The sequence below is a fragment of the Phalacrocorax aristotelis genome, chromosome Z, assembly GCF_949628215.1.
Source record: "Phalacrocorax aristotelis chromosome Z, bGulAri2.1, whole genome shotgun sequence".
In the NCBI taxonomy this organism is placed as follows: Eukaryota; Metazoa; Chordata; class Aves; order Suliformes; family Phalacrocoracidae; genus Phalacrocorax; species Phalacrocorax aristotelis.
In genome coordinates, this window is record NC_134311.1 from 63,752,440 (window position 1) to 63,896,618 (window position 144,179).

Sequence of the window (144,179 nt, forward strand, 5' to 3'; positions counted from 1 at the left end):
CTCATGCTGAGGCATCATTGCACTTTGCCAGCACACCTCTGCTTTCTTCTGTTAATTTTGTGTGGCTGCAAATAATACTGGAATCTCTCAAGGACATGGCACAGCCCAAAAGCCCTGGGGAGGGATCCTTGTGGAAGGATGACAGGTGCGTGAAAGAAAGGAGGAAACTGAACAGTCTAATTAGAAAGAAAAAAAATTCCTTAAGTCTTTTGCTATCTACATTTCAGTGTATTCTCATATAAACTTTTAATCTCTGATACAAAATAAACATCTTTTTTAAGTGCTTATTTAGTAGGTAAATTCGTCGTCACTTCTTAAACTCATAAGAAACAAAGATGAGGTGTGACTTATAATGCTAGAAGAAGCTTGCCAGTGCTGAATTTCCTATCTGTGCTCTTTTGTTAATTATAATTCTGTATACTTCAAACCCATTGGATTAAATAGCTACACAATAAATTTACAGTGACAGTTTATGAAGTGCCCTCCTGGCTACTCCAAGATATACAGCGCGAGTCAAACTTTCAGGGTACCTCTAAATATTTTCTGCGTCAATATGGACATTTCAGTTTGCAGATATGATTGTGCCCCTGCTATTTGAGGACAGTGTGCAATCAGATAGGCTTGAATGTTTTGTACATACATTTTTAGGCCTGCCAAAAATCTGTTTCAAGTTCAAACAGTTATGCAATTTAGTGGATCAATCCTTTATGGTCTGCTTGACTATAATAATCCCTTGGTGTATCCTGGGTTCAGCTGGACATGCTAAAATGAGCAGAAAGAGAAGTCCACGGTATTTCAGTAATTTTCACCCAAAATTCTGTAGGTGTTTCTATTTTCTGAATTGTCATTACATCAGTTACCATAGAGTATTTGGTGCATCCTCAAAGTTTGCATATTCTGCTTCGTGAATGAACAGACCGCTTTCACAGAACTGAGATAAGGAGGTAATTTCAAAAATTATCCTTTTTCCTTTTGAAAGTCATAAGGTGATAAAAAAAGCTTGGGATTGCTACATACAAGTGGACTTGTTGCATAATTTGGAATGAAAAATGATTCCACATACATAGGTATATAAAAATACGATTACGCATTTTTGGTATTAAAAAACGTTAGAATCTTTGAGCTCAGTTACTCTCCAAAAATGAGTAACACTTGAAAGTATGTCCTTGAGTATCACAAAATGCCAGGCTGTTTATTCTTCCTTTGCATGATTCCTTTGCATGTATACTTGATTTACTTCTTGTTGTTCTGTTTCTTATTTGGTTGTTTGTTGTTTTTGTTTTTGTTTTTTTATTTTTTTTGAACCAGAGTTTAGAAAACATTGTGACCACTTCATCTAAGTTTATAATTTTACAGTAACATTTTTGAGGCAGACCTGAGCAAAAATTTCTGCTTTTTTTTTTTTCTTCATTTCTCCATTTTCTTCTTTAGTGGTCTCTTGAAAAATCCAGCCTGCAGAAAAGAAAAAAGTGACTAAAAACTACTCAAAGCATACAACCCATATCAGTAGCAATCATGTGCTGGTTCTGACTACTATTTTAATACATTCAGTACAGTACAAAGTCATTTAATATTTTACCACTGAAGTACAACGTTGTTTCTCCTGGAGCAGAAAAACTAAAGAGACATGCCATGAAAGTAGACAAAAGGAGTACAGTTAATATATAGTCAGTGATTGCTGAATCATTGTTATACTCACGTAATGTCAAAGACTAAATTACTTAATAATATTTGGTACTCAGTTGAATATATAATACTGTATTTTATACTGGTCACATTTCTCCAAAGATTATGCATGTTGAAATTTATGAACTGTACCCTTCTAAACACAAGTATGAACTAAATATTTAGCTCGGAGAAGAGTGCCCACTTGTGGCAATACTTAGACCACAGACCTGATGTGTCACACAAAGAGAAAACATGGTAATCAACGGCCGCAGCCAAAGCTAATTAAAAAAGCCCTCAATAAACCCTTAATCGTACTAAAATCTCCTTTTATTTTTCTTCTCATAACATACTGTCAATACAGATTTCAATTGGTTTGCATTGCATGTTACACGTCAGTAGTGTTATTAGTTATTTGTCATTTCTACAAGATTTCACTCTATTTATTAGATACTAATTAGATGTCTGTGAGGTTCTAGTTATGAGAAGAATGCGGCAGAGAATTTAAGCATATTTGTTCATTTTCATGAAGACAAGAACGTGCAGCTTACCTTCCACAAAGCAAATATAAGCAGTGCAAGAATCAAGAGTCCGGCAAAGATACTCAGGAGGATAACCCATAAAGGGACTGTACCCGGTGCGAGTTCTTTGGAAATCTTAATCATGGTCTGCAAAGTGTTCAGAATGTAAACAATAAATAACTTGTCCTTCTCAAGTATCAACAGAGCAGTGTGACTTTTACCAGTTTACAGTGATTTTCCAGGTACCACTTCTTTTTAAGTATAGGAATTTGTAGGAGGGAATTGAGAAAATAATCTCCGATGTGAAACCCTATATTTAGACAATATCTTGCACTTCCTAAGTGCATTCATTTCATGAGGGTCAGGGTCAGTCCTGCTATAAGTCAAAGGTCATTGTTATAAAAGATACAGGATGAAAACCATGAGTATGGTAGAGTTTCTTTAGTATACTTTTCATCTTTCAATGCCTGCCTCTGTGAAAGTTGGCAGTGATTAACAAGCTTCTAAACCAATTAATTGAAATAAGTGTATAAGGCTGTGTACTAATTTGGTCTTAAACCAGGCATATCTGTTGTAAACTAAGCTGAAATAAGGAATATTCACACATTTAAATAAACATGACTATACAGGAGTTTGAATTATTTTAGCTTAAGAATTTATTGAAGACACAACCCTGGATATAATACCAGCTAATAGTTGAACTCTGATGTTTGTAGTTCCAAAAATAGTTGCACAAGATATAATTCACACAAAATATCACTTTACTCTAAATTTTAACTGTAATAACAAACAATAATACTTTTGCTTAAAAATGTTCATCATAGTAAATAAGCCCCTGCATGTACAAGTTATCACAGAAAAGCAATGCATTAACCACTATAAATGTCTTGGAATAGAGTATTAAGGGATAAATATAAGTCTAACAAATGAAAGACATTTCTCTTTATACCTGACACCACTACTATAATGTTGTATACTTTATTTTCTAAGAAAATAATAGGGAACTTCTGAAAAATAAAAGATCCTGTTTCAAATATATATGCTGGGTAATGAAGTGGAAGGAAATAATAAATAAAATACAATGTACAAAGTAAGATCACTTCTATGTGACCCAGGACAATTTAAAAAATACTATTAATTCCTTAAAAGAATTTTCATTTACACAGATGCAGGAAGCATTTATACTGCAGCAGGCAGAAATACTTCAGGCAGTGCTTCTCACCCGGGTACATTAGCGAATAATAGGATTTTGGTGTCATCATCTGACTAATTCTGGTCTTCATACTGTAATATAAAATCACTTTTATTTAGAGTAGGATAATACATTACAACTGGTAAGAATCCGTAATGAATGAAAATTAATGGTTCAGTATCCTGTGAATCCTATGAAGAGTAAATCTATGAATTATCATGTTCTTACCTCCAGTTTTTGATAGTCATTTCTCAAAATCAGTGATGAATTCTCACTCCTAAGTAATGCTTTCACAACAAGGGTTAAGCTGTGAATACTTGCCTGGAAGAAGACAGATATGGTTATGGTTTATAATCAGGTGTTTTGAAGTAGAAAGCTTTGTAGAAATGAGAAGGGTGAAAGAAAAACTTAATGCTAAATTTCTGGGAGATGCTGAAAAATGTGAGTCAGTGAAGCTGCTCATGTGTGCCACCTTCAGCATACACACATCACTGTTTACAAGACAGCAATACAGCTTTGAATGAGTAGAAAGCAGAGATTTCAAAGAAATACTAATTAATCCTGGAGTACTACTTTGGCGGCAGAGGCAGATTTGTGTCTTTCTCAATATCTTTTGTATTTCCCTTCCTGTCCTGTTATTTTCCAGACAAAAACAAAGACACAAAACAGGAACTCAGTATCAGAAATTTATCAGCTGAGCAGAAGAGACCACAGCCTTGTCATTGTTGTAACTGTCAGACAATACTGAGATGTGCTCTGAGGTGGACTCTCTCTCCTCTGCTCTTTTGATCAAAAAATCCTTTCTAGTCCTGGGAAGTATTTTCAGATTAAAACCCATTTAAAAATTATATGCTTCTATGTACCTCTCCTTACATATGCTGAATTAGAATTTGTGGACGCATAAGCGCTATTAAAAAAAAGGACCATCAATACAGGCTAAGTAAGGGTTGTCTTCTTACCATGTTTTGAAATTCCTGTTAAGTTCTAAGTACTTACTTCAAGGATCATAAAATGCATGTAACTTAGTTTTGAGGAAATTTTAAAATAGCAAGAGAAATTATTCCAACTACTACAGGACTGTGGAGGTCTAAGAAAATTAAAGTATAATTTTAATAGACATTTGGAACGTTGGCTTAGGTTTCTCATACCGAAGGGTATTATAAATACAAATGGCATTTACTTACTTTTATGATGGTAGGTTTCCATACTCTTAATGAAATGTTCACTATATATATGTCAGATGGGACCAGGGCACAGTCAATGGATGCACAGCTGTATGTATCACAATCCTGTTTAAAAGGCACCAGCATGAATTAATAGGAAGAGATTTTCCACATACCAACATAACTACAGCAGCAAAATTACTTTGCAACTTCTCCATCTAAATGTGAGAGGCTAATCCTTTCCAAACGGGATCATTGACTACATTTCTACCGCTTGCATGGAAAACCTGTCAGATCAGAGTGGTCTGAGTTTAGAAGTATTTTCAACTGGATGTCTAAAAACGTTGCAACGGAGATGAGAAACTTTAAAAATATTACTATTTAATAATTACAGTGGGAAGATAGAGGGTGAAGATTTACTCATCTCTCAAATGTGCTACTGTTATTTACGCATTTACTAAATTAAAAAAAAAACCCAAATTCAGTTCCACATACAGTTTTGTAGCCAAATATAAACTATAGCTATATATAAACTATACAGATACATATAAACATACACATATGTACATATAAACTATACATAAAGATGGATTTTCAGGCTATTAAGACAAAGTGAGTTTCCATAGGATGGAGTTTGAGAGAAGCTTTTATATATTTTTTGCAGAAGTACTTAGTTCAAAGATCTGGGTTAACAGCTGGAATGAATATAAGCACTATATGTAGGCTTACCATAATTGTATCCTTTGTAGGTTCTTTTATTTCTGGCAACACAAATGGTTTCCCAGTGCTGATCTTTAAAGGATCTACAGGGTAGCTAGTTTGGCAGATGGCATTCTGTTAGTGGAAATACAAATATTATCCGTATTGTCTGAATATGCAGTCTATTACCAAAAAACACTCTGGAAACAAGACAATATCAATAATATTTAATAGCATTAATAGTATTTACTAACTGCTAAATTCAATAAAACTGCACATTGCAAAAGTGCAGAATAGGAAACTCATATGGGGTAGGTATTGAAGTATCATTATTCAAACAACAAATGAGCTTTTTATGAGATAATTTAACCTAAACTCTATCAGCTACTTAGACATCTGTAGAATCAAACAAGAGCGTACTGCGAGTTGACCACTACATGAACCAGCAAGAGTTGGATATTAAAAGAGATAAACAGCTTTTGCATGGGAATCTACAGAGACTTCACCTTAGCTAGCAGACAGACAGATTAAGTGCAGGATTCAGAAGCCTCTGTTGCAGCGTCCAAGGAGGGGAAGCAGGTGCTGGAGGACTGTTAGACCTCCCATAGCTCCTTCAAAGGCAGCTGGGAAATTCTTCGGTGTCTTTGGTGTGGGGGAATTTGTTTTTTCAGTCAGGTTATTCACTTTCAGATTGCTAGCATAAAGAGGATTGCAAATTCCCTGCAGTGCACTTTGGCACACCACTATCGCTAGGTTGTAGCTAGTCGTAGATGAACTACACCCACAGAAAAAGCTCAGATTTGTTGAGTTTATGTGCAAATTTGGGTTAAATGTGGTGATTGCCTAGGAATGGAAATAATGGGGGAAGGAATTTAAGAATAGACACAATTCCTTTGCATTCTAAGCATGAAATATTTTGAGTTTTTTTTATTTTTTGTTTGTTTTAAAGTGAACATTGAATTTTGATTTAGACCATTTGGTTTATTTTTCAGTGGTGCAACACCTCAAAACCAAGTGAAATATTTGGAGAGAGGTGCACATATGGTATGACTGTGAAGGAAAAGTAAAAAAAAAAAAGAAGAGGTTTAGGTCACCACTTAGTGATATTTGGGTTCTTCGTCCATCCAGTTATAGATATAGCTCTAGCTTTAATATCTACACATCTGGAATCATGGCATTTGCTTGAATTGTTATCTCCTCCGGCTGCTCTGGAGGATTGAAATGCAAAAACTCAAATGATGGCTGCAGTGAAGAGCATTTGAAAGACATGACCTATCATCCATTTCAAGAAGTCTCACTACTCCAGAGAAGGAAGAAGCCAGAGGACTGCTAGTGCTGCAGAGCAGACATGCGGGAAAGTTAATTTCAGTAACAGAAAAAGACTGAACAGGAGATTGAGCTCTAGATGTACACAGCAGGACTAGAGCATTTGCAGTAAGCACTGCTGACAATGGAGATAATCTGAAGCTCAGTAGGCAAAACTAAGAAAGAAACTCCAGTCACTCATATCTCAGTCTGGACGTCTCATCACTTGGCAAGATATCGTATTAACCTTGTTATAGCCCAGTTATTGTTCAACACCGTTTTAAATTTGTTTGTTTCCTTTTAAGAAAATTTCTCTGTCTTCTTATGCACATCTTGTCTTTTAGACTAAAAAGCAATGTCTACCTTGAAGCACAGCATAATCCCAAATGTTTGCATTTTGCAGTTCCTTACAACAAAACTTTCAAATTTAAATTAATCATAAAAATACAAATTCCTAGCTTACTTGGGAATGTGACAATGCAGTAAGGTAGAGAAGAGTGTTCTTGGCTGCTGTAATATTGGGAAATAAGATCTGCAGTGTGAGGTCTGGCATTGGAAAGTGTTCACCTTTTTCAATCTATAAAAAAAAAGAAAGATGTTTTGATTATACTTTCCTTATTTTGGTTGGTATTTGATTATGAGGTTTTTTCCTTTCTGTGCTTTCCTTTTCTTCTGTGATTTTTTATGTTTCCTCAGTCAGTTATGCAAAAAGTGGTGTGATGAACTCTCACTTTTGCCCCAAGGACAGCCTGTTGTGAATTAGCAGACACATTCTTCTGGGGTCTTTGGTAACACAATGCTGTATTGAAGGAAATCAAATGAACAGGATGAAAGGGGCCATTTTAACATAAATTCCTTCTTGTTATCTTGTTTACTGCATCCTCTTATTATCTGGGACTTCTATCTAAGGTAATTTCATTCTGATTTTTAATAAAGCCCCAAAATGCTTTACCGTGGGAGAGGTGCCACTGTACCACTGGTGGCTCCAGCTGGTTCCTCCTCAGGTGTGCTTAGGCAACAGCTGTCCTGCTCACCTGCTCCTCTCATCTGTCTTCCCTGTGAAGATCACAGGGCATATCTGTAAGATGCTGCTCCTTCTGAACATGCTTGCTGTGGCCGAGGATGGAGAAAATGCCTAGGTGGAATTGCTGGCAGGGGAAACTGGTGATCCTGTCTCTGAACTGAGTGAGCTTAATAAGTACTCAGGAACCTGTTTAACTTTTTTCTTCTAACTACTCATTTGTGATGTGCTGCTTGCAGAGATGAGTTGTGCTTACGAGATCATAAATGGTATGGTCTGCAGTCCACCAGCTTTTTATATTCAGAAAGCAAAGATTTTGAAATGAGATTAATAATGTCTTAAACATCCACAAAAAGCTTCAAGATTATTGGATTTGAACTTTTAGACTTAAAAAAGTAGCTGAGTAATCCCTGTAGGTAGGCTAAAAAATATAAAAAACCTTTGCCATTGCTACTTAAGAGTGAGTGAGAACTTTCCCATGGCCCAGTTTTTACAGAGAGAAAGTTGATTCAGAGAATTCTATCCTTTGTATATGGGACCCTTGTTCAGGTTTGGATTTGACACTGGGAAACAAGGATTCTCTCAAGATAACTAAATTCAGTCCTACTACAACCTAAAGCTGGGCTTCTAGTCCACTAAATATCTTTTCCAAGTGATTTTAGTCTGCAGTGTTCATTCCATTATTAATATAACATTGTTAGAGCATGGAATTTGCCTTTTTCAAAGCTGACTGGATTTTGGAAATATCTGTTCTGAACTGCAATGAATGTAGGTCAAGTTCCTACTTACTAGGGCACGCTCTCTTTGCCCTGCTGAGGGCAGCAGCTCTAAAACCTAGCGGAACTACTCTGTAGGAGATGGACCACTGAGAACCTCCGACTCATCTTATTCCAAAGTAAGAAATAAAAAAAAAATAGTGTTAAACACAAAATACCAATGCAGAAGGTTTAATGTATTGCATAGCTGCTATTTATATAATAGGCTATCACATGGAACAATTCAAACCAAATAAAAAAAAAAAGATTAAGTCAATACATACATAATGCAGTTTTAATTGTTTCTTACCCTATAATGCAGAGTAACTTCATCCCCAATCTGCTCTGTTGTGTTAATGGCAGAAGGAATGGTATCATTTGCTGCTATTATAACATGGTGCTCTTTGAAAACACTGTGGGTTAAAAAAAAAAACAACAACAACAACAAAAAACCCAATAAGCACAAAAACTTCATAAAAACTCCAGCAGTTAATAATATGGGTCTTTTCATTGTTTCATGAATCCTCCAGGACTAGTCTTGCAATTAATAGTGCACTGCTACTTCCACTGAAGTTCAACTCATTCATTTGCTGGGTAGTGGTTGCTTTTTATTATGTACAATTTAAACGTTTTGTTTAGATGAAACTATAAAATGAGTAATATTGTTCCCAAAAATAATACATCAGGGCCTGATTTTGCTGTTCTTATTCTAGCTGTGCAGTCCATTATCCTGAGTATTGCCTTGTGAAACAGGCATGGTCCTATAAAAGACAGAATCAAGTGAAAAGAGAATAAACACAGCATGTTTTAAATTCAACTTTATCCTTATGGGACCAGCAAAGGCTGGATTGGAGCCATGCATCCAAAATGAATTTGATTTAATTATTGACAACTGGGTACCATGCAATGTACTCTGCTGATAATATTTACTATGTTTTTCGGGGATGGAATTTAGCTGAATTTTAGCCATTTCTGTAAAATGTACTGCAAGACCTGCATTAAAGTTTATGTCTGAATTTATAAAAGCAAACCTCTGAGAATCTAAAATGAAGGCTAATTTTTGAAGCTGGAAATCAAACACCACACCATGCAATATTATAGTGATACAAACTCATGGCCATCAGAAAGCTGGAAGTATTCGCTTTCTTGTGTACCTGAAATGCCTTTGAATGAGTAGAACAAAGTACAAAAATGAAAAAATGAAAGCTGCTGTTGTACTTGCAAACTGCAGATCAAATTTAAATAACGAAAGCAGATAAAATGGAGGTACAGCAAGATAGGGACAGTGACTGCTCCATTATTTCAATTAAGCCTGGGCTTTCTGTTCATAAGCCTAGAAGCTGTAATTTGTAGATACTAACTAAGCACAGCTCAACAACAAAAGAACACTATATTCTCTTTGAACACCCACTCTTTACTGTGCTAGTGAATAGAAGTACAGAGAAGCATCAGTACCTTATAAATATTAATCCTACTTCATATTTTACTGGAATTGAAATGTGTCCTCTGTTGTCATTTAAGGTCTCAGGTGGTTCTTCGCTGTCACTAAAATAAAACAACACATGCCACTGAGATCAGAGTGTGATATATCATCACCTACATATGCAACACAACTACTGGGTGGGAAGGTATCTGAAACTCAAATACCTACAGCTCTGGGTGTGAAAACACACTACCCATTTCAGTTAATCACTATCTCTTAAAAATAAATTCAAAAGACTATTTCAGTAACTAAAAAGTTAAGTCCTGCACCAGTCCCAGCTCAAAGATGCACCTTTGTTAAAATTAAAGACTGGAGTTGAATGAACAAAAAAGGATAAAGTAAAGGCCACTACTTTCACACCACCCCTGTATTTTGCAGGGACAGCAAACAGTGAGGACTAGCCCATTCCTTTACTTTATCACAGACAACTTCTGTAATGCTCTTGCTCTTTGAAGGTCTGACATTTTTGTTTAGCATAAACTGTGATTCATGCTCAAGTATGAACAAATTTTGTAACAGAATAAACCTTTTCTGAAAGTAAAACTACTGGAAATTATGACTTATTTGTAACTCTTAGGCTCTAAAGACAAACAGCTATTTATTTAGTCAACTCAGTTCACTGCCTGACCAAGTACCTCTGTAAAGCTGCCAGCTCTACAGATTGTTTAACCACTTCTGAGTTCAGAAAAGTCATCCTTGTTTTTACCATGAAACACACACCTGTACAGCTTTCTAACAAAAAAAAAACCCCAACAAACCAAAAACCAGAAGATAAACAAGCAATGATTGCAACTAACCTTGTTGCATATACATGAACAGTAGCATTTTCCAGGAGATATGATGCGTTGAATTGGAATGATATTTTGAAAAATATCTGTTTTGAGAAATACATTACACATTTTAAAAGGAAAAAAAAAAAGACATAAAAGCACACTAATAAGGTTTGATCTGATGAAAAATGAGCAAAATTTTGCTACTTTTATCTGTGGAATCCTTATTGCATTTTAACACTTTTCTCTGAATAGATCCACTTTTTAAAATTTGTCCCATCAAGGAAGATTATCTAATAGTTATTAAATAAAAGCCTCAAATTTTCAGAACTGAGAAGCCTCAGTAAAACTTATTATATGGTATATCAAAAATCCATAGCTAAGTAATTCTTAATAGAAACCAATTGGTCTTGCAAACAATTTACCAAAACCATTTTTTCCAGTGAAGAAGAAACAAATCTTCAAGGACTGTCAATTACAGTGGAGATGAGCTGCCTACAGAAGGCTGCTGGAATATAGTAAGACAACTAGAACACTGAACAGAAATGTTTACAATGTAAATAAATGACTACTAGGTCTCACAAAAATTCCCTATTCATTTTAACTAGGGCAAATTATCACAATATGGCACTATACAAGATTTGGAACACGAAATCCCAAACATGTCCCTTTACACATCCTGACACTTAAGTGAAATTTTATATGAAGCAAAAGTTTTACTATTTGTTACTATACAAGATTTTTCAGCTCAGACTTTTATTTTTCCTTTAAAGTGTACAAATCTTTATTATAAAGTGACCCAGAGAAAGTTGTCCTAGATATTTTTTATATTACAAAAAACCCAAAAGAGCCAGGAAGAGGATTTAAAAAAGAATTTATTAGGGATGCTTATCAGTGAATCAGAGATTAATGATTTCTGAATGCAAATGAGAGTATGACATTTCTAAATCAAAAAATCTATAGCTGCAGCCAAACTAAGAAGCAAAGCATGAAAGGAAGATGTGAAAAATCCATTAAAGCTGGGAATGTCGCATTGTAGGCACTGGCATTGGGTAGTATGCTTATTTGGCTGCAAGAAAGTAACACTGATTTAATTCCTACAAGTCCAAGATACAAGCTGGAATGTGTATGTGGGAGACAATGTAAGAGGACATCTCTCCCAATCTTCCTTCTTTTATGCATCTGCAGTACAGACCTGATATCACAGAGCAACAGACAAGAAACTGCCAGGAAATACAGTTAGTCTTATTTGAAAGCAGTTTGATATTTCCCAATTTAATATTGGAACTATTTAAGTGAGGCTCAGATGCATATTTTCAAAGACTAAGTTTAGCTAAAGCTTCCTCTGTATTTCAACAGGAGGTACAGACTTACCACTGGAGCTGTTCAAGCTTGAGCATGATTTTAAGATCTGGCTTTGGCAGATCCAGGTTAGCATTTGCACATACCAGCTTATTCTCTTTGCAACCATATGATTAAGTTTTATATACAAAATAACTAAAGTTATAGACTTCAAACTGTGGAACGCCACTGCATCTAATGTCTTATCAGTACATCCTAACCAATGTCCTATACTTCTGGAGACAGACCCTTCTGGCCAGGTGTGCCACTTGCTTTCTGACAGTGTCAAGGTTGGCAATATGCACCTTTTACCTCCTCACATGCCGCAGCTGACTGCCCAGGTACTGAAGACCTGATGTTTTCCTATCTGGCTCAGTGCAGTTCATATCAAGGGTAGCTTGGGAAACATGCATTGACAGGTTTAGGGGTGAACAAAAGAGAAAAGAAACTCAGAGGTGATAGGGACTTCCCTGGTCTTAGAACAATGTGGAGCAACAAGAACTTGCATGCAGGGGGATTTTTACCTCTTCTGCAGGTTTTAGAAATGGATATCCTACTTTACAGGTGATGTTGTGATTAGATTCACAGCTATCTTTCTGTATATCCTGAAGGAAAAAGAAAATGAAATCATGACCTTGTGCAAATTCTTTTTAAATTCTGGCAAAGAATCAAGGGCTTGTTGAACATATATACCATTGGTCCTTTCAGTTGTCAAAACAGCGTAAGAGCCAAAGCCTTAATTGAACTGGAACAAAAACTGAAAGCCCCAACTTCTGCAAAATGATTTCCACCTATGGACATCTACATCAATTAGTAGCCATTATTGCCTTCCAGTGAAAGTGTTTGGAACATTAGCTATTATGTACAAACTGGACATCATGCAAATTAGCCATGGGTATAGCAGATCAACATATGTATAAGCACAGAGTTTTTACGTGTAATTTTGTAAATGTGTCCCTACTTGGCAATAAAAGTGACATTCATACTTGACAAGTTATTGACACAGTATCAGCAACAGTGCTATGGGTCCCTGACTTCCAATGTACAACAGTAGGACTGTTGATTGGAAACAAACTTCTCCTAATGCTTCCCACCTGAACTGAGATGAATACGCAGCATATCTGTTGAGGCAGGCAGAAATCCAGCTCCTTTGGAAATGCTGTCTGAGGTAGATATAAGGCAGGCACTGATCTATGCTGCCCTATCAAGGCAGTGCTTTCTCTATATACGTGCAGAAGGAGAATTCTAGAGGCTCAGGAGCTGTACTGATGAACGACAAGGCATTTCTTGCTCTACAGATGTACAGAAGATTCATGGGGCTGACATTCTTCTAAGATGCAGGCAGTTACTGTCTAAGTGTCATTGGGAAACTCGTGTCTGTAGTTAACAAAGGCTAGGCAAGAGTCCACTTAGGTCAAAATAAGTATTTTCTTTTAGAGGGATAAGTGAGGACAGCACTCCCAGGGAATCTCTTCCAATCAACAGAGATAATTCCAGAGCAGTGAAATTCAGGCTCAATAAAAAGGCTTCCTCAGATGTCTCTAGCAATATAGGTTATGATAAAGGTGATAATGTCAAAAATTCCTACCTCAATGCCAGCAAAAATAATATTTGGAGAATACTGAACCAAAACCCTGGTATTATAGGCACTGTCTTTTTTGTTCTTCACAGAGAGCTGAATGGTGAATTTATCATTGCGTGACTTTACAATGAATGGAGAAGAGCTGTAAAATAAAGTAAGAATGTTGGACATCCTAACTTTTGAATTTGTTTTTAACATAAAGAGGAACTTCTCTCAGTGTCCAGACTATACTCTTTCTGATTTGGAAATTATGCCACAGCATTATCTTATTAGAGAATAGAATTTATAATTTACATAGAAATTTTGTACAGATATAAAATGATACAATAAACCCAGTGTAGTTACCTGTCTCCAGCTATGCTTGCTTTTACATTCAGAACAAGATCTGAAATGCATTTATTTTTCGCTCCACAATCTTTTGTGAAAGGAATCTGCAACAATAGTATTTTATTTCTCAATTTTATTACATTTATTATTAAAAATAAATACTTGCATTTTAATTTATTATCTAATAAATGTAAGGTCTTCTCCTTGACAGTCAAATAAGTCTTCCCTAATATTAATCAGTTAAACATGCCAATATCCTGTAAAATGCACAGGTGAAATATAACCTTGCTACTCATTCCCTTCTAAATTGTTCATCTAGATTAGAAAAAGAGGCAATTGTTGAAGTATGAATGACGTCAAGCATTATCAAAATTATATGACTAACCTTCCCCTGCTCTATCTATGTAAAAAATTACAATAAAATTGCTTATACTTTCTTCTATTTTCAATTAACTATGGACAGCTTTAAAATCCCCAGCTGGTTCCCAAGCACATTGAATCAAGCTTTTCACACCTGAAGACTCATTTAGAGGAAACATCTTCTGGACAAGGTCAATGAACTCTTTAGCCAATTTGTGGACAATACTTTCAGCTTTTGTGTGGGCTATGAATTTTACCTTAAATACTTTGTTATTAATACAGAATCTTGCTGACTTACATATTCAGACACTGAATTAGGCAAGCTGCTATCAAGAACGGGTCCACTCTCTGGGTCAGAAAAATTGAACTCCAGCAAAACCTTCACAGAGTCCTGAAAGTCAGGCTTATCCTAGAACATAACGAAAACAAAATTGCTGTTATGGAAATTCACTTTAATATCAAAGGAGGATAAAAAAACCAAAACAATGCTGAGGTAAAATATTTTTCAGTCACACTGTTGCCATCCTTGCTAGATAAGCATTTGCATGCTTGCAACTCATGATAAAGCATTCAATGTGCAAGCTGATCCTTTTAAATATCTACTAATGTCTTTGTGCATCTCATCTGATCATAAAAATGTCACATAGTCTGAGTATATCCAACACAGTTTCATTTAATAATGCCTCAGAACAGTCAACTCATAGACTTCCCTCTTTTAGTTGTGCTTAAAGGATCAGCAAGACAAACAGCAGCAGTATCACCTTGTGTGAAGTCAAACTGAGGCCAGCTCTTAGGAGATTCATTGCATAATCAAGCAAACTCTGGGCATCATTTATCATCAGTTTTGAATTACGATACAACCGTGAAGTCACTAAACATTTTAAATGTGTGCATCTTATAATATAGATCTCCATTCACTCTGCACATTAGTTACAATCTGGGCAATTTCATACTCACAATTACTAATTACATTTCTGTTTTGCAGTTAGTAAGTATTCACTGTTCCATATCTACTTTGTGAGGTTTTTACTACATTTTAGAAAGCGTCATTGCACCAATATGCAAACCAGAATTCCAGCTCACATGCTCCTGCTGAGTTTTGAATGCACCTAAAGCACTAAACACAAGAGCTGCTAGGTTCCACTATGTAAGCTATGCTCTTTCTTAAGACAGAGACAAACAAAGAGACAAAGGTAAATAGGCTGTATATATAAGTAAATAGTTTATATCTATATACTTATACAAATACATAAACCCTGAGTAGTAAACAAATTTTATGTACACTTCTTAAGATTAATTCTGAATGCAGATTTTGTTATCCAATTTACAATTAACGGAATGCATTTGGGTTATTATGTCAACATGAGAAAAACACTTTAAATGATTTACTTGCCAACATGTAGAAGTTATGTTTAATACATTCTGACCCTTTGACAGTTATATTTTTTTGCATTTTCCTCTCATGGCTTTCTGTGAACAAGCTTCGAGATATTTGTCTTTGTGAGTCAAGAGTAATCCAATACTGCAGGCCTGTGAAGGAAGTTGAGATCAATATTGTGAACCAATTTGCCTCTGCACATTCGTTTTTCCCCAAGTATTTTAAATGCACTTGGAATATTGAATTTAGAAGAGTTATGTTCCATTTTTGGAGAAACAAACGAATGCAAGCATAGCAGTTTTACAGCATAAATGTTCCATAGCTTAGTGCTTATCTACTTACTGGATTCAAATGCATCTTCCTTTGACTTTAGTCTGGTCTTAAAACAAATTGTGGCATTTATGCATATTGTTTTTCTTTTATTTATCTGACAATTTTGTTGTTGGATATTGATGCTTTTGGGTGTAAATTGCATGGAAACATTTACTTCAGCCACATCACGAGACCTTAACAAAAACACAAAGAGAAAAAGTGCCTTGAAAATAATAGCAGCAATTCTTTTTAACTTAAGAATGAATTTACAAAATGTGCAACATTCAACATTAAAATACACATATGTGATTGTCTAGACATATAATTAATTAACTATACATTCTATATATAGTACCAGTAAACAATAAATTACAGAGAAAATGGTCACATGGTTTCTCCACAGTGCTATACTTGTCTCGGAACAGATACCAGATGAAAGGAAATATTTTCAAAAGCATTTAAGCGACTCTATACACCTAGTCCCATTTTAAAAGAGCCTGAAGGCCCAGACCAATCCGCGAGGGTATCCACAGATGGACATATTATACGCAAGCTTTAGGGTAGTGTGCCATATCTTAGGCTGTGGGTAGATAAACGGGCTTTGATTCACTACCCATTTGCTTCACTTCAACTCCCCTTCACCCCTGTCCTTGCAATGCATTCCTGCCTCTCCCTTTGCTCTGGCTTGGTTCCCTTTTGGCCTCAAGACAGAGTGTGCTGGCAGAAAATTTAGTTGGCAAAATAGCTGTCATCAGATTTGTGAGCTAAACAATGCTGTGAAAGGGCATCTCGTGCTCACACATGGGGGTTTTAGAAAGACAAACTACCAGAGGAAGGTGAGGAAAAGCTGGCAGCTTGAGGATGGTAGCAAGATCTGACAAACTCGATCACCTAGCAGGCAAGTTAGGTGGAAGAGCAGGACAAGGGAAGCAAGGAGTTGGCTTAGCAATTGCCCTACCACAGAGAGAAACAGTTTTAGTTGTGCTTTAGAAATGAGGGATTATATGTTACCTTGTTTATTTATCTTACTGGTATTTTTCTCTTCTCCCTTAAGAAATATATTGCTTATTATGCCATCTGAATCATGCTCTTTCGTAAAAAAAATGAATTAACTGTTAACAACAAAGTGTAGTTAAATTTTTCAAAGATTTTCTGTACGATGTTAAACTAGAATTTTCTCATTAGGAACTAATGAGTTTTCTTAGTGACCCCTTTACATTTGAACCTGTCCTTGGTATTGCTAGTAAGATAATATGCAATATACTGTGACAAAGAGAACCCTCAGGTTTGTTGTTTTTTTTTTTTAATTTGACGTAGTGCCACAAATGGATTCAATTTCTGTTTTGGATATAGCAGGAGAACAAGGTCTTCATACTATGCTAACAAGGTTTCTAAAACATTCCTACATTTATTACTGTTATCCATTAAGCTTTGTACTCGTTATTCCAGAGACACATGAAAATATGAAGATTCACAACCAGTGCATGAGATGAAACCAGTACCCTCACAACAGTCCAAACAATAGTGCATGCAAGTTACATCGGTGTCCCAAGACAAAGGGTTATTTTCTGGCCTGACAGCTGCTATGAGTATCCGTACCAGAAGAGGGCAGCCCCACCAAGGCCTCCAATGGTGACATCAATCAGCCCGTCATCGTTTAAATCCATTTCTCCGTGCACAGACTGGCCGAAAAATTTTACTTTTTCCCCATCTCCACCTGATGCAATACGCTATAAAAAGCATTAAGTGGTTTATGCAGTGTATATTGAAGGATTTTATAAGAACATTCAAGACTTATTTGTTGGCAGTTAGATGGCTTTTAGACTCTTTAAACATATTAAATTTTCATTACAATACTCCTAAAAGGGTTACCATGGTGATGAACACTGTATAAATTTTCAGATTTATAAAATATCTACTTTTCTGGCTGTACAGAACATTTCAGAAGGTTTCTAATAAAAACATGCAAATATATTTTCTAACATTATTAGAGTCAAATTCAGTTAAATTGGACTGAGTTGAAAAGTACAGAGCATTTTAAAAACTAAGCTGTCATGACAGGTGAAGTCACGGTTTGTTTCTATGATGGGAAAACATGTGAAAATAGGATTTTTGCTACATACTCTTACAACAGCTGCCAACATGTAAAGTTTCACTTCATACCTGTGAATATTTTTTACTGATTGTGTTGCCATGGCCGTGATAAATATAAACAGCTCCCCGATGATCATCCTCTAAGGGAGAACCTATTACAATGTCATTATATCCATCAAGGTTGAGATCCTTCACTGCAGCAATTGCGGTCCCGAATCGTGCACCACAAGGCTCATTCTTAAGAACTTTACAGGTGTCCTGTTTTAATGGCGAACAGCATGTTTGCTTTATAGGTTCGAGACTCATCTGATATTCAAACTTTGTCTGTGAAAGAACAGATTTGGAGTTTGTGGATTTCCATCAACATCTTAGCAATGCAGGCTTTTAAAAGCTCCTGTCCAGAAGACAAACTGATGAATTAAATGAAACAATTACATCCTCTTCCTAGTGATTGAGTGCACTGTAGAAACTGATTCTGTAACTATAATTCAGATGTTCTTTCTGAGCAGTTGGTGGGGAAGATACTCTTGCTCCCTCTCTGAAGGTTCACCTGCGAACCTCTAACTTCATATTATATGAATATACAACTCTAGATGCTTCTGCATATTTCTTGATGTTAGAGGTTCACAGGAAAGTGTAGTATCATAACAATATTTAGATGTTATTGTAAATAAACCAATTCATTCTTAAGATAGTGTGAAGAGTTCTTCTAAAGGTATTCTCTTAATCTGAGAAGTAAGTCAAGTTTCTGATGAAACACAGATGGCAATACTGTTATTCCAGAACAAAATACAGCATTTCTCTCACTTAGACTGAATTCTGTCCTCAGTAGACACATATGCCATAGCCTAACATCTATATTCTTCTGGTCCAGTGTGTATCCTAGATCAAAAACACACATACAGTATGGTATATAGCCAAACCTTCCAAGAGATTGGCCCCATGAGTTCCACGTTAGAGATTAGCAGCAGCAAGCAGTTGCTGCATCTCCTTTATCTGGAAATGGATAAAAGAAAGCACGGGAAAAACAAATTTCAAATTCTCACATTACTGGAGGACATGGAATTCTTGTTCTCTTGCTGACCCTGTTCACCGGCAATTTTTTGTTAGCAACATGCATGTAGAAACTGGAAGAACTCCTTGTCAAATAGATCCAGTCTCTTTAAGTCCTTTTCTTGCAATAGTAATTTAGGAGACCATCATTGTCAGGACATACTTTGATAACTGCTTAATGCTACAAAATGGTTCAGGATTAAAACAAGAAAAAAAGAAGAAAAAGTATGCATGGACATTGGAAGGAGAGACTTAGCAGATTAAGAAGTTGAGGTGTAGCTGGTATATTCCTCAATCTACTTGTGACATGGTTAAAAGCTGTTGAGTTGTATGGGGTTTAGCTCTAGGTTGGTATGCAAGTCACATGGATACAGGCACACACTTTTTTAGGATAGATGAGCCCTATTGTCCCCTAATCTACGAAGGCAAAATGAAAATGCGATAGAAAACTAATCCTATAAATTTGCATCTATATCATATTGCAGCTTACAGGATATAGTGCTTAACTATTCAATATAATCAGTTAGAAAAAAAAGGTGAGAAAACAAGAGTTTGGGAAGAAAGTTCTCAAAAATGAGCTGTATTATACTCTCAGTTATCGAAATCATGTTTGTCTGTTTTCAGCAGGTAATCTTCCCCAGCTCAATTTATCATATTTCTTTAAAATAAGGATATGAAGACAGTAATGAACATGTTCTGTTCCTGGCAATAAACATAATCCTTACCTTGTTCAGACCATAAACATATACTTTCCCTTGTTCCTCTTTCTCAGTCCCCATATACGTAGGTGCTCCAACAAGAAGAAGGTCTGTAAATGAGTCCCTGTCAATGTCAACTGTGGTAATAACACCTCCAAAGTATGACCCAATCTGCAGGAAAATGTAAGGTATGAATCAGAGACAGTCAGGATCATCATGCAACATTTCCTATTCAGAGACCTGTTTTACAGTTGCTTACAACAATGCCAAATGTTAACCATTAGGCAGAAATTTTCTTTGCTACCTAGAAGATCATTTAGTTCTGTTTGCATTTGAAGCTTGTTTTCTGTTTTAGGGTTTGTTGTCAGATTTTTTTTATTTAAGAATGGTCCATTCAACTTTCATCTCTCCTGAGTTTGAAAGATGCAAATGGTGACTTTTATCTTCTACGGGGAGTAGGACCTCTTAAGACAGCATTTGACTAGAAGTGTCTTGGGGAAGCTAGTTTTCTCCTCAGTCCCAACAATAATACATAGAAGGTGCAAAATCAGTGGTCTTAGGCTTGCCAGGTGAAAAAGGTAGGATGGCGGACAAAAGCTCCAAGACAACACAGTGCAGGCAGTCTCCAAAATTCTCAAGTTGCCACTAAATGCAGAGGAACAAGATCTACACAAAGAGCTAGATGCATTCATAGATTGGGTACAAGGTGTAGGTTACATTCACTTCACAACTAAGCTAGACAACCTGCGCTTCCTTTACACTCAACACGAGAAGCAGTCCCTTCTAGTGCAAGATGCATCTCATCTCACAGAAGACGCTTCAAATAGGTCAGATCCCTCAAACTTTAAAAATTATTACTTTCCTTCATTTGCTCTAAAACAGTTGATTGATTAGCTGAGTTGCAGACATCAGCTATAAGTGAAAATTAGGTAACCTGAATTCTCCTGAAAGAAGCTTGTACTGCAACCTGGGAAGACCCAAGTAGGCAGGTCTTTCAACCCTCATGGGCATAATATTATATACCATCTTTAATTATGTGATTACATGTTGTTTTTTTCCTGCAGGAACAGTTCTCAGTGAGCTGCTACTCAATAGAACAGGCAGCTATTCAATATTTCATGCTATCCCAGCTGATGCTGTCACAGAACCTTGCTTGTCACAGCTGTTTCCTGCCAGTGACATACCCCTTCCACTCAGCAGACAGAGAAAATTGCAGGTACAGAGATGGCTACAACCACGTTGACACTGCTGAAGATTTTAACCCTCAAAGGGAAAATTTCCAAGAGTCTCTGACTACTGTAGAGTCCACTTTCCATTACTTACTACACTGGAGCATCTGCCTAACCTTTCTTTCTGATCTTGCTTACAACTCCCACTTTCATTTGCTCTTCTGATACAGAGTTCTCATTTGAAATAATTATTTCTATTTCTCATGCCATATTCCTCTCATATGTTAATCACGAATGCATACTTACTTGTTCCCCATTTAACCTCTGAAGTACTTGTACCTCTCTTCCTTCCATTTTATAAATGATAACTTGGCCAGTGTGATTGTATCGTGGCTGTCCTGCTATGTACAGTACACCTCCAGGTGTCAATGCTGAATTCACAGTATATCCTAGGAAGCAGAAAAGAAGTCAGGACGCAGTATACACAGAATGCATCAGAAATACTTGCTGTGATTCAGAGCCTCTTTAAGGCTTATTCTACAACTAGATGTTTAGCCTTACTTACGCTACAGAAAAATAGCAAAGTTAATTAAAAGGGCTGGATGCATATTTGCCTACAGTCTCAGAGTCATAAGCACCACTGTGTATTAAACCTGTTCATAGGCTGGTGAGTCATGTTCACTTTGCTATTCTCACACAGTGTGTGATATGATGGTACTGATGAAATAACTCATAAATAGCTGCTTGAAAAGCTACTTTCAAAGAACAGTTGTCACCAGCTTACTGTCAAACTGACAGAATCTTCCAACTGTGATTCGGGAGGCATTTTGAACCTAGCCATGTTTAATATTAACAACAATTTAAAAACTTGAGTGAAGGAAGACTTAAAAAATTTGCAGATGAATCAAAACTGTGGCAGGGTTGCAAGCATTACAGAAGATAGGATCTAAATTTTAAATTACTTTACCAAATCCGAGATATTAAAAAAAAAAGCTAATGGCATTCTTCAAAGATGACAAAATATCTTAGGGAAAAAGAAAGAAATTATTCTAGTGTTGACTCTTTGTCAGTGAAATTGTGGCTTAAATGACATAAGAGATGAAACAGAACAATAAGGTGTAGAAAGCAAGACCCAGATGAGAGGTCAAGGCCACTGATGCTTTTTGTGGAAAAGGGTGGGAAGAAAACAATAGCCAGCCACTATGAAAAACAGTATTACAAAGAAGATAGTGGTAAACTGTTGTTCTTGTCCATTGAGTGACAGAAATCAGCTTAATTTTAAGCAAAGATTTAGACTGAATACTGTATAAAACTTTTTAGCTATCAAGGCATAGAAAAACTTGAGAAACAAGAGGAATACACAAAATCTTCTCTGAACAGATTAGACACCTTTATTGGGGAAAGTCTATATAAACTTAGGTCTGTAAGTGTTTGGACTAGGTTTTGTTTTAGAAGTAGTAATTTTTTAAAAAACTAACAACAAAATCATGCAGTAGACATGTCCATATATTATAAATTTTCCCAGGGTCCTAGGATATAAGATGATATTCTGTAAGATGCTCTTTGTGAATGAGGTTTGACAGAGGTCCTGTAGCATTTTTCAAAAAGCATTATAAGATGGGCTATTTCTCTTACCTAGATAGGCTGCAAGGGGTTCATTTTTTTCTGACAACCTGTCGCGAAAAGTGTCATTAGTTGGCATTGAAATACCACTATCCTTCACCATGAGCACTGTGCCATTCCAGTCATACGCTCCAACTGCTCCAAGCATGATCCAATCCTTATGCAGAAAAAACAAAAAGCCTGTTCTTTACATGAACCATCTTTAGACATTCATTGATCATGACACTCACATTTGGGTAATGCTTCCTGTATACTTATATATTTAGCCCTGCTTTTCCTGTTATAGTATGGCCCCTACAATCATAGTACATCTCCCACTTTCTGTTGAATATGCACCCAACTTGGAAAAAAAAAAAAAAGCCTATTCAGGAAAAGCAGCACAATGAAACAGCTCCTACAACTTCAGCCCACTATTCCAGGCCAAATAGAAAGACAAAAGTGATTTAGCAAAGATAATCAGAGAATACAACACTTAAATGCATTATCCAGACAGATTTTCAGAAACCTGAACTTTCCTCTGTTGAATCTGAGTCTTTCGTATTGTGCAAGAGCCTTTTGGCAATGAGAAATGGTTTGCTGACCTTTCTTGCCTAAGGGCATGCACGTAGCCTTCTAGATAAGACAGACAGCAGAGTCCCTGAGTCTGTCGATGCACCAAGGACTGAAGACCCACTTCTGAAGTGAGGTTCTGATGATAACAGGTCAGTAGTTTGTGAACCTTAGGAATATGCTCTACCAAATAGATAATCTAATAAACAATGCTGAGCTGTATAGAAAGCCATGTTGAAGGTTTTCCTGTGCATGTCAGTTTGTCCTGGATTGCTTTGTGTTTGTTCAGTTCAGTTACTCTCCTATTGTGTTCTTTTCCACTGTCACTACTTTTTTATATCTTTAAAGCTTAATTCTTCCCTATTCTTTTGATCTCATGTTAAATTTTAATTTCATTTGTGTACACTGAGCAGATCATCACAATAGATATGTTCTGATTTTTCAAGAATAAATAAAATAGGTAGGCAGTGATTTCTGCTAATACAAATTCCCAGGGATTTTTGCATCCCAGTTTAATAAATATTTACCCCCTGAGAAGTGAGGTATTCAATGTGTTAACAGAACTAAGAACATGTTGTGTTACTAGTAATGCAGATCACATCCATGACAGAAATATTCTTTTTATGTCTCTTCTGTATCAATTTCACCAATACAATGCAATATCAATTTATACATTTATATTTAGTGAGAACAGTTTTATAGTTCATAGAATCAGAGAATGGTTTGAGTTGGAAGTGACCATTAAAGATCATCTATTCCAACACTCCTGCCATTGGCAGGGAGGTCTTGCACTAGACCAGGTTGCTCAAAGCCCCGTCCAACCTGGCCTTGAACACTTCCAGGGATGGGGCATCCACAGCTTCTCTGGGCAACCTGTTTCAGCATCTCACCACCCTCACAGTAAAGAATGCCTTTCTACTATGTAATCTAAATCTACCCTCTTTCAGTTTAAAAATGTTGCCCCTTGTCCTGTCACTACAGGCCCTGGTAAAAGGTCTTTCTCTGTCTTTCTACTATAGACTATTCTCCTGATAGAAAGTGCTACAGAAGCATTAAATTTAGAGTTCATGTGAAGAAGGTACTTAAGCTTTCATTGTTTATAATAATTCTTTACACATATTTAAAAACAAAACAAACAAATCTCAACCACCTGGATTATGCGACACTCCCAACAGCAAACAGGACTGTACAAAGAATCATGAAATACTCATTCCAAATTCATGCATCACCACCAAAAATCTACTTTGTAAAAGAGCTGTTTTCAAAGAGTTTACCTGAGAATAATGAGCACTGAAACCAGCTTGAGACATTTCCATTTCGAATGAAGCTGCCTGCTGGTCTGTTGTTGCTATTAAACAGAAAAAATTACATTTCAAAAATAAATTAGTATCAATCTGAAAAAGTGTCTAATAGAGTAATGAAAATGCTCCTGTGAAAGTAAAGGATAGCAAAATTAACTAGAATATACAGTGAATATAGTTTGCCATAGATTTTTATAATAAATATAGAAATTAGGATCTGTGTTAAATGCTACCATTAAGAATGAGAGTTTCCATTTTAAGATCACGTCTCAGAACTTGTCCAAGAAATATTTCTGGGCTAAAACTGGCCAGATTTGACCTCAGGCTGATGGTAAATATGTTTGGAATGTTTGATTAATATCGTTAAGCCGTTTTCCACTTGAGCTAAGCAAACAGTAAAACACCAGCCATGTAACCCTGGCCCTGTATTCAAGCAACTAAAACTTCGTAGGCAGCTGACAGAACTTTAAATGAAAACCACTTGATGTTTGTATGAACCTTTGCAAAAAACAACATAGGAAAATCTCAGCTATCCAAGATTCATAAGGCTCAGGGAAAGGCTTGGGAACTATAATCCTGCCCAGAAAGTTACATTAAAAATCTTCCTGATTTTCTTAAGTGACTTTGAATAAAAAAGGTATCAGGTAATTAGTACTAGTTTCAGTATCTTGTCATGTAGTCATATGCTAGTTATTAAACCCTGACAGGCTACTTTGCTCACAGGTACACTTGAAATATCATCAGGGAAGAGAAAAGTCTGCCTCTTCCTCTACTTAAACGCAATACTGAAGGACTATTTTGCCACCTTAAGCACCACAAGTAAAGTAACTATATTCTGCATATCAGTTCCTCCTTGAGAGCAAAATATGGTAATGGGGAGTAGAGGGGAACTATGAAATCTGCTCTATGCTTGTCTAGGAAGAGTTCACAATTTGCTGCCAGCTGAGTGCTGATGTGAACCTCCAACTGTGTGAATTAAACTGAGGCATAGCAATCCAAGGCTGCATGAATTTCAGGCATCTGGATTATTAAATAATACTGAACTTTTGATACTCAGCAACTAAACCACAGAGGTTGCTCTCTGGGACATGATGTCTCTGCTAATTGTTGGGATTTATGGCCAGGCATAGGAAGGAGACATGATCTCAAACACAAAATGTTTGACACCCAAACATAGGCCATCGTGTTTTACAAGCTGTAGCTGCTTTGGAATTCTGAAAAAAAACATGGTCCTTTTTAAGCATAAAACTCTTAAGTTGCGTATTTGCTGATAAACAATATTTTCGTGCAGTAAAGGATGGTCCTTAATAAGCTGTGAAAGACAGGACTCTCACAGTCTGAGACAGAGGACAATGCCGGTACTGTTAGTGTGTGCAGCTCTGAACGCTGCAAAGATAACGGTTCCCAGCCTGACTTTCCATTGAGTTTAAAACTGCTAAGCATGCTACAAAGAATATTTTGTGAAAAAAACATTTGTGCCCGCCTACAGGTTGGATAAAACATAAAATTGCTGTTAAAACCAGAAGTCCATGCCATGAGACACACAGGCACATGTAAAAGAATATGTGTAAAAATCCAGTGGATGTCAAGTGTGTGTTTTTGCTGGATTGGATTTTTCAACCCTCTCTCAATTTTCTTTTGCATTTTTAAAGGCTAAAACCAAAAAGAAAACAAGAAATGCAAGAAAAAATCAAATGTACTATTATACTACCAGGGAGGCTATTTAGATTAAGAATTTAAACAGATTCAGATACAGAATTTCAAGAATCAAAGTTTCTGTGACCTCCATCTTATGCACAGAAGTTAATTTAGCTGCAGTATAAGGGATTAATTAATCTTTTCTACATTGCACACATCCAATAAACTGGATTGTCACCAGAAAGCTGGAACAGATTTAATCTGTTTTTCTCCCCTGACACAATAAGTCTATGGACAAATTTCTCCTAAAATGCTGTGGGAGGGACAGGAAACCATGTCAGAAGACTCAACAGAAATTGATTTAGTCACCTTCTTCTATCTCCAGCCTTACCAATCCACTGGAGCAACTCAACCTTGCTCTGTTTTGACATAAAGCTACAACCCCATTTCCAGTTTCCATTCTGACTTCCCTTGCAGGCAGACTATGGGATTTCTGGGACCTTCACAGGTGTAAGAGGTGATTTCTTATCTCATATCACAGGTGTCTTGCAGAAATCTTGGCACAGACTCTGAGTTCCTACTGAAAATCTGGAAATCAAGAAGCCTTTTGGGAGTGGTGAAATTACCTAGCTTATCTCTTACAGTATGGATGAAATTAATTTTCCACATTTTTTGTTTCAAATATACAATTTTTGTAATACAGCCAAATCTATATAAAAGTTGAAAATAAGGCAAATATATCAAGGCACAAATACCCTAAAAGTTTATAACAGGTTTATATTAAAAAAAATAGTAATATACAAGAAGTAGGTATTTGTTATTGCACCTTTTGCAGAAAATGAAAGCTCAATTCAAGGAGTACTGCAGAACTTGTTGATACTTAAAGAGGTACAATATGCTTGAAGTACCAAAATACTGGAAGATGTGAGGACAACAATTAGTCATCTCAAGAGCTGACTATTATATAAACAATTAACATTTCTACAGTTTAACTGAAGATTGGTTTCACCACTGTCAAGATAACTACACTTGCTTGGATATTTGATTACGGTATAGAACTTGTTTAGTACTCAAATGATTTATAATTTCTTCTTATGATTAGAGGAATAAATTACTAAAGTCAATGGACAGGTTAGAGTTCATGATATGAAGCATTCCCCATTAGCAGGGAGTTCAAACCAGCACAATTTACTCCACTGTTTGGAGGCTGGAGTTTCATGTGGCAGATAGGCACTATCTAATGGCTACTGATTGTTAAAAGGGACAAGGTGGAGCATGACAAAGTGAGGACCGTCTCTTCCAGTGACATCTGGTTGTTAAAGGGTTGAGCTATGTCATGAAGCCTTGATTTTGAGTACACAGATGTCCAGAAACTCAGTCATGTTAGGTCCTTCATCCGTTGTCATGACTAGCAGTTAACATTTTATTCTACATCCATTACATTTAATAGGTGTAACTAACAGATTTTATTCTACTAATGAAAGACAATGATTTTTCTCACTGTTCTAGAAGTACAAATTGAAGACTAAGTTTTCAGGGACTTAACAAAAGAACTTTGAAGTACGCAATGAAATTAAGGAGACTAAACTTTGGGCTTTAGGAAGATTAAATTCTCTTCAAATGAATTTGTTTCAAATTGAGGAAACAAAATCTTCCTGAAAGTAAAAGGATAAGAACATAGAAACTGGGAAAAAATATTTTGTAATAATCACCTGAAAATTGTAATATTTGATCAAGCTTAATGGTACACTAAAAAAACAAACTACCTAAAGATGTCTGAGAAACATAGCTCCAATTTAAAAATCTTTAAAATGCTATCTCATATTTGAATTATTTCTTGACAATCAAGTCAACATTATCTTTTGTTCCAGCTGGAAACTACACTATTCCAGCTACTTGGAGAGTTGAGATGTTGAAAAAAATAAATCCAGAGAGATGGATGTTTTCTTTTTATGATACAAATGCCTTCAGAGTTGGCCAGTATGATTTACAACTAATAAACTCAGTCTTCTGTTACCAGTAGTGTGATTGAAACAAACAGAGATTTGGACAGCATTGCCTAATCTGGATAGAGAATGTAAGCAGGCCTTATGAGACAATGACTTTTTTTTGTGCTAAAATCTGAGTATCATTAATATTTCCAAAGGAAAAAATATACCTTGTCAACTCTATACACCAAGTCTATGTTAACTTGTATAGCAAAGTAATATGTTGTAATTAATAACTAACCAAAAAGAGAGCCTAAAGGTATAGGCAGATGAACACATGGTCATGGGGTAATCAGGATATGGTGTGGCAATACTTTTTTACATAAAGGGAAGGCAACTTCATGTTTACACCAGCTAAAAGTGTAATGGTTACTTATCATTTCAGGCTATTGCCTCCATAGGCTCTAACCCATCTGAACATATTTCACATAATTATATATTTTTTTATGTCTATTGTAAAATATTTTTATGATCAGCATGAAAAAAATACCTGCATAGTACACTTTATCAGCAAAATACATTGCGAAGAAAGATAAAAACAGGTGGTCTTCTATTTGCATCAGTTGTAATGCATGCATGAAGGAAAAATTTAAATAATGTCATACCTTCCAGGGCAAATATTCTCTCTCCAAGTGCTTCAACAATGGTTACAAGAGCTAATTCATCTGAGACATTGAAGAAATGCTTTTCAGTAGGCTTACTGGCAATTGATTTTATTTCCTCTACAAATTTCTCAGTACTTAAATTTCCTCTACTGTAGCTACCAAGAATCTAAAGAAAATTAAGAAAAAAGAAGTCAAGGATACATTTCATAACCCGTTTTAAAAGACTAACTTTGAGGCAGGTTGTCAGAGAATATTCAGAAATCATAGCTAATGTTAATTTTTTCTGTTAAAACCTCCCCCAAATTTATTTGAAACTATTCTTTTCCAATGAGAACAGAACTGTGTGAGGGCTCAGTTGTTTTTCTGAAAATATCAACAATAGCAAGCAAAGCAGCTGTATGGTGTAATGTCTGCTATCCTCAACTGTCTTTTTTTCCCTTCCTTACAAAATTCTTATGCTTTATCCTATGATTCTATGATTTGTTGAAGTAGGCCTTAATTTAGGAAAAAAACAGCACACCACCACTCAAACCAGAATACGCAATTGCACTGGCTTCTGCATCAGTACTGCCAGTTCTTGTAGATGCAGTACAATGCAGTATATAAGCAATTAATGACATGTTGATTAGGCGTAGGATAATTCTTTCTTGTGTGCAGATTTGCCCTGTAAATACATATAACAACACCACTTGTATTTGGTGCTAACAACTCCATCACAGGAAAAAGACTTTAGGTTTGGTCTGCAGTTTTAACACCACTGCTGTACAAACTCAGGATGCCTCAGAACAGAACAACTCGCTTCTCCAATTCCCAGACCAGCAAGTATTTTTCATAGGAAGAAAGTGCTCTATACAGTTAACTTGCTTTGAGAGGGAAATAAAAATCAAACTCCCATGTTCTAGCATTCCTGGACACCGGAGTAATTAAAATTCTGTTCTAGACAAAGGTTTTATTGCTAAAAGTTATTGCAGCTTCAAGGATGATTTTTTCTCTAAAGATCTCTAGATTTACAAAGGCAACTACTGAAAATTTGTATGCTGCTGGATTCAAGATTTTCTTTACGCCTTTCTCTAAATTAAAGATAAAATCTGTCTTGAAATTGTATGGTTCCATACCACCTCATTGTACCAAAACAGAGAGAGATAGGAATGGAGAAAGAGCAATCTAACGTACCTTCAGAATTAACAAGAAAAAACAGACGATCTGAGTATAGAATACACACAGTGGAGAGTTCACACCAGATCAATAATTAATGTTTCCATATTTCTCGATACGGGTTAACCTCCACCATGTTTATCCTCTCATTCAGCTACTACATTTGCTCAACATGAAAATGACAATTTTAGAATGCCAGCACACAGAACAGCCATAATAAACCTGGGTTTTGTTGATGATTTACATTTGCTTTTCTTTTAAAGCAGGTAATGTGTCTATAGAGATTGTTCAGAAGATTTGAACTAATCCACCGTATTCAATATTGCTCTTAACAAAAAGGATTCGATTTTATACTGCCCCTCAAACACTTTCTGCTTTTTCTTCACATGAACTCACACCTGTCATCACCAGGAAGACAGATTGTTTTTTCTTATGTGTTGTAAAATCAGAAAGCAAATGTTTAATGTTTCTTTCACCTTCTTTTTCCTCTCTGCAATGATTATAGTTCCATAAATATTCTGTGAAATGGACTTTTTAAACAGAAATTACATTTGGAAGATGAAACATGCTGTTAAGATTCTGAATTTTCCCATTAAATTTCACTTACAGCAATAGCAAATCTCTGAATGTTTTCATCTTCACAATTATCAATCACTTCTTTTAATCTGTAGTTATCATGTGATTCCCCATCAGTCACAATAACCATTACTTTTTGAACTCCTCTTCGTGCGCCATGAGCCTCAGTAAAAGCCTCTTTCCTAAAGGGAGCATAAAGCGTTTGGAGAAAGGCAATGTCAGCATTTAGCACATGCATCATATTTGCATAGGCAACCGTAACAAAAAGACTTTATATTAACTAAGAAGCAGGAAAAGATTTATATTAACCATGAACAAATACAAACGACAACGATTGGTACTTACATGACAGTTCACAGCCAAAGAGTTTCACAAGCACTCATTCATTATTCATTCATTTGAGAGCAACAGCAGAAAATACAGTGCTGGATAGTAAAGAATTCTTCCCCTCTCCAAATAAGCTTCTGGCACCTTAAAACAGCTTTTGGTAGCTTAAAAAAACCCAACCAACATGCCCCCAACCCAAAACCCACATGCAAACCCCCTACCTATTTACACCCTACAGCAGCACTTCAAGCAGTCAAACTATTCAGCTACCAGCACACCTCTGCACATCTACAGCAAAACTGGGTGTTGGTGATGTGGCAGAAGTAGGTTGCAGCAGAGGCAGGTGGGGGTGAGTGGTTGAATTCTACAGCCACAGAGGGTCAAAGGGTCACTGAGGTTTTGGGCAGCAGCTCACCCAGACTCTGGAGGGGACCAGAAAAGGCAAGGTTGGATTAGGGCTCTGGAGGATAAGGAAGGAAGCAGGGCTTCCTCTTTTTAGAAAACCACTGCAGAACTGTACGACTGGCCACACAAGTGAAAGCTAAGATCTAGTGATGGTGATGGCCAAAAGTGGATGGATAGGAAGACTGCAAGAACAAAGGAAGCTTCTGCTGATAGTTTCTGTATATACAAGCCTGCAACAGTTTGTGGTGCACAGGGACTTTCTGAACCACGTGTGGTTTCTGAGTATTTTGTAATTCTCAACTGGCTCTGCTTTCACGAACTTGTTCAGATTCCCTCAAGCTTCTGCTTGTATCTAAGGAAAACATTACTGGGGAATATGTAAGAACTTCATTGAATTTAAGATATCATATCAGCAAAACTTTGGTCAGAATATCAAACAGTGCATCAGGAAGATGCTGCGTATTTCACTAAATGGTTGGTTGGAATGGGCAAATGCAATCTTTTATGGAATAAAGTCATGCTGTCATGCCGGAAAAAAAAAGTAGAAAAGAAAAAAGATACCAGGACAGCATTGTACAGTTAGAAAGTGTCTGAGAGATTTTGCATTTACTGTTCATTCTACAAAAGTCAGATTTCATTTTTCTCATAAAGAAAGCATTTCTAAATAATGCTATTGCTACAACAGACCTTTAATCTCCCAATGACCCAGAACCTTCAGAGACTTCAGATATAAAATTTCTAGGCTTTCTGACAAGTGTGAGCTCAAACCCTGTAATAATCTTAACTTCAGAATGAAGACAACATAAAAAGTTCTATTTTTTTCCTGTTTCCTCTGAAAAACTTAATTTCCTTCATTCCTCTACACACACATCCTACCTGCTCTGTGTGGACATCAAAGATTGTCAGCCCTTTACTTAGGACTACAACATTGCTCCATGGCTCATCTCATTCCCTATTTCCTCTGTTCAAGAGACAGAGTTGCTTTTCAGGGTGCTATATACAACTGCTCTAGATGCTGGACAGAGTCTGTTTATCTACTGCTTCCTAAATTTTGTTTCCTTAGCTAAAATGAGTCAGATGTCAGCCACATAATATTTTTAATTTATTAAATCAGAACTGTCAACATATCTGTTTATGTTTGTTTCTACCATATGCGGGACAATATTTTGTGAACGTACCTTGCCGTATCTATTCCCAGGGCTGTCATAGTTTGCGTGCCACCCCGCTGTTGTATTCTTCTGGCTGCAGCCATCACATCTTCTGTTGTTGTGTATGTATTCAGGAAAAATTCATGGACTACAGTCTGTCCATACTGAACAATTCCAACCTGAAACACAATTCAGGTTAAAAATCAACTACCCTTAAAGAAAGTATCTGTGTTTCCTGCAGTGGGGTAAATGCCCATCTGTACCTACAGCCAGGAAAAGAAATTAACTCTGTGTGTTTCCCTCATTATAAAATACCTACAAGCATTTGAGCAAGATTGGCTAGAAGACACTCAACCTCATGAAACATTTTGAAGTTTCTAAATTGTTTTTATTAAAAATAGGAACAAAGCAAAAGCAGGCTCAGCTCCTTGCTCTTCCTGACTTGCAATAATCTGTGCCATACCTCTGCTCTCCTAGAAGCCAAGGCAGATCAATGCCCTAACCACTAGTCACAACTTCTCAGAATAGCTTTCCTTATAGCATAAGAAGCCATGGATTCTCTCAGAACTCTCTTCATTCTATGCAGATATAATACTCCTACATCTGATAGTTTATTTACCCTAAACCTAGCTTAGAAATAGCATGGCAATGACAAATTTAGGCCCTCAGGGTGAGAGGAAGACCCAAGTATCTTCGTCTTGATGAAGACAGCAGGGTAGTCTGGGACGTGGTAAGCCAAAGTAAGACACCTGACAAGTGCCAGAGGGGACAATGTGAATAAAACAGTGGCTTCTGGAATGGGGAAGGATGATGAAAAGACTCTAGATGACCTCAGCAGGACAAGTCTTCATGAGAAAGATCAACACATGGGACTGGAACCCAACCACAAATGCCTGAGGGAACCTGCTGCAAAAACAAGTGTGGAATAAAAGACAAGAAATATTCTTAAGTATTAATTATTTTCTTGCATTTGTCTCTGCCAGTTTTAATGTTTTGGCAGGTTTCTGACAGCTTTTACTGGGAAGAATCCACACAATGTTCCATTAGCATATTTCAATTTTACGTTACACATGGCAATTTATAGGTGTTATTCAGGATAATGCAGTATTATGTGGCACATTTATGTCTCACTCATCTATTATTAAAACACTCTAGCATTTAGATACTGAAGAGCAGTAAGACCTCTGGGATGTTTATGCCATGATATTATTTTAGAAGTGGCTTAGTATGCACTTTGCAATTGCTTTATAGGTGGTTTTTGAGGTACTTTCATAGCCTCTCAGATTCTGCACAATGTTTGTTTGCTTGTAGTAGAGTTAGAGCTGGATAAATATTTGATACTGAACATAAATATAAAGATTATTATGAAAAGCTAGTTACATACGATTATGGGACTATAATTATAATGGTAAGTGGTAGCAAAATCTATCCCACTTAATTTCTGTATCCTTCTGAAAACACAATAAAATCTGGAATAACTGATGTAAGTTCAAAGCTACAACAAGTTGCTTCCTTTTAAGATATTTTAATTCTCTCTCGGAGGCACGCCCTCCTCCTCCTGTAGCCGCGAGCATCCAGAGGCTGCATGTTCTTGTGGGTAGCAACCTATTAATCCTGCACTGTGCTTACACAACAGGCTGGAGCACACACTGTGTTACTGCTCAGAGTAGTCATGTGGTACCAACTAAACCCCAAACTGAAGATGAAATCTTTAACCTTTTCCCTCCAACACAACTATTTTGTGGCATGCATCTGAAGTGACATATAGCATAAACTGAACAGGATGCTGCTAGTCATTTAAAAGACTGCCATTTAACTGGTGATAAACAGGAGGTTTTCATTATGTTTGGTCTTTTGGAGCAGAAGGAGTGCATTAAGTATTCCAGAACCATGCACGAGCGTAGTCAGACTGTGCACAAGTGTATGCCAGGGAGCACGTTGCTGTGGATTAATGGCCTCCTTATCTGCAGCTTTGAGGATTTTATTGGTACCAAGGATTAAATCAACTATTGACTGCTGCAAGTGTGAAAAGTATCTGCCAGTCTTTCATGACGCTAGAGACCCACATTGGTGTTGTAATTTTCCTAAAACAGATTACAGGCTGACATTGATTTGTATCATTTCCTATTTGAAAGGAAACATTGTCTATGATCACACCAAATAAATATTTTGAGCATTTCCTTCTCAGGAAGTGAATGGGAAGAACATCTTGAGTCTGGAAAGCTGCACTGTGTGGCATAGCTTGTAAATCAGGAAGGAAGGGGGGCATGTGGTTATCTTATGGAATACAATTGTTCTGTGGGACCCTTCCTCAGCACTAGCTGATCATAATTTTCTACATATTTCATGGCATCAAAGATGAGCCATTCCTCAAAAAAGGGTAACAAAAAGCTTCCTAGAACCAACAAAATGCTACTAGGCTGCATGTTCCAGTCTCCCACAGGATCACAGAATCAAGTCCATCTTGTAAAATTAGAATTACATTTTACAGATAGTAATGAAGGTTTGAGTTTTTGCACCTTTTAATCTAATGGAGAACTGTAAATGACACATCTACATGATGCAAATGTGCCTTTACAGGACAATGAACCTGTTTAAACTGTCCCTAAGAATGATGTTTACATGTGTAGTATGTTTTGTTTTGCTTCTTTAATTTAAATCTGGAAAATGCAATAGTACTACACAGAAGGACGTAATTTTGCTCTGCTCCAGAAAACCTAATATTTTTTCCCAGCATTACTGACCATAATCTGTTGAACATCTTTGTAACTTCTAAGTTTATGTTCCCTTCCCTAGCATTCCATGGCTTTTATATTACACAAGGGAATAATTCTTTAATTGTCCCCAGTTCCTGTGAAAAAGTATTGTATGAGCAAAGAGGCAAGTGAAGACTGTTCTACTTTGGGACAAAAGATTTCTGAGGGCAATTATTTATTGTTGTTCTATAACTGAACACAGCCCCTTATTGGGAAAGTACATTCTGACTTTCTCAATAAATTATTAAGCTAATCTATTTGGTAAAAAACAAGAAAAGACAAAAAAAAAGGCAAAATGAGAGGAAAATCGTTTAGTACATGGGCATGATATGCTAGGATTTTGATCAGTGGGATGTGGAGGAAAATAAAAAATTTTTGTTGTACTTAAATCATATTTAACATTAAAGAAAAGCAGAGATCCCTTGGGAGGCACTAACAGACAATACATTTTATCATATGCAGATAACTGAATCAAAGCAAAATTGAAACAATTCTGCTACATTTTATTCACTCTCAGGGACTCAGACAGAAATTACTTGTAAACTATTGCAAAGGTCTGTCTTAATCATGAATCTTTTTAATACCTCTTTCATACACTTCTGTTCTGGAAATAAAACTGATTGCAATATATGACATGGCATGACTTATTAGTCTACTGATACAGTCCCTTTGGAGATATAATAAGGTGCAGACCTAACACCTATACCTGCCTATGTCATGTATTAATGGAGAAACAAAACATGTCTGAAAATTTCTGAAGGCCATTCCAATATATCTTTAAAGTTGGAACTGAACATATCAAAGTATTCTGCTTTCTCTTTTTATATTCTTCTACCACAGAAGGTTGCTCATATGTAAAGGATTAAAAAACACACTTTCATATTAAAGAGACAATTATCTCTACAAAAGTTTAAAAAAGAGGGAAAAAACTGTCTTGCTTTGCAGTTACATTGAAATGTGGAATAAGGCAGGGAGAAATATTTTGTTCCTACTTCTATCATTTTTTGTCATTTAATTCCTTCTTCCTTTTCCACTTTTCTATCGTCACTTTCCCTTTGCTAATTTTACCCATAAGCACAGGATATGTAGCTTAATCATCAGTATGGTGGTGTGGATTTTCTGGAGAATGGGAAGAGGAAGGGAAGGAAATACTTCTGAAAAAATTACACTGTAGACTTTGGCTTTTTGCATCTGAATCTTCTGGCTTTCACTTTCAAATTTGCCAAACACGGGACACTGAGGAATTTCTCTTCTGACTTGCCACAAATATAATAACCACTGTTTGTGGAGGGGGTAAGTGGAAAAAAAGTATCTCTCAAGCCTCTAATCAAAACATGGCTTTGAACAAGTCACAGCCAAGCTGCTAAGGAGTTATTCTGTAATCACCTCATTCCTTTCTCAGGCAAGCGGAAAACAATCTGAAGTCAGTGAAAGTCCACTGATTTCTATGTCCTCAAAAATCCTCAAAAGATGAACATGGAAAAAACTATTTAAACAGACAGAAAGTAAACAACTGTCCCTGTATTTCTATCCTGTGCTCCCAGCAGAGAGGATAGAAATAAGCCTGCTCTGTTGTTTCTCCTCTTCCCCATTCTACAGTAATTTAACCACAGTTTCTGAGAAAAGTGACAGTGTGAGTGGAGGAGACAGTATAAACCCCTTACTACTTTTGGCTGTGCCAGAGTTCCCAAGCAGGGGGCTTGGAGGAGAGGAGAGAGATGGGATATGTTCTGTGGAAGGGGTAGAAGGTAAGAGGAACTGAGAAAATTCCACCTAGCTTTTGCCTTCCATTTCCAGTTTTTCAGCCTCTCTCTCCCTTATCCCACTCTTATCTCCCTCTCAAATGTTTCTGCTTTTAAGCAACCAGATGCCAAAGCTGATGTTCTCAACTGAATAAGTGTACGTGTGAGAAGAGGGGTCGCTATGCCAAACTGTGGGTAGAACGGATTTTGTGGGTGGAGATGGCAGGCTGCTGGAGTGCTGGCCAGCAATGGACCTTTTGTGCATGAGCTGAATACACAGACGAAGCAGGATTCTGAAAACAAACATAACAGAGGTGTGGCAATGTAAAAATTTAGGAATTGCAGGGTGAGGAAGAGCGATCAGGGTGTAGTAGAGTTGACTGCCCTGTGCGCTATTCCCATGAAGCCCTTTGGGCAGAAGGCAGTGATGATTTCCATGCAGCTGTTGCCCTGTACTGGGAAGTTCATATTAAGTATTTTCCCAAGATGGCACATGTTTGAGTAATCAACAGCTTAAGGGACCAGGAAGATTTTTTCTTCCTTTCTGTTAAATTTGACGAAGTGTTTTTCCTTCTTCCTCACAATATCTGGAAGAACAACATGTTTAAAATAACAGCACATGATTGTAAACTTCACAGTTTATAAGTTATAAATTTATCAGCCAGTGTTCAGTACAGCCAACAGGAGAGCTGGGTGGTAACTCACAAATCCCAATTAACTTGGAGAATGATGGGGATACCCTCTGCAGACAGAGGTATCCTTTACACCTTCTCCTTTGTGAAGGCAGGAGCTGAATGTTAGGAGCTAACCCGAAATAGCAAAAATGCTAAGTATGGGCCTGCATCATATCAAGTGTCATACAGGATCCCAGAAAATCCTTGATTTTGGGAGGGGGAAAAGGGAGAAGTGAAAAAACCTAGTCTTTTCTGTTGCTGTTAATAAAGGTTTCTGTGTTGAAAGGTATCCCAACATCCATGTTTCCTCCTTTCAGGAGTTCTGCTGGAATTGCTACTTATATACTCTGTTCAGCAGACTGTGAAACATCGGACAGAACCTCAGCTGGGGTAACTGGTTGTAGCGCCATTAATTCTGGTGGAACGAGGCTGATTTATAGCAGCTGGGAATTTGACCCTCTCCACTTATTATATAAATGCAGCTTCTGACAATAACATGCAGCTAAACAGTTAATTATGATTTAAAATGTCTAAAAGCTGTATGCTCGATGCTCCGAGTAAAAATATTTAGTAAAAAATATTTAATGCTGCTCCAAAAAGCTTATAGTCAAAGGCTGGCTGAATCATGCATGTGGACCTCAGAGGAGCAGAAATGGCCTTTGTGCTATGAAGTACAAAAGAAGACCAGAAGTGGTTGTGGAGAGGAAGCAAGTGGGAAAGGACAATGTTCAAATGGCCTCACTTAATGCACTTTTGTTTCTAGGTTAGAAAGTCGATTTCTGCAGACTGCCTGAGCGGTGGGGGAGGGAGAGCCTTCCTGACATTGCTGCTTGGCAGCAGACACTGAGGTAGTTGTGGTTTCAGCTATTTTATTTTAGTAACCTATTGCCACAGGTCATTAGAACTGAAGAACTCTATAGGTGATGCTCTCACACCACTTCCTGTAAATCCTTTTTCTTCCTTGTAGATTAAACAACCATAAAATATCTACCATGTTACCTGTGTTTGCTGAGGACCTATATCCATGTTATTCAGGAGGCTGTTTAGGAAGGCTGTGACACTATCCCATGGATAAATGCTGTTGGATCCATCAAGGACTATGACGATGTCCAACTGGGTTTTACACTCTGCAACACAAATTGCCACATAAGAATTGATACTAACACAGATCAAATATATCTCACAGCTCCAGTTACTCCTGAGGTTAGTAACAAATGCACATCCTTCTGCAGTGGGGCTGAACTGACATGTCTGATGCCAACTGTCATTCATCAACTTTTGCACCATATTTTACACCATTTTTGTTCCCTTTATCAGCAAGGCATTCTCTTGTAAGCAGAAATTTCAGAACAAGGTTAGAAGATCAGATAACTGGAGTATTTACTAGTAAGCCCTACCTTCTTCAATGTCAATCTGTTCCTCTTCGATTTTTCCAAAGGACCAGGTCTTTAAGATTTTTATCTATATTACTAAATTGGGTTTGCATTAGCTCTTAACATGCCATCATTATTTAAAAAGAGTCTTTTGGCCATAAGTAAAAAACATAAGCAACTATTTTTAGCAATTGTGTTTGGATGTCACATAGCACTCTAATGATTGTTTATACTGAGATAAATACCAAAAGTAGCAAGAATTTATGTTATATACGGACAATGAAAACATTTACTTAACTTGGTAATGTTGGTAGCGAAGTTAAGCAGTTCATACTTTTTGGTATGTCTATGTGTATACATTTGTCTTGTTTGGCACTTTGTATCTTCAGACACACAAGAGAATTCCTGTGGCATGCATACCTTGCACAGACGGAGCAATCGCCTCGATGGTTTCAAAAGTAGAGCTGACGTTAGAACAAACTCCAGTTGTGTAATGCAAACGCCCACACTTATAAGCATAAAGTGGTCCACATGCCTTTAAAAGATGAAAAAGGGTGAAGTGTTTTTGTTATGGTACCTAAGGAAAAAACCTGACTTCTTTTAAAATGGGCAAAAGTCCTTTCTTACCAGAAAGCCTCCTTTTGGATTAGTCACTAAGGTTGTTCCAAGAGTCATGTTTTCTTTTACTTCCACGACATTAGGAACAGAAGTAGCAGCTATAAATAGATTAAAATGTTAAGTATTTGGGAACATGAAAACAAAATGTTAAAGTATATATCCCCTAGTATGGAGCTTCCAGCTTCTAAAATAAAACCCAGACTGACACTGGTTTCATCAAATATTTTAGCACCCCTCCTCCTCCTTCTTCAATTGCAACAATCAAGAAAAATTTCTGAGGCTGGCTTTTATCCCAGAAAATTTGGCTGGGTTACTGTCTCAAATAGTTTTCCTGAACCGCAAGAAATAAAAGTAGTAAAAATAACAGCACATCATGAAAGCAAGAGATCACTGTTCACACAGTTTTGTTAATTAGAAAACAAGTATTCTTTTCTTTACCCTCATCTGATATAAATGACTTAACAGCTTTTAAATTTGTTACTGTTATGTCATATAACTCACATTTAGCTTTTCAAGGGAGAGAGGAGATAAATAATATCACAACAGGTGTATTTAGTGCAATTCATATTAATGGGAAGTCTCTTCCTGTCTGTATCATGTACCTCTTGACATGAGCAAGACAATTATTAATATTTACCTGTATCATAATAAGATGCATCAGCCTGGTTCTGGCTAGTTACACTGTCATGAAAAGCCTACTGATGGGATTATGAAGGCTCTTGTTGGCTTCAGAGAGCTTTGGAAAGGGTAATCCATGAATCTATGCTCCATGGCCTTTCTGGGTCCATGGTCAGGACTGCCAACCACAGTCAAGTAATGCCAGTCATAATGAAGTTTTGATAACACAGGCAAATGCCCATTCTAAAATTATGAGCATGTTTTCCATAGGACAATGAGAGCTTTAAAATAAAATTATTTTTGATGTTACAAACACAACTTCCTCCACATTTAGCTCTGGAGTCCTAAGTAAATGTTCTCTATAGGAACAATTCTAATACACATTTACTAGCTAAAAATCTCCTAAGATCTGACCCCTATTATTTCTCCACGTGACACAGCTTTATTTTCTTTCATACCTGGTAAGTTCAGTTTTATGCAGGGTGATTGGTTGTCCCTTCCTACAGGGCATCTGTATACATCTCCTGTTCTTTTCTCAGGTTGGCCAACTAAAGGCGAACCAATAAGTATCCTGCAAATGAAACAAGTTACCTGAAAATTCTTCTTTCTTAAAAGGAACAAAAATCAGCAAATTAAACTTACAGAGAGAGCACGGCTGCAGCAAGCTCCATACAAAGAATACAGGACAGAGAGCAAGAAAAGTATCTCTTATGCTAGTTCAGAGACAAACAAAAGCAGCCACTCTGTCTCCTCTTTAATAAGGACACGGAAAGGAAATATGCCTATATACCAAATTACACAATAGAATAACATTTTAAAAAATTCCAGTGGAAAACAAAAGCAATATTGGTGGGTGGATGACAAGCATGAAAAGTAACACAGAAGAAAATAACTGTTTTATTTAATACCTCCTTGATCTTTAACATATTTTAGGAGAAAATGTATTTTCAATGCTGAGAGACCAAATGCCAAAGGAGAGGCTAACAAGCACCTAGAAGAACTCAGTCTTAAGTAATATGAGCCAACAGTGTTAAATAAATCTTTTTTCCTCTCATTAATTAAAAAAATGTTATTAAACTGGTTATTTAAAAAAGTTAAAAATTTTTAAAATGTTAAGGATTTTTATCCTGTGTCTTTTTTTTTTTTTTCAAAACTTGGTGTGATCAAAAATCACTATTCTCCTACTTTGTAAGCACCACAAATTAGCATCCACTCCTAAAGCCAGTTTTCAGCAGGAAATGCTGTTTAGAGATGGCCACTGTTTCTGTTCTCAGACCTTCATTAGCTACAGTATACAGCCCAGCATTACCCAGCAGATAACAACCGGCTCCATTAAATGTGTAGCGAAGAACTTTGATTAAATTAGAATTCACAGCATACACTGGAAAGAGAAGTCCTGCCATTAAGAGTAACAGTTTGGTAAGATTTGCTCTTGGACACTTAGATGATTGTGAAGAGTTATTGAGAGAACCATTTCAATCTTTAATCATAAATTAGTAAGTCCAGGCAGAAGATATTTGAATAGAATGGCATAATATGTAGAATATAGCCTACGGATTTAAAAAGCACAGAATAGACAGTTTAAACCCATACAGAATCCAGCTTCTAAAAAACCATACTGACATCCCCTTGGAGGTGATCAGTGCTCACCAGGATTATGTCCCTGTGCTATTCTTTTCTTAGAAAAAAAGAGCCCATGAACAGAGAAAAGTTGTCCGAAAGGATATTTTGTCTTTCTGCATGGAGGGATTTTTTTTAGGGGATGCCAGTTTTATTGAGAAACAACGGTAGTCAGGTTTACAGAACACCTTTTGCTGAAAAGCTCTATCTGTGGTATCTAGGTAGCATTATAGCTGTTGACAAAACATCACAAGGCTGCTCTGTATATTTATTTTTAACTGTCAACCTACAGATTTCCTGCTCTGGATATTGCTACACTGAAAGCAACTTGAAAGCTTGACAATTTCACAGCAGCTCTGGAGCTTAATTTCAGAGGTGTTCCGATGTAGCACACTAGTTCAGATTCCTGTCTTCCTTCAGCTACTGGAAGAGTCGCCATTTCCAGCTCGTATTATTTTTTGCTCCTGAAAGGTTTCAGGACAGTTTACAACAATATAGCTTACTTTGCAAAATCCCAGCTCCTAGAATGGATACCATTTCCTGAAGGTCTAAATTAGCTCAAAGAAGGTCATTATTATTCTCCCATGACCCTCATGCAGATGTATATTCAAACATCCTACAACCCGGGCAATCAAGAGCTAGCATTTTCAAAAGCAAGCTCTGCAATTTCATTTCTGTGAACATCCCCGATGGCAAATGGCAAATGCTGTGTCGGAGTGGTGGACAGATTCTTGGAGCCAGACAGCCTCGGTGCTTGCAGCAGGGATTGCTTGGGCACTGCAGAACAGTCTGACCTGCTGTCATGCAGCCACACGCCCGTCATCCCAGGCTGCCTGCAGGAGTCCCTGTGTTTACAAAGAACGTCAAATTACTAGCAAAAGCAGAGCAATCTGCAAAGAATGACAGAGATCTCAGGGTTCCCAAACCTCATACCATTCAATTGTTATTTCAGCCCTCCAGCCCAGTAGTTAACCTGTGAAGTTTGTGAAGCAGAAATTGGTGTTTATCAAAAGACCCAGAAGCAGTGATACCAGTAAACATGCCAAAACACAACTTCTAATTCAGGAGAACAACAAGAAGCAAATACAGGTTAAGAAGGCGGCTCCAAGTCCCAAATGTGAATATATTACCAATTGCAAAACATAATTAGCCCTCCGAAAGGGAAGGCAGAGTACTATATTAATAAATATTTTGACAGGGAAATCTTCCCACCAGTTAAAAAACTCATTTCAGACAACCTCTAACAGAAAAAAATACATAATACAGATTAGTTAGGTAAAACAGGAGCAATTTCACTGCCAATACATTAACACAAGGAAGAGATAAATAATGATTTTATTTGGTAAATGGAAAAAAACAGGGCTCAGGAGTAACACAAAACTTTCTCAGCTTCATCAATAAGGGAATCTACCCACTTGTAAATTCATTTGTGTCTTTGAGGAAATAAATACAGATACAAATTTGGATCTTTCAGTCTCCCAATCTTTCCAGGTTTCCTTAGGACTGTGCACTAGTTTAAGAAATATGACTGACAGAATCTGGCCCTTACGTATCTGGAATATTTACTCCTGAGTCACTGAATACCTGATAATTTGGAGTTTCAATTTAAGAAAAAAAAAACCAGCTTACCATTTCCCTTCCTCATTTTCATACTGTTGGACTGTGTACCCAAACATGTCTTCCAGAGGCCCACTGAAGGTCATTGCATTTTTCACATCAACATTAGAAGAGCTGACGAGGTGAAAGAGAGCTGTAAAAAAAAAGTAATATGTAGCAATACACATAAAACTTTTAAGACTTTTAAGAAATCAAGGTTCAATTATGACTTAACAGAGGGCACAAGACAGGGGTGGAAAGTGGTATTTTGGGCATATTTATCACAGCTGTTAAGAGATTTAAAATGTACTTTCTCACACATATATACGCAGCTACATTCAGAGACAGCAACTGGACTTCTGATTCCAAACCCTGTTTTGTAAAGTCCATCACTCATTTGTAAGTCACAATTCAAATAACATTAAGTAAAATATTATTACCTTACCTTACCTTTACTATTAGTAAATAAACCAACTTTTTAGTTATTTTTACTCCTTCTGTCTCCATGCATTTCTAATGTAAGAATTTTACACAAAATGTTCCTTCCATCATTCAAGGTAGTAGTTCTCAAGTTTTCACAAATTGAGAATTAACTAATTTTCAACTGTTTGCCGAAGACACACATAGGAAAAGAATGAGGAAAAGCTTTCAGATGTATTTCATTTTAATCTATATTAGCGGAAAAAAAAGCATATAGTTTTAATTCTATTATAGAGTACCTATAAACCTTTCATATTTGGAAAAGAACAGAACAAATTTTTAATGCAACCAGATGCCATTATCTCAAAAGTACTTGTATGTGCTATCTGTAGAAATACAGTATTTACCCACTTAGGAAAAATTGCTCTACAACAGTGTTGTTGGATGACAACGGAATCAGTCATGAGAGCAGATACTTCTTCGAACTGATTTCCCATACCCTAATGTTCAGTGATCATCATCAGGGAAAATACTGTAAAAATATAACTATATAGCAAGTTTCAGAAAAATGAGGTATATAAGGTGAAAACTCCAGCTTGCAGTTATAATTGTTACCCACTGTGAGGGTCATTAAGAGGTCAAAATTACTATTTATACATAAAAATAAGGCTATTGATCTTTCCTTTACTTTTTATTTCTAATAGTGATCTCTTCCATCTTTGTCCTGCTGAAGTCAGTTGCAAAAGCAACCACCGACTCTGCTGCTGCAGAGCTGTGTATTTAATACAAAAGAGCCAAAAAGTTGAATTTGTAGAATATCAACTACTTAAAATCACAATTATACACAACTCTCCTTTCATTTCAAAGAAGCATTTCAGGATCATTTGCTGACATTTAACAGCTACGTAAAAATACTCAAATCCATAATATGTTTTGCATGCCAAAGTATCTAAATAATGTCCAGTCACTAAAATACATCTGTGTTATTCACCATTGAGATGATAATATTCTCACAGAAAGCTTGTTACTATAATTAAACTCCCAAGTGGTCAATGCTAATCTGTCTCTCTCAGCAACTTATTTTCTGCTTAGTGCAGTAAAATTATCACAAAAGACTATTCATCACTTAGTAGGTATTTTCAGTTTCACTGGACAGCAAAAAAAAGAAAAAGGAAAAATTTCATTTCTTCCTACAGTCAGAGTCAGGAAATATAAAGCAGCGAACAAATTAGAACAAAGTTTGCATCTGTTCTTCAGAAAAGATTCTTTGAGAATGATAAGAAAAATTCATGGTTGATGGTCTGATGGGAAATAAATTGTAAGTAATCCATGAATCTTTTGTCTTCCTTAAATGTTCATGTTTAAAGAAATTCTGCTATGAATTTTTAGGTGCAATGGGTATTTTCCTTCCCTACACTTGGTCATCAAAGTATAATTAAAATCAACAAAACTGATTTTTAAAAACTCAGTCATCACTGGTTCAAATCTTCTTTTGTTAAATTTCAGATTAAAAATAATTGCTATTATTGTTTTTGACACCATATGTGGGATTCAGACCACGTCATTTAGACTGCCAACCTACCTCCTACACAATGAAACATTTCTAATGAGATCACCTGCTAAAGTGTCCAAGTTCATTATTTATTTGAAAACAGGTAGATGCAAAATCCATCCAAGTCAGCTTCCCCCAAAGATCTCCAGAAGTCTGTTTACTGTAGCCTCTGAATCAGACAGACAAAACATCCTTCTACAGGTCTTCAGAGGAATGTTTTTTTCACCTTATGATGACATTTAAAAAATATTATTATATGATATATTAAAGGACATGGATTCCAGCTCATCTCATCCAGTTTACTTTCTCCTAAAGCTACTGAAGGTTACATACGCACTGTGTGCTCTGTACATTCCATCATGATACCCTCCATCATCATCCCGTCATTTGCTGCCAGACAAGGAATTTCTTCACAATGCAGTATTGACAACTACTGTGATTCTTTCCCTGCATTCACTATACTCAATGGTCTTAAAGTTTCCTGAATCTATTATGTGATATACTAAAATCTCATAATTTTAAAGTATATACTTCTAATCCTCATAGTTGTAACAGAAAGTTTGAAACTGAAATGCTAAACCAAGCAAACTAGAAGACACATAATGCCATCTATTTGCTACTAACCCCCGAACTCCTCATGCTTCTGAGTGAGGTCAGATTAGAACCAGCAATAATAATAAATGTCCTTCTAAAAAATAGAGCTACAGGAATCAAAAGAAGCTAGGTGGGCCAGACTGGTCAGAAAGAAAAAGGAGGTAGCTCCACAGAGCAGGGAATAGACCTGTAGACCTCACCAACAAAGGGTGTTTTGGATGCTAAATGTTATGTATTCAATAGGTAGCTGAGTAAGTTAATGGAAGACAAAACCACTGCAGGTTACAAACCATAGAGAACGCACATCTGGTTCAAGAAATACCCTCAGCCGGAAATATTTGGAAACAGGAAGAGGAGAATTATATATGCTTGCTCAATTACTTTTTGTATCTATCGGCTTACATATACTCCTGCAGGCACAACGCTGGACAAAACAAGGTCTTGATTTGATCCAGTATGGCTATCCTTCTACTCTCTCAGTTTCCTGTTCTCTCTTAGCCAGAAATCAGATGCTTTGAAGTTTGACTTCATACACTGTGTAGTGTATTTTAATATGGAAATGTATTACATGACCTTCTGTGGCTTCTATGTGCTATGAAACGTCATGAGCATAATGTTTTTTAATAAAAGTAAGGGTGATGATAAGCAGTATAAGATTAACTCATAATTAATAGATTTAAAGGTATCTTATTACAGTTTCCACAGATTCTGTAAAAGGAAATCTTAATAGTCAAATATATGTTCAAATCTGCAGATAGTAAATGGAAAAGTGGAGTTCACAGTCACCCACATTACACTGTTAACGAACAATAACCTACTGACTTATGGCAACCTGGCTTTTACATTTTGTTTCATTTTTCAGAACAAAGAAGATTGTACCCATGAGCTGACGATACAGAACATTTAAAAATACCACTGATTGTGACTGCGAAAATGATACTTTATATTAATATCTAGCTTGCACTCTTCCAAACTTCCAGTTTCTGTCTAAGATGCATACATTCTTATCTATTTCTAGCAAAATTGTGTATATGAATTAAAAAGACTTGGCAGAAGCAGTGGAAAAAGAAGAGCTACAGGGCAGTTGGAGAGGATTCTTTTGACAGTTATGGGGATTAAACAGAAAAAAAAAATCTTTTGGTAGGTATGTAGTATTTGACTATATATTTAATCACAATTAATGTAGGTAAATTAAATTAAGTTTTTGAATGATTTCATGTTTTGTTAACAGAATGACTAAAAATGCAGATCAAAGCATTGATCAGAAATACAGAATATAAATGTTTATGAAAGGATAAAACTCAAGTTCTAGCTTTTCACTTCATGTTCTACAAGAAATGATGCACTGTAGAAAACAAGAGACAATGACCCTCTCACTACATATTTAACCTGAGAACACTAGCTGATGCAATATGGCATTCTCTGCTGAGGACAGTTTGTACCTATACGTGAAAGTTTAACACTCAATCACCAAGACAACAACCCAAATATTATTTCTCTCAGAAAACTAGAGTAGTAGCTCATACTTGCCTAGTAGACATTCACAATTTTTTTCTGTTTTACTTAATGGGATCTTTTAACCAAATACTCATGCTGTCTGCCTGCTTATTCTGCCTCTAAACTGTGCAAAACTAGATTTCCCATGCGCTTGTCCACATGCATATTGCCACTCTAACCTTTGCAAACAGAGAACTGCAAAAGAGGAACCCTTATTTTTCTAGAACAGATGGATAAAAACATAACCTGAACTGTAGAACAAAGCCTAACACCTAGCTCTTTACCGATGAAAAACAGATCACCACAAATCACTCACAATAAATGTCATCACAAAGACTGATTTAGCCGAAAGAAGAGAGTAAAACCAGTTAAAATATTTTATCTGTGTATGGGCTGTAGCAAATAACAGTTGCTTCCTCTATAAATGGTGGTTATTTTGAGAAATACAGAGGTTTTTTGCAAAAATGGGGAAGGCCAAATTTGCACTTTGCATTGAACAGGGTTTACATGTTGGCTGTACGTTACTTCTCCCCACCAGAATGTGGTCAAAGTGTTACTTTTGTTCCATTTCATACTTACTGCTATAGCATTTCAGGTGTTCTTATTAATTCCTCTGCGTTTTGCAAGAAGAGACTGAAACAAAGTGGGTCTAAGTGCAATGAGGAAGGACAATGAACCAAGTAAAAATGCCTTGCAAAAGTATGCACAACTGGAAAATACTGGGAAACCCAAAGTTATTAGCAGAAAAAAAACCCAAACTGCTTCTGGCCTAGAAAATAAAATAGGATACAGAAATTTAAGCTGAAGATTAAAATAAGATTAAAATGTTTTATGAAGTTCTCATATAGCTGGTCCTCGGGGCTGGAGGGGGGAAGCTTTAATGTCTTGTACAGCACATATTACAACCAATGATGCTATAAGGATATTTTAAAGACCTGCAGACAACACAAGAGTGTGGTACAGCAACACAGAACAGTGCATCTGATCAAAATGTACCGAAAGCTAACTGATATTAGGATGTCCTAGTTTATAAGGCAATACCTGATTGCCTTTAAAAGTATTTTATGCAAAAGACTACCTGTCTCTATTGTGATCTTAGAAAACATACGATGCAAACAGCATAAAATGGAGCAACTAGAATGCTGGTGACAGTTACTCAGTGAGGGGAGTAGGACTGGGAGCATTGGCTTGGCATCCCACAAAAGCTTGTTTTCAAAATGGTGGCAAACATTATCACTCTCTGCAATTAGAAAACTCTTCACTTGAGGAAATTGATGCCACTGAGTGTTGGCATGTGCAAGCTGGTGCTGCTGCTCTCAGCTAGCTGGAATCAAGCCAGCAGCAGAGAACAAACTGTGTCCTTCAGTATGTGAAGAACTGAGGCTCAGCCGATAAAATCTCCTGAAAGCTGGATCTTTTTAGGTGTGTCAACACACCATCATGGATTTGCGTTCAAGGCTGGACTGCATCTGATAGCAAGGAAAGATTGAACATACATCTCCTTCAAAGACATGGCTATAAAAATGCTCTTTGTGAAATTGTGGCTCAAACATGTGAAAGTGGATTTTTTGCTGGACCCCCAAATTGGAGAATCTTCACATTTCATTTTTTGCTTCATTTGTGATAATGTCACTGCAGGATTATACAGTCTTGTCTTATGAAAAATAGATTTAGACACAGCCAGCCCAAGTGGAAGAAAATACGATGGCATGGTACAATTGCCGTCTGTGAGCTCAGGGTCCATAGTGCTCTGGTGTTACTGAGGAAGGCCAAGGAGGCTGTGGTAGGAGCTCCTGCGGCATTCAGTTCTGGCTGGCTAGATATCAGCATATGTCAAATAAAGCTGTATATTAAAAAAAAGTTTCAACTTCTGAAACTTTTTCAGTACTGCTTAAATCAAGCCTTTTATTTTTCAGGTCTATAAAAGAACCTTTGTATAATTTTGCCTCCAGCATTTTTTCTTTAATCTTTAACCTTTGAAGAGCAAAAGACTGACTTTCTGGAATAAGACCAAATAATTAAAAAAAAGACTTCTTTATTAAAAGTAGAAAAATATCCCCAAAAGACAAAGAAATATATATTTGAAAGTGGTTCCAGATTCAGTAGCCACATGCTTTTCAAAACCAATTACATGCTTTGTACAACCCATTAAATAAAGCTTCCCTTTCTGGTTTTGTACTGACTAATTTGTACTGGAAAATAGCTTTCTAATGCGGTGTCAAGCCTGAAAATACACTGAATCAATGCTTTGTAATGTGGTCCCAAATGAGTAACACAATGTGATGGGCAAAACTTTTGGAAATACAATAGCAGAGACCAGGAGTAGGTGCCCCACTTGGTTGACAGTCATCTGAATAAAGCTATTTTGTTCCAAGTCCTCTCATTGGGTCAATTCTTAGCACTTGGCAGTTTCTCACATGAGGGAGAAAAAGCCTTAGAAATATGCAGTCACATACAGAAAACTTCGTGAGGTCAGCTGCTAGACTTGTACAGACACTTAGCAAATTTAACAGTGTGATGCAAGTGAAACAAGTCCTAGAAAATGTTTCAGCTTGTCTGCAGTGATCTCCAGTCCATCTTTTGGATGTGGTTCTTCCATCAACACTTAATTCCATGTAAGTCCCTTCAATCTTTGTGTTCCTCTCTAGGCCCACCCTACCTTTGCTATCAAAGACTGACCATTTCCTCCTGAACATCCCACCATAACTTTTGTTTCCTGCCATCTAGCTTTATCTATAAGCCACCAGGACCCCTCATCTGTTGACCTTTTTTTGAGATAGAAAATATTTATAGTCATCTATAATTAACTCAGATTTCACAGAGAAAGCATGATTAAACTGAATGAGTATGTTAGTTTCTGAAATAAAGCCCAGAAGCTTAAACAGGAACAAGAGATTAATTTCATGCAAAAAGTAAATAAACTAGGACTCTGTAACCTAAAGAAAAATGTGTTCTTCACAGTACTCTCTCCAAAACTGCTCATGGACCTGTAGGTTTTCCCTTGCACAAAATTCCTTTAGATTGATAGGAAGAGTCAAGTGTGATGTTTTAGTTGGTTTTCTGCAAACTTTCTACTTGCCCAATTATGCTGAGTCCCAGTTTTGCAGGCTGATGTCCTGCTGCTGTAAGCTTTCCACTATGTAGCCTTGTTGGAACAAGAGAACATGAATCATAGCACATGCATACACAAAAAAGCCAATTAAAAACGATAACAAGAAAACCCCAGTCTATCTGATCAGTCTAGACTTCATCTAGATTCCTCCATCAACAGATGGACTAGTCCCATCTATAGAACACCCCAGGAGGATAGAAATACCTTTTGAAAATTCTGGGAAATGTGATAATCTTGAGAACTGATGCAAAAAATTATGCTGACCTGAAAACTCATGTTGCTATCTCCCGACAATTATTATTCCTTTTGCTTTTCTGAGTGGGTATCATTGTTCATTAATTTTTCCCCCAGTTGTTTTCTGGGATTGCTGGGTAATTTTTCTCAAAGGTCAGCAGTCTTAAGGCTAATATCAGAGTGGAAATGCTTTGGTGGCAATAAAGGCTTTCTGAAATGCAGCAACCTTTTCCATTTTTTTACTTCACAATGGCTACAAACTCCTGTCTTTCATTGCCTTATGCTGAGCATAATCATTGGCTCGTTCTCAACTGAATCACCAATGGCTTCAGGAATAGAAGAAATCATCCAAATGGAAGTGTAAATATCCTGACATGACCCTCTCACACCCAGCACCACAGAACTTAAATCCAATCCAGTTTTTATATAGTAGAGCAAAAAACATGCACTCAACATGCATGCTAAAAGCCAATAACTCATATTTTATGTCCATAAAACACATCAATATCAGTTCAGCTGTGATCCAAGAAACTGCAATAAGTGCAGTAGCGAGGAAAAGATGGAAGCTTACAAATATCTATCTTTTCCTTTGGTTCCATATAACTCTGCTATGCAGTGATTTAGAGGGGGGAAAAAACCAAACCCCAAACAAAAATAAAAGCACAACAAAACAAACCCAAAAGCAAGCAGAGAGCTTGACGAAGCAAAAATTCCAGAGCCAAGCAGGGATGGACACACCTTAGAATTAAATTTCAGACGTGTATATTAGAAGAAAAAAAGAGATCGATTTGCAATCTATAATCAACTTGTATAGAGAACACTTTTCCTATTATTTCTGATAATACAGGATCTATGATAATTTTCACTGGAACACATCAGAATATTAATTTTCTTTATCTGAGCCATCTTCTAGTAGAATAAGAGGGAACCACTGTGTTGCTCCAGCTTCTTATGTCATGGCTACATAAAAAAGGATTCCAGGCTCTCCTGTTCAGAATACGTACTCCTGTACTTCAGCAGGGACTTGAAAACTCTTAAACTTTAAACTGCTTCTCAGCACAAAGACTTACATTATTTTTTCAGACAGACTTGTTATATAAAGCTAATAGGTTGCAGCAAAATGTAAATCAAAAGGATTTTTACAAAATTGAACTCCATTTAAATGGCACAGGGAGATGCTACAACAGTGTAAGATAGAAAACACTTATACAAATATAAGTATCTTAGAGTTTAAACTGACTTTCTTGTATTTAAATAATCATTTTTTTCTGAGAGCAGAACTGAAGAGTAAGGGATGAAACATACTGTTTCTAAAAGCAAATTTTGAAAGGTTTAAAAATGCTTGATACTGACCTTAGACTGACAAAAAAATGAACCATCATACAAACAATTCCTCTTTTCAATTGAAAAATTAATTCTTTGCAATGAATCAACTGTATTGCCAATAATACTGTTCAAGATGGTTTTTTAAACTTTTTCTCCTATCAGTAACCAGAAAAATGACTCCAGTGAGAATAGAGTTGATAAGAGACTGCAAAAGCAGTAATGGAAAATAACTCAGATATTTGTTGAAATGCTGGAATTCCGCCATGAATGGTCGCCAGCTGCTAGCGGGCTCATACCACAAGGTTAGATGGAAGTGCTTCTTCATCCCCAAATGTCCACAGGGAATGCCAGCTCTGTCTTGCAGAAGCACAGGGTAGCAGGCACTGCCTGTGTGCACAGATCAGCTCTGACCTGCTCACTAGCAAAATCTTGAGTCTGTGTAAAGCATGCACTGGCACAGGTGCTCACGGTATCAGCTCTCTACCAAGACATACAGAGCTTTTCTGGTTTGACATTTATGACTGCTCACTGCTGAAAAAGAAGATAATCCTCAGCCAGTCTGCTTCCTTACTCGTGTCTACCTATGAATTGTTAACCATGATAAGAAATCTCTTTTTTGCACTGGACAGTTTAAAGAATATGGCTCAGTGATAACATACATTTTACATTTTTAACTGAGAAATCCAGGAAGACAAGAATGTGGGACTGCAAATGACCACAGTGGTCATTAAATCAAACCTTTCATTAGCACAAACAACGATAAAATAGCTGCCTAATCCAGCAAAGGCTAAAAAAACCACCACCACATACACCTCACTAAATCTACTGCACCCTAAGAAAAAGATCAGCATACTAACATTTGTTCATTTGGACAAAAAAAACCACAAGAACAACTGATATTGTACTAAGCAATTTATAGATTGCTGCTATGCATATTTATTTACTTTACTTAAGCAGCTTTACTTGTCTTATGGTCTAAGACAATCACAAGGACTTTCACAGGCTCGCCATTTTATACGGTAATAGCTAATCTCCAGTCTACTTGTGAGGTGAACATAATTTGCAGGCAACAGATAAAACCGAACTTTCTGTAAATGGACTAATGTACCAGTAAATCAGGAAGTGGCATGCCGTGTTCACCTAAGATAATCAAAAAACTGACAAAGCCAAGATACCAACTTCACATTAGTATTGACCAACTGAAACGAGAAAAAAGATACCCCTCTAGGGTATGTTAGAAACTTATTCCTTGAAATAATCATGCATGACACGTTTGAAGTGGAATATGATCAAGATCAGTGCCTCTTCACAATGCAGTTTGGGAAATAATTTTTTAAATTGCAGTAACAGTTCATGTGGATTTAACAGTCTTCTTTTATGTGGTATATTTTAATAGTCAAGATATCATCAATTAAAAAGGTAATAAATTCTCTAAAAGCCATCACATTACAATGAATTATCAATATTGAATAGCCATGTATTGAAAACTTTACCATAATAATACGCATCATCAATGATATCTACTAATTTTTAAAGACTAAGACAGTCAAGTATCAGTAAGAGCACGAGCACCTCTTTTGATATACCATTGGTGTAGGGATTTTACTGGTAGACCAGTTGAAAGCACTACAGAATTAATCCCAGGTCTTTCTACTGCAAATGTTCTTTTTTACTGGTCAATAAACAATTCAGGGAAATTTGGAACTGGCCTTGAAGATATTATAAAAGGAAGGTTTATTTCCCCCCCAAAAAATTAAAGCTGGACTCTAGAGGTAGAAAAACATCCTGTTTTTTAGATGCAGATTAAGATAGAGCTCTCTACATGAATTACTGGCGCTACTAACTTACATTTCCTACCCACAGCCCATGAAGTACACCCGTAATTTTAAGATATCTGTCCAGCCCAGTCCTGTTCAGAAAGTATTCTGCTGTTACCAGGAGTTGCATAAAGACCCTGCTACTCTTTCTTTCAAATATCTGCATCCACTTCACAAAAGTACCATGGAATTTTGGTGTTATTTAAGAGTAGCTCAGTCTTCTAAAGTCAATGGGAGCTGCGAGTGTTAAAAAAGGATGTCCTAAAAAGGTGCAACAGAACCTCCTGCCACCACCTTATGACGCACAATACTCCTTTTGCAAATATGTGCTACTTATCATAGATTCACATCAGCTTTATGCATGTAGCAACTCAGCTAGAATTTCAGCAGCAAAGAGTGGCAATGGATCACTTCCAGCTTTTACTTCCAGCCCAGCTATAAGGCAGCACAGCAGTGCTGATGATGCACTCTGCTTTTATTCTTCTTGGGTCTATAGCTCTTTGGATACCACAGTTGCCTTTGTCTGAAACAGACTTTTCTAGGCTGTGCTGATATACTCAAAGGACCAACTCAGAGTAGTTGGCTTCAGAATCATTGGAGAAAACATGCTTCCTAAACAAAATAAATTTAATAATCAATTACTTTAGTCCAATGCCTGTTTAAAAATAAAACCTCAAAAATTGTTTTTAATAGATCTTTAAAGCTCCTGAAGGACATCAAACTGGCAGAGATCGAAAGGACTCATTAAACCCATATCAGGTACCTAATCTAAGCATCTCTGCATCATCAACTCAGGTGGCTAATTCCTGTCTAACACAACATCAGCATTGTGGTGCAATCTGGTGCATCTGTTGTGATGTGGTGCAAACATATGCGCTATGAACTGGACTGATATAAACAGGGCAACACAATGCTAAAATGACAACAGCAAGTGCTTTGCTTCTATTCAGAGCTTAGGGTACAGAATAGCAGAGTTGATTCGTATCTATTGTTGGCAACTAGATCATATTTTTGGGGGTAAACAAATTCCATATAAAATTGACCTTTTACTCTGATTTTTCTGACTGGAAGGCTGTTCCAACTGCTAATTTTTCCAGTAGTAAGAACTTCCTGCTCTCCAACATAGATTTATTTTTTGCCAGTTCATATGTCAAAATAAAAGTGCTTAAGCTGGGGAATAATGTAGTTTTAAAAGTGTTCTAGAAGTAAAAGTGGAAACTTTGATTTCAAAATACTAGTGCTTAAAGTCCTAAATATTTTTTAGTGACAATTTCAATACTCCCCATGGAAGAAAAAAAAAAAGACTCCTATAAATTTTTAAAACCTCTTTAGGCTAGAAAGAGGTCTTCAAAATTAGCAAAGGTTAAACTCACAGTTGTGAGCATGAATTGCCAACATTAATTTTGTTCTTTCTGAACTTTTAGTAAGACTTTTGTCTCATAACAAATACAAAGGACCATGCAATTAGACTTGGAAAAAACATATGCAAATGTCTTGCAATTGCTTAAGCAACCATAAATAAGTTGTTTACCAAGATCACAATGCTTGACTGTGTATTAATAGATTTTTAATAACTGATTTCTGAGGCTTTCAAAAGAAGTCGTCTAAAAACTTGCCATTTGACTGTCCTGACTTACAACTCTGCTTATCTTAAAAAAAAAAGCTTTAGCTGAAACAACCTGGAACACTGTTAAAAAACCCCAGTAAACCTTCTACCATTATTTTGTTCTGGCTTTCTCTTACTATTTCTTCTCACTAAGCACCCCCTCAAAAACCCTGCAAGGTTTATTTCAGTCAGCTCCTGTTGTTTGTTTCTGGTTTGTTTTTTTTTTTTTAATATATATCTGACTAGAAATTTTTCCTTCACTTATTACGCCAATTGCCAACACAACACACTGAAGTGCTTGTTTCACAAAGCACTACAAAAGTACTATTGTAAAAGAAGGCATCTTTCAGACAGGTAGGAAAGGAAGACAAAGATAGTCTTTCACAAGCCTCAGATACAGCAGTGACTCCACGTGTGCCACTTGTGTAGCAGGTTTGTCAGAAGTTAGCTACTCCACAGTGACAGGATTAGCAAGGTCTCAATATCTCAATTTCAAGTCTCAGCCTCAGGCTCAAGGTTGCTCTCCCCTCAGACACTAGCTTAACCATGTCAGTTGGCATCTTAAGACTCAGCTGAGGATGACTTGTTAGAATTGAGTACAGATATTTCAAACATCTATTGAGGCTCTCTTTGGGGATGAAGTCTTGTGCCCAACACAGCATCTCATATTTTCCATTGAACCATACCTTTTTGTCTTTCCTCATGGCTATGGAACTTGGAAAAGCTCCCTCATGAGGCAGCTGCTCTTTTTCTGCCTCTCACCACTACTGCCCCCACAGCTCCTAGGTACAGCCTTGCAGCAAGGGCAGCTGCTGCCCCAGGAGGCACAGCATCCTGGCAGACAGCTGATGTTCTTCCAGCACCATATCTGAAGAAAGTCCATTTCAGGTTCTCTTAGCCACCCTGTTGTGGAACAGCAATTTCCATTCAGGAGAGGAATAAATTATATGGAATAAACCAGTTCTTTTCACTAAATGGAGTGGACATGGTCTTACGGCAACTAAGCAGGTAAGATAACCAAATGCAATTAATTAATTTCTCTCACACCTAAACCAAAATACCTATACCAGTATTAAACACTTGAAGTCACCAGGCTGAACACTGCAGGTAAAAGAAAAGGCAATTCTCTTCAGCAAAACCTGCTGCAGCTTTCGGATCTTCAGAAACTATTGAAAGAGACGTTCATGAGCATTCAACAACCGTCCTATGTCCTAAAAGTAGCACTTGCTACCAAGCTCCTCCTACCATAAACAAATCTTGAGGCCTGAAGATAACTATCACACCTGCTCCCCGAGTCATTCCTTCAGCTACCAAAGCAATTATAAGCTAAGAGTCAAGTCTGGTTTTTTTTTAACATGAAGATACCACATTATTTGAGAATACTGCATCTTTATACACATACACTTATATATCTTTCCATACATTTTATGCTTTGTTTGTTCTGAAGTCCTTTCAGTAAAAAGTCAGCTAAAAATGTTTGTTCTAAGTAATGTAAATGTCTAAGGGTTTGTATAAAGGCTGCACGGGAAATCATCCACCTGTCTTCAAAAGCATATTTGCTTGGCTGCCACCAGGTCCAAAATCTTTTTGAAACACAGATCTCTACTCAGGGCTTTTTTCTGAAACATGAAGCTACAGCTGGAGTGCGTTAGGTAGGAACAGTCCCAGCTTTCAATCACTTTCCTGTCCCATTCAGATCAGAAATCTGAAAAATGTCTCTCATATCCCAAGAAATATCACACCTGAGACTGTTGTGGTTTAGCCATCTCAACCAAAATATAAAAGTATTTATTTGATTATACAATATGGAGTAGTACTTACTGAAGGCACTGACTGAAAAGGGAGCATCTTTAGCCTAGTGTTAACAATGAAACAGAAAAGGGTCTTAAGCTTCCTATCTTCTATCTCATGAGACTCGTTAAACCCCTAGACTCCTTCTTTGCTATTCTAGGCTTGGCTTTGGTTAGAAATTCCATTTTGGACCAGAGGAAAGACTTCCCATCAAGTCTGGTATGTACATTCCTAAAAAGGAGGACTGGTTTCAACTAATTAACATTGTTTAATGGAAGAGTTTTGTCAGAGGATTCATGATCAGCTCTAATTTGACTTCTAAGTAACTATTAGAGCAGCATGATGGTAATAACATTAGCTGTGAACATAGCATTTCCCAAAAAGAGGGCAATAAATCAGAGATTGATATAGCAAAATCTGACAAGAGCTGGCAGGGCTTAAAAGCTGCTGCTTCATGTTGCATTTCCCAGAAGACGCTGACTTGGAAGCAAGTGCTGCTCTAACATCAGCCCCCCTCTCTGTTTCTTGTACAGCTGTCAAGTGGGACAAGAGGAAGAATTATTTTCAGACAACAAAATAAACAAGTATGATTTCAGAGACCTTTTCCTCACACTCTGTTTTAGGCTAGGACACCTTAGGAGACAGTTTTTTCACATAAAAGCTATACTGCATTCCTAAAACAGTCAAGTTCAGAAGTTTACAGAGAATATGCACTACAGTTTTGTTATTAGACAGGAGACATTTATTTCCTTTATATTCTGTATCATTCAAGCAGTTATCCTCAAATCAAAGTCAATGCCCTACTTTAGTCACGCATAAAAAATGTGGGAGGACTTAACATGACACTTTTTAAGCAATTCTTTGGGCAATTGCCACACAAGAAGCTCCACAGCCTATGTTTACTCCTTCCACTGATGAAAAAACCCAGGCTTGACCCATGTCAGAGCCTGAATTAAGAATTATAACAATGATCAAAAGACCCAAATGGTTACGCATTTCCGTAACGCTCAATTAATGAAAAATGTGTTTGTAAACTACTATTTTCCTATATAAAATCTGAATACAACAGTTTCTAAAAGCAAGGTGTGGCCATTATAGGAGGAAGACAGATACTGCAAAATAATCTACTCCAATGCCATGTCTTTCTTCTGTTACCACCATGTGCTAAATCAAACCAAAACTGAGAAACCCCAAGTCCTAACAGCATCAAAACTTTTGTCATTCACTTTGTAACAAGTTGCAGGTATATATATTTACAAGAAGTGAGAAGGAAATGACTCCCAGAGCTGTATCATTCCCCACATTAGCACAGCTTGAAGAAGAAACTTCTTGTTTAATAATCATTCTGAACAACCTCAGCTACACCTAGCTCTACATTTTAAGAACTTCATTCCAAAATAAGCATTTTAACTTTATCTTTAAAAAAGATAAATGGGGGGGGGGAACTGATAAAAGCAACTGGCATATCAGAGAGCAAGAAAAAAAAAAGTCTGAAGTTTTGCTGTATGTAAAAAGTACAAAGGTAAGTCATTTTCTGAAGTAATTCCTTTTTTCTTTTTTTGTTATTACATGACTTGCAAGAATATTTGGGTTATAAAGAAGGATTCCTAACTGCAGATCTTCTAATTCCAGTTTCAAATCTACAAAATTGCTTTCTTAGACCTTTTGTAGAAGAAATAGACCACGAATTGCACAAATGTGGCTTTGGATGAAACAGCATGAACATTCTGAGAATGTGTTTTTTCCTGCAAAATTAGACATCCATTCCTTTTTGAAACAGACTTGTTCTCTTTAGAAACAGAGATATGAAAACCTGAGAGAAAAGTGGATAGACTGGGTGACTAAAAAACATCACACGCACACGATTACACCTTTTATCCCCACTTTGCCTTTATGAATCTAAGCACATTTTCTGGATGAATAATACAGATTCCAGAAAGGAATTAAGATGCTCAAGGTAAAAATAAGTCAGCTAAGAAGGTAGCTATAATATACGTTCACAGGAAAAGGCAAGCCAAGGTCAGCAGCTCAGAATTTAAACTAAGAAATTTTCAAAGGATAAGATAGTTTTAATATTCAGGGATACTTAACCTTTGAGAAAACAGTAGCAAATGAAAATTACTTCAGACATTTACATGTCTTTAAAAACATCATACTAGTTACATCACAAATTAAGCTGAAGAGCATGGGCTCATCACACTGGTGGTCAAAAGATCATTTAGCACCAGCATTTTACTCAGATAGTATACAAGGGTGAAGACAGGAAGGAGGGAGGTGAAGAATTCCCTAAGTCAAATACTGTTAAATGCTTTACGGTTTTCCTCAAAGACTGCTATTTTACTTTGTAACTAGCAATATTATTTTGGTCTCTTGCTGGTGGTGACCTCATGTTTTGCACCCCACTTCATCTGGTAAACACCCACAAAAAAAGTTATGCAACAACTGGATTTAAATGCCCAAGGTGACAAAACTAACCAACTGGGGCCTGTTCTGAAGTATGACTTTGCAATAGAAGCTTTATGACCTAAATTAATGTATTTATTTTAATCTTTGAAGCTAAGACCACAGCAGGGTTCAGGACCAGTCTGACTTCATGATAATTTTTAAAGCTTTCTTCCTACCAAACGTAATAAAGAAGTCCTAGAATGTGTATTCATTTATTTTGAAAACTGAAAAATTGGAAGATAAACCATGCTACTAATTCACGGAATTGTTTCAGAACATAATCAGAAACTAAACTAAGACACTGTTCAAAATTATGAAATTCTTTATGGTGCAAAGGAAGAATTTGCAGATTGCATTTAGTTCATGTATGCTTAGTTCCAAAGAAGACACACAAAAAATATTTTCCCATGGACTTATGTGATCTGCAGATAACCTGCATCTTCAGTGAAGTGTGATCTACACACAGGTATTAAGGTCCGTGTTTAGCAAGCATCTTTGTCAATATGCAACTTTTCCCTTAAAAGATACTAGTAACCCTGGAACTTTGCCAGGTTAAGCATCTGCAACTACTGAACACAGCCTACTTTCAATACCAAGCCCTTAAGCTGTTTCCCGAAACAGGATGCATTTGTCTACATAGTGATTGTATATTTATTCTACTAGAAAAATGCTTACCAAAAAAAAAACCCCAAACCAACCCCACCCTTCCATACTTTGGACAACCAGAAGTGTATTTCACAGACTTAATGCCATGATAGCAATAGCAAGAACAGGAAAAATACTCATAATTTGTAAAGTCAGTGCAGAATTTTAATTCTAACTTTGAATAATTCAAAGAACTACTGTGAACATATTTTCTCACCAGATGTTTGCTGTTATACCTTAAACAAAACAAATAAGCAGCAAAATGGCTGCTTCTTTTTCTTGATGCTACACCACCACAAGCACAAAACACAGACTTGCAGAACTGCTATTGTAACCTTCTTACAGTACAGAACGAGAACTCTTCATCATTTCCTGTTTAAAATGGAATAACTGGAATCAATTTGGTCTAATAAAATAGCAAACCATTCCACAGCTGAGGAACAGTTTGATTTGTCTCTCAGGTTGCTGAGAATTAAACTAAGAATTTCCTGGTGTATTACAATTTTGAGTATTTTTAAGTCTCGTTTGTGTAAAATTGCAACAAATTTGTATTATTTTTAAGGGGAATACTAATATACCAGCTTATTTTAAAGAAATTAACACCTTTGCTCAGACATTATGAGCCTGTTTAAAGCCATAGTTTGCTGCATATAAATAATACTTACTGAAGGTCAGATTCTTCTGTTTCATATGTTTACATTTAATTCCATATATAGCAGGAATCAGGATGCTTTCTGGCAAAGCGTATAATCAGCTTAGGCAGATTTTTAAAGGAAAAAAAGGAGAAATTTTAATTTAATCAGTTCTAACTACTGAAGGAAGCCTACCTGAGCATTCTATGACTTGTGGTGCTCAACAACATTCAAGACAAATATGTAAAGCTCAAATAACAGAGTTTATCTGTGCAAGCTGACCCTGAACAACTGTCTTAATGGGCTTGCTCGTCTTCAGTGAGAGAAGAATCCACGTGTTAATGAAGTACAGCTTTTAATGTAAGCTCTGTTCATGCATTCCTAGACTGTATGGATGATGGGAAAAGGGGAGATGGCTTTTAACCCAGAAGTACTTCTCTATTAAGGAGTTTAGGCAGATATTTCAGCTAACAATAGATAATATAAAACTCACAGAGCTGGCCCCCAGTACCATTAAAATGCTTTTTCTGAAATTATTCTACCCAGACAAAAAGTTTCAGTGTTTTTAATTTTTAATCTTCTATTGTTATATCCCTTTCCCTATTTCAGAAGTCTTCCACATTTTTCTTAAATGAAATGTGTTTTTTGGCAAGTCTCTCCCATTTCCCCATCCCACCACATTTAAAAAAGAAATGCTTATTTACACACAAAACCTACACCATCAAATATTGTTTAAATTGAACAATCCCCTTGCAGATATGTCAGAATCTGAAAGCAGTTTCTGCTTCCTCGGCCTAAGATTTATTGTCCAGTGAAGAAACAAAACTCAGTGGCTCTCTATACTTTGCACAGATCACGTAATTGGAAAACTAATTTTGATTTTTATAGTTGTCATTATCTTAAGCTATAGTTCAATTTATAAATTTGTAGTCCTTACTTCTGTATCACAGCTTATGTTTTTAAAGAGATACACAGACAAATACCAGATTATGAACAATTTGTTGACAACAGATTCCTCACGGAAACCAGGGTCCTGATTTTTAAGCCTCTTCATATACCTTCTCAGAACTGAGTACTAACTAATCCCAATGGCAATTCATCAGAACGCTGTCAATGACAAGACACATCACAGCTTGCTAGCCTTCAGGACAATCTCCCAGGATAACAGCATTCACAAAGGTAACTGACCTGGGTGCCCTGAGCTTCACAATTTGTCTTGCATCTACTATCATATTAGGGAGGAAATGGTTAATTTAAAGGGCCTGGTTTCTCAAAGATCGCTTCAAGTGTTCCACTGAAATATTTAAGTGGTTAGACTCATAACACCAAAAAAACCCCTGACAGATGACGTTTATCCCACTCCTTTGGCACATCTTATGAAGAATGATGAGCTCCTAATAAGATCAAGCACAGTTTTAATAGGTCTTTCATGAAGAAGTTAACATTTGTTTTGCAATATTGTTTTCAAGCATTTAAACAGAAACAGGCAGTCTGACATAATTTTTTCCCCTCTTAGTTTATTATCTTTTCATACACATTCCAAAACACTAAGCAGCCAGTCTGCCTTAACATGCAGAATGAGCAGCTTTGGAGAGACAAATTAGTTTCTGGACTGTACTGCTGGAGGTCCAGGGTATAACTTGCAAAAACAACAGCCCTAATGCACAGTATACCGATAATCGTTACCATAGAACAGATATCCCTTAGTGTGCTGAGCAGAGCTGTGTGAGAACTACTATCAAGAACTTAAATTACATCTCATGGCACATCTGCACACAATACTAAGGAAGGGAAGGCCTTTAATGTCATTTCAACATGGCTTGGAAAAGACATTGTGGAATGAAGTCACTGTTATCAATCCTCTTCAGAGCTGGATTCATCTTCCTGGTCAGAGAGCTCAGCAACAGGGAAGCGCAGAATGGCTGCCACCCCTGTCAGCTGCCCAAGCTGCTCCCCAGACACATGAAGGCTAGAGAAAATACGTACTGTGCCCATGTTCTCCCGTACGCTATCTACTAACTTAACATATCTGGCACGTGTAGCCACATCCTGGTGCCGGAAAAGCTCATCACTGATCAGCAAGGTATCGATGGCCATGGCTTCATTGGCCTTCTCCACATGTTTTAGACCATAAAAAGCCCGGTCAGGTTCATGCTGCAGCATTTTATAGAAGTCATCTAAGGCTTTGACCTCACCAGCTGCCTTAGTGTCAGAAAGACGGCTAGTTACAGCTGGGTCACAGAGGGCTTCCTTCAACGCGTATTTATGTCCCGAGGAAGAGTGGACCTACAGAAGAGTAAAGAAGTCAAAGGTTGCTTTCTGTTAAATGAAAAGGACCATTTTCTTGATTACTCAATCACAAACAGTTTCCTTGAATAATTACCAAGATAAATATTTACATATAGCAGAAGCTATCTCCTTCTTGAAACCTACATGATTCTTTTCACACAGGATCAATCCTGCAACCCAAAGTCTACATGAAATCCCTTAAACTGTATTTTAAGAAGTGCAGAAAGGCTGCTCCTCTTATTCAAAAACTGGGTTAAATATGCAAGCTGTTGCAGGCAGTCCTCAATGCAGGGCCACCTAAAATTCCTAAGAAACTAAGCCTTAAACCTCTTCCTTTTAAAGCATTCCAGAAGAGGAAGACCTCTTAAGACTGTGGACACATAGCGCAAAAGCATCAAGTCTCACACAACTGCAAAGCTACTATGCTTGCAAAGCTGTATAGTACATGAAAACTCTTCACAAGTATCACTTTGCTACAAAGGCAAAACGAGGCTTCTTGGTGCAGTTTGTCTTCTAAAGGTTGTTACCGTTATGTATTGGGACAGGCTTCTCTGCTACCCCACCCCCGGCCTTTTGCAAACATAGGTTATAGGCCTACTCCAATGAAAAAATGGTAAGTACCCTTATGAAAAGGAAAGATTATTTTAGGCTCTGAGTTTGCCTATTCCAGTGAAAGGCAAAAAAAACCCACTCAATCAATGAGATGACTAAGGAATGAATGGAAAAAATGGTACGGCCCAGCTACATAACCTTTAACTACGTAGTACAAAACTAACAACACAATTAACTAACCTCTGCCACATACAGGGACTTTTTTTCCTTCTTTAAAAAGCTTTAGAAAGCTGTTATTAAACATGCATGCATGACGGATTAACACTAAACTATTTTCTAACTTGTACTTCACTCTGAATATTATATATGACCTTATAAGGAATTTGAAATATTTAGTACTTTCTCCACCTTACATTAAGGTACCCAAGGAAAGAACCATCTCTGTATTCCACATAACCAACTACGTTATAGTTTGGGAGGCATGAGAATAATTTCCTTTTGATGCTCATTAGAATAAATTTCTGTCTAAGTGAATTATTTCCCATCACCCTTGTAAGTATTTTCTATTATTACAGACAGTTCTTAAGCCTCTTTTTACGCATTCTGGAGACTGTTTAGCTCCTTACCTGTAGGAACTTGGACCTGTTCTCCAGCAGAAGCTTGTTGTCAGTCTTTACTGCCTGCTGGAACATGTAGTCACAAAACTGCTCCCGTACGAAGCCTGGGCTGGCCACCAGTACACACTTCACCACCTCGAAGTTGATATGCCGCTGGATGGCTTGCACCACCTGCTCGTAAAACCTCTCCAACGCCCGGTCGTGCTGACTGCAGTTCCCCTTCCGCTTGCGGGGGATGTTCACCTCCACCTTGGCACGGGTAAGCGTCATGCTCGGAGTGACCAGGCAGACGTGAGCCAACCCTTCCTGCATGACCACGGCTGCCACATCGGCGCTCCAAGCTGGGTCGCAGGCCTGCTCGATGCGCTCCAGCACCACGCTGTCCCACTGCTTCTTCGCCAGCGTGAACTGCCGGTTGGGTTCCAGCTCGATGGTGTGGTAGGCCCCCATCTTGACGTACTCATTCTCCTGGATGTTAGTGCCCTTGACCCGCAGCTGGCAGGCCTGCGAGTCGAAGTCGATGGCCTCCACGCAGAGGGTGAGGGTGGTGCGGATGCGGTTGCTGCCCACGCTGCCCGTGGCCGACTCGGTCTGCACCTTCCTGATGGTGGAGGCCCGCAGGCTGTCACCCACCTGCAGCAGGTTGTAGGTGTGCCACATATCCTCGGGCTCTTCGGGGATCAGCGTCACCTGCCCCGCATTGTCCTTCTCCAGGTCCTTCCTCACCAGCTTCATCCTGGCGCTTCCTTACGCCGGCGCGCCCCTCCGGCCTCCCCTCAGTCGGAGAGGCAGCCGGGCCTGGCAGGCGGCCGAACGGCCTCCTTAGCGATCGAGCGGCCCTTTCCGGACACCGGCCTGCCCCGGGCCAGCGGCGAAGCCCGGGCTGAACCTCAGGCGCGGCGAGGCGACTCCTGCGAGCGCTCACGGACCGACCCGCACCCCTCTCCGATCCTCCCCCTCTCCGCTCAGCGCGGCGCGCATGCGTAGCGCCTACTGCCCCAGAGCGCATGCGCACAACTCCGCCTCAAAGGCGCCGGCTCGACGCGCGGCTCCCCCGCCTTTGAGCCCGGCACGCATGCGCAGGGCTGAGGCTGCCCCGCCGCCTCGGCGGCAGCAGCCGGAGCATGCGCAGGCGGGTGCCGTGCGCTGAGGTGCTGTGCGGGGCGCGGCGGGGCAGGGGGCTGCGAGGGAAACTGTCGGGCGGGACGGGGCTAGGAGGCGGCTGCGGAGCTGCTCCGTGCTGTGAGGCGGGAGTGGGGCGTAAAATGGGGTGTAAAGTGTGTGTGTGTCTAACTAAGTAGCTGTGGAAGGTCACGGTTACAGATGGAGAAGGTACGGGCAAGCAGCCACCGTTGCGGGCGCAGCAGGGGCGCGCCGCGGCACCTCAGAGCCGGGCGGACAGGCCGTGCGACCTGGGGGCTGCTGGTGCGTGAAGGCGGCGGCTGGTCAAACCACCGTCGCCAGTGAAGTGAAAACCAGACCCAAGTAACGTCAGAACCTGAACTGTTACTTCGACATTGCTTTTAAACTGAACTTCATCTTGAAAGTTTTTGGTTAAACTTGGAAGTTACGCTCCAGCCGGTACTGAAACCTGACCTGCTTCCTGAATCTACTGGTTACTCACTCAGAACGAGACAGTTCTGAAAGCTCCAGAAGCAGATAAGCATGTTACAAATGAAGTTGGAGGTTGACAAAAATAGGTAATATGCCTTGCAAAACCACACAGATTAGTTCAATGATATTTCCACAGAAAAGGGACCTGAACAATAACTACACAGCTCAATCTGCAGCCTAGACAAATTTAGCAAGAGAGAAATAATATAAAAGATGTCACTATGCAAGCACTGCAGCTTATTTTGAAACAGTGTAGAACACTGAAAACTCCCTTTCAGAACAAATGTTGCAGATTTAGAATGAGGAAAAGGAAAAATGGAGAACAGAAAAAATGCTTGTATGGAAAATGATTGAAAAGAAAAAATTGAGAAACTAATATGCCATGATAAGCAGATCAGGGCAACTAGAACAGATACAGTAAGTTTGGAATGTCTACACACTGAGTCTGATAATCAGAAAGCAAGAGGACACCCTCTTAGGGTGTGACAAATTTAGAATTATTAAAAGGAAGTTTCTGATTTCTTTTAGCTTTTTTTAAATACTGTGAATTATGGAATTTTCTTACTTGGAAAGACTTTGGAGTCAAGGATTTAGTAAGATGCAAGGCTACTGTGTGCAAAAATCATCCCATATCTCCCATTACAGTGTACATATAAATTTCTCTCAAGTATCTAACACTACTCTGTGACAGGACACTGAAATTGGATCTGGCCCTGTAATGTGCATTCTTTGTTTCCAAGCTTGATACTGATGTAAAAACAACTTTATCAGATATTATATAATAGGATTTATTTACGAGACGCGAGACTCTCTTCCTGTCAGTACACATGCTTAACTGTGTTAGCATGAATAGTTTCACAGAAGGAAGCTGGACCACCCAAGGGAACAGAACATAAGCACATGTATAAATAACTGTTAGTTCAATTTGGGGTTGTACGTACTAATAATTTCATATTAATGTTTTGTGGCTGAGGCAGAGAGAGTGCATTCAGCTTTTCTTTAGGAGTTCCTATCACATATTTATCTAAATGCTGCATGGTGAATTTATGGTGAATTTTCTTCTTTATGTTCTTTGTGATAAAATTGCAGGGGTTGACCTCATGCAATTCTCTCAAGAAATTTTAGCTGTAGTGCATATTTACCTTCCACATTAATATTTATGTTTTATTCTTTTGCTGCTGTGTATTTACAAACTTTTCTCTGCTTGTGGGTTGCAGTCTAACTTTTACTAGCAGCCTCACATCCCTGGAGATGCGATATAGTTTAGATAAAGGTTGCACGTTGGCATCCAGTAAAAAATAAACATTCACTTCATGCAAGTGGGTGACTTGCTGTATTAAAAAAGAAACCAAACACAAACAAAACCCAACCCTAAACAAAGAACAACCTCAAAGCAAAGTTGCCACTCAACACACTAAATTGACTGTTGTTGTAAAAAGAGACATTTTGGGATGCGCTGAAGTAATTTCCCAAAAAAGGATCATGAGATTTTATACATTTACAAACAGTGATCCACAAGTATTTAGAGGCAACTGTAAACTCAGTGATGTATCCACACTTAGGAAGATCATTGTCAACTTATAAAGGAAGACATTACTAGCAATGAAGCTTTGCCTACTGGTAAAAAGTAAGTACTGGGTATTGTGATTTGTTTGAATATGTCAAAGAATGTGCAGTAGAAGAAAAACAACATTTCCAAGTTTGTAGATTCATACTAATTTTGTTAGTGTTGGGGAGAGAGATTAATTTGACCCCAGTAGAGCTAAAACAAGTGAACACTTTTAACTCTACTTACAGTTTTAACATAAAATTCCAAATTACGTGGTCTGTTCCAGTCTTGGTAAAAGATTAAGACTAAACGTAGAACCTGGCAGTTCTCGCCATTTATCACTTTTTAAAAGCAACTTTATATCTACTGATAATTGCAGCAATTTGGCATCCATTTTCAGAGCTTCTTAAGCACAGTACAAGATAAAAATGGTGATAGCACATATTCATAGAGGTTTTGGAGTGATGCTGTTCTTGTAAGATTATTCTGAAAACATTTGAGACACACTGCCCTACATCTCTGAGTTTTGATCAGCTACATCATGAAGATGGGTTGCATACAGATTTTAGACAAGGAGAGGTCATGTTCATGGGAAATCCCCTCTCCCCCATATTATAGCAATTTTAGCTAGAATTCATGCAGACACACTCAAGCCCTGGATAAGAAAAACTGGTAGGAAAAAATCTCAACTACAGGGGATAATCTGCTGAGAAATGTTGGACTCTATTGTTGCAAGCCCAAAGGAAGATGAAAGTCCAAGGTGGAGAGGGAAACTGGGGAAAATGTGTTTTTTCCTGCTTTCCCCTTATCTTGTGTCTGTTCTGCCTTTGCAGGCTTTGGACAGAGAGCAGTTCATTTTTTGCATACAGTTCTGCCTTTATGATTACTGGTGTTTTCTGTTATAAAGATGAGTACTCTTAACCAGTACCAACACCACGATCATCACCAACGAGGAGGGAATTCCAGGAGGGGGCAAGCTATGTGTAAAACTCTAAGTGAAGAAAGACTGAAAAGTAATGGAACCCCTTGGACTGATTTCTTCCCTCCTGTTCTGTTGAAACATAGGGCTGGAGAAAACTTCAGCAGGTCCCTATTCACACCACTAACCCTGAGGCCAGGTGAAATGACCTCAACCATCCTTCACAGGTGTTTATCCAACTTCATCAAAACTGTCAGTGAAGGAGATTATGCAGGGGTGGGGTTTTTTGGTAGCCTCTTCTAGTAATTCATTACCTGAACAGTCAGAAAGTTCTACTGAGTATTCGCTAAGGTTTTTTTGCGCAGTGAGTAATACTGATTTTCTCTTGTCCTGTGTTGGACAGGAAGAACCAACTATTTGTCAAATCTCTTTATAAACCAACACCTGTGATATAGACAGTCATGACTGAGTGCTCTCACAAAACAGAGAAAACACTGACATTTGGAAGAACGTTGCCACTATAATACTTCAGTAAAAATACACATTTGAAATTATCAACATTTTCCCCTCAGTTTTCTCTCTTACAGATAAACAAGCCTAACTCAGTCTTTCTTCATAGATATCTCAGCCCTTATCAGGCTTGACATGTCTCTGTGCACTTCTGCCTGTCTGCATCTGTCACACTTCCTGTACTTGAGATTCTCAGAGGCCTCAGCAATACCAAGCTGAATTAAAAAAAAAAACCTCTGCATAAATACACACACATACACATCTCTGCACCTACTTCATTCTAGATTGTTTTTGTCTACTAGTGCATGCCAGATTATTTGCCTTTTTTTTCCTTTCTAAGAAAGAGGAGCACCTAATTAATTTGCATTTATTTTTTATTCCACTGTAATTCTGAAATGGTCCCTATTTTTATGACATTTTGACTTGTTTATGTAGGACTACTGTTATTTATCTGAAGCAATTTGAATCCCATTCCTGGTATCTCTAATGCCTCCTCTTATTTCTAAGTGTATTCTGTTTCACACCAACTTGAGAAAAAAAACCAAACCAAAATGCAAACAACAGAAACTAGTAAGTCCCTGACAGATCTGCATGCGATGCACCCTTGAGAAGTTTTCTGGCAATAACCCTTTTTGTCATTACTGATGAATTATCTGTCAGCAGTACCAGTGCAACTTTGTAACTCTGAAGGGAAGGTGTGGCACACTAAATTGTTGCCAATTTACAAAGCCTCCTTCTGTGAAGGAACACAAACAAAAGCTTATTTTGGAGAGTATCACTGTGTAATAGAAGTAATAAATGCATCTATGAACAAGGGCTAAATATGGCACAAAGTCTACATTCAGATTTTCATGTTTTCCTGTATCTGTTCTTTCCTGCACAATAAGCACAGAGTGAGGAGGGAAAGAACCTAGTCTCGCCTTTCCCCCACTTACTGCTGCCTGCGTTTTGACGAGTCTTCTGAAATTGATTTCTTCCTCTGTGCTGCCTCAGGTTCACTGCATGCTAGCTGCCAGCACAAGAGCTGCTGGGGAGACCAGTGTCAACGTCTGCAAGCACATGAATCACACCAGTGCCATAGCCTCTTCCCCACTTCTTGGGTTCGCCTGATTTCAGATCCAAAATGTTACTACAGAATGACTAGCTGGGGTGATTGCTACTTGCTGTATTTATTTTACTAAAAAAGCAAGTAAGTCCCTAACAATAAAAATCCAAAACCCTAAAAGGAAATATTACTTATTCCACCTCCGGATGAACTAATGTTTCTGAAATTAGTTGGGTGCAGTTAACCAGTTCCTCACTTCTCTTTTTTGCCACCCAGAACATCAAAACGAAGGAAAACAGAAAAGCAACCTTAATTTAAAAGAAATTGCCACGTGCACCTCTTTTCCCAAGCCAGATGCATTCACAGTGTATCTCCTCACCCACCCATCCCCACGGAGCTGCCTCCCCCCAACCCACTCGGGTTCTAAGAGTGGTTTAGGGATTAGAGCTCCCGGAGAGCAGCAAACCGAAGGAGCCCCTGGCGGGCTGCAGCTGGAGGGCAGCTCCGGGCAGGGCGGTCCGGGGACGGGGGCGAGTGGGGCGTCGGCGTGGGGGTACGCGGCCCCTCGGGCGACAGCCCCCAGCTGCTTCACCCCCCTCCCGCAGGACGCAGAACTGCTTTCGGGACCTAGGTCTTCACAGCAAGACAGAAAAGGGGCTTTCCTCACCTGCCAGCATCCAGTAGGAGGCAGCCATGCCTGGGCTCCTGCGAGCCCGGGGCCGGTAGCCCGGGCGGGGGCAGGGGTGGCGGGAGCGGTCCTGTCGGCTGTGCTTCCCTGCGAGTGGAGTTCAGCGCTCTGCACCGCCCGGCCGCCTTGCAGCCGAGTTAGGCATTTCCTGTTTGTTATTCGGCTTTACGTTGTTTCTCCGCATCAAGAAGAATTTAGCGTCCTCCCCCCACATACAACTTTCCTCCCACCCACCCCCCGAAGACCTCTGAGCTTTGGAAACCTCCCCGTAAAGCTAGCGCAGCGCTAAAATGTACAAATAAAGCCAAATCTCCCCTCCCCAAGCCTGCGGCTGCAGCCCTCAGACAGCATAGCAGACCTTAAAGGGACATCTGCCCGCTCATAATGAAGTAATAAGTGTCTCCCGCCAGCCAGCCCCCCTCCTCGCAGGGCAGGGGAGAGCTGGGCGTGCTCCGCGGCCACCTCTCTCACTTCTCAGCAGGAGAAACACATCGTTGAGGTAGGGAGTGTGTTTAGTTGGTCAGGTTTAATTTCTCCTACATCACCCCTTAAAAACGCATTCTATGACCGGTCATTTGCCGGCAGGAGGAGGCAGCCCACCCCTTCCCCGTTCTCAGCGGCTCTGGGATTGCACTGACTCTTCACAGAGTGGGTCATTTTGTTGAGTCTTTGCGTCTCCCTGTGCCTTGCTGCATAGAGGAAATACCAGACAACTGCCTTTGCCCTCATCTACCGGACATTTGCATGGTATCCCTTCCCCGCTTTCCCTGCCCCCTGGGTGACTTCATTAAAAAATAACTGAATAAATTGCAAGGGTAATAATCAACCAGATAACAGCCTGTGAGCAGGGATTTTTCAGGGTTCATTAAACAGTCAGTAGAAGAGCAGCTTGCACGACTTTCTTTTCGTGTTTACTGGAGTGATGCTCAGGTGGAGCAATAGCACTTCAGCAGTGTATGAGTTTTTGCACTGAACCTGGCGAGAAATTGTTTTGTTGCTCATAAAACAAGAGAACCCATGGTCACTTAAGCAAGAAAAAGAGAAGTTAAAACAGAATCATAGAATGGTTTGGGTTGGAAGGGACCTCTAAATGTCATCTAGTCCAACTTCCCTGTCATGGGTGGTGGCATCTTTCACTAGGCTAGGTTTCTTAAAGCCCCATCCAATCTAACTTTGAACATTTCCAAGGATGGGAAATCCCCCACTTTTTTATCTGAATTGGAACAAAGAATTTGGCGAGTAAGCAGAAGTTAGTGGAATTTTTCTAAGTTCCTCTGAGGCTAATAATTAAATACATCTTCCAACTTCTGTCTTAATTTTATGAAAACACTTTGGGTGCACATTTACTTGTAGATCTGTGGAAATTTTTGGAAATAGTGCACGATTTCAAAGCTGGGTTTAAGAGCCAAGGTCATAATTCAGTAATAATTTATGCATATGCTTGCCTTTACACATTATAAAATATATTTAATTACCAGAGTGGGACTATTCAAAGTGGATGAAATTAAGCACATGTATAACTTTTGCTGAATGAGGATCTGAGCTCTCTTGGTACCAGTTTAAAAGATGAGACACATATTTTCAGCTAAAGGTTTTATGCATAAAATTAAAGGAAACAAAAATGGAAACTAAAAAATTACTGAGATTTTGGAAAAAGCTGTAATTTCATTATTTGCGAGTGACTTGTATTACTGCTGCCACTTTTACCCCAGTTTCAATGATGGCAATAACACCCTGAGTGTCCTGTAGTTTTGTTTCTTTTTTTAACTAATCCTTGCATTCCCTTTCTGTCACTATACTTCAAATAAATGCATGTGGAGGAGTTGAGCTTGCTTTCAAATCATAGTGAAGGATTTCTATCTGTGATACAGTTAACTGCCAGAGGAAGAAACAGGGAGACTGAGGACATCCACATGGATTAAAATAACCTGTTCAAACCTGCTTGAAGTATGTGTGATATTTGGTACATACATGGGGAATGTACATCATGTTGAAGAATAAGACTTCTTGAGAGTAAAAAGAAACATTCCTGATGTAGGGTTATTCCTAATTTCTTCCTAATTATTCTTGGTATTATTATTTATTAATTTATTTTTGTGGTAATGTCCTATGCATCTTGCATCAGGCAGTGTTAAACGGAAGACATTACAAAAGATCAACAGCTGGACTGAGTTAGCATTTCTTATTAATTTTCATATTTTCAAAAAAGTAAAATACGTTACAGACTTACAGACCATTATTTATTTTGGAATGTCAAGATAATTCAGAAAAAAAGCAAAACTCTATTGCTTGTAGAATAGCTGTTTCCTCTTTTCACAGTCTTTGTTGCATTGGGTGCATTCATTCAGGCAACTGTTCATAACATATCGCTAAATGCTCTTCTTGGAGTTTAATACATTAGCACTAAGGAACACATGTATGTTAAGCAGGAACCCCTAGATGAGTTGTGCGCAGGGCCAGAAGTAGTTAAGATATTAGGAATTTCAGTATCTGCATAACAAATATTATTAGTTTCAGTGGATTGTAATAGTGTAGAAAATAATTATCTATAATGATGGATAAAACTAAAAGGTCAAGTTAGTTTAAAGAATATAATTGTTTTGCATATTCTTTTATGACTTTCTAAAGTGTCACAGAATGATAGATAGATAGAAGTATTTGTGATTAAAGATTAATTTAAAGACTTTGAAGGATTAGACTTTGAAAAGATGACTAAAATTAAAAATATCAGGAAGACCCAATTCTTCTCCCTTCAAGTGGGTGTTGTACAGTGAGGGATGAAGGAACAGGAAAAAAGATTTTCAGATATTTTTGAAGGCAAGCAGTCTTCTAAATACTGTGACGTGTACATAGAACTCATTTTCCATGGACATTGTTCTTCCATTCTATAGAGATTATGAGCAATTTTAATTTATCTTGTTTGTTAGATAAAAAGGATTTCTAACTTGCAGCAGAAGACAGCAATGAGTAATGCAAGACTTTGACTTCAAATAGCCAGAAGCATGCTTAACATACTTCCATTAAAGGAATACTCTGAAGCATCAATGGTTTTAAGAGTTGTAACATGTTTCTGCAATGTTCGCTGTTGTTATTACACTGTGTTACGCACTACTTGGAAAATACTACAGAGCTTGTTCATATAGCTTCTAAGTGAAGATTTATCATTGAAAGCTCTTATTGTAATCTTTGGTGGTTTAAGTTGTCCAGTAGATTAGTGATAATTTACATTTAGATTTTTTTTCTTTCACTTGTTTATTCACAGTCTCCAAGTTGTCTTTCACATTGATTATTCTGTTGTTCATTTTCATAGTTTCCATTTTTTCCTATCTGATTCTAGGACTGTGCTAGAATTCACTTTGCGGAACTTGTGGGGCTGTAGTTTTATTTTTATTTTGTCTGAGATATTCAAGGGCCCTTCCTGACGTTCCAGAACTAAGACCTTTGGATTTGGTATGGTTCCAGCAATACTCTATGCATCAATCTTTCCATGTTTTACAGCTCAGCTTTTAGCTGATACTTGATATTCTTGGAGAATCCCCATGTTTCTGCTGCATCTGTATTAGCCAGTGGTTCAAATGTGCCAAAAATCCTTTTTACTGTACAAAGGGATCTTAATACAAAATTTGTTTTGCAGCTTGTGTTAGTTTAATTAATGTTGATAGGAAATGTTACGGAAAATGCCCTTTGTGTTCTGTGTTAAATATGTTCTCTACAGTATATTCTTCGTTGGTCTTTTTTGGATCATATACCAACTATGACAGAGTATTTGTGAACCAAATTAATATATAGTCTGTATTCTTACCAAAATAAAGTAGTCTGATTTTCCTCCTTAAGAGATTCAAAGTGTCTCACATCCTCAGTCATGCTGCTTTCCTTTCCATATTTTCTCCAGATGTATTTTTTTCAATATTCATCCTAGATTTGTAGAGATCAAAACTAGCTGTATCACAAGAATACAGGAAGACCAGGAAGAGATGAGTTTATATAGTATCATAGTTTATCTGTTCAGCTTGAACGAGGTACTGACCTCTCTGGCTTGAGTATTTCAGCATTTTTTTTGTGCTGAAGGACTTTTTCTGCAGCACTGAAGTAATTGAAACTATGACATTGAGTCTGAGGGGAGAGGAACTGGTAATTTCAAGTGGCGATGGATAGAAGAAATAAATTCGTATTTTGTTGTACAAAATCAAGGGACTGAATTAGAAATTGCAATATGTTTATAAGGTTTTTTGACTAAAGGTACATATAGCATCCCAGCTAATGTTAGTCCATCAGTGCATTAGGTCCACTGCATCATACAAATGAAATTATTTGAATAGAGGCTAGAATTTAGGGGGAGAGGATTAAACTGCTTCTAATTATTATCTTGAGCTTTCTTCACCCACACTTCTTTTTATTACAGCTTCTTAAGTGTCCTTTTTTTAACATGCTGCTCATGGTATGTTGCATAGCCAATAGTATTTATTGTTTAGATAGATTTCAATTATGAAACTGTATAAAAGAGTAACTTAACTTACTGAGAGCATGCTGTGAAGGGAGGCTAATAGATGACAATAATTTCTCAAAATAATTACATAATCTGCAGTTTTACATTACATTGCATTGCATTTCACTGCATTAATTGCTTTCACAGATGGTCTGCATGATTACTTATTACTGTTTGCTTACAGAAAAAAGGTAGCTGTCACTGAAATAATCATGTTGAAAACTTCCAGTTTGTTCTATTTCTTTCTTTCTGTTCTATATAGATAAAAATATTCACTTTTCCCCTTTTTTCTTGAGGTATGCACACATTGCTCTTCCATTCCTGTTATTTTTTTCAGTTAGTGAAAAAGCAACGTTTAAATACAGATCTCTGCCCAGGCTTTCCTTTAATCTTCAGGGTCAGGAAAACTTGCTTTTTACAGGAACGTGAGCCTGGTCATGATACCGACATATGTTTTATGGCATACATTAAAAAACCAAAACAAAACAGCACGCACATGCACAAGAAAAATATCCCTGTAGTGCAGAAACTTCAGCTTTTGCAATGGTTACCTTTCTGTTTTTAACTATGTGATTTTAAGGCAAATTACGACTGTGCAACAATCCTTCTGTAATAAGCAACACATTGCTACTTTTTTAGTGGATATTGCAAACCAGACTCCTGCTGGGATTCCACCCTCTGTAGGTTGCTGTAACTCTTTGTTTCAGGGGTGCTGCAGTAATTTTTACCTACTGAAACCTGCAATCTAAGTCCCGCTGCCCCACCTGCCTTTCAATGTGAATAATTTGATTTTGTGGCCTGAAATATTGATGGTTTTATCTTAGCAGTTAGGTCACTCTGGTAAGAAGACAGTCCTGGGCTTCATATAGAAGCCTGTATTGTGTTTTGTTGTCCTGTGTTGGGTTTGCCAGGAGTAAGATGATTATCAGCACATGCGTAGGTCTGAAATCCAACCTCCATCTTAAGCCTCGGTATTTTAGTAAGATGCCTATTTAGACAGATGGGCATCTCCAGCCACCTCCAGGCCAGAGTCTGGAACCTGCTGGATGAGTATTACATAGAAACAGTGGACAGCTGACAGAGAAGGTAATATATATCATTTTGCTAGCAGACTAATGAAGCATTCAGCTTCAAAGTCAGAATTATAATTTGGTGTTCTTTTTCATATTGAAAGACTTTTAAAAAAGTGTCTCCAGTCTCCCAGAGTCATGTCAAAACCATGCCTAACTGGCTGTAGCATTCTGTTGAAAGTAATACTGTGTACTGGTGAACTATGGTTTCTTCAGGACAGAAATGGGTAGCAGAACAGTAACTCTGGAAGCTACCGCAATGAGCCTTTTTTACCCATGCAGGCTGAATTACATAGCTCTTTACATCATGAGAGGTGCTCTCCTCAAGTAACCAGTATGTTAACATGCCTGTCACATGACTGACTGAATACAAATGTGTATGACCTGTCAGATCAGTACAATGCGGATATTCCATGATATTATGCCTTTGCATATTATGCCTTTTAGGTGTGATAGGCATGTGGTGAAAGGGGTGCTCCCAGACCTCATGGAAAAGTGTGACAAAAGACAAGGCTAACAGGACAGTCCATTTAGTATTCTGCCTACTCTAACACCATATCCAAACAGTCTTCAGGTAGCCAGGAGGAGGACCTCAAATGTGACTGAATATTTCTGGTGATCTGGATTCACTCAGTCATTTTAGGTAAGTTCACTTGCATAGGAGTGTCCTGAGCATGATTTAGAATGCATATGGTCATAGGAGAAGGAACTGGAGATCAGGACTCTCATCACCATGACAACTTTGCCATCTTGTCAAAGGACTCAAAAGTTGGGACGTATCCTATCAATTTGTGCTAAGCTTATGCTGAGTGTGTTTATAGGATCTGGATTTTTAGGAAAATCGAGGGGAGGAATGTCTGGTCTGTAAGTCTGACCCAGACACCAAACTGTTTTGGAAGCACAGATCTAGCCATGCAAAACCAAAATGCTAAATTTTTAGATCACAATTTGGTATTTAAGTGCCCACTTAAATTTAGGAATTGCTTTACTAGTATCACAGTGGATCTAGATCATGGGGCAAGCATAGCTTTTGGTTTAGTTTAAAAAGAGAGAGGTTTCTTAAGAAGCTGTGTTCCATTTCTGTAAAATGATCCTTGGGTATACCAAATGTAAGTTTAGCAACTTTTAGAAATTGTTTAAAGTATATAGTCACGAAGAAGGAGGAAGTTCTGCTCTGACAATAGGAGTTTGTGATCTGTAGCTTTTTCTTAGTCTGAAAACTCACTTTCTGTAAGGCACAATGAAGTTGCTCATGCTGTATTATTTTCCTTTCTAGCTTATCAGCAACAGAGATAGAAATGAACAGAAGTTATACTCTACATGTGTCATTGTTATGCCATTTGTATGATGTCTAAATATTCTCTGTTTGTTGTAAAAGTATAATCTGAAAAAAGAAAGTTGCAGATATTTCCTTCAGCTCGCAGAAAATTTTAACAGGTTTTAGAGACCAGAATGAACTCAAAACTCAACGGGTAAGGTGAAAGTTATCTCTTAGGTGGAAATTTTCAGAACTGATAGTTATCACTGTCATAAACCAGGAATCCTATGGATGGATATGCCGTCTTCTAGTGTGGGGTAGTTTTGACTCAGATGACACAGTATTAATAGAGGCAGCTTCAGAGTGACCTGGGTTTTGTACAGAGGTGGAAGTGAAAGAAAAAATCTTATTCATACACATTTGTAGGGTCTAAGGAAACAATTTTTTCTTCGTCCTTGAGATACTCTCCTGTGTAACAAGCATGAACAAATCAACCTATTTCTCCAGACTATGTAATATACTTTCTCTTTAAAGAAATTGCATCACCTTCGTCAAAGATGCTTTATTAGAGCATGGCAGAGTCCAAGCAATGAGTGACCACAATGGAATTGTTAAAATAACCAACATATCTGCCAGAGGCAGAGTTAATTTTATTAATAGTGGTGTGCTTATTGGTGAGTCAGTGGATATGAGTGTTATGTCTGGATTAATTCGAGTTTACTGTCTATGGAAATCTTGTTTCTCCAATAGGGCTGGGCTCAGAGCCAAGACTTTGGTTCTTGCCAGGTTAGCAAAGGTCAGTACCCTTTGCAGAGCCTTTAAAGCTAGCTCAGCAATCCACATAACTCCTTGGGGAGCAAGTCAGGAGAACATTCCTCCCAGACTCTGCAGCTAAGCTAGCCTTTTTGACCTTGTCCAGAGCTCACAGGTTGCAGCTTCTTGATTAACTTTGTCTGGCACCATTATCAAATACCTGTGCATGTAAAATACATTTACCTGCCTGGGATTTTCAACTCTTTTAGAAGCCTTCCAGGCTCTAATGTAGGGTCATGTGTCACCTGGACGTAGTTTAGTTTTGACAGCTAGAAGACCAGCATTTGTTTGCTTTCATGAGTGCTCTTTGAGTGCTCTTGTTAAAGTATCATGAATGGTTATATTCTTGACCGTCTTTGTTCTCGTTCCCATTTCCCCTCCTGTTTAGAGTCTCATGGCCTTTTCTGAAAGTATGTTACTCAGTTAGGGCAGTATACATATCTCAGATGTCAAAACTTTATTTCTTCTAGGAACCTGTTGCCTCAGTTCTCAGCTAAGACATTATGGCTGCTGTAAAGCAGATTGAAAAGCTAGAAGAAAAATAATTTTGGTAAGTCTTTGCTGAGATTTTGAGGTATTCTGCAGATGAGATATTTTTTCCAGGAATAGTCCAAAGCTGGTATCTCACCAGCTTGTCCTCCTGATATTTGCAGCCCACTTCGTAAGCTGATTTGGGGCCAGCAATCACAAAGCTCCAAAAGCTGTATTTTGTAGATTCACAGCACCTTATTAGATGTGATTCCTAGGCTCCTGGATTATTGGCCTGACAGGAAGCTAAAAACAAAATCCCAGCTTCCAGGTTTATAATTTTTTGAATGACATGGATACTGGTGTATATAGATCCAAGTAGGCTGCTCGAAACGATGCATGTACCAATTAGGAAAGTGAGGCCTGTGGTGTACAGAGATATGAGCTGGTCTGCCTGAAGTGTTTCTCTTGCTTCATGCAGGGGGTAAGAACTGGGTGGTGAATCTGAACAAAAACAAATGATACAGGGTAAAAATTACCTGTTTGCATGCAGCTGAGTAGATTACACTGCCTATACTGTAGCCATTCCTAGAGCTCATGTAGATACACTTGGAGTTATTTTATAGCTAGTTTTCCAGTTATATTTAAACTAGCTATATTGATGTGTTTGAGCCATGTTAGCCAGCTAGTACTTAGAGCAGCATGGAGACCCCCCTAAGTAGCAAGATAAAGGAAGGGGTGCAGAAAAATGGGAATTTAGACCACAGTGATCACCACACTGCTGTGCCTTGTAGTCACAATATCTAATTTAAGATAAGACAGCTGCTTTAGCTGCAGCTGTGGCAACAAGATTTGTTGTTTTGATTATGATGCTGAATCAGCATTGTGTGTTTCACATGGGAAATAGCAAAGCTCTGGAGAAGAGAGCCTTGAAAAGTCAAAGGGTTTCTAGGTGTCAAAACAAAGTCATTCAAACTAAAAGTTTGAGAGCATATTTTTTAGTATTATTAGTCATATGTACAATGCCAAAGGAGTTTATGCAGCTAGGTAGATAGTAGTAGAGTAGGAAGAGTAAGATTTTCTAAAAAGTCTGAGCTTTCCTCTTAATAAAACCCAGTTTGCTATTTGAAATTTTGCACATGGTATCAGTATGTGGTTTTGTGAACCAGTAAAGCTATGAGTTAATATCAAGAACATTCTGAACTTGATGATTTTTTTTTAGTTACTGACTCTTCCAAAATTTGTCTGCATACAGAGCTTGATTGGCAAATTGGCAAGGGTTTGTTTTGTGAATCAGACTGGTAGTAAAACCATGCATTTAGTAGAATTAAAATTAGAGTAAGTAGTATAATGATGTAAGATATATAATGTTACAAGCACTATAATGATAACATTATATAATAAAACTGGCTTCTTATAATTTGATTTAACCCTTGTTGATACATTATATTAGATTCATTGTTTACATTGTGTTAGTATTGTTTGGACTTCAGAGACTATTTTGGTGGGGAAAAAAGCTTTTAAATTCAGATACATTCTCAGGTTTGTTCTTTCTTTAAGCATTCAAAATCCAGTATATAATATAATTTTAAAATAATCCAAGCTATTCAGTCAGTTTCATTTGATATTTTGCGTATCATGTTTTCTGCAGTCCTTGAGATGCTGTTATTTTACATTCCAAAAGTAATTTGCTGCATGTGTTTCAAGACATATTTTATTTACTTTCTACAAATCTCTAGGCCTGAGAAATATGTAAGAAAAGCTGTCACAGTGGAGGAATTGCATTTCCAGTGGTGTGGCCAAAAATTTATTTCAGCATGAACAGATTTTAAGTTGAAGGGAATTATTATGGTAGTGGAGTCTGACCTACTGTAGAGGCCAGAGTTCTGGTTTAATGTTCTATTTAGGTCAGATAAAAGTATGAAATATATGTATATAATATTAGACAAAATACATTTCTGGCAGTTTAATAGACAAATTACAGTTCTTTCATCTTAGATCTATCTAACCCAATAATTTTTGCCTTTTCCAGCAGAGCTGAGAATTTTCAGATAAGGCTTCAACTCAAGCCAGTAGGGTTGAAGGAGAAGTTAGGGAAACAAAAAAGAAACTGGTCAGTATTAGAAATGATGTCCATTTATATCCATTTGTTAAAATCCTTGCTTTGAATGTTGCCTATAATTTTTGTCTAAGCAGGCAGTGCTTGACAGGTAAGCTTGACTTAGGTCTATTTTTCAACTTTTCATGGACTTCAGAAGGCAACCATCAGCCAGTTATAACAGCAAATATGTGCTTAAAAGTATAACAAGGCATGGTATGTTCTTGTTGAAATGCAGCTTTTTACATAAAAAATTACAATTGGTACATAAGCTAGCTCAGCATGTTTCATGCTATTAATACCTGAGTTCAGTCATGACTGTATTTTGTCTGGTTTTAGGAGGTATAACGCAAAATCAGAATTTACAGATATAATGAAGAGAGACTGTATTTTGGACTAGAAATGTGAATTAATTGGATTGCAGTAGGTCTTGGGGATTTCAAGAGGGAAGGTGAGAGGGGCTTAAAGGATAAGTTTTGGAATATCTTCAAAATATAAGGAATATTGTGAAGAAAAGGACAAAGCAGGATAATCTTATATAGCAGGATGTGAAGAGTTAAGCTATAAATAGTAACATCATTAGTCCTGTGTTTATTATGAACTCAGCCGAGTTTCCTTTTAACAAACCTTTTTCTATGCAGTGCCCAGTATAAAAAAAACCCCAAACAAACAAAACAAAAAACCCAACAATACCACAACTGGTATTGCTATACCATTGCAACTGGTAATGGTATACCATTAACTGAACCGGTGTTAATGTTTATCAGAGTTCCACATGTAAAAGATCCTGTTAAGGCAGCTGAGGAAATAGATTAGCAAAAATGCATGTAACAGTGAATAACGTTTTCTCCTGTCATGAACTCACAAAATGAGTTCCTAAAAAACAGTGTCTGAACATTTACATAGTCATAGCGTCCAACAGAAAGGATCCTTCTTAGTCCCTGTGAACTAGAATTCTATTTATTTTTTCTTTTATTGTTTCATTTGAATGGCAGAGTTTACTGTTTGAATGACAGTTAAAATTATTTTGCAAGAGGAAAACCCTGACCATTTTATCTGAAGCAGGGAAATACATCTACAAGGCAGTAACACTTTATATTGATAGATGTCACTTGTAGTTCACAAAGAACTTACTAGTACTGGCTGTCTTTCCCTGCAGCTGCACTAAATGCTGTGAGTAAAATTTATCTGAGTAAATGGATATATCTTGACCTGAACTAGTCATTTTAGGCTTTTGTTATAATCAGTGAAGAGAAACAGGTTTTCCCAGTATATGGAAGATGTCATATTTTAAGAGATCTAAAAAAGATTAGATAACTGACCTGAAATACCCTTTTCCTCCTTATTTTCTATAAGGTACTCTGGTGGATAGCTGAGATGTAGAAATCTGAACTGTAGACATATAAACTAAAGAATTGGATCTGTACTAGGATTGAAATCCTTAATTTAGAAAAGTTCATGACAAATCTTCTGATGGCTTCATTAAAGACAGAATGTCAACATGTGTTCTGAAAGGGATGTATACGCTATATGGAAGGTACCTAGGATTACAAAGACTGATTTTCTACTTTTAATTTTCCACCTACACAATTGATGCAACTGCCAAACGTTCATTGTGTGTTCATTGGTAGGGAGAAAATTTTTCTGTTACATTGTGGCCCACATAATAAATACATGGAGATTTCCTTGTTCAGAGAATTGTGAAAAGAGAGAAACAACTTCTGACATGATTTATACAAAGAAAGCCAGTGGGTGTTTTCAGGGAGATAAGTTAGAGTTAAAATGCACTCAGTGTGTATCTGTAGTAGTTACCAATCTCTTCTGCATATGTTGATGACAAAGGAAGATTTCTCACCATAATTAGGAAGAGAGAAAAAACTTTACTTGCTTTAAGATAGACAACAGAAAATACTGTTTTCACACATCTTTGTGATGGCTGATATGGTATACATGGGTATTAGTCAAATATTGTTTTGCAGTGAGGTCTCCTGTCACAGAAAGAGAAAAAGAAGAAAAAAAGAATGAATAATGAAGTAATGAAGAGGAGTAAAGGGTGTAATGATATGGAAAAGGCATTGGAAATCCACCAGATAGATTTTCCTTTCACTGTCCCTTCCACATTTATTTGGTCTATATTACTGAACTGGAATACACAGCATACATAGAATTCACAGTCATAGTGCCTAATCTTTTGATGTATCCCTTAAAGGAGATTTTTTTTTCTGTTTTAATTTCTTTGTCCTTACAAGAGCCCTGCTGAAATGCAAGAGAATAATTCTGAGTTAACTGTGGTGACCCCATTCGGTCAAGAAAATGATGTTTTCAAGTGATGACAAACATATTCCTTTTTCAGCTTTTAATTTTCTGGCTTTATTCACCCTTCTAGAGTTGAAGATTGTGCAATTATGCTGTCAGTTTATCAGTTTGATTGCATGTGTGCCATTTTTCTGAGTAATCTTTCAACCAATCTTTTCAGCCTTTCTCCCTCTGTTTGAGGGAGAAGCAGGGGACTGAGTATGGCCTTACAAGTCTGGGGAAGTGTGGGCATTAGTCAAATAAGTAGGGATAAACTAGAGCCTCATCTTTTCCACCAGTTCCCCTGTAGGATGATATTAGAGCCTTGATCAAGCGGTATATATTATACCAGATAGCTTATCATGCTTAAAAGTTCAATGTGGCAGCAGCACTGTTGTCTCATGCATGAGGAAAGGTGTTTGATATGAGATGTGGGTGAAGGGAAGGAAGGAGAAACTGAGATAATCACAATAGAGGAAGAGATTTATAGGACACGCTCACAGAAAAATAACCATTTTTCATTAGTTTTGTTGTTCATAGAGCATTTTTTTTCATTATAAATAATTTACCTCATTTGTATTTAAAAATTTAATTTAAAACAATAAATCTTTTTGGTCTTAAATCAACTTTCAGTTAGATATTGAATGACTTTTGTCTTCTTTACAAGAAAGCAAAAGACTGAAATTTGTGTTAAATTTACTGTAATTCTGTGGGAACACCTGTGAACTGACTGGTCTCAGCTATCTGTTCAAAGTTACCAAACGTTAGTCTACTGTATGGTAGACTAATGAAAAAAAGCTGTTGTGACTTTCCAGCCGCTGTTGTAGAAAATATGAATCCATTGTAAAATTTTGAAAAGATATTGACCTCCTGTTCCTGTATATATATAATATTGAAGAAAAATCAGATACTTTTTAAATTCCATCTAATAGGATTTTAAAGATACTATTTTGAAATAACAGTCATTAATTTATATGTGATACATGATTTTTTTCTTGTTTTGTCTCTATTAATTTTTTTTCACCATGAAATAGGGAACAAAACACTATAAAGTCAAGAAATGAAAGAGAGAATCTAGAATTAAAAGAATAGGATAACTTCAGCAGTATGATTATAGTATGATATTTTTTAATGGTTACACAGTTTGCATTTGAAGTACTTTTGCTATTGAAGTACATCATCTATAATTAGAGGTATAACTAATATGTATTTTTTTGTTACAAGTCAAATACATAGTTATATACTGTGAAGAGTTTTATCATATTTCTAAAAAATATTTGTGTACTGTTTGCTTATCAAAAAAAGCTGATTAAGTGGTTTAGTAAAGTTAATTTTCAGGTCCAGCTTAACACCTTCTTTCTCCTGCAAACTGCGCGTGGATTTCCTCCAGTGCCTTTCTGCAGTGGGGCTGCACAAGTTATACTGTGACACAGGCCATCCAGAACTGCAGAGAAACCAACACAATAGCAAGAAAGCAAGGTGTTATTTATATTTTTTATCACCAACTTTTTTGGGTCGCTTGTTCTTGTTTCCTGTTACAGAGGTCAGTATAAAAGCAGATGCTATATAATTAATAGATGACATTTTCCCACCTATGAAAGGCAATGCAGATTTTCATACCATCTTAAGTTCTCTCTAGGACAGAAATATTTGAGGGAAAACCATACACTGTATTTTGCCATAGGAAGCAAAAACATTGAGAGTTGTATATTCCTAAAAGAACAGTGTTCAATAAGAAGTGGAATGGATTTAAAAGCTTTATAACAAAGCAAATTTTTTGTAAACATAGTTTTCAGGAAATTTCGTATGCAAGATATCCACGCCTTTTCCTGACAGTGCATTGTATGATATCTGTGAAACCACAATTCTTTATCCCAGGTCTAATACTTACAAAGATTTTAGTTATCTTAGATAAATGGAGGGTCAAGGTTTAGTCTTTTTTGTTTAAATAAAAACTGCTGAGGAGTTTTACATGAAAGATAAGTGGATTAAAAAGAACGTGTAGAGGTCAGTGCCTTGAAGTTTGGTATGATTTGTTTTCTCGAACAGGCCACTGTATTTGCATCTCACACTCCTATATTGGATAGTTCAAGCTTTTCATACTGCTTGGAATATAAAACTGGGTTCCTGTATTAAGTTTGTACAATATCTCCGATAAGAGATAAAATCAGTTTAATGAAATTTCCCTGGTTTTCTTTTTTACTGAGTCAGATAACATTTTCTATCTTATTTCCAAAAATGACAGTTTAGCTTTTAAAAGTCCTCATTCTATTGAACAATTAAGTAATTCTTTACATTTTAAGAATCAATTGTCTCTAAAATGTGCGCTATTTGATTGCAATTAAGTCTCATCTAGGTTAGTTTTTATCAGTGTGAAAAGGTCAAACTGTTTGACAAAAACCAGAATTCTCATATGCAACCAATTGAAATAAAAATATGATACTTTCAAGGCTGGAAAAGGGACATAAAATCTGAAATCCAGGCACAAATCAATTAGATTCAGCGTTGGGTGAAATATAGTGCCAATACAGTGCACATCAGATACCGAGGTTTTGATCTTCATTTCTGTTAGATTTCTAAACAGCCCTGACCCTGAATTTCAGTACTGGAGAGGATTTCTTAGTAAGTCATGGCACTGCATTTTGTGGTAAGATATATCTTCTGCATTTAAAATGTGTTTGTGTAACCTAAACAATTTGTGAGGGCTCATTTTACAGTCAATGAAATGAAGTACCCCGCTAGTCATATCTAGTCTACTTTTCTCACAACAGCTACAGTAGCTCTCCTGTACCTTCTTTTCTCCATCAACTCTAGAGGGAGCCTACCTGCCGTCTTAGCCTAAGAGTATAACATTTAAATGGTTAAAAGTAGGGGAAGTGAAGTCTACCTTCTGTTAACTTTCTATGTCTACATATAATACAGAAGTATTACCATTGTTATTATTAGGAAGATATCCATTAGTATCAGCTAGATCATGATTTGATGTATATGAGTATTTTTGTTTATTGCTTGTTTCTTTCTCCTGTGGTTCTTTAGCTTCGGAGTACTTTTTTTTTCTCCTCATCAAATCCTTTTTTCAGTATCAAATTTTGATTAATGTTTTCTTGGAAATAGTTCATAAATTTGGGTGTGTTTCTTTTTGTACAAGTTAATTAAATTGGAAGTGAAAGTAGTTAACAATACATGACCTTGAATAAACTAACATAATTTTAACACAATACAAGTGAACCTCCAATCCAAAGTAAACAAAGTGGCAAGTTCTTGAAATGATACAACACATGCTGTTAGCCATTAAGAAAGCACTGTGTGAATAACTCCATATTTGAGCATTCAGGATAAAAATGTTTCACACCTTTTCCCAGGTACTTCTGCATTCAGGGATGCAAAAAGACTTTTCATTACTTGTCTTCCAGGAGCTGCAGTGGTTTTTAAAATAACAACAGAATTATTTTTAATATCAGGTTTCTAGTCAGACAAATAGACTGAAGGTAAGACATGAAAAAAGTGTATCTGCTGAGGTTTTGCCTGCAACTATAATTTAATCCATGGGTGGTTAGAAGATGGATTGCCTTAGAATGAGGTACTGTAGGAGAGCTTGAGGGGTTTTCAAGCAGCTAAGCAGGAGATCTGAACCGGAATTGAAGGAAATTTCTCATTTAACACCAGGAATTGGAAATATTGTGTTTTCTGTTTCAGTTCTTGGATAGATCTGAAAAGATTTTTCTGACACTGATATGGTTAAATACTACATTCCTTAATCCTCAAGTTTGTTCAGCCTCAAACCGACTTAAGGTTCCTATGTATATTTTGCCAAAAATTGGATTGATTGTGTCTAGTATTTGACATCTGAGTATGTGGTGAAAGCTAGTTTTTTTAGGCTTCCTCTGTAGTTAAAGAAGAGCAAGAGTTTCTCCAGGAGCTGATTTTCCCATCTTAAAATAGGTGTTATAAGAACCTATGCACTGGAAATTTCTCTTGGAAGTGTACGTAGAAGGAGCCTAAATAGTGAATAGAACTAGCCATCTAATATAAAGATGGGTACACTTAGTAAGATTAGTTATACCCCAAAGCTCTAACCAACCCATATTATAAATTGACAGTATGAATATTCTTCCTGCCTTCAGGAAATGAGTCTGTTTCCATATAAATATTGTCCCCAGACTAACCCAGTCCCTTAGAGGAGTTCTACTCAGAGATAAAGGAATCTTATCAAAGACAGCCATGTCCTTTGGCTTCTTTGAAAACTGCCAACAGCTCTCCTGCAGTATTATTTTTAGATCGGTAGATCCTTTCTTACTCCCTCTATGAATAGTTCCATAGAGAATTGTATACTAGGAAACTTGTATTAATGTGTTCATCGTGTCAGCCTCTGACTGGACTACAGGGATTGATACCATTACAGTCTCTGACAGATCTTCAGAAATCAGTGTGAATATTCAAAAAAAACCGCACATTTCAGACTGGAAATACCGATTCGTGAGGGTTCTTACCCAGTAGAGCAGAAAACTATTGTCCCTGAACACCAGTGTCAGGGAAACCTCTGTCTCCATCTTAATATGAGTAGGGATTCAGGACTGGCATCATAGACAATATTTCTTCCAGGTAATCGTGATTTGCTTCCACTCTGGCAACCAAGTGTGGGCTATGCTGCATGTTCAGAAGCTGTGTCAGTTTCTGTTGTAATATTACAATATCTATGTGCTGGAAGAACAGCACGGCAGCTCACATGTCATCCACCAAGTTCCTGGAGTGCATAGAGGACTGTTTCCTGATACAAATGTTAGATGTGCCAACCAGGAATGAGGCACTGCTGGACTTGCTATTCACAAACCGAGGAAGTCTGCTTTGTAATATCTCGGTTGGTGATAGCTTTGGCTGCAGTGACCACAATATTGTGGAGTTTGGGATCCTGCTGAGTGTGCTGAAGGCCAGCTCTAAGACAAGGGTTCTGGATTTTAGAAGAGCAAACTTCATTTCACTCAGGGCTCAGCTGGGAGGGATTCGATGGGAAGCTTCCATGGAAGACAAGGGAGCTAGTGAGTGCTGGGAGTTCTTCAAGAACCCCCTGTTGGAAGCACAAAGCCAATTTATCCCCTACAAAGGAAGGGGAAGTAAGTGGAGCAAGGGGCCCCCTTGGCTCAACCATGACCTCCTGGGTCTACTCAAATCCAAAAGGGAAGCATACCAGAGATGGAGAAGTGGAGGATTATCCGTCGAAAACTACAAGGGCATAGCCAGAGAGTGCAGAGCTGCAGTTAGAAAAGCAAAAGGCCAACTCAAATTGAAACTCACTGTAGACATGAAAAATAACAAGAAAGGGTTCTTCAGACCTGTCAACCATAAGCAGAAAAAGAAGGAAAACATAGGCCCACTGTAAAACAGAAAAAGAGAGTCAGTCACCAACGATGCTGAAAAGGCAGAGGCCCTCAATACCTTCTTCACCTCTGTCTTTACCAAGACTGTTGGGGCCCAGGCTTTGGGAATGAAATTGCCGGTTGATCCTAACACTGACCCACCATCAGGGAAGGAAGAGTTAGTACATGAATTACTACAGGAGCTTGACCACCACAAATCAATGGGCCCTGACACCATCCACCCAAGGGTGTTGAGAGAGCTGGCTGACATCATCACAAGGCCGCCCTCCATAATCTTGGAGAAGTTGTGGAGAAAAGGGGATGTCCCAGAGGACTGGAGGAAGGCAAATGTTACCCCTATCTACAAGAAAGGCTTGAGGGAGGATTCGGGTAACTATAGGCCCATCAGCCTTGCTCCAATCCCTGGGAAAGTTATGGAACGAATCCTCCTGGGGGCCATCACAAGTCAAATGAAGCACATGTTTGGGAAAAGCCAACATGGCTTCACTAAGCCCAGATCGTGCTTGACAAACCTGGTGGCTTTCTATGACAAAGTGACTTGCCTGGTTGACATGGGGCAGGCAGTGGACATTGTCTACCTGGACTTCTCCAAGGCTTTTGATACAGTTCCCCACAGCCTCCTCCTGGAGAAATTGATGTGTTATGGCCTAGACAAGAGGTCTGTGCAGTGGGTGGGGAACTGGCTGACAGGCCACACCCAAAGGGTGGTGGTAAAGAGCTCCTTTTCCAAGTGGCAACCTGTCACAAGTGGAGTCCCCCAGGGATCAATATTGGGCCCAATGTTATTCAACATCTTCATAAGTTATCTGGATAACAGCATCAAGTGTAACCTGATGAAGTTTGCTGATGACACCAAGCTGAGTGGGGAAGTAGACACTCCAGAAGGGAGAGCTGCTCTGCAGGGAGATCTGGATAGGCTGGAAGAGTGGGCCAGCAAGAACCTTATGAAGTTCAACAAGGAGAAGTGTAAGATCATGCACATGGGAAAACATAATTTGAGAGTGCAGCACAGACTGGGATCCACCTGGCTGGAGAGCAGCTCTGTGGAAAGGGACCTAGGTGTCCTGGTGGACAGGAAGCTCAACATGAGCAAACAGCGTGCTGCTGCAGCCAAGAAGGCCAACAGGATGCTGGGTTGCATCAAAAAGGACATCACCAGCAGAGATAAAGAAGTCATTATCCCACTCTACTTGGCGCTTGCCAGGCCACATCTGGAGTACTGTGTACAGTTCTGGTCCCCTCTATACAAAAAGGATGTGGACAGGCTGGAAGGGGTCCAGAGAAGGACCACCAAGATGATCAAAGGACTGGTAAGCCTGCCATACGAGGATAGGCTGGGAGAACTGGGTTTGTTCTGCTTTGAGGAGAGGCTTAGAGGGGATCTCATCATGTACCAGTACTTAAGGGGCAGCTGTAAAGAAGATGGAGACTCCCTTTTTACAAGGAGTCCCATGGAGAGGACAAGGGGGAATGGACACAAGTTGCTCTTGGGGAGATTCTGATTGGACACGAGAGGAAAATTTTTCACAGTGAGGACAGTCAACCATTGGAATAATCTCCCCAGGGAAGTGGTTGACTTGGCCATGTTGGAGACCTTTAAGAGTCGTCTGGACAGGGTGCTGGGCCATCTTGTCTAGACTGTGCTCTTCCTAGAAAGGTTGGACTAGATGATCCCTGAGGTCCCTTCCAACCTGTGATTCTGTGATTACTGCAAAGAAAGACATGCTTTAGGTTTTACTTCAATAGCTCACATTGGCTATTGTGGTTTCAGGTGGACTTCTTTACAAAAGTGGAGTAAAAAGCATCTGGTTCTGTAACAGCTTGTCTTATGATTACCTGACGATTTGATAGGAATTTCTAGGGGTTTTAAGGAGCACTGGAATTCAAATTACAGGGATTCTTTTTGCCTTTGACTGCTTTTTTAATTTGTTTTTGACTGAAAAAAACACCAAAAGCTTCACGAAATGGTCTTGTTATTTCTGCTAGTATCACTACAGATCTGAACATTAAGCAATGGGACCACCAGCCTTCAGTCATCCTGTTGAGTCACATCCTTAGAGGGATGGGTATATTAATAAGCAGAGATTTTTTTTCAGCCCTGAATGGACTTCTATTCTAGAGAATTGTAATAGTAACTCAATAGTCTCTTTCTACATAGTTGAAAATACTGATATTTTTCAAAAATAATAATTTGAACTAGCTTATGAACTTTAAAAGCAACAAGAATGTTTTACCTGACTGCTGGCTGCAGTGTGGGAATCCTTTTTGCTGAGTCAGGTAATGACCTCTTCCTTTTAACAAGAAAGTTCATAATAGATCAAGGTAATTTTTGCAATGCTGGAAAGACCATTTGTCCTTCAAGCTCGCAAGAACAATATACTTCCTTGTCATTTCTGTTGTGTAACTAACAAATATTTTATTTGTTCTCAGAGCATTTATACTTGGAAGAATTACTTCTTGCTTATGCAGGTAGCCTTTTCAAACCAATTGGATTTATTCGCTTGAGTAAATATTGGTTTAGTAATCAAAAATGTAGGAGTGAACTCCAAAAATATATTGTTTTTCTTAGTTTGGACCTATACAGTATATAAATCAATGATCAATTTAAGATTATTGAAGCAGTCTAACATTTTAAAGTTTCTGGATTTTAAACCAGATTTTCTCACATTTCCATATTGATTTGTGTGTTTGCTACAAAGGCTTTAATATATTGGTGTTTTCATCCAAAAGAAACAAAAATATTTACAATGTGACTTGATTCCTATTAACTTCATCCCACAATATTATATCCATATTGAAGGTAGAGAGCAACATTATAAGCAATGGGATAAACCTTAATTCTTTTCTTCAGGTAGCTATAAAGACTGCTGTTCTCTTGTACTGAGTGAAATTTAGATGTTGTGGTTTAGCGGCAGCTCAGCCCCACACAGTCGCTCGCTCACTCCCCCACCGGTAGATGGGGGAGAGAATCAGAAGGGTAACGCTGGTGGGTTGGGATAAGAACAGTTTAATAATTAAAATTAAAAGAAACAACAGTAGAAATGCAATGTAAAGGAGAACAACGAGAGGCGCAAAGCCCTGGGGGAGGGGGAAGGGAGGGGAGAGGGGGAACGAACCGCCGGAACAAGCCGCGCGCGCCGCAGCCGCTCACCGCGCGCCGCAGCCGCTCACCGCGCGCCGCAGCCGCTCACCGCGCGCCGCAGCCGCTCACCGCGCGCCGCAGCCGCTCACCGCGCGCCGCAGCCGCTCACCGCGCGCCGACCCGACGCCGCGCCGCCCCCGCGCTGCCACTGCCCGCCCTCAATATACTGGCCATGGTGTCACGTGGTATGGAATGAACCTGCCATTGGCCAGTCGGGGTCAGCCGCCCCCACCATGGCCCTGCCCCTCCCAGCCCCCCCCGCCACGCGGCAGAGCGCGGGAAGCTGGAAAGGCAGCCGACCCCCACAGTGAGGAGAATTAACCCCTTCTCAGCCAAAACCAGCACATTAGATTTATGTCGTGCTTAGGTATTAGGACAAAGATAAATATCATTGGAAATTGCATCTTGGAGCTTATGAAGTATGAAGGAGTGTGCTGATTTTGGTAGGGATAGAGTTAATTTTCTTCATAGTAGCTAGTATTGGGCCATATTTGCGATTTGTCCTGAAAACAGTGTTGCTAGTACAGGGATGTTTTAGTTATTACTGAGCAGGGCTTACACAGAGTCAAGGCCTTTTCTGCTCCTCACCCCACCCCACCAATGAGTATTTGGGGGTGCTCAAGGAGCTGGGAGGGGGCACAGCCAGGACAGCTGACCCCAGCTAATGAAAAGGATATTCTGTACCATATGACATCATGCTCAGCATATAAAGCTGGGGGAAGAAGAAGCAGCAAGGTGGGATGTTTGGAGTGATGACGTATGCCTTCCCAAGTAACTGTTAAACATATTGGAGCCCTGGTTTCCTGGAGACAGCTGAACACCTGCCTGCCCATGGGAAGCAGTGAAGTAATTCCATGTTTTGCTTTGCTTGTATGTGCGGCTTTTGCTTTACCTATTAAACTGTCTTTATGACAACGCATGAGTTTTCTTACTTTACTCTTCCTATTGTCTCTCTCCCTCATCCCACCACGGGAAGTGAGCAAGTGGCTGTGTGGGGCTTAGGTGCTAAACCATGGGGCTAAACCATGACAAGGAGCAAAGCTGTAGCCAAATACTCTAATAAATCTCTTTTTAGGATGTCACACTTTTATAGATTGGCTTAGATTCATGTCCTGTGTGATGGTTTGTACTCATGGTTTGTATATGAAACATGGACTTTTCCTGACCCCATGACAATTTCTTTGATATGTTACCCAAAAGTACTACTTCTGTTCAGACTACTTTTATCCCGTAGCTTCATTAGTACGTGTGTGTGTGTAAGGGCCTTCCATTTCTTTGATTCTGGTTGTTGTCCTCCTCAATACCATTAAGAAACAGCTGGAACAGCTGGTCAACAGTGCTGAAAAAAAACATTGCTGCTTAGATGGAGCTGAAGTCTGAGCTCTATGACAGTGCAGAACAGTAAGTAGTATTTCCCAAGTGTTTTTCATGATCCCATCTGAGGTCTATAGAGGTAATTCAGTGTGGACTGAAAGTAGTTTTTTGGAACACATGTCATTTTGTGGTCCAACTGAAATAGTGTATTTTGGAGTTATTAGGTGTCTGAATCAATTCAGGATTGTGTTGAAAAGAAAGCCGAAGACAATAATGAACACCCTGAAGTCAAGAGAGCCCTTCTACCATAAGGGGCAGCCACATCTGGTACAGTGATGTTGGAGTATACCAGAGCTTCTGTAAGGAAGAATGTGGGATGAGTTCTGAGACCAGTTTTCATGTGCTGGGAATGTTGAGGAAAACTAGAATGAGAGTATCTGTAGTGGAAGAGTCAAAATGAGTGAAGTCTAGGGAACAGGCAGGAGGAGAGCTTGTGGGTGCCAGGAACCTTAAAAAAGATGACCAGAATCTGGTCAGTAACCTGACTGCCACAACATACACTTGTGCAGACACATTCTTCCCTTCCAATTTCTTCTTTTGGCTGCTTCTTTTTTGTGCTTTATGGTAGATTTTTCATATGAAACTTATTTAGAGGGAGTACGCTTCCAGTCTAAGTTCCTTGGAAGCTGAACTTTGTCAGTCTCGCTGGCATTATGCTTCCTGGATCTCTCTAGTCACCTCTGCTATAATGTCCAGGTCACACAACAGCAAGCTGAAGGGAGCAAGTGGAACCAGAGATGTTCTTGGCTGACCCAATGCAGAATTTCTCTGTGAGTGAAGCAGCATCAGCCACTGTTAGCCTGAATTAAGAACATCCAAATAACAGAGGTTGCTTTTTAATTGTAATGCTCACTGACAAATTTTTGACCCCAAATGAGCTTGAATGAAGTGGGATGAATGTGTGTACTGGTTTTGGCTGGGAGAGAGTTAATTTTCTTCACTGTAGCTGGTATAGTACTGATGGCACATTCATGTTTTAGTTGCTGTTAAGTAGTGGCTCAGTGTCGCTAAGCAGTGCCTATAGAACTAACTGTATTGGAGGCTGAAGTGAGCCTAACCAGGAATGAGTGGCAAAAGCACCCCATTGTGACTGGCCCAGAGGCTCTGTGCATCCTTGGCACAAACTACCTCAGGAGAGGTTATTTTGAGGACCCAAGAGGGTACAAGTGGGCTTTTGGTGTAGCTGCCTTGGAGACGGAGGAAATTAAACAGCTGTCTACCTTGCCTGGTCTCTCAAAGGACCCCTCTGTTGTGGGGTTGCTGAAGGTCAAAGGACAACAGGTGCCAATCACCACCACAACAGTGCACCGGCGGCAATATCACACCAACCGAGACTCTCTGATTCCCACCCATGAGCTTATTCACTGACTGGAGAGCCAAGGACTGATCGGTAAGACCTGCTCACCATTTAATAGTCCCATATGACTGGTGCAGAAGTCTAATGGAGAGTGGAGACAACAGTAGACTATTGTGGCCTGAACGAAGTCACTCCACTGTTGAGAGCTGCTGTGCCAGACATGCTACAACTTCAATACGAACTGGAGTCAAAGGCAGCCAAGTGGTATGCCACAACTGATATCGCTAATGCATTCTTCTCAATCCCTCTGGCAGCAGAGTGCAGGCCACAGTTTGCTTTCACATGGAGGGGCGTCCAGTACACCTGGAATCGACTGCCCCAGGGGTGGAAACACAGTCCTACCATTTGCAATGGACTGATCCAGACTGTACTGGAACAGGGTGGAGCTTCGGAACACCTATAAGATGTTGATGACATCATTGTGTGGGGCAACACAGCAGAAGAACATTTTGGGAAAGTGAAAACAATAGTCCAAATCCTTCTGAAAGCTGGGTTTGCCATAAAACAAAGTAAGGTGAAGGGACCCGCACAAGAGATTCAGTTCTTAGGAATCAAATGGCAAGATGGTCGTCGTCAGATTCCAATGGATGTGATCAACAAAATAGCAGCCATGTCTCCACCAACTAGCAAAAAGGAAACACAAGCTTTCTTGGGCGTTGTGGGATTTTGGAGAATGCATATTCCGAATTACAGTCTGATCGTGAGCCCTCTCTATCAAGTGACCCGGAAAAAGAATGATTTCAAATGGGGCCCTGAGCAATGACAAGCCTTTGAACAGATTAAACAAGAAATAGTTCATGCAGTAGCTCTTGGGCCAGTCCGGGCAGGACAAGATGTAAAAAATGTGCTCTACACTGCAGCTGGGGAGAATGGCCCTACCTGGAGCCTCTGGCAGAAAGCATATGGGGAAACCCGGGGTCGACCCCTAGGGTTTTGGAGTCAGGGATACAGAGGGTCCAAAGACCACTATACTGAACTGAAAAAGAGATATTGGCAGCATATGAAGGGGTTCGAGCTGCTTCAGAAGTGGTTGGTACTGAAGCACTGTTGCTCCTGGCACCCCGACTGCTGGTGCTGGGCTGGATGTTCAAAGGAAAGGTCCCCTCTACACACCGTGCAACTGATGCCACGTGGAGTAAATGGGTTGCACTGATCACCCAGCGGGCTTGAGTAGGAAACCCCAGTCACCCAGGAATCTTGGAAGTGATCATGGACTGGCCAGAAGGCAAAGATTTTGGATTGTCACCAGAGGAGGAGGTGACATGTGCTAAAGAAGCCCCACTTTATAACAAAGTGTCAGAAGATGAAAAGCAGTATGCCCTGTTCACTCATGGGTCCTGTTGCTGTGTGGGAAAGCACCGGAGATGGAAGGCTGCTGTATGGAGTCCTACACGACAAGTAGCAGGAACTGCTGAAGGAGAAGGTGAATCGAGCCAGTATGCAGAGGTAAAGGCCATCCAGCTGGCCTTAGACATTGCTGAATGAGAAAAGTGGCCAGTGCTCTATCTCTATACTGACTCCTGGTTGGTGGCAAATGCCCTGTGGGGCTGGTTACAGCAGTGGAAGCAAAGCAACTGGCAGCGCAGAGGCAAACCCATCTGGGCTGCCACATTGTGGCGAGATATTGCTGCCCGCATAAAGAACTTGTTTGTAAAGGTACGTCAAGTAGATGTTCATATACCCAAGAGTTGGGCCACTGAAGAACATCGGAACAACCAGCAGGTGGATCAGGCTGCGAAGATTGAAGAGGCTGAGGTGGATCTGGACTGGCAGCATAAGGGTGAACTATTTCTAGCTCGGTGGGCCCATGACACCTCAGGCCATCAAGGGAGAGATGCAACATACAGGTGGGCTCGTGATCGAGGGGTGGACTTGACCATGGACACTATTGCGCAGGTTATCCATGAATGTGAAACATGCGCTGCAATCAAGCAAGCGAAGAGGGTAAAGCCTCTGTGGTATGGGGGATGGTGGCTGAAAGATAAATATGGGGAGGCCTGGCAAATTGACTGTATCACACTCCCACAGACCCGCCAAAGCAAGCGCCATGTGCTTACAGTGGTAGAAACGACGACTGGCTGGCTGGAAACATATCCTGTCCCCCACGCCACTGCCCGGAACACTGCCCTGGGTCTCAAAAAACAAGTCTTATGGCAACATGGAACCACAGAGAGAATTGAGTCAAAGGGACTAATTTCCAAAACAGCCTCATAGACACCTGGGCCAGAGAGCATGGCATTGCGTGGGTGTATCACATCCCCTATCACGCACCAGCCTCTGGGAAAATTGAACGATACAATGGACTGTTAAAAACTACACTGAGAGCAATGGGGGGTGGGACATTCAAGCACTGGGATACACATTTAGCAAAAGCCACGCAGTTAGTCAACACGAGGGGATCTGCCAACCGAGCTGGCCCTGCCCAGTCAGAACTCTTATGTACTGTGGAAGGGGATGGAGTCCCTGCAGTGTACATAAAAAATATGCTGGGCAAAACAGTCTGGGTTCTTCCTGCCTCAGGCAAAGGCAAACCCATTCGTAGGACTGCTTTTTCTCAAGGACCTGGGTGCACTTGGTGGGTGATGTGGGAGGATGGAGAAATCCGATGTGTTCCTCAAGGGGATTTGATTTTGGGTGAGAACAGCCAACGAACTGAATGGTATGATTCTAATTGCTATATAATACTGTATGTCATCTCTTCTGTGGTTGCTGTATGCCATATCAATGATATTACAGTAGAAATCTCCCAGTTCATGGAAAATGAACTTTGATGAAACTAAGCAAAGTGCAGCAGTGATGGAACAAGGACTGACTTCAGCATGCAACAATCCAACACCACCTCTCCTGCCTTGAAAGACTGTTATGATAGATGGAGCCCAAAGTCATGGTTTGAGTGAACTCAGTGGACATTTTTGTGGACATCTGTGGATATTTTATGAATATTTTGTAGGGAAGGTCCATAGACTAAGGGAATGATGTCTGTGTATTATGTCAAAGGATGGGAAAGGAGGTAGTGGTTGGTGAGATTGTATTGGATAGTATGGGACCTGGCCATGACATAAACGGTATGGCATAAGGGGTGGAGGATGTGCTGGGTTTGGCTGGGTGAGAGTTAATCTTCTTCACTGTGGCTGATAAAGTGCTGATGGCATCTTGATGCTTTAGTTGTTGTTAAGTAGAGGCTGAGTGTCGCTAAGTAGCACATATGCTATTTGGGGACCTTTCCAGCTTCCCATGCTCTGCCATGTGCACAAGAAGCTGGGAGGCGAGGGGCTGCATCCAAGACAGCTGACCCAAACTGGCCAATGGGATATTCCATACCATATGATGTCATGACCAGTATATTAACTGAGGGAGTTGACTGCGGGGGAAGCAGTTGCAGCTCAGGGACTGGTGGCATCGGGTTCGCTGGTGGTGAAAGGCTACATCACTTGTTTGTGTTGGTTGTTTATTCCTCTCACCCTCTGGTTTTGCCTCTCTCTCTTGTTATTGTCCGTTTCATTATATCATTATTGTTGCTATTATTATTATTGTTTCATTTTAATTATTAAACTATTATTGTCTCAACCCGTGAGTTTTCTCACTTTTACCCTTCTGATTCTTTCCCCATCCTGCCGGTGGGGGAGCGAGCGAGCTGCTCTGTGGGTCTTAGTTGCCAGCTGGAGCTAAACCACAATATGGATTGCCAGATTCTGAGTGCTCATATCACCTTTTAATGAACATTGGCATGTCAGTTTCATACCCCTCCAAGTAAGGAGAGTGCTTAGAGGCAGTCTTCAAATGTCATGTCTCCTCTCCCTCAGTTTTTCCTACCCTGGTGGTCTTCCCACTTTTGTAGCATTTGCTCTTCTTATTGCTTTGCTCAGCTTTGCTCCCAGGATTAGAGTTGATAGCTATGGCCAACAATACCTTCTACTAAGGGTACAGAGGACCTTGAGAACTGCCAGAATAGTTACATTCTTTCCAGAGTCCTTATGTACAGCCACTTCCAAAATGTGATTTCTGAATCCACCAGCGTAGAACCTGAAGCAGCCAAGGAATACCAGAGTGCATAGAGTGGAGAATCCTATGTCAGACACAGACAGACCTGGAGTATCTTGTGGACATGGAGCAAGAGCAGGCCTTCCGCTGTAAAAGGTGGCTCCAATTCCACAAAGACCATGCCTTCTGCAGGTAAAAGACCTAGGCAAGGGCATACTACTCCTGATGCAAATATACTGAGAAGCTAGAGAGTGAGGGATGAGATAATGGAAGTGGATATTTCATTTGGGATGTGCTCAATTCTGAACCTTCAGCTCTACTTCTTCCTGTTGGCACTGTCAACAAGGAGAATTCTGAGTGCCAGGAGAGGTGCTGACTCTTCCAAGAAACAGGACTTGTTAATTTTGCTAGCTGTGCAATTCTGACCAAATTTATATTGACACGTTATCTAGTAATGGACAGGACTAATACAACAGTTCTGAGTATTGCCTGAGCCAAGTTCACCAACAGCTAACTGAGGGATATGTACCACAAAACTGCATGAAACTCTCATTTGTATTTAAAAATTGGTTGCTGGAAGAACAGAGAAATTAAGCTCACTGAACTTCTCTGTATGTGACAACCTTGTAATGCAGGATGCTAGTTGCTTCTTGTTTAATCTGAGACTAATATGGTTGCTAGGTTTTCTTTGTGAGTGGTTTGCTTCATTGGTAATGCTATTTTCTGTTTTAACACTCAATTTTATTTCTGGCACTGGCAAAAGTAACACAGCAGCTGTTGGCACGATGGAAGCTGTAGTTGAAAGTGTTTCTGAAATTAACTGCAAGGGCAGGCAGCATCATCTTAGTGAAGACTACATGTATTAAATCAAGCAATATGTAATGTACCATTTATATTTGCTTCCCAAGGCTGTGCAGTAACTTGAAACAAAGTAGTAATCCCTGTCTTTCCAACCCCCTTCTCATAGCATTGTAAAATTTTTCAGACCTGGATGCACAGCTCTAGATATTGATGATAAAAAACAGAGGGCCATTTTTATGAGAAGAAATCATAAATCTAGGATTTAGCTCCCAAGGAAACAGATCAGCAGCTAAAGGACAGCCAGGCTGTTTGTATTTTAGCTAGCTCTAACAGAATATAAAAATGTAAAGCTGTTCTACCTCTGTTCTTTGCCAAATATCTGTCAAGAAAATACCACTTTGAATAGAGGAGTGTTTTGTCTCCCATCAGGAACTGTGCAGGTACCAAGCCTGAGGAGAGCCATTGTGCCAATAATGGTGGAAGCCCAGGTCCATTCATTTGGGTGCAGTCTGTGTTGCAGAATTTTCGCTGTACTTCTGCATAAGCATGTCAGAATGGCTGTTTGTCCTCTTCTTGTCTCTTATTCAGCTCAGAAATGAATAGCTGTTCCATCCTTTGTCCTTTAGCCTAAAGTAACCTGTTAAAGTTCAAGAACTGTCAGGAGTTTCTGTTTGATGTTATGACACAGAGATATTAGGAAGTGCCACAATGTCTAAATCCATTATGAACTAACAAGGCTGTTATATGTGCCTATAAAAATCAATCATTAAGCCTTACAACTGCGTAATCTAGAGGAAATGCCTTGGGAAAATAGATGGCTAAAGATTTGGTAAATTAGGACAACCACATTTCTCTGCAAAGATAGTTCTACAGAATGGGAAATCCCCAGATCAGGCAAAAAGGGCTGATGTAAGGCATTCTGAACCAGAGGTCAGCAATGACTCTGTGATCCATAGTACATGCTTGAGTCAGGAAAAGGAAGAGGTGGGGATGTTATATGATGTAAATGCGCAGAAGTTCCTGTTTGACAGATGAGAGCTGAGGAATAAGAAGCGAGGGTGGGGGAGGTGGGAGGCAGAGAAGGAGAGAGGGAGAGTAGGGACCCAGAATTCTGGGGAGGTGACATATGCATGGTGACTTCCTGCCCACATTGTATTGCCCAACTGTTTTGTTTTTTCTGCAATTTCTTTTTAGCATGGTGTAGAAAGAAGGCAGAGAAATGGGTTACTATGAGATTTTAAAATGTAAATTAAGTGTAAATTATGTACAAAAATGCTTTTGGTTTAGAATCCTAACCAAAGGTTGTTCTGTACTTACCTCATACCCCTGCTTATTACACTGTAAATGCAAAGTGCTGGTATGGTGGACTGTATGAGGAAGGGCATGTTTCAGATGAGTGGGGAAGAAAGCACTGACTGATGGCTGTGGAGTCCCTGTTCTGTGAAGAAACATGTGCCAAGCTGCTAGGAGAAACAGTAATGTTTCCTTTCTGTGCCTAGGAAAGTTTCGGAGCCCAGAGGCCCTGTAAAACAGACCAAAAAAAAAAAAAAAAAAGCCAGTATGTGGATTGTGCAGCTGGAGAAATCTAACAAGCACTTTAATCTATCAGCAGGACAAGATCTTTTAAGCTGAGCAAGCAGGACTATTGCTGCTGCTAAGAGTAATGACAGCTTACATAATCTGTAGTGGCAAGATTTAGTACTGAATGCAGGGCTTTTTTTTTTTTTAATGCAAATATCTATTTGTTTTTAGCTGTTTTAAAGCATGTGTGCTACTTGAGTATAATAATGTATAATGTCATTTAAAATGTACATGCCAATGAAGAAGAGAGTTAAGGGACAAAATTCTATTAAATAAATTGAGGAAAATGATTCATCATTACTGTTAGAATGACAATAGTGTCTATAGCAAGTCAAATATTTTTGACTTCTAGGTGGTCTCAGGCCAGATTCTTAGACAACTTTAATAATCAGTGACATTAATGGGTGCTATATTGATTGGTGGCCTCTGTGGGTTTGTCTCCAGTTTTGCTATCAAAGTCTGAGTCTGTCTCCAGGTAAACCAACACAGTAGCCAAACTTCTTTTTCTTTCAGTATTTCTTCTTCACACTCTTGTCAGTAGGATTCCCAGAAAAATAAAACAACATATTAGGCCTGATACCAAGATTCCTGACAGCTAGGGAATCTGTCCTTTCCCTCCCCCCCAGGCTCCAACCTGGCTTTTGGATCAAGTCTGTAATTTAAGAGTGGAACATTATGTAACTGTGAGTACCTGCTGAGTTGTTACTAACTCTTGTTTTGGTTGCTAGCAGGAGAGTTGGCTACTTTTTCCTTTAGCCTCAGTTATAAAATCTAAGAGTTTCTATGCTCACTTGCTAGATGATGTTCAATTCCAGTATGAACAATAAATCTGTTAGGAAAACAGTCAAGGAGCGTCCTAAAGACCAACATTAGTTTTAGTTCATTATTGCTCAGAGTAATGTGTTACCTAATTTACACTTTTTATCCCTCTGAGGGACAGACTGAGGCACAGATAAGTAATGCTGAACACTGAATGATGCCTGCAGTATTCTCTGAAACCCCTGACAAAGCCCACTTTGTTCTCTGAAACTCCGTTTCACTAATTTCTGCCCTTCCCCATCCTTCTAGGGAGACATTCTGAATTCCTATTGTCTGCTATTGGTATCTTGAGAACCCGGAGGCTCCCCCAAGCTTTCCCAGCCCTTTTCTTTACCCTGACCTCCACTGAACTACTCCAACCTGCTAAAACTCTCACTGACATTTCCCAGGCTCCCTCCCACCTCCAGAACTTCCTGAACCCCTGCCAGCTACTTGTCCAAAAATACTGCACTGCTGAGCAGGAGACTGGCTCTGTTCAGGTAGATCATTACCAAGGTTTAAACAGCAATATACTTGAATGTAAAACTTGGATTCAATAACAGTTCACAGACTGCAGGAAATGCTAAATTTTTTACAAGTGCTTCCTGGCTTCCATTAACTGGAAAGCATAAGACAAAGGGAATTCTGTCAGGAGTTACAATAGCTATTGCCATAACCCAAATCTAAAAAATAGAATTTGTTTTAGTGTTCAACAGAACATATATATTTCTCTGCATCAGAAAGACTCCTTACTTAAAGGTTCATAGCCAAAATCACTCTGAGGAATAGAAGTCAATACCCAGCTATTTTTCAAAATACCTTACTTAAGAAGCAGTCTCTTTTAGGGCAAATCTCCAGCCCCCGAACATGACTGCACAAAGCAACTGCAGAGCTTCGTTAATGTAGCTGTGAAGTCTTCCTGATGTGGAAGAACGGTGGTTATCAGAAAGTCCTTGAGGTTTGTTCTATGTTGTCTGCTTCACTACATGCTTTGACAAGCTGAACGTAAGACTGGGAGATAAAATCTTACACTTGGTTGGCTTACTTTAGTACTAATACAGACGTGGGAACACTAATGGACTTCCCATAGAAGACAACCATTTGCACCCTGGACAGAATGGGAAAAGAGGAGGAAATATAAGGGTGATCAGAAGCTGTTCATCAGCTGGACAATAAAGTCTGTTAAGAACACGTCCACTAAATATTGTCCTTAATAGAGGAATTTTTTTTTTTTAGATAAAGAAATCTATGTCTTCAACATATATACCAGGAATAAAATCAGCCATTTTTGATTTATACTGGATAAAGTCATTCAAATCTTAAAAAACAGACTGATAGATAAGAAGAAAAATAGTGAAGACTTCATTTAAACTAGTGTGGGAACAGGACAGAAGAATCGAAAGTGAGATAATGAAGCACAGGCACAATAGGTGTTTTAAAACTACAAGGCTCTATGAAACATTGTAAAAATTAAACAGATCTACAGTATTGAGTAAAATATAATAAGATAAATGAAAACACTCCAGCAGCATCTCATTATTTCTGCTAAATGTCTCCCTAACCTAAGAAGTAGAGCAAATGAACTACAGAAGAAATAGATCTTGCTTGGATATCATTCATAGATGAGATTATATACTGACAGTGGATAAAGCAAACCTTTCCATTTATAAAAGATGAATGGATGAAAAAAAACGAAAGAGGCAATATAGTACAGTGTTCCTCTGTGTTGTTAAAAAGCTGCTGAGAGTGGAGTTTGCTGCCTTTCTGTGATGAGTGAAATTAGTCCTTCATATATTCTTCCACCCATAATACTTTGCTAATTGAGCAGGAGGGCAAAATCACATTACCACAGCTTGAAAAGATGCTTTGTCTCATTGAGACTTAAGCCTATCCATTTGACTTCCCATTTGCCTTGTTTACGAGCATTTACCAAATTTAGATCACATATTCAGATGCCAAGAGATGAAGCTAATCAAATGTATTTGCTCAATTAGAAAATGCTCAGAAGCAAGAATACAGGTAAGATAACATTGACATAGAATCCTAGCCTATGCAAGTTCCCAAACTTCATATCATGCTATTCCTACAGAGTCATTTTCAACTATGATGAACCTACAATAGTGATGCACAGATCAAAAGGACTTTGAGATGAACTTCAAAATGCAAAGTCTCATGTCTGAGCTGCTGGTGTTACTTTATAGAGATTTTTTATTTTAAGTGTAAAGGTTAGAATTTGAGCTAACTGCTACTCATGCTCTGCTAATCACTCCAAAATAAATACGATCAGCTTTCCCCAACTTGATCAGCTTTGCACACCAGTCAGAACAAGTAAGCAAAGATATTCAGTGTCCTCTGTTACCTTTTGAAATGATTATGTATAACACTGCTTAAGTGTATATGGACACAGTTGTTCAGTATTATCTGGGCTTTGAAGATATTGACAGAAAAATGCAAAGGGTGATTTTTTTCACCATGATGGATCCAAAGAGTATGTGCTTACATTTTGAAAACGGCAAGGAAAGAAAGGACAGAGAGAGACAAGTAATGCTGTAAGGGAGGCAATGTGTTCTATGGCAGTTTAGGATTATCCTAGTCACTTGTAATAAGTTATGAGTGAAATTCAACACGAAGAGAAATGGAAGAGAAGTGCAAGCTAACAAATGAACATCATCCGATTGGGCGTTTCCTTTCAATCAATAGGCTTTTCAAGTTACTTGAATTAATGTTTTGTGTATAATTAATGAAAATATATTGTTCTTAGTCCATGTAAATTTGTCCTGCGTTAGAATCAGACTCAGCTATTAACCTAATCCAGAGAAACTGAGTCATTCGGTCTGTCTTTAATATTCTTGAATAACACTATTTCCTAGAATCTTGATTCATATTATGGTAACAGTGAGATTCTCAGAAATCTTAATTGGCAGGAAATAATAGATAATCTAAATACCAAATTTTTATGTATGTGAAAAGGCAAATTAATTCCACTGTGTTTACAGGCTTCACAATGCTAAGTCAAGGCAACATGCCTAGAGTTTGCCTGGGATGTTGTGCATTTGTTTTAGGCAATGGCCTGTCCTCATTCTCATGTTCTTGGTACCTCTGCTAAATGTTATTAAAGTAGTTTGAAATTCATGGGATTTTTTGACATTTTCTTCACTCCAGCCATGTCAAAATATGTGTCACTGAGAAATGACTTAAAAAGCAATATAAAGGTGGAGACCTATATTGTAAATATAGCCAGGCCCAATTCTTTTCATGTCAGTTCCTCTACAATCTATAGCAGAAAAGTGTGTTCAGAAGTATGCTTATTCTTGACTGGTTTTCTTCTGCACTTCACATCAGACAAAGTGACTGCAGTTACAATAGTTTGTGCTTCCACTTCTTGACCTGTTGCAAGGAAGTTTCTGAGTTGCAGATTTAAAACCAAACCAAACCAAAAAGTGCAATGGCACTTCAATGGTGTTGCATTACCTTGGAATGGCAGTGAGGGAACTGAGGTCTACCCTAAAACCTCAGTTGTATGTATATTAGAATATGTGTATGCCAGCCTTGCTAACTCAGTATTCTGCCCTTATTTTTAAACAACATCAGTGCTCCACTTGCAACCGCATCATGTGCTGTATATGCAGGAAAGTACTTAGATATGAATTGGAGTTTCATTCCCTCGTAATGCAAAGACAATACAGATACAAAACTGCCTAGAAGACCAGTATGATGGATTCTCCTTTTGCCTTTAAAAACCTCACTAGTATAAGGGGAAGCTCGTGGCTGTGAGGGGACAGCCTTGTTTTCTGTAGAAAATGTGACTTAGATATTTCCCTCTCCTGCTCCCATACTTCTTCTTATACACTGAGCTGCTGATGCAAGCCCTGGTCAGCAGCAGGGTTTTCAGGTGCAAAAGTGCAGGAACCAACTTGGTATAGGACTTTCAGATACTGTAGTGTAATGGTTGATATTATTTTATTTGCTTTTGATTTGTATTTTGTTCAGGAATCATGCTCATCATTCCACGAAAATGTCAACCCAGGAGATGACAGATATGACAAAATTACTTATTGTTCATTTAACTTTCCATGACTGTCTAGTTACTTGCAACTTTGATCAAGGAGTAGACTAATGAACATCCTGAATAGAAGTTCTCTCAGCAACTATTGAATATATCTAGGCTTCATATTGATGCACTGTGTATATCTAAAAGACTTAATAGAGTAGAACTATTGCTAATGACCCTGCAGTAGTCCTTAATGATACTGACATCAGTTTCAATGGGGATTTTTTTGGATGAAGGTTTCAGAATATAACAAAAAATATCTCCTGCTGATCCAATGCCAATGCTAGACCACTGTTACTACTGTATGGTTGCTTTTTTTGAAGTCTTTTTTAATTTCTATAAAAATACTCTAATATTTCTTAGATTCTGGCTGATCTCTTTTATTCTAAGAGGAATCCTATTCTGCAAGAAAAATGACACTAATGCAATTATTTTTTAAAATCTTAGATTTAAGATTTGTTTTGATTTGTTGTGTCATACATCATTGTGTTTGCTTTTATACAGAACCCCAGGAACCGTTACAATTTTTATTCTCAACATTTCAATAAACCATGAAGATGGATGTGGGAACCATCATGCTAAATCAGACCAGTGCTCCACTGAATCCATGTCACTGTCCAGTCTGTAACTAAACCTAATTGGTTCAGAGTAGGGTACCTAAAACCTAGGGAAGATTAGTGATTAAGTCTATCCACAACTTCTTGACTGTTTAAGTCTGATCACACCTTAAAACTCATTGTGAACATTAGCAATCTCTGCTTTACATCTGACAGCTGTATTTCAAATGCTCATTCTCTGTAAAGCACTGGTTTCTTAATTCAGCTTTTCCAGAATGGGAGCCATTAAATATAAAGGGAGAATTTAAGTGGTGAAGAAATCAAGTTTATTGTGTTTTGCCTAGACATAGGAAATCATTAGTTACCAAGTACACATACTCTCAGGAGCAGTAAAATATTCTAGACTACGCCGTCAGACCAGCGAACAGTAAAACACTGTGCTGAGTTTCTGATTAGACAGTTTTTCTCCCTGGTTGTGATTAAGTGCCATCTAGCTAAAGTGCTTTAGGTGACTCACACTGAATTAGATACGTAACTGATTTTGTTAAGGTGTTAGTAAGTTGATATGGGATACAAAACTGCCAAGAATGTGCACAAGATTTTGAGTGGAACTTCTAGAGTTAGATAGTGCCTGTCCAAATGGTAACTGTTTGAACTGTGTACATGGTGTACCTTGTTTTGTATGTATCACTGCAGTACAAAACAGCTTGTCCAGCAGAACTGCAGTAGACATTTCTGGTCACTCTGAAATGGAATGTCAGCTGTTGCTAGACCAGAAGGTAATTCATATATCTCCAAGGAATTAAGTTGAAAATCAAATGGAGATTGTTTATTTCTTCAGATACAAATGTCCATGTAGAATCTCCACAGACAAAGTTACACATAATGCAGATGCTTATTTTGCCATCTACTGGTCCTCTTTTTTCCTAGGAACAAAAAAAATAGTTATTTGTCTGTACATTTTCTATGGAATCATTTTTAGAAATTATAGAAAGAAATCTGTTGTCACTTTTACGGTGTCTATAATCTATATCTGTAGTACATATTTAATCTGGATTGTAAGATTCTGCAACATTTTATTTTTACAAACTTCATTATTTGTAATTATAATAGTGACCTGCTAGTGAGTTCAATACTAATTTCAGTCTTTCTTATACATACATTGCCAGTACTTCCAAGATAACTTTATAAGGTTATGAATTTAGAAAGTTTGCTGTGCCCTTTCTTAACAGAAAAGGGATCAGCAATTCCAGAACATCAAATAATGTAGTAGGAAACCTGCTTTTGGATCTGGCTGAAATGATAATTTATGCAGTGTTCTGACTGTATCAACAGGCCTAAAAAGAGAGAGAAAGAAGGGGAGAGGGAGGGGAAGACAGAAACCAAAGCCTATTCCAAACATCAAATGCTAATTGCAGCTGAAGACAAGCACCTGAATTTCTGCCACAAAGGGAGAATAGTATTGCCAGGAGCATTGCAATGGCCATTTGGCATTTCAGCTGTCGCCCCTGCAGCATATAATCACAGGGTGTATTTAAGTTCTCCAGCAATTGCAAGGCTACTAAAAATGTAGTATTCTGACATCCATCAAGCTGAAGGAATGACAGGTAAAAAATACATATGAATATAAATTGCATTCTTCCTGAGGGTGCTTTTTGTATAAAGAGTGATTGAGCTTGCATTTGAGTAAGGTTTTTCATTCTTGTTCTTTGCAATCCTTGAAGTCACTTGGTAACAATAACCCAGTGTAATTGTTTTAGGAAACTGTTATGAGTACTTAGCTTCATAACGACTACTTGTGCGCTATGCAGAGAGAAATTTTCCACTGCTGCACTATGAGAGTCTCTGTGCCTTTGAAAAGTGCATGCCATTTCTCTGAACATGTCAGACAGTTTTAGGGACTTGTGAGGGATCTGGAAAACACAGCTGTCTTTCTTTCCTGTTTCTTTGGAAGCTATCTGTGCTAACAGGAATAACCTCTGTTCCCTTCATGTGATGACATTCCCAGAAGAAATGTCTTTTATCCAATGGCTTCCAGGTCATAGAAAAAAAAAAAGTCACTGAGCAGCCTATGTAGCAAAGCCTGAAGAGATGGAATGAAATACCAAGTTAGTGGTAATGTAGGGTAAAAACTTCATATCATAGGCAAGTTGCAGTTAAGCCGTTGCTTACCTCTATCATCGTGGGCTTCTGGCTGAAAGCTTATCTTCAAGAACTAAGATGCTAATGTCCCTGCCCAACACAGCACTGATACATAGGTTTAATGTTACATGTAGTGGTAATTGTACTGAGTTGACAACAGTCTTCATGTTGTATAAGAACTTTCCAGTTAAAAATCTCAAGCAGGCAGTGCTATAGAGGCAGAATGTTGAAGAACTGAATGAAAACCATAGTTTTAATCCACTAAATCACAATTCTTTCCACTGTAGACTGAAATATATCTTTAAAAATATTTTCTTCAGCTCCATCTCAGTAGTGGCAAAAGGAGAAGTTTGAAGGTCAGACCTTAAGAAGATCCTTTATTTCAATACCTGCAAAGGTATTGAACAAAACAAAGCTGTGCTGCAAGTTAGTCTCCAATTTGGAGCATTGTGGACACAGCTAAACAGGATTGTTGTCAGCAGCCTAAACCCATTAATGTATTAATTATCTCACACTGAATATACATTGCTTGCCTGGATATAATAGCTTGAATCATTCTGCATGACACTTTGTTGGATCTTGGAGATGTAGTTTACACAGCAAAATCTTAATTCCTTGTTCATTTTGTTGGAAGTTTTGTCAATGACACAAAAATGAAGTTGTCAAGGATAACTTTTTGACACAGGTAATGGAGGAGCCAATGAGGTGAGATGTGCTGCTGGACCTTGTACTAACAAACAAGGAAGGGCTGGTTGAGGATGTGATAGCTGGGTGTAGCCTTGGCTGCAGTGACCATGAGTTGGAGTTAAGGATCCTGTGGGGTAGAAGCAAGGTGGCAAGTAGGATTACAATCCTGGATTTTAGGAGAGCTAACTTCAGCCTCTTCAAAGACCTGCTTGGAGGAATCCCATGGGTTTGGGCTCTAGAAGGTAGGGGGATCCAAGAGAGCTGGTCAATATTCAAGGACCACTTCCTCCGAGCTCAAGATCGGTGCATCCCCAGGAGGAAGAAGTCAGGCAGAGTTGCCAGGAGATGGGCATGGATGAGAAAAGAGCTTCTAGAGAAACTCAGATGGAAGAGGGAGGTTCACAGTATGTGGAAAAAGGGACTGGCCACTTGGAAGGAATATAGGAATGTTGTCAGGGTATGCAGAGATGTGATGAGGAAGGCCAAGGCCCACTTGGAACTAAACCGGGCAAGGGATGTCAAGGATAACAAGAAGGGCTTCTTCAAATACATCAGCAGTAAAAGAAAGTCTGGGGAAACTATGGGCCTGCTGCTGAATGAGGTGGGGGCCCTGGTGACACAGGATGCAGAGAAGGCAGAGTTACTGAATGCCTTCAGTCTTTACTGCTAAGGCTGGCCTTCAGGCATCTCAGCCCCCAGAGGCAAGAGAAAAATATGGATAAAGGAAGACTTTCCCTTGGTTGAGGAGGATTGGGTCAGAGATCATTTAGGCAAACTAGATCCTCACAAATCTGTCGGCCCCGATGGGATGCATCCATGACTGCTGAGGGAGCTGGCAGATGCTGTTGCTAAGCCACTATCCATCATCTTTGAAAGGTCATGGAGGGCAGGAGAGGTGCCCGAGGACTTGAGGGTAGCCAATGTCACTCCAGTCTTCAAGAGGGGCAAGAAGGAGGACCAGGGAAACTATAGGCCTGTCAGCCTCATGTCCATTCGCAGAAAGGTGATGAAGCAGTTCATCCTGGAGGTCATCTCCAGGCATGCAGAGTAGTCAACGTGGATTCACCAAGGGGACGTCACGCCTGACCAACCTGGTAGCCTTCTATGATGGCATGACTAGCTGGGTGGATGAAGGGAGAGCAGGGGATGTTGTTTACCTCGACTTCAGCAAGGCTTTTGACACTGTCTCCCATAACATCTTCATAGGTAAGCTTAGGAATTGTGGGTTAGATGAGTAGACAGCAAGGTGGATAAAGAATTGGCTGAACAGCAGAGCTCAGAGAGTTGTAATCTGTGGGGCAGAGTCTGGTTGGAGGCCCGTAACTAGTGGTGTTCCCCAGGAGTGTGCTGGGTCCAGTCCTGTTCAACATATTCATCAATGTCCTGGACGATAGGATAGAGTGTAACCTCAGCAAGTTCACTGATGATACCAAGCTGGGAGCAGTGGCTGGTACACCAGAAGACTGTGCTGCCATCCAGCGTGACCTGGACAGGCTTGAGAGCTGGGCCGAGAGAAACCTGATGAAATTCAACAAAAAGAAGTGTAAGGACCTGCACCTGGGGAGGAACAACCCCATGCACCCATACAGGTTGGGCGTTGACCTGCTGGAAAGTGCCTCTGCTGAGAAGTGTTGGTAGGCAGCAAGCTGACCCTGAGCCAGCGCTGTGCCCTTGTGGCCAAGGCCAGTGGTATCCTTGGGAGCATAAAAAGGAGTGAGGCCAGCAGGTCGAGGGAGGTTATCCTCCCACTTTACTCCAGAAATCTGGGTTTATTCAGCCTGGAGAAGAGAAGACTGAGTGGGGATCTTATCAATACTTATATATCTAAAGGGTGGGTGACAAGAGGATGGGACCAGACTCTTTTCAGTGGTGGTCAATGACAGGAAAAGGAGCAGTGGGCACAAACTGGGAGACAGGAAGTTTCACCTGAACATGAGGAAAAACTTTCCTGTGAGGGTGCCAGAGCAGTGGAACAGGCTGCCCAGGGAGGCTGTGGAGTCTTCTTTGGAAATATTCAAAACCCGCCTGGGTGCAGTCCTGTGCCCCCTGCTCTAGATGTACCTGCTCAAGCAGGGGGTTTGGATGAGATGATCTCCAGAGTTCCCTTCCAACCTCTACCATTCTGTGATTCTGTGATTCCGTGAACCTTCTGCATCTGGATTTTTCACCCAATTGAAAAAGAACAAAAACTCTCCACTCTGCCTGCAAACCTGATTCAACATTACACACATTTACCCGAGTTTACAAGCAAATATACAGCTAAAATATCTTCATAGTAAATTACTGCTGCAAACATTATGAGAATATCTGCATCAAGACACAACAAAATGATGACCTCAGATGATCTACTGTAATATTTTTCTTGAATAGCAAGAGGATAATGAAAGCGCCCAGCCTCCACTACACCCTTTAAGATTTGTGTAGTGACAGGAGCAACTGAAAGCTCAACAACTTTAGGATTAGGTGCAGTGTAAATGTAAGAAGACGCTTTTGTGTTCTGATGTGCATAGAAAGTAGGTCTTGAGACCAGACACAGCTATCACAGACCCAGACTGAGGCCAGACTCTGGGCTTGATTGGGGTAGGAACTGTGTTAATGCCGCGTAATAGCTAGAAAGCCTCTACAGGCAAGGCAGCAATGGAGTCATAAAAGGAATTTAAAGCTAGGTCTCTGATAAAAGAAATTAAGAAAGCTAGATGATATTAAATGCAGGGCAAGAGGCCACATACAATCCCATAGCTGAATATTCCTGGGGGAAAAAAAAGAAAGGAAAACAGACCCACATGAAGAGGTCCCCTTAAATGAGTCTTGAAGCAAAAATCTGTGGTGACCACTGATCTGAGATCATTTATTCTCCATCTCTAGCTGTTAAGTTTACAGATCTCAGCTGGGCCCATTTGGTATTTATCCTTTCTCTGGGGAGAGAAGGGAAAAAACAGTGTACAGACTTCCCAGTCTTTGAAAGCCCAAAATAATAGCTGTTACAATTCACATTGGCTGACCTTTGTGAGTGAGGACGTGCCTCCAACTGGTTCAGCTATTTTCTCAGTAGAGATGTCGGTGTGCTGCACATACTCCATGATACTGAATGAAACTTTAGGCCCATCTTAGTAATCAGGACTCCAAAGAAAGCAGCTTTCATTTTCATGAGAAGGCTCCTTCCAAACTACACCTGGTAAATTAAGAATCATTGTGAACTCACTGTGTTTAGATTGTGTGACACTGCTAAACCTAACAAATAGTATTACTTCATAAACTAATCGTGCATTTTATTCTAGTAACACGTCAAAAGATGATGCCATAAGATAGTTCTTTAGATAACTCTGCAGGCACTGTAAAATCATTACTTCAGAATATGATAGCACAAGAAAGACTGTTCTTCATAGCCTGTGCTATAGACTTTATGACCAAGATTTTACCTGCATCTGGTCTAGCCATTTTCTTTGAACTTCAGAACTGGGAGAATGAATGTGGCTTAAAAATTAAGACTGATCTTTGTCATGATACTATGGCTGCCTAGGAACTCTTTTCCCCTTTATAGTGTACCAGCCACTATAGTCAGGACTGGGATCAAGTTTAATAAGGCTCTGTAAAAAAAAAAAAAAAAAAAAGAGAGAAAAAAGCATGACAAAAATGAAGCTGGCTTCAAAAGAAAAGGACTTCTTATTCTAAAATGCTTCACTGCCCGGGCCATAAAATGATCTCAAGGGAAAAGGGGGGCAAATAACAGAAATGTTCTTTCTTGTTCTTCTGTCCATGATACCAAAGACCTTACTATTCAGGTAGCAACTTTACAAGAGAACGAATCTCTGAGACCATGTGAGGCACCTAAACTTGTGGAAAGATTTCAAAGTGTGGAGAGTAGTAAAAAAGACATTCCCAGTATTGGTTTAGTGATAGGTTGTATTTTAGTCCCAATCTACAGGAATTTAAGAGAGGCTTGGAAGACCCATTTACGTTTGTGTATGGTATGGATGGACTGTAGATAAAAGTGCTGGGAGCAGAATGAATGATGTGGAACCTCTTGAGCTTGGGGGTGTGGGTATCAGTCTTTTACAGTTACTGGTCAGATGAATGAGTTCTAGTTTGCAGCTGCCACATGCTACCTCATATACATTTCTAAGTCCTGAGAGCAGCTGATGTGAGGTTCAAAATTATTTTTGTTCAAGATTTTCCCTATTGCAGTTCAGAGTTTAGAGGCCAGAATTAGAGGGTGCTGAATTCTTCCAGCTACAGCCAGATAACAAAAGTTGAAAGCATGCAGATTGGACCTTTTGAAGATACCAGTTGAACATCTTGTGGGAAAACTGTGCTTACATGATCATGCTGGTCTGTGTATTACACATCTGGGAAATATAAGATTAATCTTGTGCAGGAAATACTGTAACAGGCCAGAAAACTAAACAAACAGCAGCCATTCCCCACTCTCAGCTATTTCATCAGCTTTCTGCTATTGTTACAGATGGTTTGATTGAAAACAGAGAGAAGTGAGTCTGAGCACCCCTCCTACAGGAAAACCTGCAGTGCAGCATAATGGGTAAGGAAATCTCTGCAAATTCTATTAGAGGGTTCTTCTCAGTGATTCCAAATGGGGAGGGAGGAGGCAAGGTTTGCTTTCTTGTAAAGGGACACGGCAAATTCCTGTGGATATCAGCTACAGTCCGATGTCAGAGTGATCCCAGGCAATCAGCTGCAGAGCAAACCATTCTGTCATGGAGGTATCTAACAAACTTGCACAAAAGATAATCCCTGGGGAGAAGCCTCAGGGGTAATCACACAAATAATCCTATTATTAAAGCTTTAAAGGTTAAATGACATCAAGGCCCTCCCAAAATAAAAACAAAACAGATCATCAGAGAAATTTTTTCTGATTGTTAGAATACAAGAGCAGTGTTGCCAGTTCAAACAGTCTAAAGGATATTTGTCTGAGAAACTGTATGACATAATTCATCAGGCAATGACCTGCACAGAAGCAAGCTGCTGTCTAGCTGTTAACACTGGGGTCATGCACTGGCGTTAACTAAACTCTTGTGGGACTGTGATTCACTAAAACATAATTTCTTTTCTGGATTACAGACTAGGAGAGGTGTATTAATTCCTAAGACATCTTACAGTTTCAGATACATATGATGCCTCTGCACTGAGAATACTTCAAGTTTACTGAGCATGAAAAGTACTTATGCTAATCCTAACCAGTCATGGTTTGGTGTGTCTCAAGCAGGATTAAATTGGAAGTCTTTGTTTAGAATGAAATAAAAAATGCTGCAGTGTGACAGGTAGTTCAAAAAGAAAGAGGAGATATGAAAATGCTTACTGGAAAAGGGTGGTCATGAGAAACATGCAAAGATCACAGAATCATAGAAATATAGAAAGCTTTGGGTTGGAAGGGACCTTTAGAGGTCATCTAGGCCAACCCCCCTGCAGTGAGCAGGGACATCTTCAACTAGATCAGGTTGCTCAGAGCCCCGTCCAGCCTGACCTTGAATGTTTCCAGGGATGGGGCCTCCACAGCCCCTCTGGGCAACCTGTTCCAGTGCTTCACCACCCTCATAGTAAAAAATCTTGCCCTTATATCCAGTCTAAATCCACCCACTTTTACTTTAAAACTGTTACTCCTTGTCCTGTCACAACAGGCCTTGCTAAAGAGGTTGCTCCCATCTTTTCTATAGATCCCCTTTAAGTAGTGAAAGGCCGCAATAAGGTCTCCCTGGAGCCTTCTCTTTTCAGGCTGAACAACTCAAACTCTCTCAACCTGCCCTTGTAGGAAAGGTGTTCCAGCCCTCGGATCATTTTTGTGGCCTCCTCTGGACCCGCTCCAATAGGTCCATGTCCTTCCTGTGCTGAGGGCCCCAGAGCTGGACACAGCACTGCAGGTGGGGTCTCACCAGAGCGGAGCAGAGGGGCAGAATCACCTCCCTTGCCCTGCTGGCCACGCTGCTTTTGATGCAGCCAGGATACGGTTGGCTTTCTGGGCTGCAAGTGCACATTGTTGGCTCATGTCCAGCTTTTCATTCACCAATACTCCCAAGCCCTTCTCTCCTCTCAATTCCTTCATCCACCAGCCTGTACTGATATTAGGGGTTGCCCCAACCCAGGTGCAGGACATTGCACTTGGTCTTGTTGAACCTCATGAGGTTCACACAGGCTCACCTCTCCAGCTTGTCCATTTTGAATAAATGTTTTGAAAGGAGTGTGTTAGAATAACTGCATCTTAATCTGTCTGTTTCACTACTTAATATAATTTTCTTTCTGTTAACCATTTGCTTACTTTAGACAATTTTTCTTTCCTGTGTTCACTCGTATATATTACCCCCTTGTGTCTTCACTTCATTTCCAATTCATTAAAGACTACCTGCAAGAATTCCAGCTATCATTTAATTCACTGCAAAAATAATTTTTTCCATTTATCTATTTCCCTCAGAATAATTCAAGCAACTCCTAAACTTCATGTCTGTGATGTCAAGGTGACCATAAATCCTTTTAGTGCAGCTCTTTTAATTTACTCATGTTGGTAATGTCATTCACTTCATTAAAAAACGTGGAAAAATATTAAGAAAAATATTTGCTGTCTTTGCCGTTAAACATATAGTCCTCCATCAAAAGTATTTCTACCATATGCATAATTTTGTTGTTGCTTGGTGCTGTTGCCATTTACCAGGGCTCTTAAGAACCCTGCTGGAGTCCCAGCACACATTGTTTACAAACAGAGGAAATTATGAACCTGGCTTTAAATGTCTTTCCGTCTACAGGAATCAACGGACAGAAAGAGCCAGATGAAGCAGTACAGGCAGCAAAGATACCGCCTTACCATCCTAAGCAATGGTTTGCATGTCAGTAACATAACAATTGCAGAAGATTTTGTAGGCATCACAGGGAAAAAGATAAGATGTGTTTGATAGGAGATAGGGGCATTCTTGGTAGTCTTCCAAACACAAACAGCAGGATTGGAAAACATCTAACAGTGCTTGTTTGAGAAGTCAACAATGGGATAATGGCAGCTGAAATCCTGGGGCAACAAAATCTAGGGAGAAGCATCCCACCTGCAAAACAGATAAAATAACAGATAAACTGCTGTAAGGTGTTGCAGGTGGATCAGTCTGCCATTCTAACAGCAGAAACTCAAATGCCTGAAGACCAACTTATGTTGTTCTGTTTTTCTTGTGGAGGATGTAAGTTCCAGTTAAATAACCAAGGTAATAATTAGATATGCTATTGACAGTTCACATGTTCCACATCCACACATTCAAAATTAACAGTCTCAAGGCTTATGCCACAACCTGAAGAACTCAGTTATATAAAAATTTAATGTATACATCAGAGAGACAGAAACAAAACTGGCATATAACACTGGGTTTTAGCCTAGTGCTGAAAGGACATGTCTTCACATTGCAGCCAGACTCTTCTTTCATAATACATTCCCTTTCACTTCTTTCACACAATCTTTCACACCTGGTAAGAATCAGACACCAAGGCAACAAAGGGAACCTTGTGGTTGGTGTCCACTACAGGCCTTCAACCACCCCGACATCTGCTGGAAAAGTAGCATGGCAAGCTGTAGGCAATCAGGAGATTCCTAGAATGCATTGAGGATAACTTCTTAAGCTGGGTAATAGGCAGACCTACCTGAGGGGATGCAACACTAGACCTGATGGTCACCAGTGAGCTCATCAGTGACATCAAGATTGGAAGCATCCTGGGCTGCAGTGATAACGCATTGAAGGAGTTCACACTTCTGAGGGATATCGGAAAAGCAAGGAGTATAGTCAAGACCCTAAATTTTAGGAAAGCAAACTTCCAGGTCTTCAAGGATTTAGTCAGAAGGACCCCCTGGGAAATGGTTCTGAGGGACAAGGGAACAGAACAGAGCTGGCAGATCTTTAAGGACGCATTCCATACAGCGCAAGAGCTGTCAGTCCCCAGGTGTAAGAAATCAGGCAAGGAAGAGACCAGCATGGCTGAGTCAAGACATGCTGGTCAAACTAAAGAGCAAAAGGTAACTGCACAGAGAGTGAAATCAGGAACAGGTATCCTGGGAAAGGTATAGGAATGCTGCCAGGTTTTGTAGGGATGGAGTCAGGAGGGCCAAGGCGTGGCTGGAGCTGAATTTGGCAAGGGATTAAAAGAATAACAAGAATGGCTTCTACAGGTATGTCAGCCAGAAAAGGAAGGTTAAAGAAAGCATACGCCCCTGATGAACAAGAATGGCAACCTTGTATCAACAGACGAGGAGAAGGCTGAGGTACTCAACAACATTTTTACCACAGTCTTCACTGGTAACCTCTCTCCTCACCCCTTCCAAGTCGATGGACTACAAGACGGGGACCAGGGGGGTAAAGCCCCTCCCACTTTAAGGAAGATGAGGTTTGTCACCACATGAGGAATCTGAATATACACAAATCTATGGGACCTAATGAGATGAATCCAAGAGTCCTGAGGAAACTCGCTGATGTAGTCACTAGGCCACTCTCCATGATATTTGAAAAGTCATGGCAGTCAGGTGAAGTCCCTGGTGACTAGAAGAAGGGAAACGTCATGCCTATCTTTAAAAAGACTAGAAAGGAGGTCCTTGGAGAACTACCAGCTTGTCAGCCTCACCTCTGTGCCTGGGAAGATCATGGAACAGGCCCTCCTAGAAGCTATGCTAAAGCACATGGAGGACAGGGAGGTGATTTAAGACAGCCAGCATGGCTTCACCAAGGGCAAGGCCTGCCTGACCAACATAGTGGCTTTCTATGATGGAGTAACTGCATCAGTGGACAAGTGAAAATCAATGGATATCATCTATCTGGACTTTTGTAAAGCCTTTGACATGGTCCGCCACAGCATTCTTCTCACTAAATTGGATTTGATGGGTGGACAGTTTGGTGGATAAGGAACTGGCTAGGTGGTCACATCCAGACAGCAGTGGTCAACAACTCGATGTCCAGATGGAGACTGGTGACAAGTGGCGTCCGTCAGGGGTTTGTACTGGGACCAGTGCTGTTTAATATTTTCATCAATGACATAGTGAGATCGTGTGCACCCTCAAGAAGTTTGCAGATGACACCAAGAAGAGTGGTGCAGTTGGCACAACAAAAGGATGGGATGTCATCCAGAGAGACCTGGACAAGAGAGGTGAGCCTATGAGGTGAACCTCATGAGGTTCAACAGGACCAAGTGCAACATCCTGCACCTGGGTTGGGGTAACCCAGTTCAACTGAACCTTTAGTACATGCATTTGTAGACATGAAAATGTGTTTACAAATACAAACAAAATAGCTTTATAAACCCAAAGCAATTTGTACATTTGCACAGTGACAAATTCTGCTCTCAGTTATAGCTGAGACACAACCTTGTTGACCCAATTAACATTACCCAAGGGTGAAATTGGCATGAGACTGAGCTGGCCCCTTCTTTTTTGAATAAAATGATTATATGGAGAGGCAGCTGAAGGGTGGTGTTAAAGCAGAGGTTAATAATATATGTAACATTTTTGGCTAATAAAACCGTAGTATGTGAGTGTGATGAATTATTGAAGAAGACAGAAGATCCTGGGTGGAGTAATTGGAGAAAGATGATAAAGACAAACTTATTACAATTAGTAAGTATCACAGAGGTGACACATGGTAACTTGAGATTAGTTTACTGCGAGGGAAATTGGAACAGCTACAGTCAGCAAAAAAGAAAAGTAATGAAGTGAAAAAGAAGCATGCTGGATATAAATATGAAGCAACAAATACAGAAGATTATAATATTGAGCATAAACAATTATAATGCAATCAGAAATGAACAATATTTAAGAAATAAGTACCTAACTGAAACAAAACCCTCCTCATTACATAAGGAATAAAGATAAGTTAATAGAGATAGCAGAGCTTAGGATGTTATTTATTGACAGAAAGAAGTATACATAGCTGGACTTATAAAATGACTAAGTGAGGACTCCCAAAAGAATATAGGAACAGACAGCAAAACCACTCATTTCCCAAGGGGAGAAGAAGAAATACTGAAGAATAATAAGAACTTGCCAACAGAGATGATCAGGAAATTATAATGTCTGAAGCCTGTGAAAATGTCAGGACAGACAGATCCATTCCAGATCTCCCAAGGAAGCGGGCAGGAGAGATAGGGAAGGTTTCAGCAGGTACATAATAGGCAAAGCCATTCTGAAAGAGACAGGGAATGAAATATTGGCTTTAGTTAATATTTTAGAAGATGTACAGGGCAGATAAAGATGACATCTGATCTCTGAATTTAAATCAGCAGACTGTACATCTGGAAGGCAGCACAGACGAAGGTAAATAGCACAGTGGGTGTTTGTAAGTCTCACGGTTATAACAGCAAGTTTTTGTCAGATACTGACAAATAATGTATGTCACAGTTTCTCCATCTGGAGAGTTGGGATTTTGATATTTATTCCAAAGCATTCTAATGGTAGCTAATAAATTATTTACTTTTTTTTTTTTTACTTAGGAAGAAAAGAAATCTCCCGTTAATGAGAACTTTAATCAGGATTTCATACACTTGGGAGAATCCCAGCCTAATTTCTGTAATTTCCACAGGGTTTTGTGGTCTGCTTACAGTATTTTTCACTACCTCAAAGTCAAAAAAGTACAAAGTAGTACTTCAGTAGCTACTATGGATATCTTTTTCGTATTAAATCAGGAAAGTTAAAATAATTTGGATTTTAGCTCTGTTTAATGTTATGGTCTTATCCAATCCAATTGTTTTCTAGTGATTTAACACACAAGAGAAACTCCTTATTCTCAATACTAGATGGCTGTTTCTTTATGCTGTAGCATTCAATGAAACAGGAGATGCAAAACACTGACTTCTCTTTCTAAAATTCGGTCAGGTCTATTTTTTGGAGTCAAACAGCAAAGCTGTAATAGTTGTGGTTTTCTCTGTCTTGATTTCTATTCTTAAGATCACAGAAGATTATAATAAGGTGATTTACTGAAAATTGCTTTGGTTGTTTTAAGGATCAGTGGTGTCACAGAGAACACTTGGAATTCATATAGGAGTTGAGGATTTCTGGAAAGACATTATCATTTCTTCTAAGAAATTGAGGGTTTACTTGCATTTATAAAAGCAATAGGTGCATTGTGAAGATGTGTGTCACTGTTGCAGTGGCTTCATTTTAATTATTTTCACAAGAACAGGTTTTAAAATTGCACAGCAGTAAAAGAACATAGTAAACAAAATGAAGTGTTTTCACAAGACAACAGACAGTACTGTATGTAAGCCTGACTAATTCCTAATACAGTAATATTTTGTAATGCAAAAGATACTAAACCAGGAAATGGGAATTTTTGGGAGAACCTGAATGTTTGTTTCATTAGCTTTAGTGGGTTTGGGATCGGCCAAGGCAAAAATCTCATTGTGAATGTAACTGCATGCTAATGAAAAAATAGCAGAAGAAATTAATAGAAATACAAAAGCTTTTGAATGACTGTAGTTCTGTCTCAGAAATTAGGGTTTTTTAAAGACTCTTGAGAATTATCTGCTTCTCTCTGTGGGGATAATTTGGTCAGATTTCAGTTTCAGAGACATTCTTCTCATCATGAAGTCCATATTTAGACAAAGATTTCCAAGTCGATGGTTTGCTTGAGAGAAAAATTTATCTATCTCCTGCTGAAGTGATTTGAAAGGTTCCCATTGGCCCCAAAAGGGAGTTGGAGTAGGCTGTGTGTAAGAAAATAGCTCCTAATCTCTCTAGCAGACTGACTTTTCTTTGCTGCTTTTTAAATTAAGTTTCTAGCACTGCCGGATCAACGAGTTTCAGCTGCTAGACATGATATCAAACCAAGATATTTCTAAGCTATAGGTGCTAGAACAAGGCAACCTGGTTTAAATAGCCAACACTGAGCAAAATGTAGTCAACAGACACAAAACTGTACAAAAAAGTAAAATAGGATCAACCCAAGATAAAATTAGCTTCAAATCCTATCTTACTGTTGTGCAAAGTAGCACTTTGGCAGATGCTATTGAAAGTTGATTTCTATTGGTATAGGTCAAACAGGGAGGAGTATTTCACTCTTGTGGTGTGACAAACTGTTTCCTTTTTGTGCCCCCCCCCCCCCTTAGTTCCAATATAAGTCCCCACTTCCACTGTTAATACTGTTTTCTGGAATAGAAAACATCTCCTGGATTTGCTGCCTTTCAAAACAATGGAGAATATTCCCAGACATTAGGAAAATTACAAGTTAAACACATTTTGTAGTTGAAATGGCCTCAGCCCACTTTTTTGTTGTGTAAAAATACTGTAAAAATCTTGATGCAAATAGCAACACAAAGTTATGGGGAAGCAAACCAAACGGTCATAGGTCCTTGGCTGGTACACTTCGGCTCAGCAATTTTGGGTTTGGAGGTTTTCCTACTTCACACATAAATTATTGTCTTTCAATCTTCTGTTTCATACAGTGCTGTTCCTAGGAGGGATTTAGATGGAGGAGTAAGATAATCATTCACAGAATTGCTATGCTTTTGCAGAATGAATTCACAGATAGTATTTTCATGTACATTTCGGTTGAAATAAGTGAGGAAGAGTCAAAAAGTTTCCTGAAAAAAGGGGATGTGTCATTTCTTCATTATAGGCTTTACAAATTGGTATATATTCATAGATTAAGAAGCAGCCAATTTTAGGGCTAGTTAAAATGTTCATATATTTACATTAGCATAAAGTTTAGCTATCTTGTTTTCTACCTCTGAAAGATGAGAGCAATCAGTCCTTAACAGCTGTCACCTGTAATAAGATACTGTGCTGCAGCTATGTTATGTATTATTAATTCAGTTTTGATAATGCTGTAGACTGTAAGCAGTGCTGTTGTTAATGCTGTAGCATGCAGGGGCCATGATGGAAGAAGGGAGAGAAGATGAAGTAAAACCCAACAGAAGCCAGTTTCAAAACAAGTAAAAGAGGTAATTCTTCATGCAATAGGTAGCTGATCAATGCAACTCCCTGCCAAAGGATTCTGTGGATAGTAAAAATCTACATAGATTCAAGAGAAAAATGGAATATTTAATAGAACAGAAATTCACCGAAGATTACTAAATGCATAGAAACCATTTCTAGCTCATGAAGAGCTGAAAACACTTGAAGGCTGGAAGGTTTTAGGGAGGGATAATGTATATCCTTGTCCTGTTCTTATTCATACTTAGGTATTTGCCTGCGATCCCTGCCAGAGACGAGGCTCTGGGCTTGACAGACTTTTGCTGTTATCCAAGATGGCTTTCCAATGTTCCTATGTTTTAGGAATCAAAGTTTATTATTTATTGAATGCAGTAAATAATTTTCATTTACCATGTATTTTATATATAAAATATTCCTTACCTGAAAAAGAAATATATACCACCAATATGCATACTCCCTCATTTTCTTCTGATGTAAAATTCCATGAAAGAATAGTGATCTCATTGTGTCACTGGTTCTCTCCCTGTGAACCCTAATTTAATTAGCAGGAGATAAACTAAGGGTCCTTACAAGTAAGATTTTCATACAGGAATTTCAATGCTCTGCTTTGTAGTGGCTTCATTTGAATACCAGGTGTCTTCACCAGGACATTTAAAATAGAAGCATCTGAGAATTTTGGTGATATGACATATGCTTTTCCTAAAAGGAAACATTTCTCCAGCCTAAAATGAAATACACATGGACCAACCCCAAGTGCCTTACAATGAAAATCAGTGCAGGCATCTGTATAGGTTCACCCATACAGATTAAACTGAGGGATGGGCTTTCAAATATGTAACACCCCCTCCGCCCCCCCCCCCCCCCCCCCCAGCTCCTTGTATAGCACGCTGAAGGTTTTCCAAAGACGGAACATGTGGTCAGTGATATATCATTTTGCATGCCTTTCTGATAGCATCCCATAACCCCTTTAGCAATTTTTCTGCCTTGATATGATAAACAGTGCCATGCGTTATGGGGTGAGAACTCCTTGATTTATGAGCATTTCAAAGGAGTAATGTGTACTTGTTCATTTGGCATATGCAAGAACAAATTCTAGAAAAGCTTGTGTGTCTTTTGCTTTGGTTTGCTTTGCTGAAACATTACCAAAAAAAGAGTTTTAATATTTCAAACTTAGAAGAAAAATATGCAGAACTTTATTATTTTCTGAAACCTGGTCCAAACTCCTTGAATCAATGGGAACCTTCACTTGATTTTGGTTGGTCTTGGATCAGCCTGTTAGTCATCACAAAATATAGATTCTTTTACAATCAGGCCATATTAGCACAAAACTTTATACTTAACTCTGTAATTTAGTATTATGTTGATCTCTTTAAAAATATATTTTATTTTAATGCTTACTCTGCATTCTACATGTTTAAATGGACTCCTTTTATTCTCTCTTCAGTTATCTCATACGTCCACTAGGGTTCTCCTGCTTCATGACCCTAATTCCTCAATTTGTGATTTATTCTCTTCTCACAAATAGTCATTATATTTTGTCCTTGTAATACCCTGCTTATGTGTAGAAACATTTGTAGAGACTGAAGTTATTTCACTGTAGTATTTATGCATGAGGAATTATGTGGCAGTAAAGTAAATGGTGAGTGGAAGGAGGTCATGTCTTTACTCTTTCCTTCTTTAAAGCAGGATCCAGTGGGTGTGATTAGTGGCAACTTTTAGTTCAGCATCTGCATTTAATCAGAAGTTATTTCCCCATTTCCTAGGCTGCTTAGTGTAACACTTCACCACTTCATCTCTCTTCCCTGCCAACCAGGCAATAAAAGAAGGGTTTCTAACTTTCTCCTTTGTTTCTTTTTTTGGCCAACCTTTATTAAACTTAAAAATCTAATTTTTTGTAAAGAAGTGATAACATTAGTAAAGTAAATGACTAGACAAAACTTTTCAAACCTTTCTGAAGTTTTTGTACAGCGGGGTGCAGGAGTGACTCAGCAACACAGAATAGGATGAAAATATTTCGGTAATTACCTATATTGAAGTTCTAGTATTAATTTCAGCTTACCCTGATTAGAAGTGCAAAAGAGCAGTGTTTTCCTGGTTTCTGGCACATCAATGACATTTACTGCGTATCAAGACTCATAAGTTTGCGTTAAGGAATCTTCAGCCTTGAATCTCCCCCTCCCTGCTCCTGACAAAAGTGCTTCATCTGCCCTGTGTGTGTAAGCAGTGGATCAAAAGCAATTCATATATCCATGGGAAAACACATGAAGAAACAAATTGATTATATAAAGATAAAAGAAACTTCTTCCTTTTTTATTAAGAAGCCTTCTTTTTCTTGTATAATGTTTATAGCCACAAAAACATTGACATTCACATTCAAATGTAGGTAATTCTTCATAAGGTAGAAATGTAATATTCTCTTTTTTTGTTGTTGCTTTTTGTAATCAGACACCAAACATGAGTTTCATTATATTGAAAGAAAAGATAGATAAAATATCTTTTAAAATGATCTCTTGCATGAAAATCTGCCAGCGGAACACTAAATAAACATTAGTGTTAGGCAATTAATAAACTAAAAATTAATGCCCCGCTACCTTTCTGTGAGTTAATCTCCCACGAGATGTGTAATTACATTCTGTTGCCCTTCTGCTTGCCATGTCTTTGCTTGCCATCTTGTCCAAATACTATGCAAAGATTTTTATGCTATATATAATACATATAAAGTATCATCACCACAAGGATCAGATTGGATGGGCCCATATGGCTATGCCCAGAAGTTGCAGGTATGAAATAATTGGTAAAAAAATCTCAGCAATTCTTACTTCCTGAGGTGAGGGGTTCATATGACCTTGTGCAGATTGATACCAGACTGAAGCTAATTTCCTGCTCACTTCCACATCATGGGAAGTGGGGAAGATTCCAAGACATTAGGAAAATATGGAAAAAAATATTTAACAAGTTTACAGGTTAAAAGTTCAGAATCCTGGATCAGATGTTATGATTTTAATAGATTGTTGCAGAACTGTCCTTTGTCCATGAAGGTGAAGTATGTTGAAGTGTTTTGTCTGGGGACTAAAATCTGTCTCTAAATACTTAGAAAAGGTGATTCCTGTCATCTAAGTTCTGAATTGCCTCAGACCTTAGACCTTTGAGGAAGCATAGCCTTGAAGTGCAAGAGTAACATGAGGTAAAGTAAAAACTAAAACAGAGAAAAAAATATGTCAACTTAAATGCAGTATATTGCACAAGCACAGACAGTAAGGCACCTAGTATTCCTTAGAAGCCTAGAACAGAATTGACTGAAAATGATATTCAGCTCCAAAGTCTTTGTTTCCCTCCTAAGAGTTTAAAGAGACAAAAAGAACTGTCATTCACAGGTTGTGAAATATACATTTTAAGTCTTTGTCTTTAATGAGATTGTGTTACACATTACCCTGATTTTTCCATCATTGAACTTCCAGGCAGGGCTGAATGTTACCATTTATGTCATTAAGGAATGTCTGGGGGCTGTTTTTTAAGGGTGGGAGGAGAGACCTATGTGTGGTTGTTTCTTTTTTGTTCTTTTGAATATATGCTTTTTTTTACATGTTCAGACATGCATTATATCATATAAGTGGCTCAAATTAAAGTTATTCTGCTACCTTGTGGCTGTAACTTGAAATACCATATCCTCAATGGTTTAATTTACAAAATTCTCTATGGTATTGATGGTCATTCCACTTGGCATTTGTTAAACTGCATCCAGAATACTGTATTTGGTTTTAGACCACTCTCCAGTAGAAGAAATAACTCTCTTACCTTTGAAGCATAGGAAAAGAACATGGAGGGGAAGTCTGCACTGCTGCTGTTCTTGTGCCTGAACATATTTTGAGTTTTGATGAGACCAGTCCAGGGATGATGGAGGATGTCACACGTAGTCCTGGAGAACTAAAAAATGTGACAACTTTAATTTTTACGTATCGCAGAAACTGTATGTCTTCAGGATCAGAATTTTATGTACCTCAGTGTTGCTTAGATACCCTTTTTAAGCCATTCTCACATATCCTCCTTTGAATATTTTTTTACTTTTCTTGACATGAAAAATGCATTTAGTTCAGAGGAATCTTCTATTAGGCACTTGGAGTGACCATGTGTGTCATACTTCTTTGTCAGTGCTGGGCAATGCATGGCATAAAGCATTTGTCCAGTCTATGTGAATAATTGACACGTAGCTCTCTTTGAGACACTTCTAGGAAGGTCTTCCTAAGGACCTTTAGACATGACAAAGATGTGATTTTGGGAAGCTGAACTCTTCCATTAGTGCCTTCTCTCTTTTCCTGAGCGCTTTGTAGTGTGATGTCCATCGTGAACCCAGACATACATTTGTCTGGTAGTAAAAAGAGACCGTATAACCCATTTTAACTGAAACTTTTCCTATCCTGACTTAATTAAAATGACTATTAATGGCTTATAATAAGAATTACTATGCTGAGACTTTGAATGCCTGGGCCTGTCTAATTACCTAATTTTGAACAGGTCATGCAAATGTTATTTCAATTCCTAAGTGTTCAGAATGCCCTATTTGCCGTATCTGGTTGTAGATAAACTGACATTAAAGCATCACTGAATTAAATAGTATAGAAACAGCGAGAGAGTCTCTAACCTTAGTATAACCATAATAATAACAGTAAGATGGTTCACATATCCAGGATCCTGTTCCATTGCAGGTATTTTGAGAAATACTTTATATAGCTCTATTTGCTAGTCCATCTTCAGATGACCTCAAAAGACCTATTCTCTTTGAAACTAGCTTTAGATCTGTCCCAGTATTTGTAGCTATTCTGACCAGGAACAGTTTGAATAACTGAATTAGCTTAAAAAATAGTGTAAAATAGTGACAGGACAGTGTCTTAATAACACTAACTTTCAAGCCATATTCTAAAGCAATAATTTATTTGTGCTAATATTGACAATAATAATAAATTACTGCAATGAAACATTATTGTTCATAATATGCTAAATATGCAGAGAATTGATTCCTTCATAATCTCCAGATCGTGTTGCACTGAATTAGATCTGCTGGATGGACAGTCTTCATCTTCTATTTTCTATAAAAACACATCAACTAAACTTCTCAACAGTTGTTTTCCTGCAAATGTTTTTTATTATATTAAGAGATATCAAGGCTCATGCTGGCTAAAAAGAGAGCTTTAGAAGATCTCTGTTTAATATAAGAGAAGAAAAAAGCCTTCATTTTTGAGTTTTCAATTCAAAATTCCATTAGAGACCCAAAATACTTGTTTCGGTACTATTTTGTACTTTAAATATTGAACAAATTTTTGCTTTTGAAACTGAAGGCCAAAATCCCACTTTCCATTGACAAAAGCACATCCAACACAGCGGTAAGGGCAGATCAATGTCAGACAGTGAGAATTTAAGGAAACATTATGCAGAAGTTGTTTCAGGAAGTGTCTGTGTCTGGGGAAGGTGCTGATAGAAAAGGAAAAAACTTCCATTCATGTGACAACAATGATACTTATGTATGGAATGACAATATCATGTAAAACAGAAGCGATATAATTGTAGATTTGTATGGACATACACTGAACACCATATTTGTACAAGAATATAAATTCGTAAACATTTTCTTATATATTTATTCTGAGGAGATGTTCAGCTGGCAACAAATTTTTTTTTTATCTTACTGTAGGGGTCAAACACAGAGTGTAGGCTTTACCTTGCTATGGAATCTCATTCACAATTTACGTCACTGCCTACTTTTGGTGGCAAGATAATTCTGCAATATAGAAACCAAATCTTAGAGGAGTGGGGCATATACATTATTTAGTAAAAAATCAACATATACTCTTTTCTGCCATTGATCAAATTATATGCCAAGTTTTTCTTACTACCAACATCATGTTGACAAAGTTATTTATTATCAATAATGTTCAAAGCTGCCAAAAAATATACAATTAAAAAACCTTATTTATTTTTCTTATAGGAAATCTGCAGCTCTAACTTTATTCATAATGGCAGGGTGCCAGGAATACTCAGACTGGAATGATAACACAGCAAATCCATGAATGTGAAACTCTGTTTTTTCAAAACTTTCAAAATAAATGTCTTCCTTAAAATGTGGCTGCTGGGTGCCTTGAATTAAAACATGCTTACTATGTACATTAATCCCACTTAGGTTGATGGGATGTTAGTACAGAAGCTTATGTGCCTCCTTAATTTTTGGCATAACATTTTAACTTTTCTATCTTCAGTCTACAGCAATACTTCCTTAAAGGGGAGACAGAAAATTATTCTTTTATAGATGGCATTGGACGATAATAGGACAAAGCTTAAGAGTATGAACTAAATGTGAAAGTTATGTATTCCAAATGGGAAGACTAAATGGTTTTTCTGTGGATGGAAATCTCAAATCATAGATTAAAATTTTGCTACCACAAAAGACCTAGAAAATGCTGTCACTCAGACTTTCCCATACATCCTGATATAAGTAGCTGAACAGCAGTTGCATTCAGCTGCTCCTTCATACATAGAATCATCTTTGTGTGATTGAGTGAAAGCTCTTTTATTTTTCACTCACATTATTTTAATGACATATGTACTTTGTCATGAAAAATGGGTTTATTTATTACATCTTTGGGACTGTCTGGTGCCTGGAGCGTTCTCTTTGATTTTTTAAATTTTTATTGGTGGACCAACTAAAGCAGCTAAAATCAATTAAGATTCAAAGTTTTCCAAATGGAGGGGGTTTGATTGTAATTATATTTTCATGCAAAAAGCACATTCATTTCAGACTTGTGACTCTCTTTCCATAGGTTATGGTCTTCTCAAGTTGGTTCTTGTTCTTCAGCAAGGGAAAAAACATAACTGCTACTAAAAATTGCTTTCCTTCTCATCAGAAGGACCTCCTCCTATGAAACATGGAGGAAACTGTTGCTGACTTGAGTTCCTTGGTTATGTAGGATAAGAAATAGAATGATATAATATCTGGAAAGATTTTCCAGAAGTCTATATTACTGCAGCATTATGTGAGTATTGTAGATGCAAACTCTGGTTTTATTTGTTTTTTACAGCTATAAGCATTTACATTTTCAGAGAAGAATGTACGGTTTCCAGTCAGGATGGTTTTTATTTTCCTCTAATATTTTTTAAGCTGATGGTAAGCAAGAAGGGCTGCTCCTTTGAGCTGGTACCTTCAATGGCCAAGAATTTGCCAGCTGATTCTTGACCACAGTGCAGCTTTTTTCTACTGTATATGGGACTGATTGTGAATTTGAGTTTTGGTCATTTTTTAATGCACACTGAAATTAAAGACCAAATCTGTCCAAGTGGCTGCTGGAATTGAGGCATCTGATGATAGAGACTGAGGCATGATGGAGTGAGGCTGTACTACTGAGTTTGGGAGAAAAAAGCTGAAATGGGGACTGCATGATTCTATCCCCCGGCTCTTGAATATTCCAGACACAGATACAATCTTGTCTCGGCAGTTTTGGACTTGGATGTCGTTGTGAAATCAGGACCTAGACAATGCTTTCAGTCTGGCAGATAAGTAATGGAAAGAAACAGCAGGGAGGAGCCAAGCAGAAAATGAAGCTGGCAAAGCAACTGTTAACATAGGTTAAACAGAGCAGAAACAGATTCTAATAGTGTTTTCTAGAGTTCTGCCTAGCTGCTTTTTTTCTTTCCCTAAGCAGATCAGCTGGATGTTTCACTCCCTTCATACCTTTTTTCTTCTCATCTGTTTACTCCACCTTTGCTTGTCTAGGTTCTCCCTTCTGTACCTAACCATTGAACTGTAAAGTGTATATGCAGTCTGCAGTGTTATAGTGCATATTGCTTGTGTGTACTTATTTGTTTTACTCTAGCTTGTCACTTGTTTTTCTTGTGTGGAGGTGGTTTTTATAATGTCGTTTTCACTATGGATGGTCCTGGTTTTGTTCCTATGTAGGCACTCCCATAAATACAATTAATAACAATGCAGAAATTATACAGTATGATCACCCACACATGGCATAAGGGTAGAACAGTGCAAACCATCATTTTTTCAGCTCAAAGGCTCAGTTGGACAGTAATAAATCCAAACATTTAGTGTATGATAATAATAGACCCATTACTACATTGAATAATGTAAAATTACTCAGCCCAAGAATAACATTTTGTTCACATGGATAATGAGAAATATTAGCCTGAATTTCCTTAGTGTGAAGGCTTCATCTAGGTACAGGTAAATATATTTGCATCTAAACTACCCTAAGCTCTGTGAAATGACCACAGAGGAATGCGGTGGTCAATGTAATTCTAAAGTAGGTGTCTACAATTGGTCAGATGAATCATGAGACCCTGCAAGGATAGGCTCAGATGTAAAATCTATGTTATAGAAATCTGAAGGGAGGTGAAATGAGTCACACTTGAAAGATTTTGTTTCCATTTTCACTACTGTTAACAAACACAAAGCCATGAAGATGAAAAGATAAATTTATACATCTGTCAAAAAAAAAAAAACAACCCACAAAAGGCAAAAGAGAAGCTACAATTATAACTTGGTAAGAGAACAAAGCTAAAATACCCACAGTCGATTGTTGGGATGCCACTTACATAGGAAACTCATTTCAGTTATGTCCATTGCTTAAAGTCTTCCCACTTTCCAGTAAATATCTTTGTTGGTAGACTATAAGCTTTGCATAGTGGAAAACTTCTTCCAGTTTTATTGTTGACATTGCCACTGTGAGTGGCATACTTCAAAATGAGTCACTGGACACTTCTGATGGACTGAAACCTCTTAACCTAGTGAACACTGGCCTAATGTGATTATGAAAGACACAGGTATTGCATACCATTCCACACTCTCAGCACCCAAAATATCCTGTCTCGGATAAGCAAATGGACATACAGTTGTTCATGTCATTTTTTCTGAAATGTCTGACCAAACAGTGAACAAGCCTGAAAATCCCCAGTAGCACGTTGGGGCGGAGTAAATATTACCAGCTGTCAGTTCAAGTTCTACCAAATACACTCGTTTTGTCCTCTGGGAAAAAAGCCCTAAACAAAATGAAAATAAAATCACCCACCTAAAGAGAACACAGATATGAAGATTTCACCAAGCCCCAAACTTTTTCTTTGAATTATGAAGACCCTGACTTCATACCTGGTAAGCAGAAAGCAGGGGATCTATGAGTTGCATCAGGTTTGGTTCCATGTTTTGCATGGAAGCACAAACTGGCTCTATATGTTCAATGTAATCTTTCGTAATACAGTTATTTTAACACTGTATCAGCAGTATCAACATTCCTGTTTAGTAATGCAGAATTAATGTTGCACCTGAAGATATGAAACCTTATGGTATTACTTAGCAATTAAATGCAATTTCTATTCTTAGAATAAGAAGTTAGGAACATAATTCAGTAAGCAGGAAGCCTTTTGGAATTCTGTACTTGTAGGAAGCAGTTGTGTGCTAATTTGGTGATTATGTATATCCCCATTTGGTATCTATATTTCAACAATAGCTGGAGTAGAAAGTCATGCACATAAGTTTAGAAAATATGACCTCAGGAGCTGCCTCAGGCTGAAGACCATTATTTCTATTGCACTTATTAGCTTTAACAACAGTTACATCCTAAAAGATCTATTTATAGATCAATATTTTTCTGATGTAAAGTTTTCTATGGGAAGAACTTTTAATGAAAATCTGTTTTCTATAAGAATATATTAATCTGACAAAAGCTTTGTAAAAATTGCTTGAAGGGAGTTAAAGCATTCTGACTTTTTCTGGTCTTTCAGTATTTCCTAGCTATATGAAAATGAAAAACAGTCGTCTTCAGTTCAAATTACTTGTCACTTGAAATACATGACAGGCTATAAATACAGCTTGTCTGACCCAAAGTAACATTTTGAAAAATTCTGTCTCATGGCAGAATTGTTTTTTGTTCTGATTTCTAATGGGAAAAAAATATCATGGTCAGAATTTCTTCTCAGCTGTCTTTGACTTGCCTGTATTGCACATATGCTTTGATTAAAATTAATAAATACATATGAATATAGGTATTTGTATTAAGACTAGAAAACAAGGCTTATGTAATCAACAGTTTGCTTGTACACCATAGGATTTGAAATCAGTATGTAATTTCTGTCACATTTAGAGGAGGGAAGAAGTCTCAACAAGAAGTGTGTTTCTATAAATTTTACAAATACAGCAGCTGGATGGGGGAGTGGAACCCAGGTCAATGTGTCCCCAGAACAAAGTGGAGGCAGAACTCAACTGTTACACATTTTAATTGGCAGCAGATGGCTGCTAGGTAGCCTCCAGACCAGCCACAGCACTGCTAATTCATTCACTGATGAGGGTATAGAAGACGTGTGTTGAATAATATGAGGGAGCAAAGAACACAAATTCTGAAACAAAGCTTCACTAGTTCTGCTGACCACAAAATCAGTTTTTAATAGTTAAGGTAGCATTCTTAGCCTATAATCAGCAACTAAATGATTAGCCCAATTTATCCTCGACATCTATCACATTGGACTAAGGTTATCATGTTGGATTGGGATAGAATTGATGTGATTTCTGATGATCTTATGTGAGCCTAGACCAGACTGACAGAGAAGCTGTGCAAATTGTCTTCGACAATGCTGTATCTATACTGTAGACAAATCAATGACTTCTATTTAAAATGTTGCCTAATATGACTTAAGCTCTATTCTATTTACAATATTTCTTATAGCATTATTTCTAGGCTCTTAAAATATGCAGTCATAGAAAGATCTGGGTGAAAGGGACCTCCACAGGTCTTCTACTTCAACCTCTTAGTGCAGAGGTCATGACAGGCCTCAAAGCAGGACTCATTGCAAATATCCCATCACTTCAGGCTCTTGCTCAATGCAGGACTAATGTTAAGGTTAGATCAGGTTGCTCAGGGCCTTGTCCAATTGAGTTTTGGGACCCCCCAAGAACGGATGTTCCACACCTTCTCCATGCAACTTCTTCCAGTGCTTCAGCACTATCACAGAGAAGATTTTTTTCTTTCTGTACAATCTCAATTTCCCTTGTTGCACCCTATATCTTCTTAAGCATCTCTCAAAACAGAAGGTTAGAATGCACCTTCCAGTAGTGGAATCTGCAGTTAAGTCTCCTCTTCTTCAGGCACACACACAGAGTCCCCTCAGCTTCTCTAACATCATGTTCTCCAGTCCCTGATCATCTTAATGGCTGGCTCTCTTCTAGATTCAGATCTACCAGTATCTGTTTTGTTTCAGGGTGTGGTGTCTAAAACTAACTCCATTATTCCACATGCAGCCTCACAAGTGTCTAGTACAGCAGCATGGTCACCTACATAAGTTTGTCTGCCACTCTGTGTTAATACAGCCTGGCATATGTTTGATCTTCATAATGCAAGGGTACACACCTCACATGTTTAAATGTGGTGAACAACCCTCGTGCCCAGTTTAGTTGTTATCAGACACAATTTTCAATAAGCACTGAACAGCTTCCATCTCAAAATGACATTTTTTTTCTTTTTTTTTTTACTCAAACAAAAACATACCAACAAACTGAAACACTAACCAAAGCTGCTAATCATTTAGGGGTGTTTTGGCCTGCATACATACAGAGTAGCATGGAAAGCTGAAGATGTTAATTGTTGCTGGTCTTCTTGTGTCTTTTCTCCCTTTTACAGTCTGTATCCTATGAACATGGCATTTTATTCTTCTGAGGCTGACATGCCCTAACTTCAGCCTTGTGCACTCTCATAATTTGACACTGCTTTGGGGGTCTGGTTTATGAGCAAATTTGCAGACAGAGAACTCCATTTGCCTGAAAAGATGTAATTCCTGGGCCAGGAACCTTAGCTGAGCACTTCTGTTGAGATATTTTGCCAGCAGCCTTGTTAGCAACCAGTTAGACCCCTCCTGACTGGTTATTGCTGTCTTTGAAAATGCACTTCATGAATCTTCTTTGAAATGTTACATCTATCCTGTCTGTTGAGCACTAAACTTGCTCTCAAGGCCAGCTTCACCTGCTGTCAATGCTGTTAACCTGCAAGAGAGCTCACCATGTTTCACCATTTCCACTTCGGCAAGACAGAACACCTTACTACATGCACGGTTCACATATTGCCAAGCAGTCCCATTTCTAAGCCAATAGGCTAGGCCTTGGTCTCATTTCTGTCACATGGGGAGCTAGGTGAGAACAAAACATAGTACTTATAAGTTTGAGCCTTAAAGTTCCCTAAATCTTCCCATTCTACATATTTAGTTGCATTATGTGACCTAACATATTTAAACGGTGTTCAAGTTTCTTTAGAAAGTTTTTTTCTTCCATATTTGATTTTCCTCATTAAGGCAATACTACCTGACTCATCATCTCTGTAACTGTTGTCCATTGCAACTTTACAACCACGCTTCCAACTGTGTTTCTACTGACAGCATTTTATCTTCTGAAACTGTATGTTTGGCGTTTCTCAGGAACTGGTTATGTCCAAACATTAAAGCTAATATCTCAGTGTCAGTGTCTTCCAAACAGAGCAGAAACACTCTCACATGGGTATTAGCATTAGCACACAGTATAAATTATCACTATTTTTACTTTGAGGTGCTACTCTAGCATCAGGATACATACTATCTTAGGACTTGTATGGACACAGTGAAATCACAGAGGAAACAAGTTTATTCAGCACTGATTTGTGTAACTAAGGAGGATATATGGCTACCTACCATAGGACCCATATAGGACCTTTAATGAGGCACACGAGCCTTATGCAGATAGCTTACAAATCAAGAAGAAAAATCCTGTGGGAAACCTAGGAAAAGTGAGACTTGCCCCTACTTCTGAGGCTTATAGAGCTGCAGAAATCAGAGCTATATCAACTGCATCCAGGTGCTGTGAATGAACTGCTTCTTTCTGCTCCATCATGTATCCTTACCTGCTAGTACTACCTACTGCCCACTGGCCTGTGGACTTCTATCACACTCCTGTCTTCATTCAGGAGACACTGAAGTCAAAGTGTGGCAAAAGTGGATGTCATCCTCTCAGCTGGCTGTAGTTAGGAATTTCCTACAGAAACATCTGTGTCTAAGCATGGATGACAAAAATTCCACATCCTTCCTTCTCTGAATAGAACATTGGCAGTTCTAAGGTCCAAATTTAATCATGACATGGAATAAAAATTTTATTCAAGTAAATTCTTATTTATAAACTATCTGCGCGAAACTGTTGGTTTTTCATTTTTATATAGATATGTGCATTTTCTTCGTCAGCCACAAGATGGGAGTATTGACCTTCAAGGCTGTGTTTTGGGGTTTTTTTTTAATTTATTTTATTTTTATTTCTCTTGTGCTGTGCCAAACAAAGTGTTTAAGAAAACGTTTTGTTCCCTCCTGAACAAGTTCTTTGCAATGAATTAAACTGGAGAGAGTTTCTGGAATGTTTAGAAAATGTTAGTCCGCCTCATTCCCAGTATGAATCCAGGGGGCAAATGTTATGTGTACATTAAAAGAAGTTCTTGTGACTAAGTATCACGGTTCTCTGATACAAGTTTCAGAGCAGTTCTTTTTCTGTTTTGCACTGACCTGACACCTTTTCAGATAATGGTTTCCCTTTAGCACTCTCACTAAGCTGTGACGATAAGTGGAGTAACAGATCAAAATGCTTCATGCTGCATTTACAGGTCACCATCTGAAAGTCTGATAGAACACAGCTTACTTGATAATAAGACTGGCTTTGAGTAATTTTCAGAATGAGAACTCATGTTAAGAGGTCATTAAGAAATAGAAAATCCCACAGTTAAATTTTACTACGTGGGTAAATGGAGGACTACTTGTTCTGCCTTTAGGCTTATTTCTGAAAGGTATGCACATTCAGTGATGTCCTATTTGTCATGTGACACATAGTGCCTACGAAGGCACTGAAAGAAAATGAACCAATTCCAAACTATTGATTCTAAAATTTCTGAGCATTGAGGAAGTTCAGATATGAACCTTCTTGACGTGTAGTCAAAACATTCATAATATTTGGGAAACTTTTATCTGCACGTGAGCTATGTGAGCCATAACCCTCTTATATGTGAAACACACAAGCTGCCTTTTTTTTGTTGGTTCAGATCTTTTTCTTGTCACAGCAATCCTCCCCTTCTCCTTCAGTTAAAGAGGGAAACATTTTACTAAGGACTGTGTAGGAGCTACCTGCATACATGGTTACCTGTTAACGGAGTTTATGTATATATATATACACAGATGTCTGTGAAGGGCTTTGAAAAATTCTGAAGGGTAAGCAGACGTGCTTATTTTGAACCAGCTGGTGCAAAGAAGAGAGGGAATGACATAACCATTACATGCTGTGTTCCAGGTATTAAAGCAAGAGTATTCAGACAAAATATAATTTCTGGTTTGGTTCATTAGATGAAAGTTATAAACAAAAGTTGATTAGTGCTTCTGAAAGGTAATATCCAAATACATTTAAAAAAAAAAAAATTGGCTAAAATTCAAACACTGAAAAGAAAAAGCAGATTTTTTCAGAACCCCTGTACTAAGTAGCATGCTAAAATTTCATTCTGTTTTGTCCTTTTCCATTAAAAACTCTTAAAGCTGATGCTGGATTTAAACTAGTCTATTGAAGGTAGATGTAGTACGAAAGAAGAACCCTTTATTTGGTATAGACGATACTAGTAAAAAATGGATTAGCCATTACATTCTGCATTAGTAAACCCCATCTTTTCAGGGTTTGTCAACTGTACCTAGATGTAAATTATTGGCCAACTTTTGGCTGCATTTTAACTAGCTGTAAATGTGAATCTTTTTACTCCTATATTGCAGGCATACTGAAAACTTCTGGGCTTCCCCTTAAAATAAGGAACAGAAAGGCTGAGCTGACTTGTGGCAAGCAGTAACAAAACTGCAGCAGATATATTCATGCTCTCCTTGTATGCCTGGGTGTCCTGTTAAACCTGAAACCTTGTCACCCCTTACTGTGATCCTGCTAGGAACTTGATATTATGGCTTCTCCAACGGTAAAAAGACTACTCATAGACATATACAAATAGCTGAGGAAATATGCCTTAGACATAGTGCTATATTTAAAGAAATCAAAAAAGTCTCACTAAAGGAGGAGGAAAGGAAAGGCAGCATTTCCATGGCAAATAGCATGCTGTTACTTTGGCAGAAGTGAGCTTGGAAGAATATGCTTTCTGCCTCTGTTCTCTAGTTGTCTGTTTTCTCCCTGAGTGTGGTTGTACTATGAAAAATGGCTGATGCCTTTTTGTACCATGGCATTACTCTTCTTATACACTCAAAATGAGACCTGTTTGCCTTCAGGTCAGTAAAACATTTATTTTTGCTTTCCGTTTCTGTTAACAGTGTAACTGTATAGTTGTGGGAAAATCTTCCCCTTAATGTCCATTTACAACATAGTTTACTGATTTGCAGTCAGTTTTATCCTTTCCAGTCTACCAGACAGCATTAAGTTCATTTCTGGAAGAAGAGCCCAGAGACAGTAGGTTTCACAAAGGAGTCCTCTGTGCCTCCTGAATGTGACACTATAGCTCTTCTTTAGTGTGCCTTTTCAGGCCTTCCTAAGGTCCTCCTAAGCCAACCTGGTGCATATTTATGGCAGAGAAGAAAGGTTAATTCCCAGGTGGGTGGCAGACCTAGTTCAAGGAGTACAGAAAATTTTAAAGTAATTGTTTGCTGGGTTACTCCTTTAGCTGGGAACTCCTGAAGAGAAATAGAGCTGGTTTTCTTTCCTTTCCCAGTAATTTTAATGGGGATTTGGAGTTTCTGGATGTTAAACTGCCTGGTAAGAAGGCAGCCAAAGACATTTGCCAGCTATGAAATTTTATTAAATGAGAACTCCTTTAATGTAGATATAGAAAGAATGAATTACGCAATATAATATTGGAGATGCCACTTTATTTAAAAATGTTATCTGAGTGAAGAGGCACCTTACAGTACCAGACTGTGTTACTCTGTAACAGTTTCTACAGTATAGAAACAATGGTTTCTTCATACAGTAAAACTGAAGGTGGTCATGAAAATGATGCTCCTGTGTGCCCACAGGCCTGAAAGACTGAATTCAAATTTCCACCCTCTGAGATAAGATGAGAACGAAAGGAAAATCACAAGCTGTGTGAGACAGGAGTCACAAGTCTCTAGGCAATGCCATGACTGGATCAATAAACAGCCATGGGAGGCTTCAATGTGCATGGCATTCATTTGAGGATTTATTAAGCTGTTTCTCATCGCCTCGTGTAGGAGACTTTCCACTGGATAAACTTACTTTTGCGGATTGTGTTATAAGGAAAACGATTCCACTAAAGCATTTTATAGAGGTCTCTCAGCACCAGCCTCAGAGCTCATGAGACGATTCAGCCAGGTATTAGACGACTTCTATCTTTTTGCCCTGTTTTTTTTTTACAAGTCCATTACTTTCAAATGCACTGGCAGTCCCAAGGAAGACAAAGGTCCTTGTCACATGTGCTTATAGTCTTAGTGTCTAAAAAGTGATTTCTTTCTGTATTCCTGAGATGTTAACTAAATGTAAAATCTCATGGTATTACAAGGACAACATTGATGAGATGTAAGACTCCCTAGTGTAATTTAATTTACATGTTTTTATTTAGTTATCTTACCACAGCAAACTGTTTTTGTGAGTAGTATTGGTCCATGGATTTTTTTTTTTCAGTATGGTGACAGAGTATGTTAACAAAGCAGCATCACAGAGTTGTGAGAGAGAGGCATAGTAGCATGAAGAGCTCTATGAGGCATTTCAGTATTTCATCTGAAATAGTGATTACAGAGTGGCAAAAAATAGTTTTCTGTAAAGGTCTAACAGGAACTGAGGTGAAATGCTGGTAGCATTTTTAATTTACTGAAGGCTGCAGGCAATGAATAATATTTTCCATACCTTGTACAAGTTCAGAAAGTATTGTGGGACAAATCTATAATACAAACCTTGTACAGTTGGAACAGCAACATAAGGCATTTCTGGCCTTAAATTCTCCTTTAAAATGCTGTTTTGTTTTTGTTCTCTCCTCACATTCAGAGAGCACCTGAACCTCAGCAGTCTAGGTGTAGCTGCACTGCCCAAGAAGCCTGTCTGTATGCACAGAGATCACATGTATCATGTGCAGCACCGCCCGTTGTCTCTGCACACTCCCTGGAACAGTCAAGACAGGACAGTGAAGGGACAGGGAGAATTGAGGCTGGAGTGGAACTGGAATTCAATTACACGTCTGCTGTAGACCCATCTTCATCATAAAAACTGGCCTGACAATTTTAGCTTTAATCATCCCTGTCTGAACTGTCTTTGATCTTAGAGATGGGTTACTCACATCCTCCTTTCTTGTCATATTGTGGGCAAGCATCACTAAATCAGGTAGCAAGATGCAGACCTTTCAGGAAACCTAGACATGGAGTGAACATTTTTCTCCAGCCCTTGAAAGTACATTGGATTGATCTGTTTGCTGTACAATACCCAAGCCCCAGGCTAGGGATAAAATTTCTTAGAAGAGAGGCAAACTAAATCAATTCTTTTCTGTTGCTGGGGTGAAGTTGGTCAATAGCTGATATTTTAAGGCACCTCCATCAACAATTTATGAGATTTATTCAGTTTATGCGAAAGAGCACTCCATAATCATCACTACGCAGTGATGGCCCAACAGGGTGTTGCTAACTGGATATCATTTAATAAAAGTTTTTCAAGTGCTCAGCATGCTTTCATCAGAGGGTGATTTTTGTTTTTATCCTTGTTTTGTATGAACATTAGGAGGTAATCAAGAAGTTATAAAAGTTGATGATTTATGAAGCTTTTGAAGTGGTGGGTGAAATTGTAGGCTAGATATAATGCTCATATTGATCACACTGTTGGTAAAAGCATGATAAGACTGTTGACTAAAAGTACTCTGAAATAAATTTTATGGCAGGCTGTTAGAGATGTAGTATTATTTTCATAACTTGATTTTGGTTAATAGTGGTCTTGGTCGACACTGGGCTGGATAGAGTTGATAGGGGCATAAACCTCACAAATATTACCAAAACTGGTGGATAGTCCAGGTGTGTTATCATAATTGAGAATGTAGTTATATAGTTACCCAATCTCCTATACCAGCTCTTCAATGTCTTAGGTTGCTAGCAGTATTCTTGTCCCTTATGCTAACCTTTTGAAATTTTCATTCCATGCTCACGGGTTTATCCCAGTATGTTCCTTCAATATTTCAATCTTCTCTTGCTTTGTTGATATGTTTTATATAATTCTGCTACTTTGTCTTCCTTTTCCTTTTCTCATACCCTGAGACTACTTTGATGATGACCTTTCCTCTTACAGTTTTGAAAGCACAAGGGAAAACAAAGTCATGATTTATCTTTTTGCATATGTAGTCCCATGACTGTAGTTCCTGTAACATGTTATCTGCCATTTACAAAGAATTATGAGAACTTATTTTTAAAGTTTCCTAAGTATCTCTAATTCAGTCCTTCTTTTTAGATCTTTTCTCTCCCACTACTACTATTTTTTTTTTCATGTCTGGCTACTTTCATTGTGAAGAGAGTCTCGGCATTTATATTTCTCTTCCTGATAAAGCACCACAAAAAAACAGAAGCCAGTTTTGACCAAATTTTGGGTTCTCATTTTGGTACAATTTATCTTTACATCTCCTTCCTCTACTTTATTTACATTCCATTTCACTTCATCCATTTGAAGAGCTTGTATCTTCATATCAGTGCTTTTTCAATCTGTTAGTTAGGTGAATAGATGCATACAACCCCTAAGCTTGGAAAACAGTCCAGTGCTAGCTTTTAGGACTGCGCATCTTCCTCCTGACTTCTTTGTGTGCAGATTTTTGTTTCTTTGATTTTGTCGTATTGGTGCTGACTGCCATTTTTTCTGATAAAAATACTGATTCATATACTTTTTGAACGAGACCTGGTTTCCTTGGCTCATTTAGTTCATCACACATCTGATGTGTAATCTAGCCATGATATGAGAATGTCCAATGCCATTATAAGAAAACTGCACAATCCATTTTATACTAATACACTCCCGTGTTTTCAAAGTAAACAAAGGCATGTCATAAAAAACACTTGTCAAGGATCTCATCTGAGAGGGCAGCTGCCCTGGTCTGTATTTGTGGGTGGTCTTCTGAGGCTGCACAGTACCAACCTCTGCAGGATGTGCTGTGTTCCTCCTGAAGAATTACTCCCCTTGAATCTAATCCACACAAGGTACTTATGTTCATAGGTGTTGCCACCTTTCCTCTTTCATGTATAAGTAAATGTAGTAAAAATCACCAGAATAAGACCTTCAGTATCATAAAACCAATATCCAAAGGACTCATTTACCCATTTAAAGTTAGACTGGATATTTTGTTATTCTACAATCTTCTTTTGACAAAGAATAAAACTTAATTTTAGTTTTGTTTCTCTTCAGAAACATTTCAGAAGCAGAGATTCACTGATGTTGTTTATCGTGTTCCTGTTCATTACAATAATTAAACAAATGTTTTAAGAGTAAGATGGCTGAAGAGACACAGTGCACTTGCTGGAAGTTTTTTTTTTCAAATGTGTTCAGAAAACATTGCCAACAGTAGATGTTGTTTTATTGTTCATATGGCCAAAGATACCGAGATACCTATGACAAAAATCTTAGCAAACCTAGAAATGCTGTCAAATCCGGATGTAGTTTTCATTTCCCTTGAAAATATGGTGAATTACCTCTGGAGTACTTCTGAAGCTGTGAAATACTAGGGCATATTGGAAAGACTTTCCAAACCAACAGGTGCTGGTATGTCTCTATTCAAAGGTCTGGTTCCAAAAAATCACAGAAAACCAGATTGGAAGGACTCTCTGTGAGCCTGGTATATATACAGAAATTATATTGGATATTAAAGCTAGACTAAATTTGTGACTAAAGAGGTAAAGTAACATTTATATCTGTTGCTGATATACTTAAAATATATTATATAGTGTCTCCTGAAGCATGTGAAGTAGTACAGAAGATAAAAAAGTAAATTATATCAATAATGTGGGACTAGATTTTCCACAAAATAAGAGTGAATAAAAATTATTTCTGTGGTAAAAAATTAAGTCACTTGTTTGATAATTGATGCTCTTTTAAAATGCTTAATTCACCTCTCTTTGCTGAAATTTGAGATAGTAATAAACTTGGATTTGTTTATTTTAATATGAACTCATTCCGCTTTTGATAACGAAGAAATAGTAGTGAAGAGGATTTTAACTTGTAAAGACAGTAGATGTTCTAGGGTTTCTAAGGCACATGCATGTAATGTCAGTTTGAGGGCAAGAGAGTTGTGAATTAAAAAAAATAATGTTTCAATCCTTGGGTTTTCTGTGAGACATACAGGAAAAGGTTCACAATGCAGAGAAAAAATTGTAGGCACTATACATTAGAAAAAAATAACGAAATTGAACACAAAGGATTGGGGAAAGGTTGGCTTAAGAATGACCTTACATAATATTTGCATATGTGAACTCTAGATGACTGGTGGTATTTATGGACATCAGACAAGTATGCAATTCTTTTGAAAATTATCTGAGCAGTATAGGAGTTCTCATGTTTTCACTGATGATGACATAAATGAAAACAACACTGTTAGGCCTAAATATTGAAAAGAAAACTAGGAGAGAAGGTTGTATCATTGTTAGATTTAAAAAAAAATTGTTATAACACTTAACTGAACCATTCTATATAAATCAAGTAAGCCTTGCCTGCTGAATCACTGGTTTGGTCTCAATCTTTACAGGTAGAATATCTTTTGAGAGAGTTGCCCCATGTTCTCCTCCTAAAGGTCCTTATTTTCACCTGTACAGATGTGAGAAAAATCTTTCGTGGTGTGTTAGAAAAATGGCAAAAATTTTTCTATGTTTATGCACTGGACACTGATTTTTTTTAGCATGGATTCCCACATGATAGAAATCAGAACAGCTCTGTGGAAGTCAGTGGCACAAATCAATCAATACTGGCTAAGGGTTTTGTCCCCAGTCACTGTTTTGATGGGAAGGCAGAAAAGGGACACTTTTCACTGTCACATACTGAAAAACATCATGTGTCTTACTGGGTCAGGATAAAGACTGCCCTTTAGAAAAAAAAAAAATCACTGCCTCTTGGCTAAGCAAAAGAATTGTGCAGTTTTGAGTACAAACAATAGAGCCTTTGAACTAAAGATGTGCAGGCATGAAACTGTTTATTTACAGGGAAAAAATGACCCACTTCTCTAGGAACATGACCCAATTTAATCTGCTAGAAAAAAATTGAAAAGCTATTTGACCTAATTTTCTGAAGAAAAAGGTGTGTGGCAAACAGAGAACAAGGCAGCATCATTTACAGGTCACTTGCTCCATGAGTCAGACAGGACTTTGTTTCTTTTAATGGGCTGTGATTAGGAACATTACCTGAAAAACTTCCACAGAGCTTTGATCTGTCACGTCACTCTTTTGCATTTGTCTTAAGGGATGCAACTACACTGTAAACACCAGTATCACTTAAGTACAGTCAGAGTCTCAGGACAGGCTAAGATAACATTCGGGGATAATAAAGTACCTTCCTCAGACAACTGTTCAGAGACAGGAAGACCTGATTTTTGAATTGACAGATCTGAAATAATTTGGTTAAGGGATTCATTTCAGTATGGTTGTCCCAAAAGCTCAGCCTACAATAACATTGCTTTTAGAAATGGGCACAAAGATTACAATTTTATTAGTTCAGATGGTGAATATGACGAAAATCTTATATGCTTATTTGGTCTGAAGAAATTAATGCTCCTTTGTCCATGCAGGAGTCTTTCCTGGGAACAGACTTGCTTTGACTTTGACCTGTTTCTTCTTTACATATCTGTCAATGTAATGAATCATCAGAGACAGTCAAAACTGAATCACTGCAGAAGTATTTATTCACAGTATTTCAATGGCAAGTCTTTCCATACAGTCTCCTCAATGTGAATACCAAATCTGCAATTTTATGAGTGGCATGTGGTATTCAAATCATGCTGGCATTTTTATTAAAAGGCCAGATATGTCCATTCCTCTTCTCAGGTAAATCAAAAGCTGGATAGAGAATGCTTGATGGATATTTCTTCTTTCTGTCTACCGAACTGCAATGCAAAGTGACTTGTAGTTGCTTCCTACTCTTTTGCTTGCAGGTATGAAGGGACCACTAATTTGAAACAGAGAACAATATGAGCACACTATCCTCCAAGTTTTTGGTAAAACTAACTATGTGAGATAGCTGTAGCAAAAAAAGATTGTCTGAGACTCTGACCTTTGGTGGCACTGAGATCAGTAAAATTAGTTGAGGTGTGAGATACTCTTCAT

The 144,179-nt window shown here is 38.4% G+C and overlaps 2 protein-coding genes across 2 annotated transcripts; both read right to left on the bottom strand.

Annotated features, from left to right (window-relative positions):
• Positions 1–1,273: 1,273 nt before the first annotated feature.
• Positions 1,274–70,885, bottom strand: ITGA1 (integrin subunit alpha 1). Its single transcript, XM_075079533.1, has 30 exons — positions 70,634–70,885; positions 43,234–43,354; positions 40,443–40,555; positions 39,376–39,464; positions 39,169–39,283; positions 38,375–38,502; positions 32,234–32,382; positions 30,355–30,505; positions 28,593–28,758; positions 24,335–24,408; positions 22,524–22,668; positions 21,195–21,337; positions 19,747–19,890; positions 18,038–18,292; positions 17,474–17,604; positions 15,905–16,068; positions 15,578–15,714; positions 14,483–14,593; positions 13,843–13,928; positions 13,504–13,639; positions 12,440–12,520; positions 10,602–10,678; positions 9,777–9,866; positions 8,632–8,734; positions 7,009–7,122; positions 5,271–5,375; positions 4,563–4,667; positions 3,607–3,699; positions 2,217–2,333; positions 1,274–1,452 (listed from the first exon to the last, which is right to left on the bottom strand). The coding sequence occupies exons 1-30, from the start codon at positions 70,659–70,661 to the stop codon at positions 1,408–1,410; spliced, it is 3,516 nt and encodes a 1,171-aa protein (XP_074935634.1). The 5' UTR covers positions 70,662–70,885; the 3' UTR covers positions 1,274–1,407.
• PELO (pelota mRNA surveillance and ribosome rescue factor) lies at positions 62,270–65,329 on the bottom strand. Its single transcript, XM_075079534.1, has 2 exons — positions 64,339–65,329; positions 62,270–63,157 (listed from the first exon to the last, which is right to left on the bottom strand). Exons 1-2 carry the CDS (start codon positions 65,062–65,064, stop codon positions 62,726–62,728), a joined length of 1,158 nt encoding a protein of 385 aa, XP_074935635.1. The 5' UTR covers positions 65,065–65,329; the 3' UTR covers positions 62,270–62,725.
• Positions 70,886–144,179: the final 73,294 nt, after the last annotated feature.

Coding starts and splice junctions, on each gene's coding strand:
- ITGA1 (XM_075079533.1), bottom strand. CDS start 70,661: ATGGCTGCCTCCTACTGGATGCTGGCAG. Junction 32,383..38,374: donor TAGGTCCTCAGCAAACACAG/GTAACATGGTAG, acceptor ATTGTGTTTCAG/GTTGGAATTGTTCAGTATGG. Junction 5,376..7,008: donor CTGCATTGTCACATTCCCAA/GTAAGCTAGGAA, acceptor TTCCACTAACAG/AATGCCATCTGCCAAACTAG.
- PELO (XM_075079534.1), bottom strand. CDS start 65,064: ATGAAGCTGGTGAGGAAGGACCTGGAGAAGGACAATGCGGGGCAGGTG. Junction 63,158..64,338: donor ACAGGTCCAAGTTCCTACAG/GTAAGGAGCTAA, acceptor ACTCTTCTGTAG/GTCCACTCTTCCTCGGGACA.